Source organism: Acomys minous, assembly GCF_964271855.1.
Source record: "Acomys minous genome assembly, chromosome: 10".
Lineage (NCBI taxonomy): Eukaryota > Metazoa > Chordata > Mammalia > Rodentia > Muridae > Acomys > Acomys minous.
In genome coordinates, this window is record NC_140491.1 from 117,528,956 (window position 1) to 117,650,851 (window position 121,896).

Sequence of the window (121,896 nt, forward strand, 5' to 3'; positions counted from 1 at the left end):
GTGGGAAGAGAGGGCAAGGGGAAAATAAAGAAATAGATAAATAAAATATAGCAATAAATATAATATAAGACTACATATTTTTAAATGAGTTGTAAAAATAAATAATGCTGGCTTCATCATATCTCATAGGTTTTAGCAAGCTGTGTTTTCATTTTCATTTGAGAATACAAAGTTGTTTTTTAAAGTTATCTTCTTTGGAAAGAATATCTATGGTAAAAAATCCAAACAATACAGTCTATGTAAGTATTAAAATAGGTGCTGTAAAACCAGTTAAGAATCTTTCTTCGCCAGCAATGTTAACGTTTCTTGATATTTTGCCAGCCCATCTCACGATATCAGAAACGACTCACCTATTTTCATTAAGTATCCCTATTTCAGTCTGTGAGATAATCTTTTCTTTGTTTTTTTAATGCTGAAAACCCTGAACATTGATAGTGATAAAGTAAAAGCCAAATGCTTGCCTGAGTGTTGGGCTCAGAGAGACGCCATCACATCGCTCAGCTGTTAGGAGCTCCTACCCTCTTTAATGCGTTGGGGAAATGAATGCCTAGGCACAAGCATTGGCTGATGGAGGGGGTAATAATAAGTGATAGGAGGTGACTGAATAAACCACGCGATGTTTGTTAATTCTCTGATGAGGATTTCATCCTAACATGTATCAGTCCACTTGTGTTTAAGGGGGAAAGAGGAAACTACAAAACAACCTGCCAAACCAGCAAAACACATTAAATCATTACACATTTCACCTATTTCTAGCAGAACCAAATATGAAACACATTTCTAATAGATTTCTTCAAGGAGAAGGAAATAGCACAAGTCAGAATCTTGAAAGTACGGAAAGAAAGGAAGATCAGTACAGAGCATATGGTGTAAAATATTATTTTTCATCTATTTAATTTATTTTAAAAGGTGATGGTTTGGAGTGAGGGCAGATACAATGCACTGGGTGGTTAGAGCACATGGGTAAGTGAAGCAAAGCAGCAGATATGAGGCTGGAGAGAAGACCTGTTACTAATGTGTTACAAATACCTGCACCCCTGTGTGAGGCAACGTGGCCCTCGTTGTAACCGACCTAGGTTAATGTGAACGAACACTGAGAACTTGAAAGTGAACACTGTGTTTGTGTAGTGAAATGACCACACCCAGAAAGACAAGCCCCACATGGAAGTTTAAGGAGTTGGCTTCACAGAAGGAGGCCGAATAGTCCCCACCAGAGTTGGCGAGGGGAGGGAGCGTCATGGGGGGAGGTGTGACAGTGAGCACCAGCACACGGTGAGACAGAGGAGGGTCTAGTGCAATGCAGCGTAGTAAGGCAACGCTAACTTGTGATGGTCTTTATATGGCCTTTATGTGTTGCATGAGCTCTAGATTTTCAGGGAAAAATAAATAAAGCAAATGAGTTCTTGATTTTGCAAGGGGGAAATCTTCATTGTTCTTTTTAAATTATTAGGTAATAAACTCTAGGTTTGTAGTGGAGTGGTTTGCCCTAATATGTCAAATTTTTCATTACTCTCACTTCTTGCTTACATGGCTCTGACAGAAAGTCTATTTCAGCTTTTATCCTTGTATCTCCCTGTCGGCTGTCTCTCCTCAGACTCCTCAAATTTTCCTTTTTTATTTGATTTTAGGCAGCATGAAACATAACATCCTGAGGTGTCATGTTTTAATCTTTAGACTGGCTGGTGTCATCTAAGCTTTCTGTAAGCCTGAACAATTCCAGAATAAAAACTCCACATTAATTGTTACTTTGATGCTTTCCTTTGTGTGTGGGTGTGGGTGTGTATGTTCTTATGCATGCATGTTCACATGTACATCAGTATACACATGTATACACATGCGTGTAGACATCTGGGGCTAATATCAGAAGTCTTCAATTTTTTGCCATCTTATTCATAAAGACAGCGTCCCTTGCTGGAACCCAGAGCTGACTGACTGAGGTACTCAAGCTAGGCGGTTTGCCCTGGAGCAGTCCAGTCTCTGCCACCTGCGGTGTGGGACTGCAGGTGGGACCACAGGTGGGACCACGGGTAGGACTGCAGGTGGGACTACAGGTGGGCCACTGTATCTGCCCAGAATGTACGTAGAAGATGAAGATGAAAATTCAGCACAGCAAGCTCGTTACACATGACGCTCTAGTTTGGGGGAGCTTTGTTCTTTGTTGAAGTGTATTCATCTTTAGAACGCTGAAGGGTTCATCTCCTCCCATAAGGTCTGGAACTAGGCAGGATCCAGGGCTGAGTGCAAAGAGACAAACGTGAGGGCCTCAATCGAGAGGGGACTTTAGCAGGAGAACGACCATCAGAAAGTACCGCCGACAAAAAAGGGCTAGTGAAAGCCGGACCTCGGCTGAAGACAATGCCGCCTGTGGTTCGCCACTGCCAGTGTCCGGGACAAGAATTAAAACCGATACAGGGGCAGGAAAACGTACACGAATGAGGACAGTCTGTTTCCTCTCAGTAGGTGGGAGACCGTGGAGCAGCGCATGAGGCCACTCTACTCCCGTTCGATGGATTTGGAGTGTTATGTGTCTTACGTCAGCAATTAACATACACTATTTCATATAGGAACACAAACTGTCTTCATCTGGCACAGTGGTACAAACCGTAAAATGATTATATGAGCTAATAATCTTAATTAGTCCTTTGAGGAAAAGATGACTGTACTTTGACCTGTAGATTTTTGGTCAAAATATAGAAACTTTCCTGTTGGTTATAAATAGAAAAATGAAAAGTAGAAAAACTGATGTACATCCAACCCATTATTACTTAAAATAGAAATGTTGAGAATTAAAGTGTTTTAGTTGTTTTTTAATATATTTTATTAATTTATTCATATTATATCTCAATTGTTATCCCATCCCTTGTATCCTCCCATTCCTCCCTCCCTCCCATTTTCCCCTTACTCCTTCCCCTATGACTGTTCCTGAGGGGGACCTCCTCCCCCTGTATATGTTCATAGGGTATCAAGTCTCTTCTTGGTAGCCTGCTATCCTTCCTCTGAGTGCCACCAGGCCTCCCCATCCAGGGGACGTGGTCAAATATGGGGCACCAGAGTTCGTGTGAAAGTCAGTCATGTTCATAGCAGCCTTATTCATAATAGCTAGAACATAGAAACAGCCTAAGTGTCCCTCAGTAGAAGAATGGATAAAGAAACTGTGGTACATATACACTATGGAATACTACTCAGCTATTAAAAACAAGGAATTCCCTAAATTTGTGGACAAATGGATTGAACTAGACATTATCATAATGAGTGAGTTAACCCAGAAACAGAAAGAGTTAAATGGTATATACTCACTTATATCTGCATACTAGCCCAAGGGGCATGTCCCATGAAAGTCTTCACATACCAGGAAAGTGGTACAAAGGGGAGGACATCCTATTGAGACTCTAGGTGAGAGAAGCATGGGAGAATGGGGAAATAGAAGGATCTAGAAGGTCCTAGAAACCTACAAGAAGAACATTATGACCTGGGCCCAGGGGTCCTGCTCAAACTATGATATCAGACAAGGACAATACGTGCAGTAAACTTCGAACCCCTACCCAGATCTACCCAATGGACAGGACATTCTCCACAGCTGAATGGAGAGTAGGGATGATATTAATTATCTGTAAAAAATAAAATAAAATTATATGTTCTTCTAAAGAGTGATGTGGTGTTGCTTGCCCTTCACTCCCTGTCGTGTAATAGAATTCAGAGCAAGCATCAGGCTCCTGCCTTAGAAACTGTCTTTCGGTGGAGGGGAGCAATTGGAGCTTGCTGTGGCTTGAACCTTGACCTTTGTGCACCCTAAGCAAATGCTCCATTACTGACCGCCATGGCTCAGCCTCTATTTTACCCTGTATGTTGGGCAGAGTCTCATAAAGTTGCTCAAATTGGCTTTGAGCTAACACTACAGCTCAGGCTGGCCTGCAGCTTATGCGTGCTCTGTGGTTAGGGTTAGAGGCCTGTAACCAGCACCAGCTGCAATGTCATAGTCCTGTCTTCAGTAGGATTAGCATCCTCGGTGCACTGTTATTTCGTGGTGACCTGTGTGCCAGCACTGCTTCCTCTGGAGCCCCTTCCTTCTGCCCGTCAGAGTTCATACAGCCTGAGGTTTGTCAGTACATGCTCCTTCACTCCACCCTCCCTTGTGTACCTAAACAGTCTCCAATGGGCAAGTGGCTCGGTTCCTAGCGCCACTTATTCCTTCAGTGAGTATACTCATGCTTAACTGGGATTTCCCTTCCAAAGCGATTCCTTACCAAATTTTCATTTGACCAGTTGATTCCTTCTTACAAGGATTAGTTTGTATGCAATATCCCTCATTAATGATGAAAGAAAGGCTAGGCAACTTCATATTTTAGATAAACTGAGTAATATGCATAGTACAAGGAAAAGACTTAGAAAAAAGGTGTGGTTGGTCACTGATCCTAGGGTGTATATGCTATTTTGGCAGTATCAGGGAACTGAAGAGCTGTTTAAAAGTTGATACTCAGTTCACATTGAAATTTCAACTGTACTGGTAGAACTGCTATTTAACAGTTAAAGATTACACATATTAAAATCATAAAACAATAAATGGTATTTTGAAAATAAACGTTACATTAAAGTTAGTTTGAATAATTCAGGGTGTCTAGTAGAGTTTTATTTATATTTAGAAAGGTTTTGCTTTAGAAGTTTCATGTTTTTAAATCCCACCTCTTCTTCTCCTCTCTCTCTCCATCCTCCTCCTCTTCTAAGAGGGAACAGTTTTACTTTTGCTTACAGTCCCCAGAGGATACAGCTCCCTGTGGCTGGAAGACACAGCACCATATGGAGAAGGCCTGATGCCAAGGGGCAGGAAGATGGCTGGCCACGTTCACCCTCTCCTCAGCAAGCGGAAGATGAATAGAAAGTGTAGCCATGTTGTAAAGATTCAAGGCAACCGTGCTGACTCACTTGCTCCAACAAGGCTCTGCCTTCCGAATGGTTCACAACTTTCCCAAACAGTGTGGCCAAATGCCCAATCAAACGCGTGAGCCTGTGGGGGACAGTCCACATCCACACCTGTGAAGAGCCCAGGAAGCCTTGAGTGAATGTGTAAAGAGCAGATGACGTCAGGAGCGGATGGATGTTGTTTGACATGGGCACAGCCAAGCCTTCCCCCCAGCTTAGGATCAGAGGGATAGCAAAGTCTTCCTCTTATCTAAATGGGAATATCAGCAGTTTGTGCAAAATCTGGTGACTGTAGCTTCTTCCTCCCGGATGTCCGAAGCCTGAGACTGCTCACCTAGAGTCTCCTACCCAGACTAGCTCACTCCTTCCCCTGTGCTGTACATAATAAACACAGAGACGTTCAAGGTGGTATACCGTTAGCTGTTGCCATTCCATCTCACACAAACTCACAGCCCACTTCAGCCCAGATTTTCTGTATGTGGGTCTCTCCAGTCACCACTCCCTTTGCCACCTCTAGTCAGGTCAAGGAGCCAAGCTGTGCAGGACACAGTAACACCATGGCCTTCACTGTGTAATATTTGAGTATCACAAGATGCTCAGTACATAAAGGTAGGCCAAAAGGAAGCCTGATGTCGCCTTTCATCAAGATCACAGATTCATAGGAAACAAACACTGAACAAATAACAAAAACACAGGAAATATTATCCTAACTGAGTGTAGTAGCACATATCTGGGGGTAATAGGTGAAGGCAGAAGGATGTGCAGCCTGTTCTCAAAACCTAAAATGCCCACCTCCATTTCAGATGGGGGAAAAAAAAGTTTCATTGCATTCACTAAGATCTCAAGATATATCTATTATGTCAGCCTTATAACATTCATTACCTGGAAGATCACTATGGCCATTATAAAAGCCTAATACACATGTGACTTCTGTTTAACAGTCAAATAATAAGCTAAATGATGTTTGCTGGGACATGCCTGCACATGGGAGGCCGAAGTAGGAAACATGCCTGGTCTGAATAGTGCGTTCCAGATGAGCCAGGTCTTCAACAAAGACCATGTCTCAAATAAACAAAACAAAACAAAACAAAATGACAAAAAAAAAAAGTAAATAAAGTGGACATCACTGAGAGCACGTGTCCAAAACTTACATGGTTTGATTCACATTGCAAGTGGGTTTTTTCCTCCGTTGTATTAAATAGAAACCCTTGTTCTCACTCATCTTCATCCAACAGCACTCATTTACCTTGTAACTAAATTCATTTTTAACTCAAATAATGGCTTAGTCCATGCAGGCTGTTACAAGAAAATAACGTCCATGTGGCCCCTCCGAAATACAAATGTCTCTCTCCGGGTTCTGGATGCTGAGAAAGCTAAGGCAAGGTGCTCACAGATCCTGAGTCTGCCGAGGGCCCGCCTCCTCACTGGCGCTAGCTTTGCATACTCACTGCTTCCTGCCAGAAAGAGATGAGCAACTCCCCTTTAGTGTCCCGGATTCACCTGAAAGAGAGAGCAGGGACTGAAAGTGGGGGACAGAGATGTGAGAAAACTGAGTCAAGTCTGGAAATTTCTGATCAAGACTCGCTTTAATGTGGATGAGTAAGACTTTATACGGCAAGGTCAACAGGATCTATTGTAATCCCACTTTCCCTAGCCCTCGGGCAAGAATACAATCGCCTGAACAGCTCCCTGTAAGAACTCCCTTAATCGTCTGGGTAGCTCCCTGTGAGGCCTTCCCTATTTCTTATCGAAGGTAAATAACCCATAGATAGCCTAGAACACAAGACCTCCTTCAGCAAGGGTCAACAGCTTAGCAAGGGCCTAAGCACGGGACTTCAAACATGGATGAATTTAGCATGGCTCGCCACACTTCAGGTCTCTCTCTCTCTCTCTCTCTCTCTCTCTCTCTCTCTCACTTCAGGTCTGTCCTAATTACCAAGCAGAATGGGTAATATTGATTGACAACCTGACAGGACTTAGATTCGGCGAGGACCCAAACTACTGGCCTTAGGACGGCAGTTTCCCAGAGATGTTTAACTGAGGAGGGAAGACCCACCTTGGATGTGGGCTGAAGCATGCCGTAGGTCAGTGTCTTAAACTGAATAAGAAAGAAGATGGAGCCAGACACCAACACATGTGTATCTGTGCTTTCTGAGCATGCACACGACATGAGCGGCTCCATAAAGATTCTGCCATCAGGACCTCCCGGCCATGGTGGGCTGTAATGTCAAACTATAAGCTAAGTCAATCTTTTTCTTCCTTAAATTTCTTTGGCTGAGCATCCTGTCACTGCACTGAAATAAGTAACTAATACACAACCCAAAGGCCCTGCTTCTCAAAGCCATCACCATGGAAGTGAATTCCAGAACTCGAACCTAGCAAGGTGTAAACACTTAGACCACAGTGCATATTAAAATGAATTCATTGATGAAAACCTAAAATTAAGCTCTTGACAAATTATCTGGACAAACATTACTTTCTTAGAGGCTTAGATAAATGCCGTGTAAACTGCAAGTTCCATAAAACATATAAAGTGTTTGGAAATATCTCCCTTAAATAGCATTTCATTTAATCATATGTACAAAGATAACTCACTCATGAAAAACTCAGGCCCTGGTATCGGCTCTTGTGTTCCACTTTTAGATATTTTTTCTTATTTTCTCACAGACATCAGTCTTTTTAATTAAGCAAATACATCACCTATAACTTGTGATTACAATTTAACAATTAAAATCTTGGAATAAGACGCATCATTTGTTTTTGAGCACGCAGAGTTGTTCATCTTTCTAAATAACTAGGGGAGAGAGGCTCCCCACACTTTGTGTGCTACTTCTGAGGGCAGCATGGTGTGCTTCATCACCGGGGAGAGCATGATAGCTCAGTTCGAGGACAGTGGCCCCTTAACGCTGAGCTTGATGGAGCACACGCTCTGGCAATCGCTCTGCTTGCAACTAGTTTTTGACTTGTAGTGTGAACCTCCTCTCACCTTGGGACCTACTCACCTTTACTACTAGTAAGTTTTATATTGCCCTTAAGCTGTTTTACTTATTGCTCTACACTGCCTATCTAAATAAATCTACTTCCCATTTTCTGCACCTGCCTTTGCTTCGGGGCTCACTACATAGTTTGTCACTATTTCCTGACGCAATTTGTTTTCTCCTTCTTGGGCTTGCTAACGAATGGTAAATATGAAACAGCACTCTGCTGAAGGTCTAGGCTCTTCTGAAATTTGTCTTGTTCTCATAAAATACATTTCTACCTTGAATGAAATTAATGCCCACAACTCAAAACTAATTTACGTACTGGGCTCCATAACGCCCATTGATGAGATGTACCTCTTTACATCCTGGGTCATCCAAATATATAAAAGATGAAAATGTTGGGCTGGAGAGATGGCTCAGCAGTTAAGAGCATCGGCTCCTCTTCCAGAGGTCCTGAGTTCAATTCCCAGCAACCACATAGTGGCTCACAACCATCTATAATGTGATCTGATGCCCTCCTTTGCATATAAGGCACTCATATACAATAAATAAAATAAATCTTTAAAAATTTTTTAAAAGATGAAAAGGTCTGCATCTGTAAGAAGTTGTGTAATTTCATAGAAACATTCTCCCTTCAATCCAACCTCTTCAAGATCTTTAATATTAAGAAAAAGAAGAAAGCCTTCATTTAAAGAATTTTTAACAGTTAAATCTAATATCATGCACAATTTCCTATCACTTTATTCATAATTCAAAGTAACATGGATTTGTCTCACCAATATAATCAAATCAATGGGATATTGCATACTTAACTAAAATGATCTTGAATTCTAGAAAGTTTAGAGGCTCCAGGCATGGTGGCGCATACCTTTAATTTCAGCATGTAAGAGGCAGAGGCATGCAGGTCTGTGAGTTCAAGGCCAGCCTGGTTTACAGAGATAGTTCTGGGCAAGCTGGAGTGACAAAATGAGGCCATGTCCCAGAAGAATCAAAAAAGAAAGAAACTTAGTGGGCAACATGATGATCAGTAAATACAGTGCCTAGGGAAGCTCGGCTTCGCATTAGCATTTTTAAAGACAACTGGGTTTAGTTGTTTCCAGAAGAGCAGCTTGCAATCAAAACCAGAGGCAGAGGCAGAGACTCTGAAGAGTGGATGGACTTAAAGGTGATGGGTGTTGGAAATTTTAACATAAAGTAAGTAGATTGGGGGTTCTGTTATTGTCATCTAACTTATTTCCTATAGGTGATACTACATACACAAATTACTGTTCTCACACATTCAGAAAGAAAGCCATCATAACTAGAATTCTATTTGGAAAACAACTGCATACTTACCAAACAGGACAACCTGAGACTCCAAAAATTTCCCATAGTCTTCTGACAAGATGTTATACGAAAGTAAATACCCAGGCTTAATAATGGCCCAGAGAGGCAGCACTTTAAACACAGTATGGGAAATAGCACCCAATTTTTGCAGGCAAGAACTAGAGTCAAAACAGGAAACAGACTCACAAAAATAGATCTGTACCTGTTAAAACAGAGAAACGCAGGTAGGACCCTGCTCTGCCGTTAGTCACTCTAACAAGGGAGAGACACCACACACTCCTTCATATCCCAAAGTCCCTGAAGAGTGACTCACTGGCCAGCATTTGATACCTTATGAATCACCGCTGGACACATTCTGAATCCCGGTTTTGGGGAAATGGTAGCAGGCCACAACTATAATATATTACAATTTATTGAATACAGGAAAAGTAATCTTTCCACAAAGATTAAAAGGAAAAAAAACCAATATATCTTGGATAGCAATTTCAAAATGTTACAGAAATTCCTATATAAAATTATTTTAAATGTTTTTTTCTCTTTTTTTGTGGAGAGCCACAAGGGAGAGAGGCTTCCTCCAGAATACTTTCAAGCTTAAGAAAAACAAAAATACGGCACGGGTAGGAGAATCCCACAAAAGTGGTTAGCAAACAGCAATTTGTCATCCCCAGGCACTTCCTTACAGGCACCACAGAAATAAATCCATTCAAAAGCAGCCAGTAATTCTGAAAACAACATCCATGCTCACTTCCAATTTCCCATTTTCCTACCTTTTAATAAAGAACATTACTTGAAGGTAAAAGAAATCTTTGAACCATCACTTACAATAAAATACAGGCAATGAAATAGCAGAATCTAGAAGAACAATTTTCTATCCCATGGCTATCTTGTACAAAAAAGAAAACCAAAAGACAAAAAAACAAAAAAACAAAAAAAAACCCTTTTGTTTCCATGAAAATATACAAGAAACACTTCTATACTTCTATTGAAGGCACACATTAACAATGAACATGAAGATAAAATGTATTTTTAGTTAGCAATTACTGGGGGTGACTTGTTACATAGGTGACTGTATATTTTATTATTATCATATAAAATCACTAAGGTCAAATTCCATTCAGGCATAACATTATTAAAATATTAACCTCTAGGATGTCTTATATGGAAAATAAGCAGAAAATAGACAAATAAAAACAGTCAAAGAACTGTATCATCTTTCTTGTAGAAAATTTCAGAGGATCAAGCATCTGGGTGGGGAACTGTGACTTGCTTTTTCCTGTTTCTTTCACAAAGCAGTACTTGCTTTGTCCAAAAATCTCATCCCTTAGAAAGGAGATCTCTGCATGACCAATAGACATGCACCTTTGTATTTGTGCACATGCAGACATCAAGTATAAAACTTTACACAAATATTTACCCAAATGCTTGAATTGAATTGAATTACCCATTGCTTTGTACATGGGAATTGTAACTATATGCATTTTATATGTCTCAGAGGAGCTGGATGCTCCCTACAGAAATATCCCAGACCTGATGCTGAATACGGTAACTATTTTTAAGAACAGCTTGCCAAAAAGAAAAATTGGTACTGATCTCACATAAAATTAGCTCAACAGGATTTCTGCCAGATATGACAAAATAAGATCTTACTAAAACAGTTTATTCCCCCAAAAAAATCTATAAATTCAAAATATAAAAAGAGCAGCCTGAAAGTATTGCATAACTTATCCCCAGTGAAAAGAGGGTGCTTGCCTGGAAGAAGTGCGATAGATCATTTCTGTGTCCTGAATACTTTGTTGGTTAAAGATGAAATTATGTATGTATTAACTGCAGCATTCTGTGCTCAGTAAATGCAGAGTTGGTTAGTGGTAACTGGTTTAAGCAGAGGTACTCAAAGGCCCTGTTGTCTGAGTACATCCTGTGCAGAAGTGTCCTCTGACAGATGCAGAGCAGACGGGAAAGGACCATAATCACAGCACTCAGGAGGGCACATAAGCAAATAAGGGATTTGTCCACAGCTGCTAAAAAGTGAAAATTCTAGTGTTCAGCCCAGGAGGTTTTTCTGCTTCTTACTGTGTCTCACCTCCTACTTATAATGGTTCCCTGACTTTCATGCATTCCAGTATCTTATGACTAATTCAAGTAATCTCCTCTGCAGTGTTTCGGGAACGTCCAGTGGCCCTTCATGGATGCTGTCAAAGAAAAATTTGGAAAATTCATGATCTTTGATCATTTGCAGTCCCAAAATCATGCAAACAACAATTTTCAGTAAACTTTTCGGTGATTCATTTTTTGAAATGTCTTTATAAATAAAAGGCATAGGATACAGAAAGCCAACTAACAATAACAATAAAAAAATATTAAATACATAGTGAACAAAGACAGAGTGGCTCATTCTTATCAATCACTTTTTGACACACTGTCTTTTTGAGATATCATTCAGTATGATTAAAAACATGAGTGTTGGGCAGGGAGTGGTAGCGCATGTCTTTAATCCCAGCACTCAGGAGGCAGAAGCAGGTGGATCTCTATGACTTTGAGGCCAGCCGGTCCTCAAAATAAGTCCAGTACACCCAAGGCTACATAAAGAAAATCTGTCTAAAAAAAAAAAAGCAAACACACACACACACACACACACACACACACACACACACACACACACAAAATCATGTGGGATTAGAACTTTGCAAAGATCCAACCCTATTGCACATTGTTAAATCTGAAGTGTTTCTGAAGATGATGACTTCATATAAACTAACTACACAGTGGAAAAACAAGAGCACTGCTTAGCTTCAGAAAATTACTTCACTCTAAGTATTTTACCTATGTTCTATTCTCCACCAACATGACAAACATGGCAACTGACTATTTTCTCTTGGTTTGGGGGGCTTTTTTGGCCTTGTTTATTTGAGAAAGTTGATGCAGTTGAGTTATTTCTGTGAAATCTCAGTGAGTCCTTGTCTTTAGAGTATTGGAAAATGGCCTCTTCCCATGTTAACAATACAGTCGCTGGACCGGCGATGAGCAGATCTAAGATTCCTCACAGAGAACCGCTTCCTGTGTATGAGAAACGATCATCCTCATTATGGAGAGGTACTAGCTGTGGTCCAGCTATCTCTGCCTCTGCCTGCATACTTTATTCATAACAGCCAGAAACTGGTAATAACCTAAAGGTCTCTCAACAGAAGAAAGGGAAAGGAAAATGGTACATTTTCAGATTGTAGTATTACTCAGCTGTTTTAAAATGACATCATAAAACTCTGCCAAGACAGGGTAAGCAGGTCCTCAATAGTTCCTGCCTCACACATGTGTCTGCCAGATATGATGGGCCAGAGGCTGAAGACGATGCTTCCTCCAATGTTATAGAGAGTTTTTGGTGACTGTTCAGGCAGCAGACTTTCTCTCTCATCTTCTCATTTTGCAAGTTGCTAGCCTGCACTCCCTGTCTACTCAGGTAATTAATTTTATTCCTTCTCAAGTCTCTGATGAGGTTGAAGACCAGATAGTTTAGTTTTACAATTAAGCTTAGCTTAGTTGTTTAGGGGTTAAGATATTTTTAGGTCTAGATAGATGTTTTAAGTTGATAATGATGAGATATGATAGATATTGATTTACATCACAGAAAAGATATTTTCTTCAAAGTTGCCAAATACAAATAGCCAAAACACTATGAATGTAACATTAATATATTCTTGATTCTTTTTTATTATCATATATATTTGTAACAATATAAATTATATGTTAAAAAAAGAAAAAGAAAAGGAAAAATTACATCATAAAATCTTCAGGCAAATACATGGAATGAGGAAAAAAAAATCATCTTGAGTAAATAATCTATGGCCCAGAAAGATATATATGTTATTACTCACTGATAAGTGGATATTCACCATTAAATAAATGATAACCAAGCTACAATCCGTAGACCCACAGAAGTCTCATAAAGAGGAGGTCTAGGGGGAATGCACGGACCTCCCTGGGAGAGGGAAGTAGAATGTTTTTTGCAGGCAAACGGAAAGTGGGTGGGGACAGGAACAGGGCGTCAGGTTCAGGGGGTGGGGCCAGATGGGATGAAGGGAGAGAGTATGAGGAGAAAGAGCTAGAACTGGGGTAGGAGGGCCTGGGGCGTGGTGTGGAAACCTAGTGCAAAAAGAAACTTCCTGGAGTGTATGAAAGTTATCTTAGGAGGATTTCTAGTAATGGGGGATACAGAGTCTTGATCATTCATCTCCACTGGGAGGCAAGGCTTCCAATGGTGGCATGCATTCCACAGAGCTGTTGGCCCAGGGGTCTCAGGGAAATTCCCTAACAACACAGGCCATTGCTGAGACAGAGAGTTGCCCTCTGCAACAGACCCCGGGGCCCCACGGCCAAGGACAACACCCACACAACTCTTCATGGAGCCTTTTCTCTTACATTCTAGTCTCTGAGGTGTGGGAAGTGACTGTGCAGGCCACCAATAGAGAAATGTGGACACCAATCCAGCCACACAATCTTTGGCCTACAGTCTGTCCTGCTTCCAAACTATGCTAGGGACATGGTGCCACAGAACGTTTTGGAGCCCCTAAGTAACGTCTAATTTGTCTTAAGGCCAACTCCATGAGAAGGAACCCATGTCCAACACTGCTTGGCTAACAGGTAACCAAGAACCAGAGATTAGACAGCCCAGAGACCTAGACAGCTAAAACTAAACATTACTGGTCTAAAAATAAAGTATCATTAAAATGATTCCTAATGAGGAAGGAAGCTTTTCCTGATTTTTTTGAAATAAATGTTTTGATCTTTGTTCATATAGAAGTATCAAGTATGATAAGGTTTATATTCTTAACAAGGAAATTTCTAAGGAAATTCATTGGCAAGAAAACAGAAAGTCACTACAATTTAAAATCAGGATGTCAAAATAGTAATGCAGCATAGTAAAGACCGTCTGCCTGGATAAAGGCAGCCTGGTGCGGCTAGGCATCCTTCCGGGGATCTCGCTGTCCAGGGGAAAGACCTGCACTATCTGGGAAAGTGGACGGAGTTCGAGGCCCTGGGTTGCACAACTTGCTTTTGTTCCAGTTCTAATTTGGGGGTGGGACAAAAGCTGACAAGTGCTGTTGTAAGCTCTGCCTGACTGATGGATGTGTGAGCCCTATAGCATCTACGCTAAGACAGTAAGGCTTGCTTCCTCTCGAACAAAGGAAGATAAACAGGATGGCGCCTACAGCTTTCATGGTAGAAGAGCGCAGTCCTCTCTGCCTTTGTCTCTGACTTTTTAAATTCAAGGAAAATCAGGGCTTCCAAACTGGTTATAACCTTCATCATGTATAAAATGAAAATTGAGAAATATTTAAGTGTTTATATTAAAGTGGGAATAATCACAGTAAAGTTAATGTAACTATGGTTAAGAAAAATAAAAGAGAAAACAAAGGAATTAAGGATAAAAATCATTTACATTTTCCAGGTTTATTCAGCATGCAGAATGCTGACAACAGCCAGATTCTCAAATCTGCCCCAGCGTTTGCTGTTTTATTATACTTAAATTAAAGTAGATGAAGAAAATGAAGCCTCACACAAAAATGTTCTTGGAAATAGAAAACTTTGACCATATTTTGTTTTACATACTGTTTCATTTAATGCAATGATCCGTTTGGCAATTTAAAGGGATTTTGGGGATATGTATTCTTTTAGGTCCTTTGAAACCATTGGTTTAGTATCACAGAACTGCCAAATATTGATACATTTCAATTACAAAATAAGAATCACATTTTTAATGTCACCACTCTTCTCAGGAATAAAGGCTTTATTTAACAACAAGTTACTAGGAAGCCATCAAGGTTACAGCAGCAGATTTTTTTTTCCTATTATCACTTAAAAAAAGTAAAATGTTATCACTGACAACAAAGAAAGTCAGGCAGAAAGTGACAGGACCACCTAACTGATTTTGAGAAATGCTTATTAATATCCAAGTCTTGGTAGCCAGTTATTCCCTAAAGGAAAAAGAAAAAGTCATTCCAAGTAAATCACACATTTCTTTTTCTTCTTGACCATGTGTCTGTGTCTGTGAGTGTGTGTCTGTGTCTCTGTGTCTGCAGGTGCCTGATGAGGCCAGCAGAGTGCATTGGATACCTGGCACTACAGTTAAAAATGGCTGTAAGCCTCCTGACATGGGTGTTTGGAAGGCAACTCCATTCCTCTGCAAGTATAGCAAGCTCTCTTTAAACCTCTGCACCACCATGCTCTTTTACTTAAGACACCACTGTAGTTTGGAAAGTGACAGAAGAGCTGTGTGAGTATCTATCACGTGGTACAGAATAAATTAAATGTTCTTATCTATTGTATTTTAATAATTTAATTCCTTTTTTTTTTCAAAGACATTTGAGGTAAAGCTGGCCATTTGGAATCTGGGCGTGCAGGACAAAGAATACAGCAATTAGTACAGTTCAGTGCTGCCGCCTTGATCTAGGATGATCTGCCAGTTGTTTTGTCCACTACCACATTGCCAGCACTACGGGAGAAAAAGAGAGTATCTTGGTATTACTATAAAAATAGCTGTGCCTTCTTTAACCCCAATGAAGAGTACCAAAGCTACTGAGAGGTGTTGGTTAAGAGGGAGAGCTACATAACTTTCTCTTCATCTTATATTTCAAGAGAGTTTAAAACAACCCAGACATGGTATCATCTGTGACGGTACAGATGGCACACATACACACACATACACACATACACACACATACACACACACACATACACACACACACATACACACACATACACACATACACACACATACACACATACACACACATACACACATACACACACACATACACACACATACACACACATACACACATACACACACACACACATACACACACACATACACACATACACACACATACCCATACACACACATACACATACACACACATACACACACACACACACACACACACACACACACAACTGGGAAAGGACCTATCTAAAAGCACTTGCTGTCATGGCTACAGTATTTTACATCTGGTAAGTGTGTGCTAACACTTACAGGAATACAGCAGATTTTCCATCTTTGGCCATATCCATTATATATGATTAATTTTAATTTCCCTAAGGTTTTAATGTCCATAAAATATTTTTCACATTGGAAGATGCCTCCAAGATTTGAAGAGAATGAGAGTCTCTCTACGCTGGCAGATGGTTTTCTATAACTCTCTGCAGCACACATAGCTTTGGTGACTTGGACTCTGAGCCAAGTCTGAGAAGTCTCCCAGGAAGCCTGTCAGTGGGTGAAATGTAGTCTCCGTCTCACAAACGCTGCCCTGAGGAACGTGTTACTACACATAGCCCCGATAGAAAATACTGACAAACATACTCATTAGTCCTATAAATGAGCTTTCTCTAGTTTTACTGCATTTTTATTGGTGGTGGTAGTGGTGGTGTGTGTGTATGTGTGCGCGCCCACACGTGCATGTGCATGTGCGTGTGCCTGTATGTGTGTGTATATATATGGGGGGGGGGGGTGCTGCCTTGCCAGTCCTAAATAATCTTTCATAACTAAGGCTTACTTTTATTGTTGTTGTTTCGCTTTTTATTTTTGAACTGTAGCTCATACATTTTTCGTTTGGCCATGGAAATAGACATAAAGATTAGTTTGAAAATGCAAGATAGACAAAACAAAGGTAAAAATACAGTGCCAGACAGAACTCCAATAGAAATTATCCAGCGTAGCCAACTGTTAGGATCTCAGTTGGTAAGTCTCGTTCATACGATTTAGCTAGGTGTTTTATTCTGTGTTAGAAGAATTTGTGTATCTTGAGTAAAATCATTATTCTTTTTTTATTAATTTATTCATATTACATCTCAATGGTTATCCCATCCCTTGTATCCTCCCATTCTTCCCTCCCTCCCATTTTCCCCTTACTCTCCTCCCCTATGACTGCTTCTGAGGGGGACTTCCTCCCCCTGTATATGCTCATAGGGTATCAAGTCTCTTCTTGGTAGCCTGCTATCCTTCCTCTGAGTGCCACCAGGTCTCCCCATCCAGGGGATGTGGTCAGAGATGGGGCACCACAGTTCGTGAGAAAGTCAGATCTCCTTCTCCACTCAACGGTGGAGAATGTCCTGTCCATCGGCTAATCTGGGTAGGGGTTCAAAGTTTACTGCCTATATTTTCCTTGGCTGGTATAGGGCTTACTTTTTAAGAAATTCTTAATAGATAAAAAAAATTAGTTTGTGTTCCTAAAGGTTTTAAGAAGTAGTTGTTTTAAATGAGGTTCTAGTACTAGAATTATGGTAATGAAAATAGAATTAAAGCTCAACAAGAAATTCACAGTAAATTTTCCTTATGTATAAAAAAGATTATTTGCTTTGGATGCAGCATCACTGCTACTAAAAACCTTATGTATTAAGTTTTAAAGCAGTAAATGTGTTTTCTCTTTTTCTCTCAATCCAGATCAGAAACAAATTTTAGTAGATATTGTTGTTAATTATTAGTATACATAATAACTTATCATCCAGCTTCATTTAGAAATGCCACTGTTACAAATGCCGATGTCTACCTCCCCCAGACTCCCATCATGCTTTTCCAGCGCTGAGGGAGAGAGAACAGCATCTGTCCACATTAAGGAAGTCCTTTAAGGGTGAAGAATCTTTGACATTCTGCTTATCAATATCATTTACAATTGCTATTTGAATAGAAGTAGAGTAGATGGATACGTGCATGAGATCCAACTTGTAGTTGCAAATGTACATTAATAATGTGCACTTGAGCAAATCATTGTGCTTTCATGATCTCCAGCCTCATATTAAATTTAAAAAATGGTATGAATTGTACTTTGTGGTTTTTGGTAGAAAGCACTACGAAATGATGAACCTTCATCTTTAAAGACAAGACAATGGCGCTAAGATAGCTTAAAAGTGAGACAGTACTGGGTGTGGTGGCGCACGCCTTTAACCCCAGTAACTGGGAGGCAGAGGCAGGCGGACCTCTGAGATCAACACCAGCCTGGTGTTCAGCTTGAGTTCCAGAACAGCCAATGCTACATAGAGAAAGCCTGTCTCAAAGAGACAAAAAGTAAAACTGACACCTGTGGTCCTCTCTTCCCTCGCGGGTTGTTGGCCACTGGCCCACAGGGACAAAAGGAGCAGAAATGACAAACAGGCTTCAGAGAGGCAGAGTATGATGGAGAAAACTTCCAGGTGTCAGCTTCAGAGAGCCAGCTCATTTCATGGTTCCAAGGGTGAGGTACAGACGGGTTCTTAGCATTACAGACGGGAAGGGCTGACTGGCCACAGCACAGTACCTGGTTACATTATACTGGCAGGAAGGAGGTCGTGGGTCTCACATGCCTGCAGGAAATTCTCTGCAGGGCCATCATCCAAATCAGGCCAGACATCTGTTCTTAAACACGGTCAGGCAGAGAAGAGCAAGTGCTACTGAGAGAGGGAGTGCTCCATTTCGAGCTGAGCTGGGAGAACTATTCTGACATGAGGGGGACCTGTGACCTTAATAGCAATGTCCTCCAAGAGACACCACCTATAGAAAAAATAAACTGCACCACAGGGTCTGACGTATTGGGTTTGTTTGTTGTTGCTTTTATAAGGACACATTTAACTAATGGCCACAGCAGGGAGAAATGGCACCAGGGAGGAAGTCGTGGTGCTGGAGCAGCGGCGGAGAACTTACATGTGACCCACAAATAGGAAGAAGGGAGAGAAAGACTGGGCTGGCGTGGGCTTTTGAAACCTCACAGCCCACCGCCAGCGACACATTTCCTCCAACAGGACACTCCTCCTAACCCTTCCCAAACAGGTCCAGCACCTAGGGACCAAGGATGTGCACCTATGGGGACTGTCTCAGTTAGGGCTTTATTCCTGTGAGGAGACACCATGACCACAACAACCCTTTAAAGGAAAAAGTTTAATCCATGCTGGCTTACAGTTTCAGAGGTTTCGCCCGTGATCATGATGGAGGGATGCATGGTGGAGCACAGGCAGGCACAGCGCTGGAGCCAGGAGTTCAACATCTGGATCTGCGGGCATCAGGGGGAAAAAAGATACGTTGTGCCTAGCTTGAGCTTCTGAAACCTCAAAGTCCATCCTCGGTGACAACACTTCCTCCAACAAGGCAGCACCCACTACAACAAGGCCTCGCCTCCTAACAGTGCCACGCCCTGGTGTCCAAGCACTCAAATCTATGAACCCATGGGGGCCGTTTTCATTCAAAGCACCACAGGGACCACATTTTATTTCATTATTATTATTTGCAAATTTGATTCTATTGTGGTAAGAACACTTCATGCACTACACTGTCTCTCAACCTAACAATTTCCAGAAATGTTGTTTTGAAGGAACTGACAACTCTTAAGCTTTCTGAGCTGCTGCTGTGAAAGCTCTTTCCTCCTCAGCTGAGAGCTCTGGTTATCCAGAACTGCAGGGCTGTAACTAATACAAGAAGGAGGGTGGGGACCACCCGTAAGACCTTTATGCAAACCTGGACACTGACGGGGTAGGGCTTTACAAACCTTATGTGATTTTTTTTTTACCTATAACCTTAATTACATTGTAAAATAAGTATAACTTTTGTACTTAGAAGAGTCATTCTCAACAAGATGCCCAGGTATATTGATTTTGTGAAACAAGTCCTATAATTACACTTCTCTTAAACCTTCCCATAACTTCCAAACTCATTTTAAGCAAACTCTGAGCCTCACAATAGCATAAGTCCTACATTAGCTGTTAAATCTCTTTGCCCCATAACTAAAGACCTCTGCGCCACCCACACAGGTGCCCACCCTGCCAGGGTTTCTTCCTGCACACCTGTTCCATGCTGCCATAATGCTTGAATAAAATTTGTGTTGCATTTTTTAGGAAATTCAATTGTATTTAATATTGTAATAGTTCTGTGGCCAATTTCTTGCAAAATGCTTTAACTCTCAAATTCAATAATATTCTTTTGTGCTGCTGAAAATAATACACATGGAGTTAGAAGTTTCCATGACTTTGCATAAAGAAAGCTAATCTATATCCACACCGCTACAGCAGCCCAGAAGGTTTGATTACAATTTGCTATATTTAAGTATGTCCCTAGGTAGATTATATAATCTAAATTTTCTGCACACTATTTCTAAATTTCTCTTCAAGCATCCATGCACAGACTCTTCAGAACACAAGCCAGAAAGCTGAATTGCTTTGTGATTGGAACAAATAAGAAAGAAAATGCTTGGCCCGTGTGCATTCTAGTAAGGTACCACAGGCCTGTGCCTCCTTGCCAGACTCAGATTAACCATTGATTTGATGCACCAAGTGGCCCATTTCTTATAAATGGGTTTTCTTCTATTTGATGTTTACTAAGCTCCTTGTCAATGAGCTAACTCCCTGGCTGAATAAAAGTCCTCTTAGACCCTGACAGTCTGGAGGATTATTTGATCCCCAGTGATTTTACAGCTCTCCGCCCTCTGACAACATGATTTTGATATATTTTCCGAAATAATATATTGCTAATAATCTTAAATACTTACGCAGTTGCATTTTTAATTCCTTAATGCTTAGGAAAAAATTATTATTCTACTAGGATTTTGGTTCCTTTAGTTGGAAATAGATTGTTTTCACACACATACATACACACACCACACACACACCACACACACACACATACACACACATACACACACACCACACACACACACATACCACACATATACACACCACACACATACACACACATGCACACATACACACCACACAGACACACACACCGCACACAAAGACACACACATGCACACACACACACACACACACACACACACACACACACACACACACACACACATATTCCTGATTGTGGTTTCCCTCTCTCCTCTGAGTTCCTCCCTGCCTGTTTCCCATTTATATCTACTCCTTTTATGTCACTCATTAGAAAAGAACAGGCTTCTAAAAAAGAATATTAAAATATAACAGAATAAAAGAAGAATCACAACAAAATTATACAAAACAAACCAACAGAAAGGAAAGAAACCAGGAGAAGGCACAAGAACCAGAGACCCAGACGTAAAAACACTAAATCAGAAGCCAAAAATATATACACCGGCCATGCTCACTCATGTCCTACGTGTGCTCCTCCAGTCTCTGTGAGTTCATGTGACTTTTCCTCACGTTGACTTGGAGGGCCTCCATACCCCCTGGCTCTTAGACGCTCTCTGCCTCCTCTTATATGGGGTTCCCTGGGCTCTGTGGGGAGTGGTTTGATGGAGATGTCCCACTCAGAGCCGAGGGTTGCAAGGTCTCTTACTCTCTGCATAGGATCTTGCCCTGGGTCTCTATACGTGTTCCCTGGGTCTTTATACGTGTTCCCTGGGTCTCTATACGTGTTCCCTGGGTCTTTATACGTGTTCCCTGGGTCTCTATACGTGTTCCCTGGGTACACTATGGGAAGATGGTTCTCTAATGATGGTTGGATACAGCACTGATCTGTGAGGACAGCAGAACGGCATTAGGAGTCATTTTATCACTACTACTTTTCATTTTAACACCAGTAGTATTCGATTTTCCCCTGAGTCACTGGGCTATCTAGTCCCTGGTTCTAGGTCACTCAAGCAGTGTCTGGTATAGATTCCGATTCCATCTCTTAGAGTAGGATTTAAGTCAAATCAGATCTTGGTTGGTTACTCCAACAAGTTTTGTGCCACCATTGCACTAGCATATCATGCAGGCAAGACGCCATTGTAAAAGGTTTGTGGCTGGATTGGTGTTTGTGTTTCTCTTTTGGCAGTGTACAGAGTACTCTCCTGTACCAACGACAGTAGAATGTGGGGTGAAGGCTCTGTGTAGGCAACCAGCTTGGCTTTTCCATGTTCAGTGGTTTTGTAGGTGTTGTCTTCAGGAATGGGGCTTTGATGTCAGCTTGTGGCTAACAACCTGTTGTCTTGGCAACAGCCTGGATTGTTTGGGGATCACTATGGAATCCCTTTGGCCAACAACTCAACTAAACATAACCCAATCCCTGTACTAGACACTTCATTTGGTAGCCACTTGGGACCCTGTCTCCAGTGATTTCACTCAGATAACTTTCATATATGTATATACTTTAGGAAGTTTCTACTGTGCTAAGTTTCCATTATAACCCTCAAATGCACCTTAATTTTAACTGTCTCTCCTTGCATTTCTTCCCTCAACTTTCTCTCCCCCGCTCCTTTCCTGAACTTCCTGTTCCTGTTCTCCAACCATCCATAATTATCTATTCTATTTCCCTTTCTTAAGATTTATCTGTTCCCTATGGTCCCTTACTCTGTACCTAACCTTTGTAGTTTCATGAATTAGTTTGGTTATCATTGAGTTATCATTGAGTTAACAGCTAATATCCACATATAAATATATATATTTGTCTTTCTGGGTCTGGGTTACCTCACTTAGGATTTTTTTCCAGTTTAATCCACTTGCTAGCAAATTTCATGATGCCACTCTTTTGACAACTAAGTAATACTCCATTGTGTAAATGTAACACATTTTCTTTATCCTTTCTTCAGTTGAGGGACATCTAGATTGTTTTCACTTTCTGCCTATTATAAATAAAGCAGCAATTTGAATACAGTTGAGCAAATGTCTATGTGGTAGCATGAAGCATCCTTTGGGTATGTGCTTAAAAGTAGTCTAGCTGTAACTTGAGGTGGATTGATTCCCATCTTCCTGGGGAACTGCCATACTGACTTCCATAGTGGCTGTGCAAGTTACACTACCATCAGTAATGGGAGAGTGTTCCTCTTACTCCACATTCTCCCTAACATGAGCTGTCACTGATTTTGTTGGTCTTAGTCATTCTAACAGGAGTAAGATGAAATCCCAAAGCAAGGATGTTGAATATGTAAGTATTTGTCAGCCACTTGAGCTTCCTCTATTGAAAATTCTGTTTAGATCTGTAATCAATTTTTTTCTGTAATCAATTTTTAATTGGTTATTTGTTTTATTGATATCTAGTTTCTATAGTTCTTTATGCATTTTGGATATTAGCCCTTTAGCAGATGTGTAATTGGTTAAAATATTTTCCTGTTCTATAGGCTATCGTTTTGTTTGAATGTTGCTCTTCTTTAAAATTTTTTAAAACTATCAAGATAAAGTTATTTTTTAATTCCTTCATTTATTACAATGAAAGTAAATTCAATGGATCAATAATTTGATCAAAACAAGAGTTCAGGCTCAATGAACTGTTTTTCTTTTCCATGACTAGGAGTATGAAAAAAACAAATATAATAAACCAGGGGCAAAAGACTCTCTTAGTACAGGCTTCAAGTGCAATCTACATTTTCAAGATGATATTTTTAGTTAAATCTTGAAAATCTGTAATATATTGTTTCAAGCTTGCAAAATAAGTCGTAGGCCAAAGACACAGATAAATGAGTAAACAGATAATATTGCTACCTTGATTTAAACCAGTTATTTATAAAATTTTCATTGCATTTTTTAATTTAATGTGCAGGTATATGTGTATACATGTGGGCCTGTCGACTACAGGGCACATGTGACAATCAGGGGACAACTTGCTGGAGTCAGTTCTCTCCTTCTGCCATGTGGACCCTGAGGATGGCCTCGGGTCATCAGGATTGGTAGCAACTTACCCGCCGATCCGACGCACCAGCCCAAACTCAAGTTACGCACTTAAGATTATTAGGCATGTAAGTTACTGGAAACATAAATTAGATAATATAAAATTATATCTTTTTATTAATTAACAGTGTGACTTTGATCTTGACTTCATGGGTATATGAATATTAAATGGTATAATTCACTAAAATAGTCAGTCCAAGTCTGCGTACGAGTGTAGGTCCCTGACAGAGCAGTTGGTAGCTGACTTACCTCTCCAGTGACGGTAGAGCCTGTCAATTTGACAAGTGTCAATCGTTACAATGACATAAATGCTGTTAAAAGCCACATAGTGCCAAATCAATAAACAAAAAAGAAAAGAAAACCCTTTTAAAGCAAAGTTATAAAATAATTTACTTAAACATGCCACAAAAACTCCTCACAGAGAATGAGTTCCTTTCAAGAGATACCATGCAGAGCGGGCGTACAAAGAGCAATATGGAACACAAGGCTGGTCAGCCCCATCTCAGGCCAGTGATGAAGGTCTACATCACCAGCGATGGATAAGTTGAGAATATGTGCCTTTGATATGAGGTGATAAAAATGGAACTTTAGCTCTCTTATCTGCCTCCTAAACATAAAACTGCAGTCAAATAATCAGAAAAACACTTGGGAAACTCTAACTGAGGGACATACTACAAAATGTTTGAGGGATTTTTCTGAAAACTGCCACAGACTTTAAAAAGATGCAAAATCATCATAACTAAGCACCCTTAAAGAAATAGTGACTGTCCATAATGTGGTGGTCTATGTGGTTTTCTGGAATGGAGTAAGTGCATAGGTTCAAACTGAGGAAATCTGAGCAAACTATTGATTTCTGCTTAATGCATATATATCGCATTATAACTGTAACAAATGCACTGAGCTAATGTAGGATCCTATGATTAGGTACTGAATAAGTGCACACATTATGTGTTCCGGGAAATCTGCTGGGCTATTTCATCACTAGCTGAACATCACCACATGTGTTGATGGAAACCTAGACAGTACCAGTCAGTTCCTTAATGTTCCTCCTTAATGTGATCTCCTAAGGGAACCCAGATACGCAGTAAACACAGGTGTATAAAGCTGTGACTAGTATAACACGGCACACTGTTTTAAAGTATTTTTATATGTGGACATACACTATAAAATGACTGGAAGAAGACAATAAATACAAAAGGCAGTAACAGCACTGCTAGTTATAATTATTAGCAACTGTGTCCTTCATGTTATTTCCTGTGCTGTCTTTTAACAGGACAGAAAAGCAGTAGGCATGTTTACACCAGCATAGCCCAAACACATGAGCAATGCATGGTACCATGACACGAGGACATCACTAGGAAATAAAAATATTTCGGTTACATTTTAATCTTAGGTTTATGTATAAAATAACATAAGTTAATATATATATATACACACACACACACAAAAGAGAGTTAGAAGAACCCTGCTGTTTAAGGTTGCAGTCCTCCCTGTCTCTGAGCTCTGTGTTAGGTGCAGGACTCCGTCTCCCCAGTAGGGCCTCCTGCTCTCTGCCTGACTCCATCTAGAGAGTGTCTTCAGACATAGATGCCCCTAACCACACATATAGCCCTTGACACAGCTCCCTGCTAGCAGCTCTCCCCTTCCTGCACATATAGGATAATTAGGTACTGTGTTCTCACTCATATGATAAGAACGTGCTGCCAAATGTAAAATAAGCATTCCAAAAGTGCCTGGTTCCAACCAGTTATGAACATTTATCCTGGATCCCTCCCACGCCCACTCCCCAAGGGGTATATAACCTTTGTTCTCCCTGGGTAAAGTTGAGCTAGGTCCTGAAGTGGTCCGCAGAGTCTTTGATCTCCTTCGTGCTCACAGCCTTCCAGGACCTAAGCCTCATCTTCTGCTCCTCCTGCCTCAGTGTGCTGGTGGCCAACAGCCCCCAGGGAAGAGAAGAACCACAGAGAGTAATTTAAGTTATACCAAGTAATAAATTATATTAACTTATACTATGGTTGCACTGTGATTCATTATTAATTGAAACATAATTACATAAGGAAATTAAAAACCAGCATTCAAATAATCACATACACGTTATTTGCCACACCACTGCTTACAATGTCCAAAATATGGAAAGTAGCCTGAATGTTCATCTGAAGATGAAGAAATCTGTAAAGTATGGTTTATACACACAACGACATACTGCTCAGACATCAGAGAAAAAAAAAGAATCATCATTTCCCTTCAGGGATCTGGGTGCTGACAGATTGGCCATGCTCCTGTGGATGGTCCCACACCTATGCACATGCAGGCAGGATAATTACACTCAGCCAGTTATTAAATGGGGGAAAAAAGGAGGCTTGGGCATGGTGGTGCATGCCTTTAATCCCAGCACTAAGACACAGAAGCAAATAACTCTCAGTGAGTTTGAGGCCAGTGTGATCCGCACAGTCATCTACAAGCCAGCTGGGGATATTTACTGAGATCCACAGAAAAGGCTCTCCAGAGCAAATGACACTAAGGTGAGGAGATGTTGAAATGGTCCAGGCACAGCTGGGGTGGGTATGATTAAGATACATTGGTACCATAAAGAAAATTGTCATAGACTGAATAAAAATATTCTGAAACAAAACAAATGTTAACAAGGCTATGGAAAAATGGGAGACACTCACTCTGTTAATGAGATAGTGCTATGTCTCATAATATATGATGGTCCCTCAGAAAAATTAAAATATACCTACAATATGATCTGACAGTTCCATTTCTGAATATATACCCTAAAGAACTTAAAGCAGGGTCTCAGAGAGAGGTGTGTTCACAAGAGAATATGGCACAACAGCTAAAAGGTGGATACAAACACAATGCCCCCTGAGAGCCTGACGGAAGAGCGGAGACGTGGTAAGAGTGTGCAGTCGCTACTGCTCTGACTGCAGGAGGAAGTAATGCAGTGAGTGCAGCATCACATCTGTAAGCCTAGCACTGGGGAGTGGCCACAGGAGCATCCAACGCGCTCTTCTGACCGCTGTAGCCGTACTATTACACATGGTATATACAGTGACATAAAACACACACACACATATAAGTTTAAAAAAAATAATAAAAATAAATGTTTAAAAATTGGGGAAATTTTAAAGAAATGGATGTTACAGGATATTTTATCCCATTGTGAGACCTGATATTGTAAATTATGAAAACCTGTTTGTGATTATGGCATGGCTCAATCTTTGACGCTAGCGCTTTCTGTCTGCTGTAAACAAGTACTTGTGATGTGGCTCAGCAAGTAACCAGCTCACAGGGATTAAACAGAAAGGAGGGATATTGAGTTGAAGGGCATTTAAGACATCTTAGAGAAGGAAAAAAAGGGCCTTTTACTCTGAGACATGAGCTGAGTAGGAAGGTCAGCTGGGTGTGTTCTCTGCCTCTCTGAGCTAGCAGGTTTTCACCCGAGCAACTGGCTCTTGAGTCTTTATTGGTAAAATCAAACAGTTGAGATTTTGTCTTTAAAACAACAGATGGAGTACTGATGGACAGTATAGTGAGGACACACCTCAAGAACAATGCTAAATGAGAGGAGTTAGATATTAAAGTTGCATATTATTTAGTGATTCTGTATGCCAAAATATCCAGATACACTATAGAGATGTGATTTAGGTTGATGATTGCCAGGAATATGAAGAGAGTCTCAGAACATAAATGAATTAAAACACCTAAAATTACACACCAAGGAAAGGTTTGCTTTCCACTCACACAAAATCTAAGACAAATTTCCTAACTCTGCGGATCAGGAGTCCTCCACGGGATGCCACAGACATTCTGGTTGCTTTGAGTCTGTGGCTCCATCATAGCAACACAGCTTCCTTGGTTGCCAAGGCAGAAGAAGAGATGAGCCAAGCGCTCTGCGGGGGTATTTTTTGGTACTTGGCAGTGGCAAACAGGACTTCCCCCACGGGGCAGCTGGCCAGAACCAGTCACATGGCATGACTCACCTGCAGGAAAACTGGCAGGTGTGACGCATCCCACGCTTCCTCAGTAAGCATTAAATGTCTCCTTCACAGTGACTAACAAAGTCTTACTGAAAGTCAAAGTCAAAACATACAATTGGGAAATAGTAAAAAAAAAAAACAACAACAACAACAACAACAACAAAAGATAGCATAAGTGATTTAATCTGTGTGTATTTAGAAAGTAAGAAGCAATCCTCAGAACCGTGCATGGCTTCTTGGATAGAAATGAGTGCTCCATAATTATGAGACCTGTGCAGGAGACTTCATAATTATTTGTAATATTTTATTCCCAAAAAGACATCTGGAGCCCAGCATAATGTTAATCTTCGTTCAAAGTTCATACTAGATGCATAGTAATAGCCAGTACTATTTTCCATCGGTTTCTATGTGTTTGAAATAGTTCATAACAATTTTTCATAATACATGCATCTATAATCATTTTATCTAACGTATAACAAATTATTCTAAGCAATGGCTTAAAACAACACATTTCTCTCACAGTTTACATGGGTAGGAGTGAGGGCAGAGTTTAGATGGCTAACCAGATGCTCATAAGGCATCACTAGCGTGTTGGCCAGGTGCAGCACTTCATCTGGGGCTCACAGCCACTTCCCAAAATCACTTGAAAACTGGCAGAATTCATTCCCTGCATCTGTTAGAGTCATGGCGGCTTGATTCTTGAAGGTTAACAAATGAATCTCTAATTTGGTAGCCGTATATAAAGTGGCAAAGTCACGTGAGGCATTTAATGTATCCTCACCAGAGTAGGAACTCTCTCATCACAAGAGCTCCCCACATTGAACAGGGGAGGAAGACTATTTCCACAGACTAGAATCTCTTGGGAGTCATGACAGAATTCCACCTACCATAGTGCCTTAACATTTTCATAACATAGTAGATGACAGACATAAGGACAAAGACTTCAAGGAGACGTGTGATACACTGGACATGAGTCTCTGTTTGGGTTCCCCTAAGAGCTGACCCAGACAGAAATTGTTTTGGTTTATATATGAAATGTCCTCCAAAATGGTTTGCGTGTTTATTGAGGCACTATTGAGAAATGGGTGGATAATGAGGACACTGACTTCACCAGTGTATTAATCCACTGAAAGCTTCATAGCTGAGTGGGTTATAGGAGACAGGACCTGGTTAGGGGAATTGAGTCACTGGAGGTGTGCTCGTGTGAGGTGTGCTCGTGTGGGGTGTGCTCGTGTGGGGTGTGCTCGTGTGGGGTGTGCTCGTGTGAGGTGTGCTTGTGTGGGGTGTGCTCGTGTGACGTGTGCTTGTGTGGGGTGTGCTCGTGTGGGGTGTGCTCGTGTGGGCTGCGCTCGTGTGGGGTGCGCTCGTGTGGGGTGCGCTCGTGTGGGGTGTGCTCGTGTGGGGTGTGCTCGTGTGGGGTGTGCTCGTGTGAGGTGTGCTCGTGTGGGGTGTGCTCGTGTGGGGTGTGCTCGTGTGGGGTGTGCTCGTGTGGGGTGTGCTCGTGTGGGGTGTGCTCGTGTGGGGTGTGCTCGTGTGGGGTGTGCTCGTGTGGGGTGTGCTCGTGTGGGGTGTGCTCGTGTGGGGTGTGCTCGTGTGGGGTGTGCTCGTGTGGGGTGTGCTCGTGTGGGGTGTGCTCGTGTGGGGTGTGCTCGTGTGGGGTGTGCTCGTGTGGGGTGTGCTCGTGTGGGCTGTGCTGTGTGGGGTGTGTTCGTGTGAGGTGTGCTTGTGTGGGGTGTGCTTGTATGGGGTGTGCTTGTGTGGGGTGTGCTTTGCCACCAAACTCGTTTTCTTTACTTCTTCATCTCCATGAAGTACGTGGTCTCCTCTGCTATGATCTCTCACTGCCATAGAAATCTACCTCAGTTCTGACCCAAAGGAACCGAGTTAGCTGACAGACTGAAGCTTCTGACACTGCACACTCAAGTCAGTGATGTCTCCTGCACATCAGTGCACTCAAGTGTGTGGTCGCTATAACCGAAAGTTGACTAACATACAACCATTAGGTGCAGTTCATCAGGGAAGATTCCGGAAACCTAAGTGAGACAGATATTGGAGAAAGGCCAAGACAAACGGTGCCATGACAAGCAGGTTGCCACAGGGGGCAGGAGGCTAAGTCCTTCTGAGAACCGAATGGTAATAAGTTCGTACTTATGCCACCGGTGGGTGAAACACTGAAGCCTTTTACCCATTGACGGCTTCCCACTTGTCGCTGAGGCTTTTTCCTACTCCCCGAGTCTGCCACTGTGCATGCAAGTTCCTGTGGTACCAGGTAAATCCCTCAGAAGGTCAAACAGACAGATGTAGATTCTTAAGATGCTACATGCTCAGTATGTTGAAACCTTTCTATCCCAGCTGCAGGCAGAACAAAGCAACTGTGGGGGTAGAACACATGAGACTGTGGCATAGCATAGTGGTATAAGCATCATCCCAGAATTCAGGAAGAAGAGAAAGAGGCAAGAGGGTTGACTTAAACCATCTCCTCTTTGGCCCTCGGATTCCAGATAGAATTACACTGTCTGCAACTTGATGATTGTAGATCAGAGTTTCTCAGTGTCCTTAACTCTGTCATTTCCTTATAGTAAACCAATGTCTGTATCTATACCGATCAATAGTCAAAAATGCCTTTGATTTTCTTTCTGTGGAAACCCTAGAATGACAAAGGCGGCTAAAAATAGGTCCTTGCCTGGCAGTGATGGTGACTTTAACCCCAGCACTCAAGAGACAGAGGCGGCCAGATCTCTGTGAATCAGGCCAGCCTGGGCTACAGAGTGAGTTTCAGGACAGCCAAGACTGCACAGAGAAACTCTCTTTTCCCTCTCTGGAAAACAACAACAGCAACAAAGATGGGTCCTGTACATAAAAGGAAATGAAAACATTCCCAGTTATGCCTGGGGATATATACAGGGAAGCAGGTGCAGAGGACTCGGGCAGGTTCCGAGGACCACAGTCTCCGCTGATGGAGCCAAGGTGGATATGAGCATCCAAGGGAAGAACCTTTGATGTGAGTGGGACCCTCACCTGACACCTGGCTCCACAGGGGAGGGAATGAAGGGTTTTAAACAACACTATGAAGTAACACTTAGGGGTCAACATCACTCTGACAACTACAAAAAGGATATGCTGTAAGAGCCAAGGGCCCTCTGTTAACTATTGTTAAATATCAGCTGTCTTGACTTCTGTGACATTTACAAGGAACGATGATGCACTTAGTCAAAGCTCGTGGGTTTAAAGTAAGTCAGAGAAGCTAAATGCTACCTTGGAAATCCACGATGGAAATTAAGTGGTTTGTATAAAATTCCTAGAACAATGTCTGACCAATAACATGCACTTAGCGGGGGTTGGGGGTGGGCGTGGGAATCAGTTCCTTCCAACCCTGAACAACCACGGAGACAGCAGGAGTTTATATGAGAACAAGAGAAAACAATGCACTGGGTGAAGCCATGACTTTTAAACACTGATAATACTCAGACCCTGTATGAACAAGTATGCCCTGCAAGCAGAAGAGCCATGAGATCATGGCCAACAAGTTGAAACTGAGTAATCCCAGTTCAGGTGCTTCCTAGAATATTCTGAGTTTGACAAATGAGCAATAAAAAAGTTTGTTTGTTTGTTTGTTTGGCAGGGTTTTTCTGTGTATCCCTGGCTGTCCTGGAACCTGCTCTGCAGACCAGGCTGGCCTCGAACTTACAGAGATCCGCCTGCCTCTGCCTCCTGAGTGCTGGGATTAAAGGCCTGTGCCACCACAGCCTGGCTAAAATCTTTGAAGAAGAAATAATTGCATTCCAATGTGGAAGATCCAGAACAATCATAACAAAGCACAAGCAAAAACGTCTTGAAATTATTTGACGCAACAATAACCAACTACTATATGTTGTTCTTAATGTTAGTCACTTTTTAATTAAATGTTAGTCTCTTAGTAAGAAGTTTGTGCTTCCCAACTAGGTACATACTATTCATGCCTTGTGGTTCCCCACAGGAACCAGCTATGCTGCATATTTAGTTTCTTAATATATTTTAAAAATAATAATTTAAGGCATGACAAAATGAAAGCATGAACAAAATTCCCTACAATGGAAATCTGAAAAAGATTTTTTTTTAATTCAAGACTCAAATAAATAATTATTATTTGGTTTTCTGTTGTAGTTGTCTTTAGGGGTTAGCATGAACAGTGATGGATTCACTATGACATGTGTGTGACTATCTCTTGTGTTCATTCATCACCATCCTACCTACTCCACTGCCCTCCCCTGGGATTTTTCTTAAAGCTAAATTAGCACTTGAGTATACAGCTATGCTGTTAAGAGCATTTGCTGTTCTTTTAGAGGACCAGAATTCAGCTCCTAGCAACAATATCAGATGGCTCACAACTACCTAAAACTACAGTTCTAGGACTCTTCTGGCACCCACACAAGGACACACAGATACACCCATAAACCAAATAAATACATATTTTAAAAGCTAAAGCAAAGTTTGCAGATGAATAGTGCCTGTTTTGCAAGGTAAAGACTCTAAATCATGTCTGTGTTTCTGTCGTACGACACTTCCTTACCTATTCTACCATGGCTTACAAGTGTCTCTTAAAGATCTGTGTGTTAAAGGCGTGGCTGCCACTATTGAGAGGTGATGAAACTTTCCAGAGGTGGTGGGAGGCCTTAGGGTATTGGGTGCCCATACACACGGGGTATAGGTAAACAGGCCCTTTCCTGCTTTTATTTCCCAGCTACCTTGGGATCACCAACTTTGCTCTATAATGTACTCCTCCGCTACATACTAGCATCATGAGGTACCGTGTCACCACCAGCCTGAGCGATATGGGACCTGTGACCACAGACTGAACCCTCTGAAATGGACAGCCAATGTAAACCTTTCTTCCTTGAAAGCTGGTCATCTCACAGTGATGGATGGTTATAGCATTTTATCTTATAAGTTCTCTATAGACGAAGATACATATGGATCTCCCTCAAAGTTTTCAATTTCTAAAGTATAAGAACATTAGCCCCCTATTTGTCACCATGCACAAAACTCAATTCCAAGTGGATTAAAGACCTCAACCTAAAACCACAGACATTAACCTAGTTAGAGGAAAAAGTGGGGAAGAGTCTGGAACTCATAGGCTCAGGAGACAACTTCCTGAACAGAACACCAACAGCCCAGGCCTTAACATCAACTATTAATAAATGGGACCTCATGAGGCTGAGAAGCTTCTGTAAGGCAGGTGACACTGTCAAGAGAACAAAGCGACAGCCTACAGACTGGGAAAAGATCTTCACCAACTCTTCATCTGACAAAGGTCTAATATCCAAAATATATAAAGAACTCAAGAAATTAAACACCACCAAACCAAATAACCCAATAGAGAAATGGGGCACAGAACTAAACAGAGAATTCTCAACAGAGGAATATCAAATGGCTGAGAAACACTTAAAGAAATGCTCGACCTCCTTAGTCATCAGAGAAATGCAAATCAAAACGACACTGAGATTCCATCTTACACCCATTAGAATGGCTAAGATCAATAACTCAACTGACACCACATGCTGGCAAGGGTGTGGAGAAAGAGGAACACTCCTTCATTGCTGGTGGGAATGCAAACTAGTACACCCGCTTTGGAAAGCTATCTGGCACTTTCTCAGAAAAATGGGAATAGAGCTTCCTCAAGACCCAGCTATTCCGCTCCTTGGAATATACCCAGAGGATGCACTACCACACAACAGGGACATATGCTCAACCATGTTCATAGCTGCCTTATTCATAATAGCCAGAACTTGGAAACAACCTACGTGTCCCTCAGTAGAAGAATGGATAAAGAAACTGTGGTACATCTACACTATGGAATACTACTCAGCTATTAAAAACAAGGAATTTCCAAAATTTGTGGACAAATGAATTGAACTAGAAATTGTCATAATGAGTGAGTTCACACAGAAGCAAAAAGAGCTAAATGGTATATACTCACTTATATCGAGACACTAGTCCAAGGTGTACGTCCCCATGAAAAACTGTACCTACCAGGAAAGTGAGTAAAAGGGGAGGACATCCTATTGAGACTTTAGGTGTGAGAAGCCTGGGAGAAAGAGGAAATGGAAGGATCCAGCGGGTCCTGGAAAACTACAGGCGAGTCTGGGCCCTGGGGTCCTCCGCAAACTATGGCAACAGCCAAGGAAAAACTAGGCAGTAAACCTCGAACCCCTTCCCAGACTAGCCGATGGACAGGACATTCTCCACTGTTGAGTGGAGAAGGAGATCTAACTTTCACACAAACTCTGGTGCCCCATATTTGACCATGTCCCTTGGATGGAGACGCCTGGTGGCACTCAGAGGAAAGATAATAGGTCACCAAGGAGAGACTTGATACCCTATGAGCATATACAGGGGGAGGAGGTCCCCCTCAGACACAGACATAGGGGAGGGGAGTAGGGGGGAAGTGGGAGGAAGGGAGGAATGGGAGGATACAAGGGATGGGCTAACAACTGAGATGTAATATGAATAAATTAATTTAAAAAATAAAAATAAAATAAATAAAAAAGAACATTAGCATATACGTTTCGGAGCACAGCAAGAATACAAGAGAATCAAAGGGACTCCCCTTTTAAGAATCTTTGTTATGGTAATTATTGCTGTGACCAAACACCATGGCCAAAAGCAACTTGAGAAGGCAGCGAGCGGCTTATCTGGCTTTATACTTCCGCATACTGTTTATTATGGAAGGACATCAGGGCAGGAACTCAAACAAGGCAGAAGCCTGGATGCAGGCGCTGATGCAGAGGCCATGGGGGAGCTTCCTGTCTTCTTCCTCCTGTCTTTTTCATCCTGCTTTCTTACAGAACTGAGAAGCACCAGTCCAGCGTTGTCTCAACACACAAGGGGCCCTATCAATCACCAATGAAGAAAGTGCACTACAGCCTTGTCTTCAGCCAGATCCCATGGGGGCGGTTTTCTCAATTGAGGCTCCTTCCTTTCTGATGTCTCTAGGTTTTGTTAAGTTGACATAAAACTAGCCAACACAAACTTACTCACACTTATTCATTGTTGGGAGTGGACAACACATGTGAGAGTTGCTTTTAAAAGTTCCTCTGTGAAGTGCTGTGAAACATCGGCAGTCCTTTTCTCATGGCTGCTGCACTATTGGACCTCCAGACCCATGAACTTGGACCCATCATGCTATGTACCGTCGCTATCAAACTTTAAACAGGCATAAACTTTGGCTGAAATTCTTTTTAGCAATATCTTAAGAAAGGTCTAACTCAGTAGAACTCGGCTAGACCCTGAGATTGTTTGTTTAAAGCTCCTCAGGTGACAGCTAAGCTTCTGATCTAACAGCCATGCTTTAAAGACCAGGTCTTACTGTGGTAAAAAAAAAAAAAAAAAAAAAAAAAAAAAAGATAGTGAGGGTGTGGGGCATAGCTCAGTCAGAAAAGCACCTGCCACATCTTCATGAAAACCTGAGTTCCACATCCAGCACCCATGCGAAGAGAGCCTGGCTTTGTAGTCTGCTTTTTTTATTTTTAACTTTTGTTGGTTTTCTGTGAGCTTCACAGCATGTACCCAAATCCCACTCATCTCCCTACCCCTTAGTATCCACCCTCTGCCTTTGCAACCCCACCACCACCAACACACAAGACAATAAGAAACAAAAAATACATAAACAAACAAAACAAAGCAAAGCACAGAAAACATCTCAACGTGGAAGCTGTGACTTTGGATCTGCAGAGCCAGCCCTTTCGCATGTTCCAGCAGATCGTAGATGGGGTGGGCTGACTCAAAGGCCTGGATCTGGGCCTGGGTGGTAACTGAGTTGGTCAGCCTGCCAGCTCTCCCACACCCACACTACCAGAGTGAGCTCTCCAGCGCTGCCCCAGCCAGCTCACCCAGTGCTACAGCTGGCAAAGGGCAGGGTTTGCTCTCCAACTCTCATATCCTAGGGGCCAACTTACCCACACCCACGCCACCAAAGCCAGCTCTGCTGCACTTCCCAGTCAAGATACAGGGCTTTCCCCACTTTCCCAAATGCTGCAGCTGGTGAGGGTCTAGGCCAGGTGTCCAGCTCTCATGACCTCAGGGCAGCTCACTCATGCCCCAGCCAGCTATACTGTGCTGCCCAGGTGAGGTACAGGGCCCCCTCTCCCACTTTCATGACCCCTGGAGCCAGCCTTCCTGACTGTCTCAGGTGGTATAGTCTACTTTTATTCTCAGGGGCTCACTGGCCAGCTAGCTTGGCCTGTTCAGAGAGCTCCAAACCACTGTGAGGCTCTATCTTGAAAAACAAATTGAATTCATTCAAGGCTAATGTCTGGCCTCAGAATGTGCCTGTACACTCAAGTGCACTCATGAAAGCATGCATCCATATATCCACGTATAGATGCACACACACATACACACACACACACACACACACACACACACACACACACACACACAGCAGATTAAAAAATAATATAAAATGTGTATTTATTTGCTACTCTCTAGTGAACATAGTTTTAACTGAAGCAGACAGCAGTAAAAGTACATTCTTTTTTAAAAGATGTATTTGTTTGTTTGTTTGTTTAATGTATATGAGTGTTTTATCTGCATGCATACCTGCACACCAGAAGAGAGGATCAGATCTCATTATAGATGGTTGTGAGCCACCATGCGGTTGCAGAAATTGAACTCAGGACCTCTGGAACAGCAGGTGGCACTCTTAACCAGTGATCCATCTCTCTAGCCCCCAAAAAGTACATTCTTAATAAGCATAGAAATTAAACACATAGATTTAAATATATACATATGCATATATGCAAATTAACATGTAGAGATCTTAAAGTATTTTGATTACTGCTCACTTTCCAGAAATTTTATTCCAGCCTTTTTTTTTTAAATAGATTTCATTTATATTTCTAAGTTCTTTCTTTACTTCCCTTCAGTTTGAAAACAGAGTTATTTTCAATCAGTTAATAAGGAAGAATGTTTTGGTTGCCGTGTATCATGAAGAAAGCTGCTGGTTTCCTTTCCTGACTGTCAGCACAGATTGCTTTTTCCTTTGTTTCCTTTAAACTCATTTGATCTTTTACATTGAAAAGTAGAGTTGCTTTTACATTGAAAAGTAAAGTGCTGATTGTTAAGTCTGAGACATGAAGCATCCAGCTCAAAGACTCGTTTGTCAAAGGCTTGGTCTCAAATTCAGCTCAGAGATGGGGCTTTTAGGGAGTGGCTGAGTCATGAGGGCTCTGACCTAATCAGTGGGTTAATGTATTGGGAGACCGGTGGAAAGTGTGGCAGGCAGGGCCTGAGTGGAGGAAGTCAGAGTTAGACAGCAGTGGTTCCCAACCTTCCTAACGCTGTGATTCTTAAATACAGTTCCTCATGTTGTGCTGACCTCCAACCATAAAATTATTTTTGTTGCTCCTTCCTAACTATAATTTTGCTCGTTGTGAATTATGAGTATCTGATATGCAGATAGTCTTATGCAAGCCCTGCTAAAAGAACAGTCAGCCCCAGAGAGGTGACCCACAGGTTGAAAAACACCACTTTAAAGGCTAATTTTTTTTACTTTTTTCGTTAGTTAAATTTGTTTTTCATGTCACACTGCACACTGACTACCTTCACCACCCATATTCTTTCATCTCCTTGCCATCCCCATTCATCCACGCCTCCCCATGAATTTCTCTATCATAAACACGTATATTCATTTTGGTTTTGTGATTGCATTGAATTTAATCAAGGCTGTCAGCATGACCACAGGTGTGGGAGCCTGATGGGTATCAACTGGAAACCATGACCTGCCTCTCCCAGAATCTCTCAGTGGCTGTAGAGCACTAAGGTACAGTAGCCCGTGGTCTGCCCTCCCTGCCTCCCATGGCTGACTGTTGACAGGGCTGCTCTTGTGAGGCCAGTGATGTAAAGTGCAGTTGTTGTGACGCAGTGATTACAGTGATGGCGTCTGGTCTGGCTGGTGCACTTCACAGCCCTTCCTTTAGCTCTTTCTACAGGGTGCGCCTTGTTCCCGGCCTCTCGCTCTCATTTCCTAGGCTCTGTAAGGTCAGTCGCTTTCTCTAACACATACTCCTCTCCCTCGCCTCGGCCCCAAAAGTGGTGAATTCACCAACTGTGAATGGAAGCAACTGAAACTGTGAGTCCAAATAAACTATCTCTCGGCTTAGCACAACTGACGCCAACTTAGAAGCACCAAGGCACCATTGTGACCTAAGATCCCAGCACGTGGACCTCAACACCTGCCAAAACAAGAACAAAGCCCTGATCCATCACCACAGTCCATCATGGTCCATCACAGTCCATCACAGTCCATCATGGTCCATCACGGTCCATCATGGTCCATCACGGTCCTTCATCACGGTCCATCATAGTCCATCACAGTCCATCACGGTCCTTCATCACGGTCCATCACGGTCCTTCATCATGGTCCATCATAGTCCATCACAGTCCATCACAGTCCATCACAGTCCATCACCACAATCCATCATGGTCCATCACAGTCCATCACGGTCCATCACAGTCCATCACCACAGTCCATCACGGTCCATCACGGTCCATCACAGTCCATCACCACAGTCCATCATGGTCCATCACAGTCCATCACAGTCCATCACAGTCCATCACAGTCCACCACAGTCTATCACGGTCCATCACAGTCCATCACAGTCCATCACAGTCCATCACCACAGTCCATCACGGTCCATCACAGTCCATCACAGTCCATCACAGTCCATCACAGTCCATCATAGTCCATCACAGTCCATCATAGTCCATCACAGTCCATCACGGTTCATCATAGTCCATCATAGTCCATCACAGTCCATCATAGTCCATCACAGTCCATCACGGTCCATCACGGTCCATCACCACAGTCCATCACAGTCCATCACAGTCCATCATAGTCCATCACGGTCCATCACAGTCCATCACAGTCCATCACAGTCCATCATAGTCCATCACGGTCCATCACGGTCCATCACGGTCCATCACCACAGTCCATCACAGTCCATCACAGTCCATCATAGTCCATCACGGTCCATCACAGTCCATTACAGTCCATCACAGTCCATCACGGTCCATCACAGTCTATCACCACAGTCCATCACGGTCCATCACGGTCCATCACGGTCCATCACAGTCCATCACGGTCCATCACGGTCCATCACGGTCCATCACGGTCCATCATAGTCCATCACAGTCCATCACAGTCCATCACGGTCCATCACAGTCCATCACGGTCCATCATAGTCCATCACGGTCCATCACAGTCCATCACAGTCCATCACAGTCCATCACGGTCCATCACGGTCCATCACAGTCCATCACGGTCCATCACGGTCCATCACGGTCCATCACGGTCCATCACGGTCCATCACAGTCCATCACAGTCCATCACGGTCCATCACGGTCCATCACGGTCCATCACAGTCCATCACGGTCCATCACGGTCCATCACGGTCCATCACGGTCCATCATGGTCCATCACGGTCCATCATAGTCCATCACCACAGTCCATCACAGTCCATCACGGTCCATCATAGTCCATCACAATCCATCATGGTCCATCACAGTTCATCACAGTCCATCACCACAGTCCATCACGGTCCATCACGGTCCATCACAGTCCATCACAGTCCATCACAGTCCATCATAGTCCATCACAGTCTATCACAGTCCATCATGGTCCATCACAGTCCACGGTTCTGGGCAGGTCTCCAGATGTGCTCACCTTGCACTTCGGCTTCTGTAGCTCCACTTACTATGAACTGTTCTTGCTAACTGAAGCATGCCATCCATCATACGGTTTTATGAATAAAAGGCAAAGGCTTGCGAGGCTCAGGGCCACACAGTTTGGGCAAGTTCCCCAGTGAATAAAGACTTTCTATTGGCTTCAAGGGTCTGAGTGTTCTCTGACAGGGTTGCCTTAGAACATCCAAGGGCTTTAAGCTCTACAACATCTCAGAGAGAAGGTACACACATAAGCCCTTCCTCATTAAGACTAAATTCTTAGAAATTTCTCTTTGTGAGCATGCATGGGCTGGACCTAGACCTCTTACACATATGTAGTAGATATGCAGCTTGGGCATCATGTGGGTCCCCTAACAATGAGAGTAGGGGCTGACTCTGACTCTGTTGCCTGCTTTTGAATCCCTTTCCCGTAGCTGGGCTGCCTTGTCTGGCCTAAGTAGGAGAGGACACATGTAGTCCTGCTGTGTGACTTGATGTGCCAGAGTGGGTTGGTACTCAGAGGTAATCTCTGAGAAGGAGAGGGAGGAACTGGGAGGAGAAGATCTGCAATTAGGATGTAAAGTGAATAAATTTATTAATGGGAAAAATAAATAAATAAATAGAAATTTCTCTCTGTTTTTCTGACTCTATTTTAAAGATTATCTACCCTTTAAAGTCAGTGTCTTAAAGATTAACCATACATTAAGAACGGATACCTCTATTTTCAAGTTACAGGAAAAGGTTATACCAAAAAGTATGCTTATGAGAAATAAAAAACCAGACATTCACTATTATATCACCACAAAAAATTTCTTGTTTAAGTTCAGTGGACTCTAGGCATTATATTTCAATGAGGTAAAACACATACAGAGCATATTCTAAAGAATCTTTTTTTTTTTTTCTTTAAGAAACAGTGGATGAGCAAGGCACCCACCTGTCTGGAGCTCACACACCTCCCTACATATCTTCCTGTAAAATACTACATAAAATTATGTCTCTGAAGACAAAGGAAAAGATGGCCACTGAAAGCAATAGCCATCATTGCACATGCAGGCTTCTTGCTACTAATAAAGGTCCTCACTTCTCTGTTACTGTCCCTGGATTCATTGACTTCACCTGGTGACTGCAGAATGCAGCTTCTCATGGTCACCACAGGGCAGGGCTGACAGAGCTCTGTCCCCTTATGGACAGGAACTCCAAGATTTAATGTTTAACATTTCTTTTCTGAGCAAATATGTCAAGTGTGATAAATGTCACTAAAATGTTCGTTTTGGACTATAATTTATGTGACATAGGAGGGGAGAGGAGCTAACACAGAAATAATCCTGAAAGAGTAGAGAAACCATGATGGTTGGCTTAGACTTGATTCTGCACTCTTCCTAACCACTCCGGGCCCTTTCTGCGTGGCCTCTCACCCCCTTCTCGCACTGCCTGTGTTCTGTGACTTTCTGGCACCAGCAATCACTCATTAATATTCCCTCTTTCAGATCTGCAAAACCAGTACCGCGTGAACAATACTGCCAGGTTCTGCTCCGTGTTCCCAAGGGCAGCCTGGCCTGCTTTGCCACAGTGGCAGCAGCCTCCGTGTGCCTCTCTTAGCTGGGGCAGCAGCCTCCGTGTGCCCCTCTTAGCTGGGGCAGCAGCCTCCGTGTCCCCCTCTTAGCTGGGGCAGCAGCCTCCGTGTGCCCCTCTTAGCTGGGGCAGCAGCCTCCGTGTGCCCCTCTTAGCTGGGGCAGCAGCCTCCGTGTGCCCTCTTAGCTGGGGCAGCAGCCTCCGTGTGCCCCTCTTAGCTGGGGCAGCAGCCTCCGTGTGCCCTCTTAGCTGGGGCAGCAGCCTCCGTGTGCCCTCTTAGCTGGGGCAGCAGCCTCCGTGTGCCCCTCTTAGCTGGGGCAGCAGCCTCCGTGTGTCCTCTTAGCTGGGGCAGCAGCCTCCGTGTGCCCCTCTTAGCTGGGGCAGCAGCCTCCGTGTGCCCTCTTAGCTGGGGCAGCAGCCTCCGTGTGCCCTCTTAGCTGGGGCAGCAGCCTCCGTGTGTCCTCTTAGCTGGGGCAGCAGCCTCCGTGTGCCCCTCTTAGCTGGGGCAGCAGCCTCCGTGTGCCCTCTTAGCTGGGGCAGCAGCCTCCGTGTGCCCTCTTAGCTGGGGCAGCAGCCTCCGTGTGCCCTCTTAGCTGGGGCAGCAGCCGTGTGCCCCTCTTAGCTGGCCATGATGAACCGCTTCCCTGTGCTCTCAGTTCAGGCTCTTAACGTCTTAGGTTAGAGCTCTGATGGGAGGGGTCTGGCTCTGGAGGGGGGGGGGGCTCATTTCCTACTGTCCTGGGACACAGCAGGAGGTTTCTCTTTAAAACTGCAGCCTCCGCCGGGCGTGGTGGCGCATGCCTTTAATCCCAGCACTCGGGAGGCAGAGGCAGGCGGATCGCTGTGAGTTCGAGGCCAGGCTGGTCTACAAAGTGAGTCCAGGATGGCCAAGGCTAACACAGAGAAACCATGTCTCGAAAAACCAAAAAAAAAAAAAAAAAAAAAAAAAAAAAAAAAAAAAAAAAAAAAACCCACAAAACTGCAGCCTCCTTTTCAGTATGTGCCTTGGACAACTTTAAAAATCACTCATGCTCTTTTGCTTACCGATCTGCACATCCCTTGTACCATTCTGCCCAGTTTGTTGTTGTTGTTGTTGTTTTACTGTAAACCTAGATAGGTATGGCAAGAAGTATCCATGCTACAACCCGAATTCATTTCTATCTTGAAATTTCCTTTGTTTAAAAAAACAAAACAAAAACAAAACCCTTTTAGTCCGTTACCTTTAAATCCAGCCTCACGCAAGCTCTCAGTGCGCATGCATATGTAACCGTATCCTCCCACACAGCGTCACAAGAATGGCTCCTAATGGCCCCTAATAAAAGCCTCCGCTCCCACTCGGAAGCCTCATATGCTGGCCTCCTAGATCTCCATTCTCTCAGCATCCCTGCCTTTGAGCTCCCACTAGAACGGCCCGTCAGTCTCTGCTTACACCAACTGAGGGTTTCCCTAGCGTGACCTTTCAAACTATACTACATCCCTCCAGTAACCTAGTTTCAAAGGCTTAACGCCACACTGTCATATTCAGGTCAGCAATGACCCTACTCCTACTATACTTCTATTTGTATTTGTGTCATTGCTGTGATAAAATGTCATGGTGGCAGAGTCGTGGCATCACGGTTTAAGGCAAGCAGTGCCAGCACGTCCACAGTCTGGAACCAGAGAGCAACAAACGCCTAGTTCTCGGCTAACTGCCCCTTTTCTATTCAGTCCAGAACACCAGCCTGTGGAACAGCATAGCTACCTATTGGACAGGTCTTTCCGCCTCGGTAATACACTTGCAGGCATACTCAGAGGCTAACTCAATCTAGACAATTCTGCACTGGCATGCCCAGAGGCTTAACGGTTAGTTCATCAACTGACAATCAGGGCTGTGTTGTCTAGACACTGATATAATTCTGACTGTATATATTTATTTAAAATATTAATAACTAAAAGCACATATACATAAAAAATCCTCAATCAATTTTTTTGGCCAGCATTATATGATGTTAATGCAATGATATCCTCCCTTCCTTTTAGTTATCATATCTCTGTAACAAGAAAATATTTCTGCCTTGAACTTGAACAGAACCTATATATCACCTCTCCAGTTTCTCCAGTTTGTTGCCTACAGATCTTGAGATTTTGTCTCTGTGGCCTCTGTAAGCTCATGTATTTGAATGGTTAGTCCACAGCTGGTGGAACTCTTTGGGAAGGATTAGGAAGTGTGGCCTTGTTGGAAGAGGTGTATAAATGAGGAAAGGCTTTGAGGTTCAAAACCGTGTGTGCTCTGTGCTCTCTGGGATCAAGATGTGAGCTCTCAATGTTCCTTCTGCCATGCCTTTGTTCCACCATCATGGACTCTGACCCTCTGAAACAGTAAGCTCAATTAAATGCTTTCTTTTATAAGTTGCCTTGGTCCACTCAGAGGAAGGATAGCAGGTCACCAAAAAGAGACTTGATACCCTATGAGCATATACAGGGGGAGGAGGTCTCAGTCACAGTCATAGGGGAGGGGAGTAGGGGGAAAGCAGGAGGGAGGGAGGAATGGGAGGATACAAGGGATGGGATAACTATTGAGGTATAAAATGAATGAATTAATAAAAAAATTTTAAAAACCAGATCAACAAAATAATAAAAACTCAACATTGGTGGGTAAAAAAAATAAATAAATAAGTTGCCTTAGTCATGGTGTTTTGTCACAGCAACAGAATAGTAAATAAGGCAAGTCCCAAAACCGCCTAAGCCAATTCTCTACATTAAATATAAAGAGATAAATATAAGCGTGGGTAGTTCCTATTAACTTTATTTCTCTGGAGAACTCTCATACACTGTTTACAATATATAATATTTCAATCCTATATGCTGAGCTAGTTGTAAACATCTGCTGCATAATACTGCACTTATATTCAATACAACAAAAAATTGTATGCTTTTTTCCACTGCAAAAAAAGAGATTAAATGCATTATAATAAATGAAGCCCAGATACTTCAAACAATGGTAGAGTCAATGAAATAAGTATGCAAACTCTTAACACTATTGAAAATGACTTTTATTTGAATATAGAATTTCTAAGGTTTTTAAGTTCTTTGATTACTTTGCTGTGATCTGAAATAAGTGGTATTTTGCTACATATTAATTTCCCCCACTAGAAAGTAAGGAGCTTTGCATAGAAATTAAGTTTTATTAAGATTTGATTTTGAGGATGGATATCGACTACTAAATTAAAGAAAGTGAATTTGAAAGCATGCTGTTGCTATTCTCTATGGAGCTTAGAGTGCTAGGTCCAGTGTAAATATCACCAGAATTGCAGTTTTAATATTCAGAGTTATCACCAGAGTCACAAATACAACAGAAGCTATTACATCCACGAAACCTTGAAAGTGTGACCTGGGAGTCTTTCCGGCTTAATATGAATTACCAGAAATGAAGTGAGTTACAAATATGTCCCCAGACTAAGGTTGCAAGGCTCATGAATTACTATACCTAAAAAACCCCAAAGCCCTAGCCTAGATATTATTGTAAACCTCATCTACTTTGTTGTTATGCACAGAACTATTTATAATATCGAAATAATGTATTGGGGATTTTCCCCCTTGTAATTCCAGTATTCATAATAGCTCTAATTTGTTTCTCAAACCACCCTTGAGAAAAAACACACATTAACAAGATCATAAGAAAGTCACTGAAGAATTGTTGCTGAGGCACATCAAAGAAATTCAGCCTAGACTGGATTTATTGGTATATGAGCCAATGAAATAAGCAAATGAGTGTTTTTCCTTAGGTTAGATGCTGTATATCAATCCGGCTTCTCTAATGCTTCCCGGGTAAGTTGATAAGTAGTCAACCTTACTTTGTTCAATGTCTGTTGTTTAGTTTGAAATAAAGATATGTTCTACCTAAAACTGCAAGCCACTGAAATGCAGACTAGCAAGAAGCTGCAGGGTTTCTGTTGTAAGTATTTTTACCATATTCTAAGTTTTATTTAATTTTTCTTTTAACCATAATCTTAGTTTTACTTAGTTTTGTGCTGTGGATCTTCTATCTTTCCTCTTGATCAAAGAGGGGTAAAAAGTATCTGTTTCTCAAATGTTTTTGATGCAGGGACATTTAGTTAAAGAAAAGTAGTTTCATGTTTTTATTATTATTATTATTATTATTATTATTATTATTATTATTATTATTATTATTATTATTAGCACAGTACATGTCATGACAATTTACCCTGGAAATTAATAGCTTGGGTTTCATGAGATTTTTATCAAAAAGATAAGACTGCTGTGGTGGTTTGAACAGGAGCAGCCTCTACAGACTCATGTTTGAAGGCTTCACCCATAAGGAGCGGCACTATCAGAAGGCGTTGGGGCAAGTGTGTCACTGTGGGGGTGGGTTTTGAGGTCTCACAAGCACAAGCCCAGGATCAGTGGTTCACACTCAAAAGAAGACCTGCTGTCTGCAGATCCAGATGTGGAACTCTCAGCTCCCTCTCCAGCACCATGTCTGCCTGTGTGGCGCCATGCCTCCCGCCATGATGAGAGTGGGCTAAACCTCTGAAACAATAAGCCAGGTCCAATTAAATGGCTGGGTTTTTTGTTTGTTTGTTTGTTTTGTTTTTGTTTTTCTGTCTTCATTTTTGTGTGTGTTGGAGGGGGGTGTTTTGGTTTGGTTTTGGTTGGTTGGTTGATTGATTTGGTTTGGTTTGGTTTTTTGTTTTGTTTTGTTGTTTTTGGTTTTGTTTTGTTTTGTTTTGTTTGTTTTTGTTTTTGTTTTTTTGAGACTTGGTTTCTCTGTGTAGCCTTGGCTGTCCTAGACTCACGTTGTAGACTAGGCTGGCCTCAAACTCACAGAGATCCACTTACCTCTGCTTCCTGGAACGTTGAGATTATAGGCATGTGCCACCATGCCAGGATAAATGTTTTTCTTTTGTTGTTGTTGTTTGTTTTTCGGTTTTTGGTTTTAATTTTTGTTTTGTTTTGGTTTGTTTTGGTTTGGTTTGGTTTGGTTTTGGATTTGTTGTTGTTGTTGTTGTTGTTTTATTTGGTTTTTGGGTTTTTTTGGGATTTTTTGAGACAGGGTTTCTCTGTGTATCCTTGGCTGTCCTGGACTAGCTTTGTAAGCCAGGCTGGCTCACATCAATCCGCCTGCCTCTGCCTCCCGAGTGCTGGGATTAGAGGTGTGCGCCACCACACCCAGCCATGTTTTTCTTTATAAGAGTTGTCATGGTCATGGTGTCTCTTCACAGCAATAGAAACTCCAAGACAACTGCAAATTTAAATTTTTACTATGAGTAGTGTTAGTTTTAGAACTGATATTATAATGTGAAGAAAAAAAATTAAACTTTTCAACCATTTGTTTTGTGAGCTAACCTTTACAGTTGTGTACCAAATCATTTCCTCAGGTCAGCTCACCATGTCAGTCAGCTGGAAAGACCGACTCATCTTCTGTCCAGTTTAAAACCTATTCACTGATGTTGAACATGGGATGTGCCACCAGAACATAAGCAATTTCCCCACCCCTTCTCCTGTGATTTATGTATCACTGTTACGATAAAGGGATGGGTGGAAAATGAATGGGAGGAGAAGTGAAGGGTGTTAAAATACCAAATTCTAAGAACACATGGTTATTAGATGTTAGTTAATGTTTCCTAATTGACTTCAAATTCCAGAATAATTACTAGGAATAAGATGTGCCACGTTACTTAGATGTCTTCCTAAGAGAGAATATCAAATATAACTCCTGGAAAAGCCCAGAAACAACTACTTTCTACTAGTTGAAAAGCTTCCTAATGATCAAGAAGTATCTGGTAAAAATATATCAGCAAGGTCTAATTTAAATTGACTTACTCCTTCCGTCTGTCAGCCAACAAATAGTCACTGTTCCAGGCGCTGCAGCAGTGTGAGAACACACACAGAAGCCCCTGACCACATAGGGGTAAACTTCTTATTTAGAAAAAAAAGAAAGAAAGAAAGCAACAGGTAAATAGAGAAATAAGCCAGTACCTCACAATGACTGTTTTCTTTTAGGAGGAAGAAAGAATTTTGTCCTGTTTGTTTTGTTTATTTTTTTCTTTAGTTTTGTTTTAGGGCCAGGTCTTACTTACTGTGTAGTCCCGGGATGATACCAAACTTGTGATCTTTCTATTTTAGCCTTCTCAGTCCTGAAATGATAGGGGTTTATCATTAAACCCAGCTCGAAAAAGCTTTTCTGAAGAGCTGATATTTATCTTGGGATCTAGATGTTTTTGAAATGGAGTGAGTCACACAAATACATAAAGAAGAGCATCCCAACAAGTAGGAAAGAAAAAATGCAAAGGTGTTGAGGTCCACACACAGCAAGGGAGCCGAGAGAGACAGAAGTACAGTCCTGTAAGCTAGCCAAAGCGAGCCAAAGCAATATGCCGAAAACCAAACAAACCTATACATCCTACCAACTATGAAAACCATGATTCAACTACTAAGGTGGGAAAGAAGAGGGTTAGGAAGGACTCCTACTTGAAATATAAAGCAGCTATTTAAACCCCAAGTAGGGCTTTAAACTGGTTAAGTGAATATCAAACTTAAAACACACTGGAGAGATAAATTAGACAAGTAAGATCCCACGACTGGATAAGGTGACTTAGTTTATGAAACTGGCAAGGCAAAGAGAGCCTGAAAAAAAAAGAGGGAATGAAAGCAAGGAAGGAGGAGAGCCTGAGTGCACTTTATTGATTAATGATGGACATGGGGAGGCTCAGGTACGGAGGGGGGCAGGGGGAGGCAGTGCCACTCACTCCAAGATAGGTCATCCTGGGTTGTAAAAGAAAACAAGCTGAACATGCCATGGAGATCAAGTTGGTAAGCAACCTTCCTCCATAGTCTCTGCTTCAGTTCCTGTCCACTGGTTCCTACCTTGACTTCCCTTCCTCAGTGACTGATGGTAACCTGTAAATCGCCCTTTCCTCTCCCAAGTTGCTGCTGGTTATGGTGTTTATGAAGCAATAGATTGCAAACGAGGAAAGCGAGGTAAGTGCAGGAGGGAATCAAGTCTGGAGCCAGGGAAGGAAACTATAAGTCACAGGTACTGAAGGCCCATGTGGAAAGCTGTTTATAGCTCTAAACTTGAGGAATGCTGCTAGTGTGGTGGGGGACTCAAAGCACTGCTGCAGTCATTTAAGTGAAAGCTGATGTGAGAAGTAGAAAAGGTTTATGGAGACAGCATTCTTGGAAGAGGTTAAGGAAAACGTGGAGAGGCTGCACTCACAGGGGCACGCCTGTAACTCCAGTACCCGCAGGGGCACGCCTGTAACTCCAGTACCCTCAGGGGCACGCCTGTAACTCCAGTACCCTCAGGGGCACGCCTGTGACTCCAGTACCCGCAGGGGCACGCCTGTGACTCCAGTACCCGCAGGGGCACGCCTGTGACTCCAGTCCCTGCAGGGGCACGCCTGTGACTCCAGTACCCGCAGGGGCACGCCTGTGACTCCAGCACCCGCAGGGGCACGCCTGTGACTCCAGTCCCTGCAGGGGCACGCCTGTGACTCCAGTACCCGCAGGGGCACGCCTGTAACTCTAGTCCCTGCAGGGGCAAGCCTGTAACTCCAGTACCCTCAGGGGCACGCCTGTAACTCCAGTACCCTCAGGGGCACGCCTGTGACTCCAGTACCCGCAGGGGCACGCCTGTGACTCCAGTCCCTGCAGGGGCACGCCTGTGACTCCAGTACCCGCAGGGGCACGCCTGTGACTCCAGTACCCGCAGGGGCACGCCTGTGACTCCAGTACCCGCAGGGGCACGCCTGTGACTCCAGTCCCTGCAGGGGCACGCCTGTGACTCCAGCACCCGCAGGGGCACGCCTGTGACTCCAGCACCCGCAGGGGCACGCCTGTGACTCCAGTCCCTGCAGGGGCACGCCTGTGACTCCAGTCCCTGCAGGGGCACGCCTGTAACTCCAGTACCCTCAGGGGCACGCCTGTGACTCCAGTACCCGCAGGGGCACGCCTGTGACTCCAGTCCCTGCAGGGGCACGCCTGTGACTCCAGTACCCGCAGGGGCACGCCTGTGACTCCAGCACCCGCAGGGGCACGCCTGTGACTCCAGTCCCTGCAGGGGCACGCCTGTGACTCCAGTACCCGCAGGGGCACGCCTGTAACTCTAGTCCCTGCAGGGGCAAGCCTGTAACTCCAGTACCCTCAGGGGCACGCCTGTAACTCCAGTACCCTCAGGGGCACGCCTGTGACTCCAGTACCCGCAGGGGCACGCCTGTGACTCCAGTACCCGCAGGGGCACGCCTGTGACTCCAGTACCCGCAGGGGCACGCCTGTGACTCCAGTCCCTGCAGGGGCACGCCTGTAACTCCAGTACCCTCAGGGGCACGCCTGTGACTCCAGTACCCGCAGGGGCACGCCTGTGACTCCAGTCCCTGCAGGGGCACGCCTGTGACTCCAGTACCCGCAGGGGCACGCCTGTGACTCCAGCACCCGCAGGGGCACGCCTGTGACTCCAGTCCCTGCAGGGGCACGCCTGTGACTCCAGTACCCGCAGGGGCACGCCTGTAACTCTAGTCCCTGCAGGGGCAAGCCTGTAACTCCAGTACCCTCAGGGGCACGCCTGTAACTCCAGTACCCTCAGGGGCACGCCTGTGACTCCAGTACCCGCAGGGGCACGCCTGTGACTCCAGTACCCGCAGGGGCACGCCTGTGACTCCAGTACCCGCAGGGGCACGCCTGTGACTCCAGTCCCTGCAGGGGCACGCCTGTGACTCCAGTACCCGCAGGGGCACGCCTGTAACTCCAGTCCCTGCAGGGGCACGCCTGTAACTCTAGTCCCTGCAGGGGCAAGCCTGTAACTCCAGTCCCTGCAGGGGCTCCCGCCTGTGACTCCAGCACCCGCAGGGGCACGCCTGTGACTCCAGTACCCGCAGGGGCAAGCCTGTGACTCCAGTCCCTGCAGGGGCACGCCTGTGACTCCAGTACCCGCAGGGGCACGCCTGTAACTCCAGTCCCTGCAGGGGCACGCCTGTAACTCTAGTCCCTGCAGGGGCACGCCTGTGACTCCAGTCCCTGCAGGGGCACGCCTGTGACTCCAGTACCCGCAGGGGCACGCCTGTAACTCCAGTCCCTGCAGGGGCACGCCTGTAACTCTAGTCCCTGCAGGGGCAAGCCTGTAACTCCAGCACCCGCAGGGGCTCCCGCCTGTGACTCCAGTACCCGCAGGGGCACGCCTGTGACTCCAGTCCCTGCAGGGGCACGCCTGTAACTCCAGCACCCGCAGGGGCTCCCGCCTGTGACTCCAGTACCCGCAGGGGCACGCCTGTGACTGCAGTACCCGCAGGGGCACGCCTGTGACTCCAGTACCCTCAGGGGCACGCCTCTAACTCCAGTACCCGCAGGGGCACGCCTGTGACTCCAGCACCCGCAGGGGCAAGCCTGTGACTCCAGTACCCTCAGGGGCACGCCTGTGACTCCAGTACCCGCAGGGGCACACCTGTAACTCCAGTACCCGCAGGGGCACGCCTGTAACTCCAGTACCTGGCCGGACACGGCTGGAGAACAAGTTTGAGATGGATGTGTGCCCTGTGTCAAAAGCCTAAAAGGGAAAAGTCAAATGGGTCAAGACCAAAAGGGTAAGTGTGAAGAGATGGTTCACTACTTGCGGCTTTGATGAGGACCTAGGTTTGACCTCCAGGGCCCCCACTGTGGCTTCCAACCACCCATAACGCTGGTGCCAAGGGATCCAGCACGCTCTATTATAGGCTTCTGTAGGCACCAGGCAATGAGGCAGTGCACATACACATACATGCAAGCAAAACACACATACACATCTGATACATTTCCTTTATTTAAGGATAAAAGATAATATTTTAATTCAAAGATAAAATATAAAATGAATAAACAAAAGTAAGAGTACTTAGAAAGGATGTAAATTCAGGGTGGATTATTCTAAAGATGGGGACTATGTTGGTGTGTTGTCAGCAATTGTCCAGTAGAGATAAGAAAACACTTAATAAAGAAGTTTGATCCAGCCTGAGCAACTTAGAGACCTTATCTCTAAAGAAACAAACAAACAAACAGGATGGAATGCTATCTGAAAGTAGCAGTGTGGCTTCTATTAAGAGAAAAGAGTCAACCCTTTTTTACAGGCAGTATGGCAAGAGATACGGTTAAAGATTTGGGCGCGGCAGCACTCAGAATTGGCTGGTACCAGAAAAGGCACACTAATTTTGCTGAGAACTGTTGTATTTAGCAGTGCTTGTCTGTGAGTACTTAGTAGTTAAGTAGTTTCATACAAATGGAATACACTGGCACACTGTTTGACTGTGTCTCCTTCATGTCCACAGACAATACCCCAGGAAAGAGAGATCCTCTTTGTAATGCAAAGGAGAAACCTTGGTGCAGAGTGGAGTAGTGAGCCTCCATTCCTGTCGGGTTCCAAACCCCTCCATGTCAGCTGAAGACAAAACACTGTCAGCCATTCTCGCCCTCAGTCAAAGAAAGGCTTGTTTTACCAACACTGTCGTAGGATTGTTGCCTTCAAATTAAAAGGGGTTTAGAAACAAGGGTAGTTTCTATCCCCATAGTGAGATTGGCGTGTAGGAGACGGGAGGAGAAAGCAGGGTCGGAAGGAGTGAAGATGCTGGGGGAGCGTGAGGTGTGAAGGAGACAGGGCCGGAAGACTTTTAAATGATGTCGAGACCCTCCTGAGGATCCTATTTTATTGGTCCCGGGTAAAACAAGGGCATCAGAACATTTAGCAACTGCCCAGGTAACACTAACATGCATCCAAGGTTGGGACGCACAGTGCTACCATGGCTCTTCTTCTGAGACTCATGTAATTTAGCATCAAAACTTCCAGTCTTGTACATTTACTTTTCTGTAGTCCACAATTTGCTCACCTGTGCATGTACCAGGAAAAACAAACAAAAAACAAAAAACAAAAAACAAAAAAAACAGAAGATTGTTCAACACATGGCTTTTGAAGAAATGGGGGAAGATTCATTTTTTGGTTTCTTGATTAAAAAGAAAGGAAACAACACAGTTAGATGTGTTCACATGATATGCCAGAATAACAATAGGATGTTTGAGGCCAGAAATTACTCAAAATTATTCCTGAGACATGCACACAGGGACACACACACACACACACACACACACACACACACACACACACACACACGAGCGTGCACGCGCAGGCACACATGCACACACTCTCACACACACATGCACATGCATACACTCACACACACATGCATACACACAGACACACACATGGACACACACAGACACACACATGCACACACAGACACACACATGCACACACAGAGACACACATATACTCACACAGACAAACACACACGTGCGCACACTCTCACACACACATGCACACACACTAACACTTGTCTTACTAGTGAGGCTCCATCTTCTTTTTAATCATTTGAAAGCAACACTGAGACTTAAAAAAGAGAGAAAAGCAAGTACAATAAAATAAACATGGGAAGATGCTCTGGTGAGCCCTGAAAAGCAGCAATTATGCCCCAAGTCATCTTACTAATACCTCCTGCATTCTGGTTGTTTATCTTTAAGCAAATATTAACTTTAAATTCCACGGTCAAATTAGTGGGAATATAAATTGATTTTTGCAAGTAGGTAAGCAAAATCTGAATTTTAGGTTCAACTTGGGCATATATTATAAAATTCAGTTTTCATTAAATATATAATGGTGATCATAGGAGGGAATCAAAACATTTCAGGTACAAATCATTGTAGAGTTAGAGAAATCAAGTGAGAGAAAATAAGGGAAAGGTTAAAAACAAAAAACAAAAAAACAAAAAAGCAAACCTGGCATAGCATTGAATGTGTAGTTCCCAAAGCTGGCATCGAGAACTGTCTGAGCTCACAGAGAACTTCACATTCAAACCACTGAACCAAAGACTTCAAGGTTTCTGGTATAAAAGAGTAAAGATCTTGAGGGAAAGTTGGCCGTTTTGAAGATAATGCTGTTTGTGGAAGGTCTCTAGAAATCAGACTCATTTTAAAGCTAAACAAGAGAGATCATTTTTCTCTATTCAGGTCAGAATTGATTTTCCTCTTTTCTGTTTGGATCTAAGGAGGTGCTGTCTCTAGTGCTGCTGCTGCTCCTGTGGCTTTTGCAAACAGTGCATGGTCACCAGTACTGGCGGCATCTGTGAGACTGTGGCTGACGCCTAGATAGGCAGTTTCCATTTTCCACTTATAACTTAGCGGGGAGGAAAGCTATTATTTTTGAATAAGAAGGCTTCTCAGAAAATAATAGGCCGTCCAGCAAGCTACAATAAGACCGGGCACAAGGCCTGGCATGGCAACCCAAAGGCAGGCAAAAGAGTCAGAGACAGGCCCCGCTCCCACTGTTAGGAATACCACAAGAACACCAAGCAACACACACTATTACGTATATGCAGAGGACCTGGGGCAGACCCATACAGGCTCCCATATATTTGGCACTAGGGACAAAAATAAAGAAATTTTAGATATAGAAATGAATATTTACTAAGCACTAGTATATCTAGAATTGAGACTAGAATTATTTCATATACTAGCTCACACAATCCTCTCATGGAGATCATGAAGTCAATTTTACTAACCCAAAGATTAAAGGATGGGACTGATGTAATAAAAACACCAAACAAGGTTCTTAAAATAGTGTTAGGAAACACGGAGTGCGGACTGGGATGCAGCAGTTCCCTGTCTTCATCTCATCTCTTTATAGTACTGTGAACAACCCTTGTCATGAGCTGTTAGGATGCTCACAGTGGCTTTTGCTCATGTTGACGTCATGCACGTGCATGCATATGCACATATCCAGAGCAAAATAGTTTCCACAAGCACTGCTGTACTTGGCAATTTCTCTACAGAACAATGAAACAATTTTTCCAACAAAGTCCAGTTTTCAACTGCACTGATACAAAACAAAACAACTTTGATAAATGTGAAATAATTTTACTGATAAAAATATAATTATGCTCTCTGGTAGAAAATAACTAAGAGCAACATTTGGCATCACAGAGCACTCTGTCATTAGGAATTTGCATTAAAATGTTATTCTGGACAAGTGATGAATCTCATTCAAAAATTAAACATAGGAATAATCCTCAAATCAATTAGATATAGCTGGCTTAAAAAATAACTGCAGTATATTACCAATTGCCAAAATATCTCAACCTCATTGCAATTAAGCCTGAAAGCATCTGTGCAACTCACATTTCAATATGGCTAAAAGGCTGTTAATTTGTGCGTGTGCGTGTGCGTGTGCGTATGTGTGTGTGTGTGAGTGTGCGTGTGCGTGTGCGTGTGTGAGTGTGTGTGTGAGTGTGTGTGAGTGTGTGTGCGTGTGCGTGTGCGTGTGTGTGTTATTGTTGCTTTTGGGGATTCCATGCATGAGCACTATTTTACATCACTCCTACCCCACAGTCTCTCCCCTCCAGCTCCCTCCCTGACCACCCCGTGCAGCTTCATGGCCTCTTCAATTATTACTGTTACACATACATTCATCTAATCTTCCCTTTACCTTCTTCATTTAGAGGTGGGGCCTTGTGAGCGTGCCCACACTCATGTTGGGTGTCAACTAGTTTTCTCATTGTGCAGGTCTTGTTTATGCAACCATATTGCCAGGATTTCACAGTGTTGTGTGACAAAACTTTTCCTGAGGGGGACAAAACACACACATTCACTCACCCCAGACAGGGGACTCACAGCAATCCAACATACAGATACCACCACTCCAACTTGGTGAACCAATGAGTTTTACTGGGGTTACTTACAGAAACAGCAATGACTCTAAGACAGCTGAATCACCAAGGCCCACCTCAGCATGGGTGGCAGCTCACAGCAGCTGCGGAACCCTGGAGCACACCGCATCGCCTGCACGCAGCTCAACAGGTTGCAGGGTGTCCCTTTTCATGTGCCTCCGTTGGTCTAAATCTCCTTCCCGGCAGCTCATCTTGTCTCAGAGTCTTTGCAGCTTTTCTCCTCTCAAAATTATCTTGGCAGCTTAGCTTGTCTTGGCAGCTCATCTGGTCTTCAAATCTTCTGTGCAGCTGGACTCTGCTTTCTCTGGGGGGAGGGGCCTACTGAATCTGGTCAGCTTCAGGGAGTTCTTAAGCATGTTTTGTTGTTGTTGACCTCCCTGCAGGATGGAATGTTTCAACTCCAAGGAGACTACTGGACAACACAAGGGTGCAGCTCCCTGCCGTGGATTGTGGACATTACCTCATAACAGGCATGCTGGCTCTCTAACCCTGACAAACTTTTTACCCCCTTTTCTGTGATGTTCCTTGACTCTTAGGTGCACAAGTTGTATTGTAGGTATATTGTGGTGACAAGTTGTCACTTTGGCATGGGCTAGAATTACCTAAGAAAGGGAACCACAATCAAAAATATCTCCACAAGATAGGCCTATAGGCAAGCTTGTTGGCTCTTTTCTTAATTAGAAATTGATATGGGAGCGCCCACCAGGAGGGCAGACCCTGCTGTGGATGGTATCACCTTTGGGCAAGCAAATGGAACAAACCAGAAGGAGCCGTCCTCTGTGGCTTCTGCTTCGGTTCCAGCCTCTACGTTCCTGCTTTGAGTTCCTGCCCTGGCTTCCCGAGGTGATAGACTATAAACCATAGGTGAAATAGATCTTTTTTCTTCACTAAGTTGCTTTTGGTCATGACACTTTCTCACAGAAACAGGAAAGCGACTGAAGCATCCTGTTCAGTCAGGAGTGGGTATCTCATAGTCAGTTCTCTGCATCTTAAACGGTTGTGGATTTCTGTGTTGGCACTGCCTGCTGCAAAGAGAAGCTCCCTTGATTATGGCTGAGAGCTACTCTTCTCTGTAGACACAGGAATAAGCATTTCAAATGCAGCAGGGACTCGTGCTGGTTTGTTCTCCTCTAGAGTCCATGACCCCAATAGCTATGGGCAGCTAGCTAGGATTACAGTACTAGCCCCGAGTTACCTCCTACTGTGTAGACCTTGAGGCCAGTTAAGTAACAGTTGGTTATCACTGAGATATAAATACCACTATTGCACCTTAGGTAGATCTGCAATGCTGTTGTTGTTCCGGTCTTTAGGCTTTATATCTGGGTAAGAGTTTTCATTGCCTGCTAATATTTTTATTGCAGGATGGCATTACCTCAGTCACTCAGTTTAGTTTGCATTTAACTATAGCAAAATGTCTCTAGAACTAGGATTCTATTTCCCACCTTAAATAGTACATCTTAATCTCTTTCACTTCTATGTTAGAACAATTCAATGTCCCCTCAAGTAAGAGTCCTGGAACATAAAGAAGAACAGGATCTGCAAATGTCCTTACACCCATGATACTGGCGTTTGGAGAGCCACAGTGAATAAATACTTCCATACTTACTGCCCAGATTTCCAATATTTCCAATATTTAAAACCATGAGAGAATTACCTGAATTGCTGCTCTCAGGCTGCTATCTACCCTGTTACCATATTTTCTGTAAAACAATTGGTTTCTTAGACTGAGCTTTACCCTGAGAGACCCCCATCTTATAAGCAGCCCTTGATGCTGTTAAGGAGAGTCTATTTAGTGTGTGAGGCCAGGTTACAGTCCCTCACTGCAAGAAAGTCAAGGCAGCAGGAAACTGCAACATCTCCTCACAGCCATAGTCAAGAGGAGAGAGACAGGACTAATCCCACACACCTGGGGATTAGTGCTGCGATCAGCCTTGGCCACCGAAGCTTTTCCTGCAATAGGTTAGTACAGAGACTCAGGACTGGTCAATGTGCCTAGAAGTGACTTTTGAATTCTCAACCTTAAATGAGACATATATATCAACCCCTTCAGGGAATATGGCTCAGGGAACACGGCAGAAGAGGCAGCAGAAAGAATACAGGATCCCAAGGATGCCAGCAGTGCTCTGAAATGCTGTCTGCTGGGGGATGGACAGCCACTGCACTCGGAAACTCATTGCAACTACGCTTACCTACACAGGTTTGCAGAAAACCAAGTACACAGGATCAGTCAGCATTTCAGCAGACAGCACTAATTGGACTCAGGGGTTTATTTAAAAATGTTCTGGAGGCCAGAGGTCCTTGTAGTCACAGAGAAACACTAAGAGAACCAGGAGTGTTAGCTACACAGGGTTGTCTCCTCAGTGGAGGAGATGGAAATCAAATGCCAGCCTTCCATCCAGAAAGCTGAGAATGGATGTGTGTTAACCACCTGTGACCTTTCTGCTATCTGTGGATTGCAGATCTTACCTCACCCACCTTTGCTATGGAGGCAGACCTCACCCGAATTCCCCAGCAGGACTACTGCACACTCTTCCCTCCCTAGACCATCACCCATCATGAGAGGGGAGGTCAAATGGGCTTTCTGGCCAGCTGACCTCTATGCTATTGGTCAGAAGCCATATTAGCATCTAGGCCTTTTAAGCTATAGAACTTACCCTTGTAGTTGCATGTGCTTTGTAAAGGAGTTCCTATGTAGTCACACCTGAAGCTTTATTGTGCACCTGGAGTTGGACTGATTGTTGCCTGGAAACCTTTTCCCAAATTGTACTGTGTTTTAAATATGCTGACAATGAAGCACCAAGCATTAGAATCCCCAAAGCCTGTCTTTTGAAGGCACTAAATTTAGAATTGCTCCTGCAGTGAAAGATGTTTTCAGTCATCTTTGTATCTATGCCTTCTCTACACGGCCCCATCGCCTCCTGTTCCATCACCTTACCCACACTACTGAGCAACCATCTCCAATCTACCCTACCTCTGGAATTTTGTATAAAAATGTTAGTTAGCTTTTGTTACTTCCCTTTCAGAAATCTCTAATAACTGTCAATAGCCTAAAAGATAACATCCAACTGGGCATGGTGGTATACGCCTTTAATCCCAGCACTCGGGAGGCAGAGGCAGGCAGACAAGGCCAGCCTGATCTACAAAGTGAGTCCAGGACAGCCAAGGCTACACAGAGAAACCCTGTCTCGAAAAAGAAAAAACAACGAAAAAAAGATAACATGCAAACATTCTTACCTACAAAATCCACTGCACCCTTGTCACAATTCACCTTACAGATGCATCCTGACTATGCATTCAACATATGTCAACTCACGCAGTCCAAGCTACTTCCTCTTTTCCATTCCGTACTTTCTGTGTTCACTCATCCCTCCACCTAAACTGTTTACCATTCTTTTCCCTAGAAAGATCATTTTTTAAATGTAAAGGACAAATGCTACATTTTCTCTAGAGTCTTCACAGATGCTGTCCCCAGTATAATTAGTTGTTCGTTCATCTGTCTTCCCTCAGTACATTAAATATGTCAGTGGTAAAGTATTAAGGCATAATGTATTGCGTTGTGCTATAGTTGATCGGGTGTGTTTCTATCTCTTCTCTCAGACTGTGACCTTCCTAGGGAAAAGAGTCTTGTCTTAGCCATCGTCCATCCCCAGGGTGTTGGCACGCTAAATGAGACATAGCAGGAACTCAATGCTTTTTAAAAATCAATTAGTTTAAGTCCGAATGCTCCATCCTATCTCTTCTCATTCTTTGTACTAAACCGAACGAATTTACAGGTCATAAGGTTCTACTTGTGTATCAGGGACCTATTTATTTTATTTTTCCAATTACCTTCTAAGTTCATTCTTCCTTTCCACCTCACTTTATATTCCTTGGCAGGAATGCTGGACCACAAGAAAAAAGGACAGGAATATGATGTGGAAAAGCCACAGATGCTGTCTAATAGTGGGGGGGGGGGGGTTAGGTCAGAGAGAGAGAGAAGGTTAAGACATTAACACTGACACTTAGGCAACGTCCTTATTTACTCATCAAGGCTATGTGAATAATAAACGACTCATAGGATCATAAGCATTCTTTCATTCAATGGCTGCTTATTCTTATAGGGTACAATATAAAGATGTGGTAGATTCATAGTATACAAAGGAAAATCAGGGTAGTGAATGTTTCTACTTTTCATTGTGTTAGGAAGCTTCAAACTCCTCCCTTTGAGGTCTTTATAAAATATGTAATAAGCTATCCAGGCTTCAGGAACTCCTGTGGAAGAGTTTGGGGGAGGGGGAGCAGAAGGACCCAGAGGGGACAAGAACAGCAGCAGGAGGCCAGCACAGTCAGCTGGCCTAGACGCATGGGAGCTCACAGAGACAGAAGCACCAAGCAACTAGCATGCATGAACTAGGCCTGGGGCTCCTATCCAGATGCAGCTGATGGGCAGCTTGATCTTCATGTGCGTGCCCTAGTAAGCTGAAAGGGTGCTGTCTATGACATGGACTCTGCTGCCTGCTTTCAATCACTTCATCCTAATGGGGCTGCCTTGCTTCGCCTCGGTGACTGTGGATTGAGGATGTGCTGGTGTGGGTTGCAGGGGAACCTCCTTTTCTGAGGAGAAGGGGAGGGGGAATAGGGGAAAGAGGATGAGAGGGGTAAGAGGGAGGGAGCAGGAAGAGAAGAAGAAAGAGGCTATAATCGGGATGTAAAATAAATATACAACAAGGACATTTGCTCAACTATGCTCATAGAAGTTTTATTTGTAATAGCCAGAATCTGGAAACAACCTAGATGTCCATCAACTGAAGAATAGATAAAGAAACTGTGGTACATTTACACAATGGAATCCTCCTCAGCTATCAAAAACAAGGAAGTCATGAAATTTGCAGGTAAATAAATGGATGGAACTAGAAAAGATCATCCTGAGTGAGGTAACCCAGACCCAGAAAGACACATACAGTATGTACTCACTCATAAGCAGATTTTAGCCACTTAGTACAGGATAAACAATGCACAGACCCACAGAGGATAAGTAACAAGGAAGTCCCATGGGAGGATGCTCAACTCTCACTCAGAAGGGGAAATAGACAGAGGTAATGGTTGAAGAGAGGGAACAAACAGGAGAGGGAGCGCAGAGAGAAATTAAGGATGGAGATCAGACCTGGTAGAGAGAGGACGGAAGGCCAGAAAAAAATGAGAAACTGTTGGTGGGAGTGTCTATGTGACATGCTGGACACCTAAGTCAGAATAAGCCTCTGGGAAGATAGGAGGGGCACTCATCTGAGACCCCCAGTGGCAGGGGCCATGAAGACGGAAGAGGGCACCCTGTAACTAACTAGACAAGCCTCCTAGTGAAGTCTAGTTAGAAGTCTAGGGGAGCAGGGGCTGTCTCTGACATGGACTCTGTTGCCTGCTTTTCAGTCACGCTGACAGGACTGCCTTGCCAGGCCACAGGAGAAGAGGACAAACTCAGTCCTGATACGACTTGATGAGCTGAGATTGGGGGGGGGGGCTCCCTTTTCTGAAGAATGGGTGAGACGGGATGGGGAAGGGAATTGGTGGGGCTGGGAGGAGAGAAGGGAAGGGGCTAAAACCAGGATGTAAAGTGAATAAATAAATACATGAATTTTCAAAAATAATTTTTAAAAAAAGAGGGTGCAGTCCTTTTTGTCTTTGCTCTGCCTCTTACAAATACCATATACTCTTCCTTTTCCATTTTGTTCAAATGTACAATTTTTTAGATTTGTTATTTACCAATCTACAACAACAAAAAAAGTTGAAAATTATGTAACAAGTTGTGAACTATCGTCACCCTGATGTGCTGTAGAGCATTACAACTCACCACAACACAGTGCAATTGCATCTTGATATCCGTTTTCCTAAATCACTCCTAATCTTTCCTGACCACTATTCTATTAACATTTTAGGCCCTGTGTATTAGGCGCACAGTACGTTGTAGGCTTGTCTAGAAAGTGGATATGCAATTATAGCTTACGTTTACTTACTAAATCCATCCAAGCTCCTGTATTCCCTTAGTGCCCTGCACTGTGGTGTCTTTAAGAACAATCCCATAATACCTTTAAATCACACTAACAAACTTAATGTTTGCTAGTTCACAACCTCTGTGTTTGTGTTTATACACGTGTGTATAGCTATATCCGCTATGTGAATTATGTATTGAAAAATGAGGTCATACATATTTAAGTAAGGGGAAACCCTACTTAAAACCTCTACCTTCTATTTCAGGTAACAAAATTTGAAATGGTGTCTAGAGGATGTCAACTTCACAGACTTACATGGTAGAGTGTAATAGATGTCTGTCTAAGTTTACACAAACAAAGTACAAACTGTAATCCAGCTGACCCACTCAGTAAATATCCCACCTGGTGAATTCACTAGCTAGTGATCTATTGGTGGTGGTGAACACACGCAAGACAAAGAAGATCATCTATGAAAAATAAACTCAAAACCCACTTTAGTCAAAATATAATACTTAATCCCAAAGTTTTCATTTTTAAAAAGAAACCATTGCCAGGCACAGTGGCGCACACCTGTAGTCCCAGCACTCTGAGAGGCAGAGGCAGGTGGATCTCTGTGAGTTCAAGGCCAACCTGTTCTACAAAACGAGTCCAGGACTGACAAGGCTACACAGAGAAACCCTGTCTCGAAAAACCAGAAAGTTAAATTAAATTAAATTTTTAAAATTCTTAAAAAGAAATCATGTACCATTGATCAATTAAGAAAATCAAGCCAGGCATGGTGGTACACCCCTTTAATCCCAGCACTCTGGAGGCAGACGCAGGCAGATCGCTGTGAGTTCGAGGCCAGCCTGGTCTACAAAGCGAGTCCAGGACAGCCAAGGCTGCACAGAGAAACCCTGTCTCAAAAAAACCAAAATCAAGAGATGGAGCAATAGATTGACTTATATAAATGGCCAACACATAGGAAACAAAATCCTGTTCATGGAAAACAATATTAACTTAATTATTCAAAACCTCACTCAACTTTCAAACCTCTGCTTCACATAGCACTTGCTGCTTTTTATAATATCACACCGCATGCTTCTAATCTATTCTCCTGCACCTCGCAGACCCAAAGAATAACCACACTTTGCATGACACATTCTGCATTGTGTGTACCAGTCTGAGTTAAGTTTCTATGTAGGATGGCTGCTTCAAGCCCTAACTGGATCTTACCCTATTAGAGATAAGCCAGTGAATGGTTGATTCATTTACTTTGGGTTTGTTTTAAAATTTGGGGGCTGAGGAGATGGCTCAGAGGTTAAGAGGGCTGTCTGCTCTTCCTAAGGTCCTGAGTTCAATTCCTAGCCACCATATGGTGGCTCACAGCCATCTATAACGACATCTGGTGCCCTCTCCTGGAGTGCAGGCATACCTGTGTACAGAACACTGTATTAACAATAAATAAATCTTTTTTAAAAGGAAACATGGTTTTTGTTAGCATTCTATACCCAGAAGATGCACTACCACACAACAGGGACACATGCTCAACCATGTTCATAGCTGCCTTATTCATAAAAGCCAGAACATGGAAACAACCTACGTGTCCGTCAGTTGAAGAATGGATAAAGAAACTGTGGTACATCTACACTATGGAATACTACTCAGCTATTAAAAACAAGGAATTTCCAAAATTTGTGGACAAATGGATTGAACTAGAAATTGTCCTAATGAGTGAGTTCACACAGAAGCAAAAAGAGCTAAATGGTATATACTCACTTATATCGAGACACTAGTCCAAGGTGTACGTCCCCATGAAAAACTGTACCTACCAGGAAAGTGGGTAAGAGGGGAGGACATCCTATTGAGACTTTAGGTGTGAGAAGCCTGGGAGAATGAGGAAATAGAAGGATCCAGCGGGTCCTGGAAAACTACAGGCGGGTCTGGGCCCTGGGGTCCTCTGCAAACTATGGCACCAGCCAAGGAAAAAATAGGCAGTAAACCTCGAACCCCTACCCAGACTAGCCGATGGATAGGACATTCTCCACTGTTGAGTGGAGAAGGAGATCTGACTTTCACACAAACTCTGGTGCCCGATATTTGACCATGTCCCTTGCATGGAGACGCCTGGTGGCACTCAGAGGAAGGATAACAGGTCACCAAGGAGAGTCTTGATACCCTATGAGCATATACAGGGGGAGCAAGTCCCCCTCAGTCACAGACACAGGGGAGGGGAGTAGGGGGGAAGTGAGAGGAAGGGAAGAATGAGAGGATACAAGGGATGGGCTAACAAATGAGATGTAATATGAATAAATTAATAAAAAAATTTAAAAATAAAATAAAATAAAAAATAAAAGGAAAATGTAAGTCCTGTACTATATTGTACATGAACAAGGGCTCATGAGGCACCACCCCCACCTGAAGAACTATTGTTACATAATGATTTCTGGGGCAAAGGGGGAACTGTCTTCAGTTATACGGCCGCTGGTTAGTCGCCCGTGGCAAATGCCTAAGTTCTTACCCATGCTCATGCAAGCAACTGTAATTAACTTCAGTAGGTCACAAAAGAAAAAAAAAGTGATAAAGGCGGAAGGGTTCTGTTTTGTAAGAAGGAAGTTGTCAGGAGGGGAAAGAGATGAGAGAAGGCAATTGAGTGGTAAATATTGTCAGCATACATTGCAAACAGGTATGGATCAACAAGCAATAAATTTCAAAACCAACTTGAAAATTATGGCAACTAATACAGTACCTACATTGTTCTTCTTGATGATTTTAATGGCATTATGGATCAAATGAATGTAACAGACAGCTCTAAAATATTCCATCCAGATACTGCAAAAACATTCTTAGGGGCCCCTGGAATTTCCTCTAAAATAAACCATATTTTAGGACACAAAGAAAGTCTCAACAAATGTAAGAAAAGTGAAATAATTTATTGTATTCTGTCTGATCTCAATGGAATAAAAGTAGAAATCAACAGCAAGAAAAATACAGGATATGAATAAATTCATGAAGACTGAACAACATACCATTGAATGATAAATGGACTGTGGAAGAAATCAAGAGGGAAATTTAAAAAGTCTCCAGAACCAAAAGAAAATGAACATGAAAACAGAACATGCCAGACCTGTGGGAAACAATGAAAGCTGTTCTAAGAGGTAACTTCATAGCTCTAACTGCCTACATTAGAAGAACAGATCTCAACTTTGTACTCTAACATCTTAGAAAAACAACAAGTTGAACCCAGAATGATTAAACAAAAAAAGTAATAAATATCAGTAAGTCACTAATGAAGTGAAAATGAAAAGAGTACAAGGACGCAATGAAACACAGAATTAGTCCTTTGGAAAATAAATAAAATAAACAATAAATAAATAAATAAATAAATAAATAAATAAACGAACAAGCCCTTAGCTTAACTTACCAAACAAGACAAGTTAATCAAATCTGAGATGAAAAAAATAGACATGACAACGAATGTCAATAAAATTCATAAGAATACCAGGGCATAGTTTGAAAATATATACTCCAATATATTGAAAAATCTTGAAGAAACTGATAGGTTTCTAGATGCCTAGGGCCTACCATAATTAAACCACCTGTAACAAGGAATGAGATTGGAGCAGTAATAAAAAGAACCCTGATGAAGGAAGCTTTTACCTTGCTTTAGAGTGTGTCTGGAAACAGAAGAAGGCGTAAGGAGGGGACACAAGGCTTGGAAAAGGCACCCCAAAGGATACGAGCATCTCAACTGGAGGTATAGTCAGGGGAGGCTCAGCCCTACTGGGAGCTGAAAAACACGGAGCATATTATGGAGTATCCGCTGAGGGTAAGGAATCTACTTGCACTACTATTTATTCATCTTTTTTTCTAGGTGACGGGAACTGAACCCCAAGCTTTGTGTGTGCTGGGCTCATGCTGTACCTCCGAGACACATTCCCAGGCCAGTCGGCTGCACTTCCAACCCTCTGTGGCTCACTTCCTCGAGGCACATTAACTCCCTGCGGCACACTGTCCCACATGCAGCGTGAAAGGAACTGAAGTCGCTCCAGAGCATAGAAGAACAGGTACCACAAGCTGCAGGGAATGCGGAGGATGGACCACAGACTAGGACAAGGACAGAACGCACTTGAGGACTGCAGCCCATCAAAACCGCCGGCCTTCCTTCACTATTATTCCAGCAGTTCCTAATTCCCGGAAGCAACTTCTGATCGTTCCCTCAGAGGCCCAAGAGTGATGTCTCATTTACTATATTGAATACCTCATACCTAACATGGGTGTCTTCTTTCTTGACCACACTAGCGGATACTGGCAGTGTGAGAATAAAGATAGGGGGATGGTCAAGGAATATTTAATACTCAGAACAGTTACTCTGCTCAACTGACTAGAAGAACGTTTAAAGGAAAATCTATAGTGATCAACCAAAGACAGACAGACAAGAGTAGACACAAGTGGGGGGGGGGGGGAAGGGTGGCACAGGCTGGTAATCCTAGCATTTGGGAATCAAAAGCAAACGGATCGGGAGCTCAAGGGCTCTGTCTCAAACAGGTACACTTGGGGCTGGAGAGATGACTCATCGTGTAAGACTGTTCACTGCTCAACCATGAGGACCTGAGTTCAAGTCCCCAGCACCACTGTAAAATACCAGCGTTGCCTACAATCCCAGTGGAGAAGGCAGAGAGAAAACGATCATGATCACTAGGGCTTGTTTGCACCAGCTGGGCTCCAGGGTTCAGTGAGGGACCCTGGCTCAAGGGAATACAGAGTAATAGAGCAAGACCCCTGACACCTTCCTCTGGCTTGTATGCGCACGCGCGCGCGCACACACACACACACACACACACACACACACACACACAAGATTTGTTCTAACTGGAGAGAGGGACATACAGAGAGAAATAATTCTTTTTCAGATATATAGAGTTTGATGAGACGCTAGCACACTTAGATAATAGTTACACTCATGAAACAGCTTGACAGAATTGTGAGTCCACGTCTCAGGAGACATTTGAGCCGGTGACCTGGATTTCAAAGTCATCTGTGGGTCCAGTAAAGTTGAAGCTCACCAGGCTTTCTAAGAAGGACTGTTAAAAATTGAGAGTAGATACAAACACTGAAAGTACAAGGAGAGCGAAATGGGAGAGGAAGCTGAGAAGCTGCTGGTAGGAACGTGGTAATTAAAGTAAACAGTCTTGAAGAACTCAAAAAGAACATTTAGAGGCTGACAACAATGTCAAGTAGAACAGATTTATCGAGAAACGCAGGGTCCTGAATTATCCTCTGAATTCAGTGGTAATAAGATTGTTAGTGACTAAAGGAAAAGCACGCCCAGGGAGCAGTTTGGACGAGGCTTTCCTAAGGCGGCCTGACTACTGAAGGCTCATTCTGTGCAAGACAGCAAGGATGGCTACCAGAAAACCATACAAACGGTCTGTATAGCTGTGAATTTCATAAGACTTTCACATGCATTTTATGCTTCTTCAATTTCATTAAAGTACTATAAACATACCTGATGACTGTTTCAGATTTATTAAATATCCAAAAAAAATCAGTGTCTGTTTTTGTTGACTTTTTTTTAAAGTTTCCATTATTATTTCATTTTCGTGTATATGGGTATTTTGCTTACATTTATGTCTGTGCACTATGTGAATGCCTGGTGCCACTGGACCAGAAAACGGTGTTAGATCCTCTGGAACCAAAGTTACAGATGGTGGTGAGACACCATAGGAACGCTGGGGGTGGGACCAGGGTCCTCTGAAGGAGTCGTCAGTGTTTTTAACTACTGAGCCATCTCTACAGCCCAACAGTGATTTTTAAAGACTTTGTTATTTATACCAAAAAAGAATTTCTTTATTTTGATATCCTACTTTAGATCTGGGTATTCGTGCTGCATATAAAGCTTTCCCCACACGGTGACATCCAAGAAAACTTTCTGCTCCCCGTATGCTCTAGACAGCTAGCTGCTGTGAGGCTTCCGTGTTGAAAGGCATGAAGCTTTTAATATGCTAGAGCTGCCCACCAGGCACTTGTGTTAATTGAGAATTTGTCAGTATGTCACTCCTGGCTGCACGTGGCTAAGTCACACTGGCATTAGTGGGATTACAGTAATGCAGAGTATAAGGTTTTGCAGCCTTTTATTTTTAACCTGACTCGTGGTTCATGGCATATGCTATTTCTTTAAAACAGGAATTGAGAAAGTTCTTTGCTGGCACAACAGTAGCTGCACTCTCCCCTCCCAACCCCCACCCCCATACACACGTTAGCATTCACATCTGCAGTGCTTTCTAAACATCTCCACAGAACTACCTCAACAAACTAGGTTCTCAGCATGAACCACACACATCAAGAAGACACACTCCAGTAATATTTTTCCAAACCACAGACTGAGGACAATTACACATGTGTCATATCAATATCATCAGGTGCATCACTGCTTTTGCAAAAGAAGGGAATGGGCAGAATTGTATCACATAGACTGAAATGGAAAACACTAGAGTGTTTCGAAAAAGAAACATCATTCTCTGAAATTTATGCTGTTTTATACACAGCACATACAATGGAATAATATGCATCTTAGTTTATATATGAAATTAAAGTATTCGAAGAATGCCCTCCTGGACTATTTCATAGTGTAGTGGCAGCTGACGAGGGTTAGGTACAGAAGTGTTTGATGACTGACATACAAAAGAACATTTTAAACTAATAATCCATTCATCAGGTGCTGTGAGGAAGGGATTTATCCTCATCCCAGGACCACAGCAATTTTTTTTAAAAAGAAAGAAATAGAGCCAGGCATGGTGGCACACGCCATTAGTCCCAGCACTTGGGAGGCAGAGGCAGGCGGATTGCTGTGAGTTCGAGGCTAGCCTGGTCTACAAAGTGAGTTCAGGACTGCCAAGATAACATAGAGAAACACTGACTCAAACAAAAGAAAGAAAGGAAAAAAAAAGAAAGAAAGAAAGAGATATTTCTACCAGCTATAGTATTTAAGAACAGATAATTCATTAAATATAATTCCAAATATATTTTCTGAAAATAATTTGTAGTAATCTTTTGGAAATATGCCTTATAAATTTGATAAAACAGTACACCTAATTCTCAGTACTCCGTAGGCTACAATAGCATGTCCTTTAATTCTACGAAAGTAAAGTATTTATTTTTTATCTACAGATTTTGTTTTAACTTTGTATTTCCAGTTGCAAAATATGCCTTAAAACGAAGAATATGGGTCCTGCAAGATAGTGTGGGAGGTTGTTGACACCACGTCAACAACCATAAGATTCCCTGAACTCCGCACTTTAGTACATCTCTGACTCATTCTGTCAAATCTTATTCTGGCTCATCATTTTGTCTGACCCTCGGGTCACCGTCAATCATGTCTGCCTGCTTCCTTCTATAAACTAATCTTACTTTCGTTGTTTGGCGTTAAAGGTGTGCACTAAGGGCACGTCTGTATTCCCGCTGGATCATGTAGACCTAGAAGGTAGTAAGATGCGATCCTTTGCCAAAGCAGCCAAGTTGCTGGATTAAATTTTCTCCTCACAATTGAGAAAATGCATCCATCAAATCTGCCTATAATGCAAGCCTCTGGGGCAATTTATTGACTCATGAGTAATGTGGGAGGGTCCAGCCCTCTGTGGGCAGTACCGCCCTTGCGCATGGTGAGTGAGCCATGGAATGCAAGCCAGTAAAGCCTCACCCCTCCACCACCTGTTTTCAGTTCCTGCCCCCAGGTTCCTGCTTTGAGTTCCTGCCCTGACTTCCCTTCACAAAGGACTGAAAGCTGTAAACAGAAATACACCCTTTCCTCCCAAAATTGCCCTCGATCATAGTGTTTGTCACAGCAGTAGAAAGAAAGCTAGGATAGTCTCTATTCAAAATGGGTTACCTTCCATAATTTAATGGTAACACCCTATTGCTAAAAACATCACATACCTGAGTCATACGGCATGGGGAAATGAAGCTGGTACTGGCTGTCTTTCATAAAGCACGCTACTAGATGAGGAAGCCATTACCAGTCTACTCAGCTGTGAACCCTGTGAACAAAAGCGATTAGCCTAGCAAGATGTGCCTATTGGTGAGCTGGTGACATGAATGTTATGGGATTATTAACCAACCACTTTCTGGACTTGTCTAAAGCCTGCTTCACAAGATGAGACCCAGGCCTCTTACTATTATCTGAACCAAGAACCTGCGGCTGCCTAGGTCATAGGCCCGAGAACATGGCACTGTTATTCTGCTCTGTACCCATAAATCACATCTCTTAACTCTCGTCAGAAAGGCCTCTTTTTGCAGTAGATGGTAATGAATACAGAGACACACAACTGTTCAACATGCAAACAATAAGGTACCGTGAAGTTCTCATCTCTAAATGAGGCACTTGTATCGCACACCTGCCCCGCCCCCAACGCTCGGGACCATCTCTGAAGAGGGAGCAGAAAGACTGTAAGTGCCAGAGAGCTCGGAAATGGCGGCAGCAATGAGCTCACAGTGGCTGCAACTGTACACACAAGCCTCCTTCAAAAGTCAAGCCAGTGAAACAACAAACACACACATACATATGAGTAAACATATGTGTATGCATGCGCGCGCGCGCACACACACACACACACACACACACACACGGGCATGGGAGTGAGGATGAAGTCTCATCCTCCATACACTCCAGTACGTGGCCCCATATCCATGCACATACAGGCAGCACTATAGGGACTTATAGGGTCCTGTGGGGGGTGGGTATTTGTTTGCTTCCTTGTTTGTTTGAGACAGGGTCTCTCAATGCTGTCCAGGAACTTACTATGTAAACCAAGCTGGTCTTGAACTCATGGAGACCTGCTTACCTCTGCCTAGGATTAAAGGTGTGCACCACCAAACACAGCTTGTTAAATTTTGTTTTTTTTTTAAGACAGAGAAAGCACAAGAAGTCGTGAGGGGAAGTACAGAGTTCTAGGGTAGGAACTGGGAGAGAAGGGAATTGGGTATAGATTTGATCTAAACACAGTACGTGCACGTATGAATATTAAATCATTATTTAAAGATTTGCTTATTTATACAATGTTCTGCCTGCATGTCAGGAGAGGGCAGCAGATCACATTATACATGGTTGTGAGCCACCATGTGGTTGCTGGGAACTGAACTCAGGACCTCTGGAAGAACAAACAGCGCTCTTAACCTCTGAGCCATCTCTCAAGGCCCCAAATTTTAAAATAAATAAACCCAAAGTAAATGAATCAATCATTCACTGGTAAGATCTTTAATACACAAGGCTTTTCCGCCAGCTGGTCCTCAGAGGCACTGATCTCACTTTATAGCTTACTTCTCCAGCCCTGTCAGCACACTCACTCCCAGACGCCCCCTGGTGGCTCCCGCCTGCCTCCCAGTCACAGCCCCCACTGCCCTGATCCTCTCACTTGAGCATCGTTTCTAGCAATTCTGAACCTCTTGCTGGAGCTGCAGGGTACCATCCTCCAAGGGCTGTGACTTTCCCCACACTCGTCCTTCACTGGAAACTAGTTTCCTTCTGCGGCTTGTAATTCTAGTTCAGTAAAACACTGTCATATGGTTTCATGCTTATATATTTTTTTTCTGAATGCTTGGAAATATCCTCTTCCAAGATCCCCATTTTACCAAGGCAAAATTAATGATTCCTTCTTTTATGCAGATATTATACATTTTATTATTAATATTTTATTGGTAATATATCAATTATATTGTAATAATACTGTTATAATCACTTTTACTAAATAGTAAACCTTCAACGTTTTGTTTTGTTTTTGTTTTTTTCGAGACAGGGTTTCTCTGCATAGCCTTGGCTGTCCTGGATTCACTTTGTAGATCAGGCTGGCCTCGAACTCACAGCGATCCACTTTCCTCTGCCTCCCCGAGAGCTGGGAGCTGGGATTACAGGCGTGCGCCACCTCGCCTGCCTGAGCGCCATTCATCTTTGAATCCCAATCTGACAAGTAGGAAGTGAATCTTTTTTGGGGTTTTTGAGACAGGGTCTACTCTGTGTAGCCTTAGCTGTCCTGGACACACTTTGTAGACCAGGCTGGCCTTGAACTCACAGCGATCCACCCACCTCTGCCTCCCAAGTGCTGGGATTAAAGGCATGCGCCACCACCGCCCGATCCAGGAAGTGAATCTTTAAAAAGTCTTTAAAATCAATAAATCACTATGAAATGAAAACAGAAATATTATTAAATGACTGTTAACCTCTTTCTAAGCTTAAGCTAAAACTGTTAGCCTTAACGATGAGTATTGCTGCCATGTGTTTGTACACAATCAAATCCTTACTGTTGCTATTTTCTGTTGTTCTCACATTAGAGAGGCAGCTCCACCAAAGTTGAGCTTTGAATCAGGCAACATCTTTTGTACAACACAGGAAAGCAAGAGCCAGAAGGGTAGACAAAAGAAAGGCTAATTACGCAGGAGGCGATGCAGCCTCAAACTTTGTGGCTTGGTCAACAGGACCCTCAACCTTTTGTTCAGAACCAGTTTCTCACTGTAATTTCTAGCAGTTGCTTTTTCCTCTGAAAATCAAAACCGCGTATGCTAGCCATTTCTCATAAAAGCAGGACTCTCTATCCCTGCTAAAATCTACTTCTCCTTCATCAGCATCCTTGGAAAGTGTCCTGCACCTCTTTGATCAGATATTCAAGGCCTTACATTTCAAAACATGGCTTAGACACTGCAGTGAAGATAGGAAATCACTGAAGCGATGATCCTTTCACTTCTTCTCACCAGCGTTAGGACTCAATTCTCTCAATTATATTTCTGTTGTAATTTGAATAATAAACCCCCATTATTTGCCAAATTGGGGGCACAATATGCATGGAGTAGCTGGGATTACAACAACTGCTCCAAACAATAGAGCTTTTCCTTACTTCATTCTTCTTCTTGTCTCAAAATAACATATTCAATTCTTTGTAACAACAATCCTAAAGCTCTGCATTTTAAAGCTAAGTCCTCTGGCCAAGTGTCTGCAGGCCCACACCATTCTGTAATAATTGTCTCATTTTTTTTTGTTTGTTTGTTTGTTTTTGTTTTCACCCACCCCCAAAACAGGGTCTCTCTGTGTAGCCTTAGATGCTGTCCTTGGACACCATCTGTAGACGAAGTTGGCCTCGAACTCAGAGATCCACCTGCCTCTGCCCCCTGAGTGCTGTAACTGAGGGTGCACGTCACCACCACAGGCTCCTTTCTGTTCTCTCAGGCAGATTCAGGCATTCTCATCCAGCACTTTCCCTGTGCTGGGTCTTTTACGGTAGCCCCGTGAGTGGCGTCCGCTGCACACTTTGCCTTCACTACGTCCCCTAGCCACCCTCACACACAGCTCTCTTTACACCTCCAATCAGAATTTCATGCCTCTTTTTTTTTCCCCCAGAAGTTTTGGGAATTTTTCTAAAAACCAGTATCTTTTTTTTTATATGTTTAGCAACCTACAGATGTTTCACTCAAGCTGAATGTCAGTTCCAACATCATCAATCAAGCCTTTCTTACTTGGAATTAACCACAGAATTGCAATTCCCTTTAGTCTTTCTTGACCTTTTAAGAGATGAGATTGTGAGCAAAATGTGGTAAGAATTCATCAGAAACTCTTGTACAAAATTTGATTTCTTGCAGCTGTGGCGATGAGTGTGGGAAAGAACAGTATATTCAAAAGAACGTGAGGATTCAGTTCCTAGGTTTTTAGCGCCTGTTCTGGTATTATTACTTATGTGACTTCAAGAAAATGAAAACATCTCAGATTCTGCTTCTTCACTGGGAAATTAAGTCAAAAATACCCCCTCCAGTTTCATAAAGGCCAAATGAAATTATTATACCAAGTAGCATATGGTAGGTGATGACATAAACTGTAAAATATTTTGTTGACATTATCATCAGTATTATCCTTCTAATAATATCTAGGAAGCATGATTTGTTATTTAAAGGTAAAGGGGAAACTATTTAAAAACTAAAAAAGTACAAGTTGCTAAATATCAGTTACCTTTGCTAAACAGATTGCTAGTGGGAGAGTCTGATGTTTGTCATTGTTCTTTGGATCTCATTGTGTGTCTGCATCTCCCAAATTTTTAAACAGTAAGATTTCAGTCTTAAAAGTTCTCCAATATTCAATTTTTTTCAAAAAATAAAAAATCATTCCAAAACAAAAATAAATACTGACATTCAAGATCCTAATATCAGAGCACAATACAGAAACAATTTCAGAAACACAATTCTGTGGCCATAAAGCAAAAATCAGTCCTTTGAAAATATTTTTACACATGTTTATGGGGGGCGCTCATTGCCATGGGGTGTGCATGTGAGGTCTAAGGAAAAGGTGAGGCAGTCAGTTCTCTCCTTCTACCATGGAAGTTCCAGGGACCAAACTCAAGTCAACAGACTTAACACAAGAACTTTATCCTTCTCACCAGCCCAAAAGCCAGTCTTTGCAGAAACCAAACATGCAATCAATATATAAGTTAGGACACCTGTAACAGGTTAATTAGAAGAAAGGGAGGAGGAGGAGGAAAAGGAGGAGACTTTTATTTCCTTTTGCAGTATAATGTTACATTCTCAACAAGCACTAGATAGTGTTTTTCCATCCTGAGCTAACTCTATTACCAGCCTGGCCTTGAACTCAGAGATCCACCTGCCTCTGCCTCAGGAGTGCTGGGATTAAAGGCCAATTTCTAATTCTAATTCTGAGTAACTCTGGTTGGTTGGTTGTTGCCTTTAAGTTGGTTTTGTTTTTTGTTTGCAGCAGTTCTCTATCAGGCAGGGGAGTTTATTATCCCAGCCCTCAAAGCTTTGGCCAACTAACTGGAGGCACCACTTGGAGCAGCACCATTTAAAGCGTAAGCTTTATTTATGAGTTCTGTGCCCTTCCTCTGCCTTCTGGAACACTGCCATTAGCACAAGAATAAGCCAGAAAAGACAGCGGATGACAAAAAACAAAACATAAACAGAGCTAAGTAAGGTCAAGCTAGACCCCCCCAATCCCCAGCAGCTCCACCTGCTGAGGACAAATCCCTGAGTCAGCTTTAAACAGCCCGGGTCGGAATTTGCACACGTTCATTGTTCATTAGCAAACCTTAAGCACAACCTTTGTGCTTTCTTTTTCTCAGCATAACTGTGGTGACAAATAACACTAAAATCAAGGTTCAGAAATTCTCCAGCTGAGAGCCGGGTGTGGTGGCACATGCCTTTAATCCCAGCACTCGAGAGGCAGAGGCAGGTGGATCACTGTGAGTTCGAGGCCAGCCTGGACTACAAAGTGAGTCCAGGACAGCCAAGGCTACACAGAGAGACCCTGTCTCGAAAAACCAAAAAAAAAAAAAAAAAAAAAAAAAAAAAGAAATTCTCCAGCTGAGACGTGGCCAAGATAGCGGGTCACTGACACTACTGGCCAGCATTTCTTCATGGCCTTACAGCAGCCTCTGGAGTGACTTGATTTGCCTTTATCTTCGTTTTATCCCACAGCAGGAGATCAGACAGAAATACAGTGTGAAGGGCATTAGACATGAACCGCTAGAGAAAAGTTCTGCGCTGCGGCCCCAGGTAACTAAGAAACTGAGGCCCTAAGCAAGTTATTTCTCTGGAACAAGTCCCCCACACACACCCCCAAATCTTGCTAAAGAATAAAAGTACTGAGGTTTAAATATGAGGGCATCACACCTGTCACCCTGGGATTCCAGAATAAATAAAATTAGCTTTCAGGGTCACCCGGGGCAAAGGTTAAGAAATAGGCCTAACAGGAGATAATCTGGCCAGATGCAGGGAGGAACCAGCCTTTCCACCCACCAGAGATAGAGTTGCTAAGAGACCCAGCTTCCCTCCTTCCCACACTCCTTCTCGCCCACTGGAGATAGGGTTAATAAGAAACCAGACACTTCCCCGGACAAGGTAGTGAACAAAGAGAAGGAAGAAAGCTAAGTCATGGGCGGCCTTGGCGCCTTTTTCCATAGCCTGTCTCTTTTAGACACTAGGCTTCTTTATGTTCTTTATGTTATTCAACCAATAGGCGCTGGCCAGGCTAGGACCCCCTGCTTTGGGGTGCTGGGAGGAATAGGAACCTATAAATTTACTCTCATCTCAGTGTTGGTGACGGTCAGAACTCGGCTCGAGTAAAAAAAAAAAAATAAAGGTCCTCATGTGTATTGCATCGTCCTGGTGGTCTTTTGCAGCAGTGGGGGGCCAGGGGTCTCACTATCTGGTCACAGCAATCCAGGGTTGGGGGGAGGGCAGAAAGAGCATGTGTCCAAGGCTAGCGTGGATGACACAATAAAATCTTATCAAAATAAATAAAGTAAAACAAAATAAAAGGTACTAGGGAAATTTTTCCTCGGTTTTGGGCGTTTTGTTTTTTTAATGTAAATTCCCAAATCAGAAGAAATGCAAAAAAAAAAAAAGCTATTAAAACTTTCTTATCTGTAACTTTAAGTTCTCAAAGCTTCAGTCCTCTCATTTACATTATTTCTGTAAGTTCCAGAGAACTTTGTGAGCAGCTTCTTTCTTCAGTAAATTATATGTAAGAATAAATTTGCTTAAGCAATAAGAAAGGCATTAGCTCCTTAAGGGAAAAAAAAAACCCTTCTCTAGTTGAAAATTGAACACTCCTGTTTAACAACAACAACAACCAAAAAAAAAAGCCCCTGCGTTTTTCTCAGTAATGTGTTGTTTACACACAATAAATAGGGTCAAGTGTGATAAGGAGGATTTCACAAGTTCCAGTCCCTGCTTGTCTGGGCGCTTTCACAGAGTCATTCTGGCAAGCACTAACCTGGGTGCTAATGTGAAAGCTTTGTGCAGACATAATTAATGCTGCAGAACAGTTGCCCTTAAAATAGCGCGTCCTCAGGGCACCCATAGCCAGTCTGTCCTAGCCAGTAAGCCCTTTAAAGGAACTGCACTCTTTCTGGCAAAAAATAAATTCAAATAATGGTAAGGGATCTCCCTGGGCGACGGTTAGCATAGAAGGAGCCATGTGGCTTCACAGGCTACTTCCTAGTCCCCAGGTGACTGTCGGGAAGGAGATGGGGACCTCAGTCTGGCATCATGAAGAACTTAATCATTCCACAACCACCAGAACTTCAGGGGAGACATGTTGGAACTGAGGCCTGGATTTCAGCCTTGGGGGGGCTGTTGAGTCACGGCCTGTGATTCCAGAGGCTGTGTTTGCTGTAGTTGTTCCACACCATTGCGGGGCTAAGACACAGACTGAATGGCTTTTGTGTTTGGATTTTGGTTATTAAAGGAAGCCTAGCTTCCTGGATCGTGTGCTACAATATATCACATCGACTCCTTGTGACAGATTTCTATGGCTGTGACCAAACACACACACACACACACACACACACACACACACACACACACCAAACAAACAAAACTAACACCTGAGATAAACGACTTGGCTGTGGGCAGGCTTATTTTATTCACTCTTTCAGAGCTTTCTGCTCATGGTCACTTGTCCCCATCACTTTTGTGCCTGGAGGGGCAAAGAGAGAGGAAAGATGCTGACCTACTGGGTTGCCAGGATACTGCTGACCTACTGGGTTGCTAGGACACTGAAGGAGAGAGGGGGCAGGGCTGGGTCACACTGTATCCTCTTCTTCAGGGCACAGCTCCAACAAACCAGTTTAGTTTCATTAGCTATCACCCCATAAGGGTTTCACCATTGTCCAGTAGTGTCACACGCTGAGGACCAAGCTTGCAACACATAACCAAGCCCTGATAACAACGCTTTAAAACAAGGCAGAGCAGCTTTGCTTAATGACTTCCCTCGCCCCACAGTAGCCCATAGAAAGGTGGTTTAACATCATACAAATGAGTATAGTAAAAAAGTAATTAATTAATTAATTAAAGATACCCTTAAAACAAATGTAGAAATAAAGTTTTGACAAAATTTGCCATTCTTGCATTATAAAGAATCTCTCTATAGCTTAATTTAAATTGTGAGTAACAGGCAAAAAGAAAAATGGTATTCAGAAAAATCTCAGCTGTCACTTTTGGCATTCTTTCTAATAGTCTTATTAGTATCTTAGATGTCTCAGTTTTTACTGCTGCAATATTAATTAATCTCGCAATTTATTCTTTAGTCATACTGTTTAATACTCAGTTCTAAGCTAATAGTCTGGAGATCAGTAAAACAAAAGAGGAAAGCAATCTACCCAGCACCTTGTAAAAGACTGCACAGTCTCTGCAGCAAACTTATACCAACATATCCACATTTAGAATTTTACCAGTTTTTTTTTCTCTCAATGAATTCTTCAATACTGTTATTAAAATAAGAAAGCCACCTTTGGAGAACTGTCATGATAAACTGCCAACCGAGCATTTATTCTACAAAAGGTGTTTACTGCCATCTCTTGGACTGTCTTAGCATATTCCTCTCAAAAAGGAAAAACAAAAAACAAAAAAAAAAAATCAGACTACTGTTTATGGCTAAAATTTCTCTACAAAATAAAAGTTGTAAACAGTTGAAAACAAAAAAAAATGTATCGCTGCCATGTAGTTACTTTGCTAGAAATTTGTTTAATAAAACATTGATACATACTTGTATTCTCTTAGATATGTTGAGAAAAAAAGAATTCTGGAAACTGAAAGCCAAAAACAGCTTGTGTGTGTTACCCTAATTGTAAAATTAAACCGTTTGTGCCTCCACTTCCTGCTCCCACTTCCTGCTTCCACTTCCTGCTTCCTGTCCTTCTGCCTCAGAGAAGCTGGAAGTCCGAGGTGGACACAGCCATTCTGACACTGGCTTGAGAAGGAATTATGGTTCCTCACTAAAGTAGGTTCATGTTCACCCTACAGACATCACCAAGTTAAAACCAACAGGACAGACGGGGACACGGCTCAGCATGTCTCCCCCTCCCAGGAGACCTACGTGCAGTTCTCAGCACCACATTAGAGTTAGGGGGTTCACAGCCACCTGAAAGTCTACCCGACACTTTCTTCTGACCCTTGAAAACAGACACACACAAAAAATAAATTTTATTTTAAAAATAATTTGTCAAAGAACTTAGTTATTAGAACAAAACTAAACTGTACTCATGTTACGAGGTTAGTGACAGAAACACATTTCTTTTTTTTTTTTTTTTTTTTTTTTTTTTTGAGACAGGGTTTCTCTGTGTAGCCTTGGCTGTCCTGGACTCACTTTGTAGACCAGGCTGGCCTTGAACTCCCATCGATCTGCCTGCCTCTGCCTCCAGTATTCTGGGATTAAAGGCGTGTGCCACGACGCCTGGCCACATTTCTATTCTGATTGATCCTTTTTACCTACATATATCTCCTAATGTTTAGAAATGAATGAAAATACTTGAGAAAACTTAAGTCTCTCTTCTCTGTTCATATATGTGTGTGTGTGTGTGTGTGTGTGTGTGAGAGAGAGAGAGAGAGAGAGAGAGAGAGAGAGAGAGAGAGAGAGAGAGAACATATATACATACACATATAATTTTACTAGAAGATGTGTAAAGAAGAGGCAAAAAAAATCTACAAAGTATTAAAACAAAATCAGTTCCTCTATTATTTAGAAAAGAATCCTCTAACACCCGGCAAACACCTAAATGAAAATTCTTAATTCTGTTTCTCAAAGCAGTGCTAGGTGTGGCTAAGAGCAAGTGCCACAGTCTCACCACTGGGAGGCACTGTGTCACACCTGTTCAAACCTCTACAGGCAATTAGACACTTAAAGAGAGAAAATTTTGTCACTTTGAAGAACTTCCTATTTCTGTTTTTAATGTGTTGTATTAAATCATTTGAGAAAGTAACAGAAACACCACTTAATTGCTTCTGGGGTTGTGGAATTCTCTGGGTATTTGAAATGATCCAACTTTAAAATAATTGTAATTGTGTTTCTCAGTACTGAGGATGCGCGTGAGCAGGAATTATCTGCTCTCTCAGCAGGCAGGGCATCTAAAGTGAACCGTAGAGAACATAAAACCGAATAGTGGTATGTGCACATCAGAGTATGCACTTCCTGCAGTAGGAAATGTCATATTGCTTGACTTTAGGGGAATATGTACATCTGAGTATGCACTTCCTGCAGCAGGAAAAGCCGTATTGCTTGACTTCTTTTTTTGTTTTATTTTGTGTTTGTTTGGTTGGTTTGGTTTGTTTTTCTCAAGACAGGGTTTCCCTGGCTGGCTATCCTGGCTCGCTTTATAGACCAGGTTGGCCTTGAACTCACAAAGATCCACCTGCCTCTGCCTCCCTAACTGCTGAGATTACAGGCAAGAGCCACTGTGGCCGGTTTTGTTTGACTTCTTAATTATGTAAGAAAAAAATTAGTATTGCAAATGCACAGAAAATTTAAAAAGAAAGAAAAAGGGGGGGGAAATGAATAGAAAGAGAATCGCAGTTCTTGTCCCCAAAAAAGAAGAAATGTGTTGGTGCGGCTGGCTTAACGCCCTAAATGACCTCATCATGACACCTGGTGGATATGGTTGAGCAGGCAAATGACAGCCGGGTGCTGCATGGTGACACCCTCCAGCCTAAACGGAGGTATGCTGTTCAAACTACTAGCACGCAAACGCATAATAAATACCTTACTGTGCATGCTCCTTATCGACGGTGCGTTGCAAGGGTGTTGTTGAAGATATAACTGTTAAGATAAACTAATCCTGTTTCTATATTATTTTCCAATGTGGTAACTTGCGTTGCGTTTCTGTGGTAGGATGATGTGATAGCATCTAAGGCTCAAATATCGCAAATATCAAACACTTCAGCTCATTTCTGAATGTAGAAAAACATGTATAGTTTAATAAATATAGGGTGAACAGATTTTTAAAAACATTCTATTTCTATATTTGGGGGGGCATGTGTAGAGGTCAGGGGACAACTTTCAGTAGTCAGTTCTCTTCTCTCAACATGTGGGTTCCAGAGACTGAACACGAGTCATTAGGACTATAGTGAGTGCTTTTCCCCCTGAGCCATTTTTCTGGCCCCAGAATGTTCAGATGACTCTAAGGAAACCACTGACTTTTATGACTTCCCTATGTATTCCGAGGACCTGTGAGTAAATATTTATTTCACTTAGGTTATATTATATGGCGAGATTGAAGGGATTTGGCAGATTCAATTAAGGTCTCTAATAAATTGACTTGAGTTCATTAACAGAAAGACTACGCCGGATGGAGCCAGACTCCACCAAAGAAGCTTTAAAAGATACTCAAAGTAACAACAGATGGGCTCTTCTACGGGCCTAAGGAGGCTATCTACGATGCTGTAAAGAAAACGTGTTATGACATTAGATATTAGACTCTTAAGGGCTTCTCTAGTTCTGAGCTAGTTCCCAAATAACTGAGACAGAGACCTCTTGGATGTATAAAAGCCCCCAGCACAGTAACTGGGCAGGTTTATCAAGCCTCTTACCTATTTTGTATTTCCCAGCAACACACACCATGTAATTGCTTTCACCGTCCCTGTTTGGGCTGCTGCTGTTCTATTAAGCTAGCCCACGCTGTCTTCTTCCCCACAGAGACTTCCCGCCCACACGGCCCATTCTTCCCCACGGAGACTTCCCGCCCACACGGTCTTCTTCCCCACGGAGACTTCCCGCCCACACGGTCTTCTTCCCCACGGAGACTTCCCGCCCACACGGCCCATTCTTCCCCACGGAGACTTCCTGCCCACACGGCCCACTCTTCCCCACAGAGACTTCCCTCCGTCCTTCTCTCAGGCGTCCTTTCTCCTGCCCTCCTGGCCTCTTGGTCCCTCTCTGACCTGGGAACCTAAGCTCCGCCTACTTCTCTCTTATGTCCAGTCACAGGTTTCAGCAATTTTATTAACCAATTAACTTTGAACTAGGTAGAGCAAAGCTTACACATCAAAGACAAACGTACCTGAGAATGTGCTCCTCTGGGCAGCAACCAGATCTTGGGGGCCAATAATTAGCACTAAAATAGGTTGCACCAGGCCAACCCCCAGCAGCACTGGACAAAGAGTGGCAGACACTCCCAATGTTCTGAGCGCCTCGGTCTTTCAACTCTAAGAAACCAAATCCTGCCAAAAACAAAAACAAAAGCAAAACAGAATGGTGAGCTTGACAAGAGAGTTGGCCTTCCGAGGAGCTCTCAGCACAATGGCTTCTTTGCCCTAAGAGCTGAGCAAGACCCCCCTCTGAGCTGTGGCTGGATGCTGACACACACACACACACACACACACACACACACACACACACACACTGAGCAACTTGTGTTCTCTCAACCTGTAATGTTTATTTGAATAATTTGTTACAGAGTAGAAACATAATATACTATGTCTTTCAGTTGGTGGTTTTTGTTTTTGATTTTTTACTTTACTTTTTGTTTGAGAATATTACTAACATTCACTGGAATTTGATTTTCTTTGTTCTTTCGAGACATATTCATCCTAAGAAGTAAAAATCCACAATTAAAAAAAAAAAAACAGGGCTGGAGAGATGGCTCAGTGTTTAAGAGCACTGCCTGCTCTTCAAAAGGACCCCGGTCCAATTCCCAGCACCCACATGGCAGCTCACAACTGTCTGTAACTCTAAGATTTGACACCCTCACACCAATGCACATAAATTAAAACTTAAATAAAATATTTTTAAATTAAAAAAATAAAATTTAAATAAAAAAAAACATTTTGAGAGTAATAGTTTCCTGTCACCTTATTATAGCATGTACCTTTTTCTAGCAGACACAATGGAAGCAAATAAGCACGAAGCAATTATGGAAAGCTAAATACAAACCTCTCAACAGAGCTGTAATTATAATAACCCAAGCGTAGCTCTTTAAAATGTAAAGCTATGATGCAGCTTCTTCTTCAGCCTGACTAAAGTCCTGAAAGTCTCAACAGACTTAAAGTCTGTTCACCCTAAATGTCAAAACAAAACTGAATGAGTCGGACGGGAGATTAGGGCTGAACTCAAAGACCCTGCAGCCTTAAGTATGTTCACTATCGCTCAGCCAGGAGGTAAACAGTGGCAGTCACCAGAGTACGGAAAGCGGGGCGGCTCTGTGAATTACCTCCACTAATTTCACCATCCAGTGAGAAAAGCTGTAAGTTTGTCTGCTCAAAAAGCCTGTGTGTGCACTGGATTGGATGTACGTAAGCAGACGAAGAAAACAAAATAAAAAACCTTTCCTTCCCTTTGTTTTTTCGATTGATTACGTCCCTGGAGTTGGATTTGAGTTACTCCAAATTTCTCTAATTTACTTACAGCCAAGTGTAGTTGTAATACAGGTAGTTACTGTGCTGGCTAGTCTTACGAAGTTGACGCACAAACTAGAGTTACCTGAAAGAAAGGACTCTCAATTGAGAAAGTGCCTTCGTTAGATCCGGATGTAAGGCATTTTCTTAATTAGTGATTGACGGGGTGGGGGGAGGGGGGAGCACACTGTGAGTGGTGCCATCCTGGGGCTGGTGGTCCTGGGTTCTGTGAAAAAGCAGGTTGGGCAAGCCATGGGGAGCAAGCCAGTGAGCAGCACCTCTCCACCTCCATCAGCTCCTGCCTCAAAATTCCTGCCCTGGTTCTAGTTTCTACCCGGACTTCATTCTGTGATGGACAGCGCTCTGGAAGTGTAAGTCCAATAACTTTCCTCCTGAGGTTTCAATGATCGTAATGTTTCATCACAGCAACTGTAACCCAAACTAAGACAGTTACCTGGCTCGTTTTTATTTCATGTGTGTGGTTTGAACGCGAATACTTGGTCCCTCTGCTGGTAGTACTGGTTAAAGTTTAGTTCTTTTCCTGCTGAGAAAGAAGTGATGCAGGTGAAGCCTTAAGAGTGAGCACTGTGTTTCACGCTTGCAGTTGCAGATCTGAGCTCTCAGCCCCCTGTTCCTGCCACCATGCCTGCCACCTGCTGCCACGCCTTCTCATTCGAATCGGCACTTAACCCTCTGTGACCGTAAGCCCAAACAAACCTGTTTTTCAATAAGTCACATTGGCCATGATGCTTTATTACAGCAACAGAAAAGTAGCTATGACCGTGTACGGTGCTTTGCCTGCACGTATGAATGTGTATTTAGTATGTATATTGTATGAGCACAGCCTGGAGCTCACTGAAGCCAGACCAGCATCCGAGCCTCTGGAACTAGTGTAACAGATTGAAATAAGTGGGAATGTGGGTGTTGGAAACCAAACCCCAATCCTGTGGAAGAGCAGAAAGTGCCCTTAACCCCTGAGCTATCTCACTCTAGCCTCTAAGCCAGCCCCTTCTGGTAACGTCTCTGGAGTACATGGTTGTTAAGCTAGTGGATATTCTTTCTTTCCTGTCCTTGATTGGTTCCTCAAAGAGCTTTTTTCTTAAATTACTTTTTATTAAATCAGCACATTTTTAAAAACTACTTACTGCAAGTCCTGCTTTTACGGTCTGTTGCATTTCCAGTCAGCTGACCGTCCTGCTGGTTGTTTTTCCGCTCTGTCACTGAAAGCTTCTGCTGGAGAATTCACAGTCCTGGGTACGAACTGCTTCAGGCCTGGGTTCCATAGCCTCCATCTCTAAAAAATAAAAATAAAAATAAGATGAAATGACGCAGCACACACTAGCTCTGTTTACTTAAAACTTCACCCTGTTCAATCACAGCATGCTCTAACCAACCATCAACACCCACTCTTTAAGGAGGAGTTAAGAGCTGGAGAGCTGACCTGTGGCTACATTGTCTTCAAGTGCTGGGTGGGAAAGTGGAGGGGAGGGAAGTTTTAGCTACTTAGCAAGTTGCTAAAACCGTTACTCTGTTGTAGACAAAGGAACAAGAAAAAGAGAGATGAAGTGAAAGAAAGATATAGGTCTGAAGAAAGAAAAATGTAAAGCACTGTTGTTTTTAACACTGAAGGTCATGAGCGCCCTTGGGGTGTTTTGGCTGGTGTTTCACGTCTTATTGCTGTCAATATTTATTTTGATAATTATCATGTAGAAAGGTTATGCTTCCAGTGAACCTCTTGCGACTCCTGTGTTTATCTGAGTTTTTATCTCCGTATGAGCTGAGCTACTGTCTGAGTCTGTCTCATCCGAGTTTATTGGCAATTCCAGCTTACTTGCCAGCCACTTGAGAAGCATTCATTTTAAACAAAGGTGCATCCCAGCTCTTAGATGCAGTCCTCTCTCAGATTCGTAAAGCCAAATCAATAGAATCATCCAGGCCTGGTTAACTCATGGAGGCAAGTTTCTTCCTATTGATTAAACTTGTGTTTTGCCTTTTTATGAAGAACAAAAGAACCTTGGGGGTGCCATAAAAGAAAAGGATCATGGATACCCTATATATGCCCCTTTGTAACGCCAATTAATTCACATGGCTTCTATTTCCAATTTCATTCAAAAGTATAGCATGACTGCTTTTAGGTAAGAATTAGTTTGCTAGCTGGGCATGGTGCCACATACCTGTAATCCCAGCACTAGGGAGGCAGAGGCAGGCTGGTCTCTGTGAATTCAAGGCCAGCCTGGTCTGCATGAGTCTAGGACAGTGTGTACATATATATATATATATTTATAGTTAAATGTTAAAAATTTTGGTTTCAATGTACCATTTTAAAAAAAGAAATGGGAGTAAATAAGATACATTGTGCATAAAAAGTAACCACAACTTTCTATAAAATCTGAGAATTAAAATATAGGAAGAATTAAAATATAGGAAGAATTACCTATAGAAATTAATCTGTCTATAATTAATGTTAATTTACAAAAATTACTAGAAACATCTTATTGTTTTCTTGTAGAATTTTGTTAGCCTCTATATTTTTCTACAACAGCAAAGCAGACAGGTAATTTTAGAAAGAAAAAAGAACAAACAACAACAACAAAAAAAAACCACCAGCTGTTTTTACAGGAAGAATTCTGCCTCAAAACTGTATTATTAATGCCAGGCAGTGGTGGCGCACACCATTAATCCCAGCACTCGGGAGACAGAGGCAGGTGGATCGCTGTGAGTTCAAGGCCAGACTGGTCTACAAAGTGAGTCCAGGACAGCCAAGGCTACACAGAGAAACCTTGTCTCGAAAAAAACCAAAAAAACAACAAAAACAAAACTATATTATTAGTATTTGACTTGGGTTTTTTTGGGGGGAATGGGGGCTTAATTTTTCATATTTTTGTTTTACATTTTCATATATGCATAGAATGTTTTTTTTAAATTAAATCCAACCTCCCCGTTCTTTTTATTTTTATTTTTAGTTTTTGGTTTTTGGTCTTTTGACAAAGGGTTTTTCTGTGTAGCCCTGACTGTCCTGAAACTAGCTCTGTAGAACAGGCAGGACTTGAACTCACAAAGATCTGCCTGCCTCTACCTCCCGAGACCTGGAATTAAAGGGGTGCATCACTACATTAACTCAACCTCCACTTGTTTTGCCTCCAACTCATTCCCTAACCCCCAAAAGTCTTCTCTCCCCATTCCATGCCCTTTTTTTTAAAAGCACACTAAGTCCATGCAGCGCTTCCTGTGTGTTTGTGTATTTAGTGGGCACAGGGCCAGCCACTGGAGCATGGCTTTCTTCAATGGTACAGCACCTGGTAAGTTGCTCCTGTTCTGGTGAATTACCCCTCACTTGTAGTCCTGCAAGCAGTCCTGGTGAAACTCATTAGATCATTAAAAAAAATAGACATGAAAGTGTAGGAGAGTTAAACATGTGTGGGATTGGGAACAGACTTGTGAGAGAGCAGAATGTTTATCCCCTTAGAAGTCGAACCACTCCGTGGGGGAGCTTGGATGTTGCCAGCTGAAAACATCCCAGTAGAAACTCCGAGAGGAGATGTATATCTGAGACCAAAACATGAGGCTGGAGAGAGAGGACTTGGGATTGTTTTGGCTGTTCATCCCTGCACTTTGAGAGACGCTCCTAGAGAGAACTGCTCCAGGGAAGGCTTCAAGGCTTTGGGCTCTGGGCCTCGGCTGCTGTTCCAGGTTCCAGCAGCAACCTTGGTTAACTGCAGGTTTGCTGAGGTCCTGCTGACTACGCCAGGAGAATTGTTCCTTGGAACTAGTATCCTTAAGGTTTCGTTATTGTGTTCTTTAATCTCATTTTCCTTTTGTTTGGGTTAGTTGGGTTGTAAGTGGGGTACGCTCTGTTAGTGAGTTTATAATAAAATATAATTATTAAGAAACCCATTGTTATGTAATTAATATAAAATAAGAACTGGTAGTGTCTACTGTTCTATCAATATCTACTGTTCTCTAAAGGAAAACATTTCTTTCTATCAGCGCTTGACAGTGGTACCTAATCCATTTGAAGGTCTATAACAAATACCGTTAACTAGGTAGCTTGTAAGTAACAGAAATTTATTTCTAACTGTGCCAGAGGATGGGAGATGCACAATCAAGGAGGGCGCAGAGGTGGTACTTGGTAAGGGCCAGCATTGCTATTCCTAACGCATTTTGAGGCAGCACAGATAATCAGACCATCACTAGTACCACTGGACGTCAGTGTGCTCCAGCTTGTGTTGAGGTACCTGCAGTGACACTCCCACTGCTTCCACTGTCAGTGCAAACGTTAACACACAGAAAAAGCAAATAATGTTGTAATTATTATGAATATTATTTTCTTCTCAACACCTTGGAAAGTTCCAGAGGATCTCCCAATGTCTCTATCTCTCTTTTTGAGAACCGCTGATATAGCATGTGGAAGCTGAGACACAGGAGTTGGTGTATTCTAACTCTCATCCCTGGCAAAAACAGACCAACTGATCACAGAACCCAACCACCAGTGAGATCTGTGCCACTGGATGACTTATTGACACCTTGTCTTTGAAGCAAGAAGTGGGTCTTGCCTCTTCCGTCTAACAAATGACTCTGCACAATGAATGTAAATTGCAGTTTTCTTCATGAACAATAAAGACCTTCATAACAGTATCTTCAAATCCAAGTATTTGTAAGCTCACATTAAGAGAAACATTCAAGCAACTACAGTGTTGTTGGAACAATTCAAGAAAGGCCATCGCAACCATGCTTTCTAAAACCGCTTTTTAGATTACAGCAATTCAATCTCTTTTTTCTATTTAACTGTCAAAAAAATGTGTGCTGGTTTTCAGTCTTGACACATGACGTTGATATGTGAATTACACATTATATTCACACACAAATGTTAAGAAAACTTTCCTGGTTTTACTGTGTTTGAAGGCTCTGTTTCATTTCTGTAGGAAATAACTTGATTGATGCTATAAAATGCATTTTGCATTTATCTTCCTTGACATCATGTTCTTCCAGGCTTTTCAGCTCTGTATGTGCTACCTTTGCCTCAGACTGTGAGAAGATAAACATATACTGAAGAATAGCATTTGCTGTATACTCTTTTGAGTCTCATATTTGACATCTGAATTAAATATGCACCAACTGTTCTTCCAATTCACTTGTACATTTATTATCATTATGAAACAACCTGTAGGTAAGTCCAGTAATAAACTGGTTTAATAGGCCATCAAGTTTCAGTAATAAATAGAAGTCAAAAAGCTCCACATAGTTAGACTCTGGCATCCACGTGGCCCCCACAAAGAACCAGCCTGTTTCTTTCTTCACCTTTCTGTAGGCCTCAGTGAAGCAACGGAAATTGTCTTCCTTGAGTAAAAGCTAGGTAACATATCCCCTCACAAAAGAAAAAGTCCTTTACTCAGAGATGCTTAAGAATTTATATAATAAAATTTATAATAAATTTATAATTACAAATAAATATATAAATAAATTATATAATAAATTTATATTTTGAATTTTTTCTTGTATTTATTTAGTATATGTGTGAGCATCACTTCTCTCCTTTCAAGCATTTGGGGTCCCACACTTGAACTTAGCCCACCAGACTCCATGACGCCTCAGAAGCCCCTTCACCCAACAAGCCATATCACCATCCTAACTGAAATGATTTTTTCCCTTTTTTATTATAATTTATTCATATTACATCCCGGTTGTTATCCCTTCACTTGTATCTTCCTGTTCCCAGCCTTCCTCCCTCTTTGCCATATTCCCCTCCCCTAGACCTCTGACAAAAGGGGACCCTTTCCCCCACCTTTGTTTTGTTTTTGGTTTTTTTTTTTTTTTTTTTTTTTTAGCAATACTAGAAAATAGTTTAACAGGGCACAAAAGATAGATAGTATGAAGACAAATCAAGGAAAGAAAGGCTGAGTGGGAAGTGAGTTGGTAAGCTGTCTGCCTCGCCACTCTGCTTCTTATGATCAAATAGGAAAGAAAAAGACATAAATGGAGATGAGGGAGAGCTGAGGTTGAGAAATAAGGAGAGAAAAAGAAGTATCATTTGTCCTAGGCTCTAATAGTTTGTGGTTGGTTCTGTTTCTGTCAGTCTGTTTTACGTCCATTTATTTGGATGTAAACCAACAAACCTAGGTCAGTGCTTAATAGCAAGAGAGTTCAGCTTTCCACCGTGTAGGCATCAGTAGCCATATGAGCATGTTTTATGCTAACACATCCTTCTGAGGTGTCACAGCAAGCTGGAAATGATCCTCGAAGAGGCGAAGAGGTAAGAAAGAAAATCCGGTTAAGCCTGACTTAGTCTCCCAGGCTGGGCCAAACTTCTAGAGCAGCAGTTTTCAACCTGACCCTTTGGGGGTCACATATCAGCTGTCCTGCATATCAAATATTTGCACTGCAATTTACAACAATAGCAAGATTACAGCTACGAAGTAGCACCCCAACCATTTTATGGTTGGGGTCACCACAACATGACGAGCTGTATAAACGGGTGGCAGGCAGCATTAGAAGGTTGAGAACCACTGGTCTAGAGAGTCTGGTGCCAGGCGGTTTATTGCTAACATATTTAAACACAATATAATTTGGGGGAAAAAAACATTTCCTGGTGTAACACAATTCCCAGTGTACAAAGAGGCAATAAGTGCATTAAAACTCAGAGTACATGTCCTTTCTTCCCAGGAGATGGGCTCTAGAGAGAGGCTACCTCACTAACTTTAGGGCCTAAGGAAGGATCCAGCCTGGTTTTGGTCATACAGATAGCATTTAGATTACTTGGGCTATCAGCTACTTCCTGGTTGGGGGAGCTTCGGGGAGCCCCCTGGTTATACACATATGTAAGAGTCATTTAGACTATTAGGTGTAGAGGAATTTTAATTAGGTATCTCCAGTCCCTGTAGGAGGAGCTTGATATGGCCTGGCCCAACAGATGTCACTGACCATGAAGCTCTTAATCACCTCCAATTCCCAGCCTTCTGGAAAAACAGGCTCTATGTATGCCCTTCCCTTTGAAAGCACAATCCTGGATGTTCAACATCCCTGGTTTCCCTGGAGACCTGTGGGTACAAGGACCTCCATGCTCCCAGGAAACCTCAATGTTCCACACCCCGGATATTACTGTTACTTAGGAGTCCTCACTTGGCTCTCCCCTCTCCTTATTCACTCTCCTACTCTAGTGATCTCAGCTACTCCCAGCTACTCTCAGCTACTCCCAGCTACTCCCAGGAGTCCTAGTGACACCTAGATAATAGATGGATCTAAAATTATTTCTGCCCTGGCCTATCTCTGTGAGCCCATATTTAAAATTTCAACCGCTGTCATGCATCTCAACCCAGAAAGGTACCACAGCCTGTCCAAAACTAATTTCTTATTTTCCTCTTGTTGTGTTCCACTGCACTCTTCAACTCTAAATCTTAACCCTGTTATCCAAACACAGGCGGCTTCTCAATCCCTACCTGTCCTTCCTGCCTCTCCTACCCTTTGATATAGATTTATTCTGATTATTTATATGTCCTAAGTAACTCAATTGGGTTCCTTATCTCAGTCATTGCTATCTGAACAGGCAATCACTCATCTCCTTCTCTACAGCAGTATCATAAAAATTGATTTCACTGTCTAGTCGCTCACCACTCTAATTTATCTTTTGTCAGGTTTATCTTGGTTAAACTATGGATCAAAGCTCATATATCTCTATAAAAGCCCTAGATGGGTCACTAATAACCTCATTTTAAAACCCAAGCTCTTTAAGGTCATGTATAAGGCTCTAAAACATAATCTACCCTAATGTGTTTTAGCTGCACCTCCTGTCGCTGTCCCAACGCTTCTGCAGCAAAGCAAACCACTGTCATTACCTAGAAATGCCATGTACTTTTACAAACACATACATGTTGCACATGTTACTTCCTCTGCCTGAAAACCCAATACACTCTGCTTAGAAAACTCTTTCGTTTGCGGTTTCAATAGTCCCTTCTCTGAAAAGCTAACTTCCCTAGGTGGAAAGTCACCTCGCTTCCTGCGCCCCACATCGTCCGTCATTCAGCGACGGTGTCTGTCTGACAGCTGTGTGCAGGGAATGCTTTTAGGACTGCTTCATTTTCAAATTTTCTATCTCGGCCGTCTCATAAGAAGATGAAAAATGCAAGTGAAGATACGGAGATCAGCTTCGTGTTTACGAGCCCCTGTTGCTTTTCCATAAGACCAGAGTGTGGTTCCAGTAAGGCGACTCACACTGCCTGTGGCTTTAACCAAGGGATGCAAAACCTTCTGTTCATTGCGCGCGCATGCGCGCGCGCGCGCACACACACACACACACACACACACACACACACACACACACACACACACACACACACACAAAGAGCACCTGAATAAACTTGTCAGGCCACATTTTCTACTTTTTAACTCAGAAAATACAAGTACCAGTAACACCACCGAGCCCTCCAGAAGGCCGAGATAGAGCCAAGGCAATATTTTCAATCTCCTGATTTGGGAATTGCGTAGGACAGCCAGTATCATTATGGGGATTAAGTGTTATTCCAAACCTAGAGCTAACAAGTAAAAGCTTAGTAGCATTAATGCCTTTTTCATATTCCCCATTTTCCACAATTCCCCAAACACTGCCACAAATCTACATCTAAGCTGTAATCAGGAAAACTAAAGGAAAAGGAGCCTACAAATGTGTGCATCAACGTGGAGACTTTCATCCTGAGAAGCACCTTCTATTGCAGTATTTTGCTGTGACAGTTACACATGCCATAATAACGAGGAAATTCTCCAGACAGGTCTGGTGCTCATAGCATATTGGCACAGAGGCTTTTATTAAATTCATCTCCAATAGCAAAACTAAATATAACTAAATAATTAAACGCACTGCTAGAGAACAAGTGAGGGAGGAATTCTCAGCACCAGGCACCAGGCGTCGTTTTCCATGTTTTGTTTGTGAGCCTGGCTCTTAACAGTTGAACTACCTCATCATTCATTTTGTTGTTTCTTTTGTTTCTTTTGTTTTTCTTTTTTCTTTCTTTTTTTTCTTTCTTTCCTTTTTTGAGACAGGGTTTCTCTGTGTAGCTTTGACTGTCCTGGACTCCCTTTGTCTTTTGTTTCTTTTGTTTTGTTTTGTTGGTTATTGTAGGTGTTGTTGCTGTTTTGAGACAGGGTTTCTCTATGCAGCCCTGGCTGTCCTGGACTGGCTTTCTAGACCAGGCTGGCCTCGAACTCACAGAACCTCCTGCCACTGCCTCCCAAGAGCTGAGATAAAAGTCATGCACCTCCATGCCTGGCCACATCATCATGTTTATAAGCACGTTTACGGAGCTCTAAGTGACAAGGTGCAGAAGGTACTGCTGGTCGGAGGTGACCACGTCAAGCTCTTACGCACCATGGTCTAACCTGCTGCTCTCATCCTATGAACCCTTCCTTGTTAGAACCACTGACTCACTGACTCGCGCATACTAGTCTTTGTTTTACCTAGTTAATCACAGTTTTGTGGAAAAAATAAGAGCAAGATATAATCACTAATCCTAGGCCATTCACAAACTCCGGAAATGAATGAAAATCCTTATAGGGTTTAGATTTAGCTTCTAAGACAGTAAATGTATGAAAATATTGATGCCTGCTAGAGGTAAGGTGACACTACTGTAACTAAAGAATGGTCATCAGTGTAGGAGAAAAATCTTAAGTTTATGGGTAAAATAAAAGCCTGTGATGAAGCCACTCCTATAAAGTTAGGAAGAAAGTGCTAGGGTAACACCATCAAAGCATATCAGGGGACTTACCTGAGAGTAATTTTGGATGAAGAAATTGGAACAAGATACTTTTCTTTCTTTCTTTCTTTCTTTTCTTTTTTTGTTTTTGTTTTTGTTTTTGTTTTGTTTTTGTTTTTTTTGTTTTTTTGAGACAGGGTTTCTCTGTGTAGCCTTGGCCATCCTGGACTCCCTTTGTAGACCAGGCTGGCCTCGAACTCAGGTCGATCCACCTGCCTCTACCTCCCGAGTGCTGGGATTAAAGGCATGCAAAGTGAGTCTAGGACAGCCAAGGCTACGCAGAGAAACCCTGTCTTGAAAAAACAAAAAAGCAAAATAAATAAATAAATAAACAAATAGAAGAAAATTAAAAAACCAGTCCAAACCAAAGGTGCAGCCCTGAAAAAAGATCATGATATTGAAAGCAGATATCTGAATTATACAGGAGAGGAATGTGGCTCCAATAAACTACTAGTTTACCATGTGTAAGGCCCCCAATTGTACCAAGAATTGAGGGGGATGGTTATGATTTGACCAACTTGGAGGTTGAAGAAAAAAAAAACAACCCAGTTCATTAAAGCTTCTAGTCGTGGTGCCTTAAATGCAATAGAGACGCTTTTCTTTTTCTTTTTTTCTTTTTTACTTCTTTCGTGGTTATATATGTAAGAAAGACTATGAAAAGTTTTAAGGCATGAGAGTAAAGGCTGGTAAGTGCATGAAGGTAGAAAATAGGAAAAGTTGGCCCAAGTGGGGAACATCAGGTGAAGTGGCAGGAGGGAAAAATCATTTATTACTGTTGTAGAGCAAGTGCAGACTCCTAGCACTGACTTCAGAAGGACATGCGAAACCATCAGAAAGCTATTACTAGGGAAACTGCGTGATTGACAGGGATCATGAAAAATGGTGTAAGCGTCAGTGAAACAAAAAAAATATTTGGAAACTGTACGTCTCAATTTCTTGACAAATGCCATAATAGCTATTATAATGGTGGCAAGAAGTATTTCAAATAGAACCAGGTAAGTCATCCACTTAAGAAAGTGTTATGTCAGTGTAGGTTGCAGTGAAGGGTTACAGTACAGAAACGCAAACTGACAAGTTAAAAAGAGATTTTATACGCTCTACTGGCAAGTCTTTTGTCATAGTTTATTTTGGAGAGGAAAATGTCTTAAAGGAGACTTTCTGAATGCCAGAGTATTTTGAAGCATTAACTATTTAAATAAAAATACTTCCTAGTAGGTATTATCTTATAAGTCAGCAATCTACATGGTCAGTTAAATGAGTCTTATCTTTATCAAAAGAATTGGAATAAAATAACTTCTGCTTACCATAATAGCAATATTTATACTATAGTTCTACCTTTTTTTTTTTTTTAGTATTACTTTGCTAGGTTTCCATAACAGGGTTCTATAGATTTTTGTACCTAAACAAGATGGAGGCTGTAGGAGACAAAGGAGTAAGGTAACACGTAGCCAAGGCTGGCTTTGAACTCACTGTAGCCAAAGATGACCTCAGACTTCTGATTCTTCTGTCTCCACTTCCCAAACACTGAGATCACAAGGCATGCCAAGCCTGGTTTGTGTGATGCTAAAGATGAAGCCTAGAGCTGTGGCATGCTAGACAAGCACTCTGTCTCAGCCCTGTGCTTGCTTTCCTCCGAGGCCTCTCCTTGGCTCAGAGAGCCGCCTTCAGGCTGTGTCTTCATGTGGTCCTGTCATACCAGGTGTGGTAGCACAGGCTTAGAAGGCTCAGTGCGAGGATGGCGAATTCAAGCCAGCCCAGGCTAGAGAGTAACTTAGGGAGACCCTGTCTCAAAAAATGTAATTCAATTTTTTCCTTTTAAAATAAGGACTGTTGAGGCTGGAGAGATGGCTCAGTGGTTAAGAGCGCTAGCTGCTTTCCCAGAGGTCCTGAGTTCAGTTCCCAGCAACCACATGGTGGCTCCCAACCATATGTAATGGTATTCATGAAGACACAGCACTCATGTATGTAAAATAAATAAATAAATAAATAAATAAATAAGGACTGCATTCAGATTGGATTAGGGTCTACCCTGAAAACCTCATTTTTAACTTAACTATTTCCTTAATAATACACTTATCAGCCCACTGCAGTGACTCACACCTGCAATTCCAGCACTTGGGGAGGCAGAGGCAGGCAGATCTCAGTGAGTTCCAGGCCAACCTGGTTTACAAAGTGAGTTCAGGGCAGTAAAGGCTACACAGAGAAACCCTGTCTGGGAAAATGTCGCGAGCAGAGAGTTTACACTCAGAATCCGGAACAAAAGAGTCAGGCCAAGAGCAAGTGGTACTATTTAGCAAGAGAGGTTTATTAGCAATACAAAGGCAACTACAACAAAAGGCAGCGGCTAAGGCTCCAAGGCCAAGCCACCAATACCATTCCATTAACTCTTAACACTATCCTAATTCTAATAGGAGTAACATTTAGCATCTTATAATATCAATGTTCTGGGAGCTTATGCCATTAGGGTATACGACCTGATATCGTGAAGTTCTGTCGAACAGGTTCGCTGCTGCGACTTGATTCAGTTCTCGGGTTGTTTTCTGACAGCATGTCTGTCTGCTCCATCCTGGGAGAGCGCCCATCGGCTGGTAGCATTTTAGGTGATCATGGTGACAGCGAGAGAGAGAGCTAGAGAGCTAGCGAGCGAAGAGAAGAGAGAGCGAAGAGAGCTGGCTGCTTCTTCTCAGGGTTTTTATACTTACTTTAGCCTTACCCTCTCTAATTCACACATCTAGCTTTCTGCGGCACTCTTATCACCAACTTGCAGTCCTGGCTGCTCCTAGGTCAGAACTTACTACTAAGGTTTTATCTATCACTCACACATCTGGTCAGACGTCAGCTTTTTGGGCTGTCAGCTATTTTCTACGCTGGGCTTTGAAACAAGCCCTGACATGTCCTACACTGGGCTTTGAAACAAGCCCTGACATGTTTATTACATTCCACCCCCTGACACCTGAAATGATGTCAACATGAAAGGTGTCATCCTGGTTAAGCCATCAATTGTTGGCTATTGATGGTTAAACAGTTGCCTCACAGGGCTGGGGTTTACAAAGTCATAATGGCGCAAACTTCTAGTAATTAAAGTAAATTGTTTCCTTAACTTAGCTTCCATATGCAAACGTTTTAAAATTCTATATCTTCTATTCATTTCATACCATGTTTTAAAGGCTGCAAATTCTAATAACATTTCATCCATCATTGGTGCTATCAGGTGCTCTAATTGCCCATGATTGTAAGCTATTTTGGGGTATAAACATGTTCCACTGCACAACTGCAATAATAATCTCCATATAATAACATTCTAGCTTTATAAGGGTCATGTCTTATCATTGCCTTACATAAACTATAATGAGTATGAGATCCTTTCATAATATAACAAGATAATAGGCTTGCTAACATATGTACTATTTTTTCTACTGGGTGACTTCGCATATTATCCAAAGGGTGATGTACAAAATGATTCATTAAAAATAACAATTTATCATCATCCGGGGGGCCTGAAAGGAACATGGATGAGAATCTGTGTCGACAGAAATGACAGGATTCTTCTCCAATGTGTCCAAATGCCAATCCCATTCTATGTAGAAGATCATTGATTTCGTCAAAATGCCTGTGGTAGAAGTATGAGATGAAAATGCGGGGTCCGTTGCGCTGTAATGGGTCACACCGTCTTCCACTGGGTCCTTTTCCGAAGTTTGGCATATTTTCTTCTATTTCTGCATGATAAAGCAAATTTTGCAAGAATAATGACAACAATAGCAATGCCTGCTACCATTACCATTTCTTTAAACCATTCCCACCATCCATATAGTGGGGAACATATCCTATTTTCCTGCTTTGTTTGTCTAGCTGCTAATTACTTCTGCATGTTGCACTGACTTTCCAGTTCCTTGGTCAGTTATGACCTTACCATCTTCTGGCCTATAGGCTGCAGCTTTCCACTTCACTATATTATTAGTAGTTGTTGATGACCCATCCATAAACCATGCATTTGGTATATTCTTGCTGAACTCCTTAGTGCCCCACAGACCAATGGTCTGATCTGGGCCAGGTTCAGCGCCCTTAGGTATAAGACTAGGTGGTATCAACCAGGTTGGGTTTTCTGTATTTCCTGATCTCAGAACTTCTTCTGAGGCTTGGGATATACAACCCTGGGTTGATACTTTATTGTGTCTGAAAAAGTCTGACAGGTACCACTTCCAGTGAAGTACTTTGCCTTCCATGGGTTGTCCTGCCCAGGCTTCTCCTGGTGCTTTAATCCAGTCTATAATGGGCATTTCTGTTCAAATCACAGTTGGGTTATTCTTTATTAGTGAGTGGGCAGTTCTGCATGCCTCATATGTAGCCCAGATGGTCCTCTCAAATAGAGAGTATTTATTTTCTGACCATGGGAACTTTTTGCAGTAAAAGCCAATTGGTGTTAATCTACTTCCTTTTGCAAAGATATTCCAATTACCATATCCCTTTGTATACAATACTTCTATTATTACTGTATCTTCCTTATTAATATAGCCAAGGGATTGATACTGTCTGATTAGGTCAATCATGGTTCTGACCGCCCGTTCCTGTGCTTCTGACCATTCAAAGTCTTGAGCTTTTTTGATAATTTTGTAAAGAGGCTGCAGTAGGAGTTGCTGATAAGGAATGTGTTGGCGCCAGTAGCCAAACAGTCCTATCAGGTGGTGCACCTGCTGCTTATCTTTAGGCTGTTCCAGAGTATCTAGTTTACTAATAACTTCTTCTGGTATTTTAGGTCCTTCTGTGGACCAATGTACTCCTAGAAATTTTACTTGCTTACTAGGTCCTTGAACCTTGGTTTGATTAATAGTCCATCCTTTATCTCTTAAATGTTGTATTAAATCTTTTACTGTATCTTGAATTTTGTCTTTGTCCTGTCCATAAATCATCAAATCATCAATATAAGATACTAACTCCACCCCCTGACTATCAAAGTCCTCCAGGGTTTTCATTAGGGTGGTGTGGGCTATAATTGGACTGTTTAGATAGCCTTGAGGCAGTCTTAAAAATTTATATTGCTTTGACTGCCAGGTAAAAGTTGTTATTTCTTGTGATGCTGGATGCAATGGTATTCCAAAGAACATATCTGAGAGATCTATAGTTGCCATCCACTTTGGTGCTGCTTGTCTTATTCTTAAAAATATATCCTCAATGTCAGGTAAGGTTCCTGGCATTTTTGGACTTAATTCATTAATTTTTCTATAATCTACTGTAAATCTCCATTTGCCATTTGGCTTTAATACTGGCCAAACGGGTGAATTATAATTAAAGCTTTGGGTAGGTGTCACTATACCTTCTTTAAGCAGTTCCTTTAAGGTGTTTGTAATGTCCTCTATTCCCCCTTTAATAGGATATTGTGGGGTGAAGGAGGGCTTAATTTCTGGTAACCTTACGGGTTCTATTTTTACTTCTGCTAAATTAGTGAAGAATTTTTTAATATTTTTGATTTGCAAAAATTTTGGAAAAAGCATCTTAATATGATCTATTCCTAAAACACTTGAGGGTGCAGTAAAGCTTGCCATGTCTAACTCATATTTTTTACCAAATAAGTCTACTGTTACCTTAATAACTGGTACTGTTTTAGTTGAATTTACTCCTTGTACCTGTATATTTTTAAATCCTTTGTTTTGGTTTGGGTGGCAGTTTATAATACTAATTTGACTTCCTGTATCTAGTAGCCACCTTACTGGTTGTAATTTTCCATTTATATCTATTGGGAAGTTAACAAATGGTCTGGAGTCTAGGTCCTGCCATTCTGGTTCCGTTGCCATTGTCTGACTTGTGCTTGTGGGTGAGGGGCCCTGCGGTCCCCGTTGCCTAAAAAAGGTCTTGTCCTCAGGAAAGGTCTTATCACTGCTCTCTAGGTTTGACTTTCGCTTGGAAAGATACCACTCGTTCTTGTTCTAATTCTCTGAAGCCTTTAAAGAAATTAATAGCTTCTGCCACTGTTTGGCAGCCCTGAATGCTTCCTGTCAAGCTCATTTTCAGATGTTGTGGAGCTCCTTTAACTATAATTCGCTTGAAGGATGGCAAAAATGGTGCTGCCTGGGGTGTGTTAGCCTCATTATATATGAACCATAGAATACCCAGTTTCCTGCAAATGTTAATTGCCTCTGCATAAGTTGTCCATCTACCTGCTGTTTCAAATTGTGTTAGATCTAGGGTGGGGAAAGCTAAGCGCCAGGCTGCAGTTATCCAATCCAGGAGTGGGTGTGTGTCACCTTTAGCGGTGTCCAACACATGTTCCAATGCTTCATAGATAGACGGGTTTTCTATGATTCCCTAATTCGTCCCATCTCCTGTTCTGTTAGAATGATTGTGTCAGCCCCTTTTTCCCACAATCTGACCATGTATTGTGCATCTTTCTGACCATTTTGGGCATATTCCCGTCTTAAATCTGCCATCTCCTGTGGGGAGTATGGTCTGGACTCTTTGACCTCTGTTCCCGGGGTATAATGGGGCTGTCTGCCATCGCTGAGGGGATTCAGACGACTGGCAATGTTCCTGATTGGAGTCCTTTTACTTGTAGTTACTACCGGGAAAGAGTATGAGGGTTCAGATGAACTGGCCAGGTTCTTCTGTTTCCTCACTATATTCATGGCTAGCCTTTTGCCCATAATTTGGTCCTTGTCTATATCCTGTATAGTTTTCACCAAAATTGCTGGTACTTCATTCTTAGGCGCCTGTTTTACCAGCGGTTGCACTACTGATGGGTCAATAAGATCTATTCTTACATCAGTAGGTTTCATGCCAATTCTATTTTTAACTGCCTGGGCTGTTCCCAACCATTTCTATTCTTCTGCAGTTTCTGGGGGGCTTCCTGTGGCTGGATTTAGATGTAAACCTCTCATTTTCTTAATTAAAGACTTCATTTCCACAGCTTATTTGCCAACCAGTATAGCAGTTTAATCTCTCTTTTCCTAAGGTACCACTGAAGGTTACTTGTTTGAGTGCTCTTGATTAATTTTTCAAATTTTAGATCGGCCAATCTTTCAATTCGTTTACTGAAAAATTTCAGCATTTGTTTGAATTTTAGTTGCCTTATATTGAGTTCCTTTCCTCTGTGCCATTAACCAGCTCTTCAGTTGGCATCGGGCACTGAGTTCGTCCTACTTCCGCACCCTTAGGGAGGGTGGTGTTTTCGGACCCAGGCTTTCCCCGCTCCTCTGGCATCGAGGAGTCCGGTAATCACCTGGTAACTCGATATAAGTTTTCAGCCAGATTACGTGCAAGCCTTATGTAAATTGGGGAAAGTTAGCATAAACAAATCCTCTCCCCAGCCTTGTTCCGAATCCTGCCGACTACGCCAGCTGTCGCGAGCAGAGAGTTTACACTCAGAATCCGGAACAAAAGAGTCAGGCCAAGAGCAAGTGGTACTATTTAGCAAGAGAGGTTTATTAGCAATACAAAGGCAACTACAACAAAAGGCAGCGGCTAAGGCTCCAAGGCCAAGCCACCAATACCATTCCATTAACTCTTAACACTATCCTAATTCTAATAGGAGTAACATTTAGCATCTTATAATATCAATGTTCTGGGAGCTTATGCCATTAGGGTATACGACCTGATATCGTGAAGTTCTGTCGAACAGGTTCGCTGCTGCGACTTGATTCAGTTCTCGGGTTGTTTTCTGACAGCATGTCTGTCTGCTCCATCCTGGGAGAGCGCCCATCGGCTGGTAGCATTTTAGGTGATCATGGTGACAGCGAGAGAGAGAGCTAGAGAGCTAGCGAGCGAAGAGAAGAGAGAGCGAAGAGAGCTGGCTGCTTCTTCTCAGGGTTTTTATACTTACTTTAGCCTTACCCTCTCTAATTCACACATCTAGCTTTCTGCGGCACTCTTATCACCAACTTGCAGTCCTGGCTGCTCCTAGGTCAGAACTTACTACTAAGGTTTTATCTATCACTCACACATCTGGTCAGACGTCAGCTTTTTGGGCTGTCAGCTATTTTCTACGCTGGGCTTTGAAACAAGCCCTGACATGTCCTACACTGGGCTTTGAAACAAGCCCTGACATGTTTATTACAGAAAACAAACAAGCAAAGAGGTCTAATGCCCTTATGTCCAAATACAGTTACACTCTGAAGTAGACGAGGTTGTGAACTAAGGAAACACAATTCAGGCCATAACAGTTTTGGGTCACAAACAACTAAAACCAACTCTACTTTCCATATAAGAGAGTGTATTAGGAAGACTGGTCACAGAGGCTCAGTTAGAAACCAAGAACAGCAAGAGATAACAGTGAACTGCAGTTCTTCAGCTACGATTGTAAGCTTCTAGATTTTTTCACAACTTTCCCATGTTTACACCTTAATGATTGCCATTAGAAGCGCTTTAATGTTAAAAGCATTAAGTGAATCACTAAAAAATGGTTTAAAAATACATTATACCCTCATAGGAAATCTTATTCAGCTTCTGAAGAATAAATAATACACAAAGTAAAGTGTCACAGTGTCCCACAAAAGCCCATGTTGGCTTGGGTGACACTCCTGGAGAATGGAACACATAAAAGGTAAAGAGAAGTCAGGTCATTGGGGCAAGCCCTTGAAAAAAATTATTGAGTCCCCTTCTCCTAATTATGAAAATTATTGAAAAATTAATTAACTCTCCTCTCTGGATGATTCTTCTGCTAACCAATGCAGGCAAAACAGTAACTATGTAAAATAACAGCCATTCATTGTATATTTTTTTAAAAGTAGGTATTTGGTTGCACAAATACTAGTAGAGTCATTTGCATATAAACGACAAGCTGTGCTTTTGGATTAGTCTACAATAAAAACCTGAGCCCTGAAGCAAGTGCCCAGGCGGAAATCCTGGTCTCAGTCCTTAAATCTAGCCACCTTCCCTTCTGTGTCCCACCTTAAAAAGTGCATCCGCACCTCGGTGTAGCAGTAATGAGTGAAATCGTGTGTGTAATGTGCCACATCGTTATGGAGCTTAGCAAGCACCTGAGCTACCCTTAAATTGCGCTTACTGTTAGGCAACTTTCGCATAGTTAAATGGTAACCTTCAGGAATCGTTAAGGCATATTCATTCTCTCTCTCTCTCTCTCTCTCTCTCTCTCTCTCTCTCTCTCTCTCTCTCTCTCTCGTTTTTCGAGACATAGTTTCTCTGTGTCCTGGACTCCCTTTGTAGACCAAGCTGGCCTCTAACTCGCAGCGAACCGCCTGCCTCTGCTTCCCGAGTGTTGGGACTAAAGGCGAGCACCACCACCGCCCGTTTTTAAAAGGTTTATTAAAGATTTATTTATTTATTATATATACAATGTCTGCCTGTACGCCATAAGAGGGCACCACATGTCGTTATAGATGGCTGAGCCACCAGGTGGTTGCTGAGAATTGGAGTGAGGCCCTCTGGAAGAGCAGACAGGGCTCTTAACCGCTGAGCCAAATCTCCAGCCCTAAGGCATTCTCTTAAAATTAATATAGGACTTCAGGAAGGATCAAGGGCTCCAGTTATTAGGGGCTCCACTCCTAATGATCTCCAAACGAAACCTTATTACTTCATATTCCAACCCTGCCCCTCCAGAGGACAAGAAAGTAGCTCAGAACTGCTGCAGCTGCTCCGTCATCACCCGTGACGGTACTATCTAGTAACAACTAAATCTATACCTAGTCCAGGGATCCACACAGGCAAGTCCCACTAACCAGGTCATCATCGCGTGCTCTGCCTTCCCCAGTTCCCACGTCCCAGCCACGCCCCTCCTGACCCCGCCCCCCCCGCCCCCCGCCGCACAGCCAGGGCGCACGCGCAGCTCCACTTCCGGGCGGGCGCCTCTCCTCGCGCCCCACAATGCAGTGCGGCGCCGTGCTGTCGCAAAGGCCGCATCCGGGCGGCGAATGAGCGAGTCGCTTTCCGTGCGCTGCGGCGGCGGCCGGGTCTTCCTGCTCCCGCCGCGCAGCCGGACGCCCGGACGGTAGCCATCTGCGCCGCAGTCGGCCCGGTGCCCCCCACCACCCCGCCTCCGCGATGCCCCCCAAGAAACAGGCTCAGGCCGGGGGCAGCAAGAAGGCGGAGCAGAAGAAGAAGGAGAAGATCATCGAGGTGCGTACCCTTCCCCCTCCGCGCGGGGCAGCGGCTCCCGGGGCCACGTGTCGGCGCCCCGGCCGGGTGGGCCCTGGCCCGGGGGGCGCTCGCCGCCGCTCGCCGCCGGACGGAGGCCGCTGCGTCGTCCCCCCGGGCGCTCGCCGCGTCCCCACCCACGCGCCCGCCGCGCCCACTCGGCCGCCCGGTGACCCCCGGCCCGCTCACGAGTTTTCAGCCGTTCCTAGGCGTCGCTCGGGACGGCCTCTCCTGACAGACCGAAGGCCTTTTTTATTTCTTTATCAGTGAGACGTAGCGCTGCTAATTCTCAAGAGCCAGCAAATTATCACTTGTTTTTTTGGTGGTGGTGGTTTACTTGAGTTATTTTTTGGTTTTTGGTCCATCTGGAAACTTTCTGGTCAAGAACAGAGGCTTCCTGCAAAGCAGAGCCCAGCAATCTTGTACATAATGCTCTGTTCATACATTTAGTCTGAATTAAATGTGTAGGCTGTGTCACTACCTGTGTTGAATACAGTGCTCCCAGTTTGCATACACACACACACACACACAAACACGAGGGCTTCTTCTAGTGCATTAAACCTGTAGGCTTTCACTGAGTGAGGCAACGTGTTGATATTCTTAACTGCCCCTCGGCAGGTTTACAATGATTGTATATGTTAGTTTCCTTAACTAACCATATTTCACATTCAATAAAGATGTCCCCCCCCCACTAATCCTCATATTTAAAAATACATGGTACCTCATAGATTTGGGTGTAGTTGGCAAAAGCTATGACTATATTTTGCAGCAAAACATGTCTGAATAAAACGTAGTCTTTACTACATTTCATTCTTATTAAAATGCCAGAATGAATGTTTTGGTGTTGAAATGAGATTTTTGTTTATGATTTTATTTCACCATTTGATTGTTACAACCTTGAGAGATACCAGTGAGAATCCCCAGGGTTCTCTTGGACAGCCCTAATGAGTGCTTTGTCAGATTGTATGGAAAGCTGGCTGATTTAATTGAAATAAAATCAATGTGAAGACATCTAACAATCCTGGCTGTTACATCTCTCAAGTAGAACTGCCATAGCCAAATATTTGAAAGCAAAATAATTGTCGGGCAGTGGTGGTGCATACCTTTAACCCCAGCAGATGGTTCTCTGAGTGCCAGGGAAGCCAGGGCTACGCAGAGAAACTCTTGTCTGAGGGGATACAAACTTTAAAATAGAAAAATATCGGTCACCTTTACATCTGAGAAAAAACAGGATTTGGGAGACTTAAATCTCTCAGAATAATAATCCAACGACTGTTCGGTGTTGGGCCAACAAAGGACATTCAGAGATACCATTTTATTTACAAGCTACTGAGATTGAACCATCAGAACATAGACCGTAAGAGCGTAAAACTTACATTCAAAAATAAATGTTATGTAACAACTTGGAATATATTTTGGGCAATATGGAGCTTTAGTTTTAATTAATAACACTAAAGGTTTTTGTCTGTTTTTTAATTTTTGTTGCCTGGCAGTGGTGACATGGGTCACTCAGGAAGCAGATCTCCTGAGTTCAAGGCCAGCCTGGTCTACAGAGTGAGTTCCAGGACATCCATGGCTGCACCGAAGCCGTGTCTTGAAAAACAACAGGAAGTCAAAGTTATTTGTAGTATCCTATCAACCCTAAATGACATGCACATATTTTGACATCATTCATCTAGTAACAAGATTTTGTTGTTTTCCTAGGTGTTGTACCGAGGGCCTCACACACTGTAGGAGTGCGTTCTTCCACTGTGATACAGTCTTAGTCAAGAAAGTTTTCTTTGCTTCATGCTTCGTTTATTTTGTATATAAAGTAAAGAAAAATCAACTTAGTTTCCATTAGTGAAAATGTCTTCAAAGATAAATGCATTAATGGCAGGCCTGATGGCACAGACCTTTAGTCCTAGCACTCAGGCAGATGCAGATGAATCTATTGAGTTCCAGGCCAGCCTGGTCTACAAAGCAAGTTTCCGTACAGCCAGGCCTATGTTACACAGAGAAACCTTGCCTCAAAAAACAGCAAAAGAAAATAAATAAAGGTATTAAAAATAATAACTACATCCTTTAACTTATTAAAAGTATCCTGTAATAGAGTAATGGAATTAAGCCTAGTTTGGTATGGTTTATAATTTCTCTAAGTCCCAGCATGTCTTGATGACTTTTATAAGGAGCTATGCCATGGTAGAATAAATTTATATTGTGGCTCCTTAGTCATATTTCTTTTCATGGTCCTCTAACAAAAGAAAATTATTTTCTGCCTTTCCTTTTCCTTCTTGAAACTGAAATGTCATACATTCACTATGTATTTGTTTTCTTCTTGAAATGAATGTATTATAGTTTTAAGCTGGGCGGGGCACATTCCTTTGATCCCATCACTTGGGAGGCAGAGACAGGCGGATCTCTGAGTTTCAGGCCAGCAAGGTTTGCAAAGAGAGTTCCAGAACAGCCAAGGCTGCACAGAAGCCTACGTGCCTTGAACTGCCCCCCACTCCAGAAAGTTCCAAGTTTTATTCTCTATTCACTTATTGTCCCCCAAACAGTATTATCACATTTGTTTTCCTACAGCCAAAATAATAGGTTGAGATCAGCTTTAAGCAACAGAAACTCTGGTCATAGACAACGCAGAGCCTGGACCCAGCTGAGGCACAAAGATTTCAATTTGAGGACAGTAGCCTGCACAGTGAATTCCAGGCTATCGTTGACTTCAATGTAAAACCGTTTTAAAGAACAAAAGAAAAGCGAGTATGATTGGTGGCTTAGGTTTGGGGGGTGTGCGTTTAGGGCAAGCAGATAAGGCTATTTGTCCCCTGGGGACATGTAGCATTGAAAAATGTCAATCCTGATGTATGCAGACAGGACCAAGGCCTGCAAAGAGGATGGAGGGAGCTGCTAGCTGCTGTTAAATTTCTTCAGGGACCCACAGTTGATGTCTTAAAGCTAAATTAGTCATTTGCAAAGTATCTATTTCATAAATAGACAATAAAATACATTAGGTGCATATTCAGAGACAACCACTGGGTTATATGCTGTCAGCCTCTGCCTACCCTGTGGTCCTACGTAGTCTTACCCACTTACCTTGGAACACTGCAAGTGCTGACTTTCTCCTGCTTTGTTTTTTGTTTTATTTTTTGTTTTTGTTTTAACATCTTTAAGGAGCTGGATTGCCTGAGAGTCTGGGGGAAAAAAGTCAGAGTTAGGTCTGGAGTTGGGTGTGTGGAGACCAGTTCTGAGTTCCTTTGCGTTTGGTTTCTGTATTCATCCACTGAAATATACCCTACTTTCCCTATAACTTTTGAAACCTTATGTAGTCAGTTTTTCTCTAGTTTTTTTGTAATTTGGGATTCACTGAAAACTCCTTTTCCTACCTAATACTTTTCCACTCTCAAATCTATGCCAACTTTTAGGAAAGGGTTTGTCACAAGCTCAGGTTAAGCTTTATTGATAAATTAGGTTGTAAACCATCCTACTTTCAAGATGTGCTGGTGTTATTTCAGCTTGTGCTGTTCAGAAGGCTTTTTGTAGCTGGGCCTATAGCTCAGGTAGGGTGCTTGCTTAGTACACGCAAAGCCCGGGGTTACTCTCCAGGACCACAGGCTAAAAGGTGGGCGTGGTAATAGATAGAAACAAGATCACAAGTTCAAGGTCATCTTCAGCTGCATACTCAGTTCACGGCCAGCTTAGGCTTCGTTTGTGAATGGGGGCTGCTTTTGGTAAAACATCTATAACTTAATCCAGACTCTGGAAAACATAAGTTTCTTAGTATTTTGAAGATGAGGAAATCTATGTGTGAAAGATAAGTGTTAAGTACCCATTATGCAGTTGAGATAACAGGCACAAAGGTTAGACAAGTTGCCCAGAATACTGAATGCAAGCAGGGTTTAAACTCAAAGTCAGGACCTCAAGTCAGCCACTTTGTATAGGTCCTCACTGTTACAAATCTTTTAGTTCAGAAAGTTAAGGTTGGACTCATTTTTCCTGTTGCTCAGTTTCCCTACTTAGGAACATGTCAAAGTTTCTACACTTAAAATATGAGATAAACGGGTTAACCACATGCTGAAGCAGTGAAGTTAGCTGGAAGCTTGGTGTGGGGTTTTTGTTTGTTTTGGTTTTTTGTTTGTTTGTTTGTTTTTTGTCTATTTGGTTTTTGTTTTTCCTTTTCAGTTCTGGAATTGTATACCTCTCCTAGAAGCTACTATTGGAAATACTTTGCTCTTATGTTGCAAGCCCCCTTTCTTCCCTGCCCCTTTTGTCTTGGTAAATCTTTGTGTGTCTGCACCTGCTTCACTGTTCAGTCTTGTTTACTCATGGCTTGCTGCTTCTCTGTACTTGGTTATAGGGTGCAGCACTTACAGCTGCTGATGCAGTCTGGCCCTCGTGTTTGACCTGCAGTCTCCTTTTCACTCTGACGGCTCATCACTGTACAAACACAGCAGAGCATTTCATACTTGGCTGCAGCCTTCCCACCTGTCACATGAGCCTTAATCATTTTACCTTAGCTTTGTACAAAACAGGATAATATTCACAAAAAGCTTGATAAGAGACTATTTCAGCTTGTAAATGTGTTTCCTTTCTTCATTTGCATAAGCTGTGAAATATGTGTGTAGAATTTTGTAATGCCATTCTGGGCTATTAAAAATGAGGTAGGCCTATTGATGGCAGTGCATACCTTTACTCCCAGCATTTAGGAGGCAGAGGCAAGCAGATAACTTGAGTTAAAGGCCAGCCTGGTCTACAGAGTTAGTTCCAGGACAGCTGGAGCTACACAGGGTAATCCTGACTGGACAAAACAAAAGCATGAGGTAGACATTTAGGTAAATAAAACAAAGTTTTAAGTACACAATAATGAATAAAGCAATATTTACCAGTGAGAAGTAACCTTTTATAATCAAAACATCTTTGAGTTTCTTACTGTTAAAAATATTGAGAGACTGTATTGAGATTAAGATGGTGGAAAGATTATGGTTTCAGATGGTTCTTTCTATAGTGTTTGTTATTTAACTGCTTTTCAGAGGATCTCAAGTTTTATTCAAGATACTTTTTTGCCTTCTGTGAACCACTCAAGAGAATGAGAAAGAATAATACAAAGTATTTTTTGAAATCTGGGTCATCTGTAGTGTTGAGCTTCTACATGTTATGGTTGGCAGCTCATGGATGAGTTGCTAACAGGTTTAGAACAGCAGGGAGGACTGAGTGCTCTCTTGTGAAGAAGTAAACTTGCTCTGTGGAATTCTGGAAAACAAGACTAGGAGGTATTGCATAGTGCAGAAAGTGAGAGGCTGAAAACTGGATTAAAGATGTTAGAATAGCCACTCGCTACCACTCAGTCAGACAACTCTACCACAGCAGACAGGTGTGTGTGCATTAGAGGGATGGAGTGTGGTGTCCTCTTCTCACACACTAGGCACAGAGGCTATGGGGAAAGTGGTTAAATGTGAGCCTGAAGCTGGATGTCAGTGCTACATGCTTATCATCTAAACTCAAGGAACTGAGGCAAGAGAATTATGTCAAGGCTATCCTGTGCCACATAGTAGGACCTGCCTTCCCACCTACACCCCCAAACGAAACAGACCGGGCCTGCAAATGTCCATGAAAGGATCTGTGCAGTAAGCTGAAAGCTAACTATCTACCTCCTGTTCTCTTTGCCTGCCGTACAGTCAGGCTTATTGCTGCCCTAGCCACATCCTTGCAGAGAAATGAAACTACATAAGTGAACTAGATGTCAGGTAGCAATGGCACCCATTCATTCATGCTGAGGCAGAGCTCGCTGTGTTAGTTTCTTCTCACTGCTGTAACATTACCCAAAGCTATTACCAGACAGTTTATAGTCACAGCCACGCCATTTTGGAAGGTAGAAGTCTGAAGTCCAAGTGTCAACACAGTCATTTCCTCTTTCTGAAGGCCACAGGGAATAAAAATCTTCCTTGGCTTCTTCCTAGTTTCTGATGTCATGCAGAAATCTTTGGTATTCCTTAGCTTGCCTTTGTGTTAATCCTCTGCTGTCTTCACGTTGCTTTTTCTCGGTGACTTTATTTGAACATTATATCCACAAAGACTTGTTTCCTAGTAAAGTCACATTTAAAGTGGTACATACGAGTTTTCAAGGGATACCATTCAATTCAATACAGCCCCTAAAACTATGTGCATACATCCTTACATATATGAAATGCCTTCTAAAGGCTTTTGTTCAGCATAGTTACTAAATATGAGGTAGAGAGCCAAGGATCACCGTAAGCACTGATGAAAAAAATCATAACCTCTATAATGGAAGCTTCCACTCAACTAATAAAATCCAAAATTTAATTAAAATACTGCTCTCTGGTTAGATTTGTGTTATTGTCTTAGGAACTAGTCTAGAAGTTTGTGGGACATTCTTGTCCAGTATTCTCCAAAATAACCTCAGCAGTACCTCATGCTTTCAGCACATGTTCGCAGAAGTGCGTCCTGAGGTCAGCTGAGTGTGAGTGTTCCATGTATATCCCCTGGGCTAAAGGTTCTACCCTTGTCATTGACGACCAAGAATCCAAGATTCAGCTTAGTTGAGGGGATGACGTCATATGCACTTGCCCTCAGTTCTGCTACAAGCACTGCAAAAGAGAAGGTTACTGCTCTTCACAAAGCATTTTCCTCATCTTTGACTGTGGAACTACTTGTATCAGGACAACAGCTCCTCGGGTTCCAAAGATCTGATAATCTCAGCCGGGCGGTGGTGGCGCACGCCTTTAATCCCAGTACTCAGGAGGCAGAGGCAGGCAGTTCTCTTGACTTCGAGGCCAGCCTGGTCTACAGAGTGAGTCTAGGACAGCCAAGACTACACAGAGAAACCCTGTCTTTAAAAAACAAAAACAAAACAAAACAAAAAAAAAACACCAACAACAAAAGAAATGATAATCTCAAACACACTGTGTCTGAAAACAGATTTAATGGTAACAGTGACAGTTTCAGGTTGATATTAAATTATGCATAGTCCTAGTTGATATTTTGAGTAGCAAAAATGTTCATATTCCTTTTATGTCAGCTTGGCATAGGCCAGAGTTATTTTGGAAGCAGGACCTCAATTCTCATTGTGCCCTCACAAGATTGGCCTTCTTTTCCTGATAGATGATTGATGTGTAAGGGCCCACGTCACAGTGGGCAGTGCCACCTCTCGGCTAATGACTCGTGAGTGCTGTAAGAGAACGGATAGAGCAAGCTGTGAGAAGCATCCCAGAGGGCAGCAAGCACTCCTGCATGGCCCCTGCGTCAGTTCCTGCCCCCTAGGATGACAGGCTACCAGCTGTTAAGATAAAGTCAGTCTTTGTCTCCCCAAGTTGCTTTTGGTCATAGTGTATTACAGCAATAGAAACCCTAACCAAGATAGTCATATATTGCTTTTGCCTAATAAGGCCGTAATGTTTTATATACTTTTGTGACATAAAGAATATATTTTGTGGGGAAAAGGCTGGGAGGAAAAGGGAAGAACTATAGTCAGGATGTAAAATAAATTTTTTTCAAAAAGAATATATCATCTGGGGGCTGGAGAGATGGCTTGGCATTTATGAGCACTGGCTGCACTTCCGGATGACCTAGGTTTGATTCCTGATACCCACATGGCAGCTCACAAACACCTGTAACTCCAGGTCCAGGGCATCCAATACCCTTTTCTGGCCTCTACAGGCACTATATACATGTGGCACACAGAATTACATGCAGGCAAAGCACATAAAATAAAAATAATATTTTTTTTAAGACTCCTATTCCTCTCAATAAAAATTGGTTTTTATATATCATTAGAAAGATAATAATGATAATTTACCAAGATTTTTCTGTGTTCTTTGTCATTTAGGACAAAACTTTTGGTCTAAAGAATAAGAAAGGAGCAAAGCAACAGAAGTTTATTAAGGCCGTCACTCATCAAGTGAAATTTGGTCAACAGAATCCACGTCAGGTAAGTGATTTATTGTTCTATGTTCTGATGGGTGTACAATATAAGAGCATTTATCACAGATCACCTGGTATTGTAAGTACATTGTGAAGTAATCTCTTACCCTATACTTCTTATATCTTCCACAACAGTACCTCTTGGACAGTTCTCTAAGCCATTTTGATATAACGCATTTTCTGTAATAAGTGTATACTGTATTAAAGTGCACATCTTATTTTATTTCATTGTCCAGAAGTGACCCCTTAATCTTTTATTTCCCTTGTAGCAATATAAATTACCTACAGACTTTCTGTTTCTAGAACAAATAAACTTATAATTCTTTTTACATTTTACTTATTATATTTTATGCATGTGGGTACACATCCACAACACTCCACTGTATAGATTCTGATAACTGAGCTGAGTTATTCAGGTTTGGCAGCACATGCCTTACTTACTATGCCATCTCTGACCTTGAACTTAGAATTTTAATAAGCACTTCTTGTGCACTAATGCTCCACGTTGTTCCTCCTGTGTGTCCTGGATGCTAAGGTTCCTCAGTGCTCTCCTCACTGTGGAGTGAGGCTTCTTGTGTGCTTGTTGTCGTCTGGGTCCTGTGACCTGTCTGCCTATCCAGCTACTCAAAAATGCTGATTGCCTTTTTCTTCCAAATGTTTTAAAAAAGAAAAAGAAAGAAAAACTTTTGTTAATATTGCAAATAACTTTTATTTCTATGTTGCTGTACAATAATTTTCAGAGGTTTTTTTCTCTTCCCTGTAATTTGCAGTTTTATATGTCTCACTTTCCACTGGATTGTTACGCGTCATTTTCTAGGTTTCTTGGGTTTTGTTTTATTTTGGGCTGATTGCTTCATTTTCACAGTTTGTGGTTATTTTATGTGTCTGTGTAAGTTGTCCTTTAAGTTGAGTAGCTTCTTGGTCCAGCATGTGGAACTGGAATATAAGTACTGATACGTTAGGGCCTGTTTGTGGACTCTCTCCTTTGTCCTGCTCATCTATTGTCTGTGCTGTTGTCACACTGACTTTTATTACAGTGACCCAGAAGTATGTGCTGTCAGCTAAACGTGTCTTCTTATTACTTTTTCTTAGACAGTTGTCCTTACATAAGAATTGGTAACTTGTTCAAAAACTTCAGCCTCTTTGTTTTCAGATTTTTCAGATCTTTCATCCCATAAGACTTTACAGATAGGATTCTCTCTCTCTCTCTCTCTCTCTCTCTCTCCTTTTTTAAATGACTTTTCCTTAATTCTTGACAGTGATCCTACTTACTGTGTCACTGCATTCCGTATTATATTTTTTATTCTTTCTTGGTTAACTACTGTAACCCTGACATAGAATCTAATTACTGCATGTTACGGTGAAGCTGAGCAGCGGTCCTGTTTGTAGACCTGGGCCTGGGGTTGCTCCCTGGGTGTGTGCTGTGGAAGGTGACACTACTCTCAGGTGTTTCCCAGACATCTTTCTCAGAGGCTGTGGCCATTTAGACCTGTGCACCACAGCCCCCAAAACAGCTCTCAGGGCAGGTGAAGCCCCCCCCCCCCATTCCTGTCTCCATGGAGAGAGTGTTGTGCTGCCCCTTCACCTACGAGCCTAGAGAAGCATGCCAGGGAAGCAGGGCAGGGCCTCTGCTCCAACTCTGTGACTAGGGGCCCTAGCATTTTAACTCCCAACCTCATAGGCCAGAAGACCTCTTAGTACTGAGCGGCCTGCGCACCATGTCACAGTTAGTTTCTTTCTTTTTCTTTTTTCTTTTTTTCTTTTTTTTCTGATGTGTGTGTGATAATGTTCTTACCCTGCCTCATTCCCACCCCCCTGGCAGGGTTCCTCTGTGTAGCCTTGGCTCTCTTGGATTTACTTTGTAGACCAGACTGGCCTCGAACTCACAGCAATCTCTTGCCCCTGCCTCCCGAGTGCTGGGATTAAAGGTGTGTGCCACCACGCCCAGCCAATAGTTTTTTTTTAACAATTATTTTCATTTTATGTGCATTGGTGTGTTGCCTGTATGTATGTTTGTGTATCTTGGAGTTACAGTCAGTTGTGAGCTGCCTTTGTGGGTGCTGGGATTTGAACCCTGGGGCCTCTAGAAGAGTAGTCGGTGCTCTGAACTGTTGAGCCATCTCTGCAGCCCCTTTGTAGTTGATAACTAGCTTCGAATATCTCAAGTGGTTTATGGGTCTCCAGGATGTTCTTATAGATGGTATGTATGTGATGAGCCTATTCAGCAAAGACTACTTTTATTTTTTGTTTGTTTAGGGTTTCTCTGTATAGCCTTGGCTGTCCTGGACTCTCTCTGTAGGCCATGCTGTCCTCCAACTCACAGTGATCTGCCTGCCTCCACCTCCCTCAGTGCTGAAAGGACTACTTTTATTTAAAAGAAAGGGGAATCGTGTTTGTTTTTTATACGTTTCCAGTGTGTAGTTGAAGTCAGAACCTGCCATGGCTTAGTTGTGGCGTTGGCTCATTCCTCTCCGGGTTTGTTTTGTTGCTCTTTGAGCACATTCTCTTCTTACTGATCTGTTTTTCTTTCTGCTGTTTCTTAGTCTCTTTAACAGAGTAGATTGTGTTTTATCTCAGACTAGACCTTGTCTAGTTGCAGTGCAGTCAGTATCATGTCCATCGCAGCTACCTTTGAACAGCTCCACCCAGATCCCCTTAAGCATTTCATGCTAGTATGTCCAAAACTGAGCTCATCCCCACCTCCTGCCCTGAAACCTGTTCTTCCTGTGTTCCCTGTCTTTTTCAACAGCACTTACTGTGCATATGCTAATCCCAGACTTCTCTTTCTCCTCTGTTATGGCCAGAGTCCTTTAGTTCTGCTTTCTAAAATGCTCTTTTGAACTAATTAATATCTGTTTGAAACACTAGTGCTTTCCTACCTACAATTGCAGGAGTGTCTGCTTTTCTTTTTGGATTGCTTGCTAGTATATACTCCTTAGAGTTGCCACCCAAATGAAATCTGATCTGGTTACTTTAAACCACTAAGTTATAGTCTATCAGCTACGGATAGAATCTAAACTTGTCATTGGTGTTTCCATGTCTCGGTGCTGTCTGGACCTTTGTCTTTACAGTGGCGGTTTCTTTATATATTCCTTTCCTGTTCCAGAAGAGCTCCTTTATAAGTTATTAGTTCAGTCTAATTTTCTAAGCATATAGGCATTCTTTGTTTTCAGAATACTGTGTATATTGTATTGTAATTGTATGTATGTCTTCCCACATTATTCTGAGCTTCCTTAAATAAGCATCGTGTACTCTGTCTTCTAACACGGGCTGAGGCATAAATGTTCTGATGAATATGAGTGCACTAATCATGTTAGGGATGTAAAGCATACCCTAGAACTATGGCTGTGTTGTGTCTTCTTTTATCTCCTACACTGATGAAGTTAGTATTTTTCAACAAGGGCACTATAGCTTGTGGTAGTTAACTAACTGCTGTTGTGTCACTGAACATGTCAAAATGTTTTCATCTTAGGTCCAGATGCACTCGTTTCTGGAGAGCACGTTGTTGTCATTGGAAAAAATACTTCAATTGAGAACTATTTGCTAAATGCCAGGGTTAAGTGTTTAATAAATGTTTTTGGTGTGAACTTTATAAACCATAAGATTTGGATGTGTTTTAATTCAGTATGGTACCTTATAGGACAAGAAATAATTTGTTACAAGGCTTACCAATTTTAATAGTTTAACCACAATAACTAATGTGTTAGCCACTTCATGTAAAGACTTCATACATGTCAATATGCAGATGCCTTTGTTACCTTAGTAGTTACCGTATAGTGAAAACAGTTTTGTAAGCAATCAGATTTATGTTTTTAACTTGGAAATGTAGGTAGCACAAAGTGAAGCTGAAAAGAAATTGAAGAAAGATGACAAGAAGAAAGAACTACAAGAACTAAATGAGTTGTTCAAACCTGTAGTTGCTGCACAGAAAATAAGTAAAGGTAAAATTTAAATGGCGGAAGTGCTATTTTTATGACATATAATTCATGTTTGAAACTTGATTTGTACGGAGCTGGAGTGACAGCTCTTGCTCAGGTCACAGAAGCTACAGCTGGTGGATCACAGGCATTCATAACTCGGGTTTCAGGGGATCCAGTGCTCTGGGCACCTCCAGCACCCATTACACATGTGGTGTACATATGTGCATTCAGGCAAGCACTCACACATATAAAATACTTAACACTTTTTTTTTTTTTAAAGTTTTTTTGGTTGTTGTTTTGTTTTTCGAGACAGGGCTTCTCTGTGTAGCCTTGCCTGTCCTGGACTCGCTTTGTAGACCAGGCTGGCTAACAACTCACAGCAATCCACCTGCCTCTGCCTCCTGAGTGCTAGGATTAAAGGCATGTGCCACCACATCCGGCTTAAGTTTTTATTTGATGTGTTCCTGGCATGGTGATCATGTGCTTTCAGTCCTAACACTCAGGAGGTCGAGGCATGCAGATCTCAGTGAGCTCAAGGCCACCAAAGTTAAACACCAAGTCCTTGTCTTAGATAAAAACAAGTTGATTGTTTTGTTTTCCGGAATTTTGTTCTTAGTGTATTGATGAGGTGGAGTGGGGGGTGGGCCTTAGGAGCCACAGCAAAGCTGTGGTTTTATAAGTTATAAGTCATAGACATATTTGGGCAACATCCTTCCATTCATGTTCTATGTCTGCTGTCTCACTGAGTCCACAGCCAAAGAACTATAGAATTACCTGTCTTTAGTTTTCTACTTCTGCCATTTATTTGGTAAGAATTTAAAAAAAAAAATGGATATAAAAGAAATATCTAACCAAACACCTGTAAGTTATACTTTCTAGCACATTAGTAAAAGGAAAATAATAAGTTAAACGTGATTATATCCCAGATATTGAGAAGAGTGACAACCAGTACCCTGCAGCAGGAAGGGAGACCCAAAAATAGGTTACCTGCCTTAAGTACAGACCTGTTACTTCCCATTTGACACAGGTGCAGATCCCAAGTCTGTGGTGTGTGCATTCTTCAAACAAGGGCAGTGCACTAAAGGAGATAAATGTAAATTTTCTCATGACCTCACTTTGGAAAGAAAATGTGAAAAACGAAGTGTTTACATCGATGCAAGAGACGAAGAGCTTGAGAAAGGTATTTCCTTTTCTCTCTTAAAGCTTAAAAATAAGTCCCTTTTTTGGTTTCTTACTAAGATACTTACTAACATTAGTACAGTATTGATAGTATTACTTGCAAAAAAATCGTTGGGGTTTTCCACAAGTTTAAACGTTGTTTGGAATACAGTGATGTAATTTAGATTTGTCTCTTTCTGCACTCCTGTGCTGCCCTGGGAACTTGGGTGGATGGTTGGCAGTTCTGTGTCTGCCTGTCTTTGCTGTTTCAGAAACAGTTGTTATATTATAAACCTTACGGTGGAGTGGAGGGTTCCTGCCTGTTTAGAGGCCTAATTTGTAGGAGCAGTTTTTTGGTTTTTTTTTTTTTTTAAAGCTTGTTGTGTCTTTATTTAGATACCATGGATAATTGGGATGAGAAAAAGCTGGAGGAAGTAGTAAACAAGAAGCACGGTGAGGCGGAAAAGAAAAAACCAAAAACTCAAATAGTATGTTCTTCCTTTTCTTGAATTGAGTTGGTGTGGCATTTATTATTAGGGAGAATTGTGTGGCAAGGTATTGATCTTTTCTCCTGGCTTGCTGAGTATTAGAAAATCACATTTCATCAATATCAAGCTTTAGTTTTGGAGTTCACACATTATTTTGTTTTTAATTAGGTATTTTTAACAAAATTGGTCTAAAACTGCATGACTAATGTCTCCTAATGCAATTTTCTGGAGTAATTCTACTTCGTCAGCTATGGGTGAGCATAGCTGGACATGATAGCGTGTACTGTAATGCCAGTAGGCCAATTGCAAGATCGATGCACGCCCAGTACATACATAGACTCTGTCTCAAAAAAGTAGGATGAACACAATATATACTTAGATAAGAATCTTCTTTCTTGTCAGTAGTGATGGAAGTAGTCCCGTTAAGCCAACACACTTAATAAATTGTTTGATTTTAATACTGTGGAAGTTTTTTTTAATTACAAAAATATTTTTATGTATGAATTCCAAAATGTGATTTTTGGTAGGTAGTATCTCTAATGTTCTGAGAAATCTTCCTTTGAAAAATCAGATTATTCCTCAGCAGCCATATATCTGTATCCTGAGCACACGTCTGGTGAGGGCCTGCTCTGCTCGGAGACTCAGATAACCTGTGGTTCATAAGCACACCTTTGGGAAGAGGGGCGGACACTGGTGAGGGTTATTGCCTGACCAGCATGGCTGTACTTTGGACCCATTGGTGTTTGAGGGATCCCTGTTCTTTGTGTTGTGTTCCTTTTGAACTTTGTACCCTTATGACTCATGGACAGAGTGCCTGTTTAGTCAAGTAATCCCAGTAGGGCTTATATTATAATTGCGTGGGATTTGTCTTTTATTTTCTTTATTTTTCATTGAAGTACTAGAGGTTAGACCTCAGACTTTGGGTTATATTTACAAAGGCTAACTGATACTAACTGTAAATTATTAGATCCAGTTTAGAGCCTTTGGGGATTTTGGCATTTCGGTACGTTGTTTGATTTTAATTATGTGTAGTATGTGTATGGTGTGTGCACATGACTACACATGCCTGTAGAGGCCAGAACCACTTCACATCCCCTGGTTACAACAGTTGTAAGCCTGTTGACGTTAACCACTGAGCCATCTTTCTGGCCCCTGGTTTGTTTTGGGAGATGGAGTCTCACACTGTAGCCCAGGCTGGCTTTGAACTCTTCAATAATTCTCCTTGCTTCAGTTTCCTGAGGGCTGGGATTACAAAGATGTAACCACCATGCCTGGCTATCTCTGTATTAGAAGTATTTTCAAACATTTTTATGTATAGGTTTGTTTGCTTTGTACGTTTGTTAGCCTCAGGATGTGAGTATTAATACTTGTTCCATATGCCTACGTGAGATGGATTTTCACTGCACTACCACTTTTGAATAATGTTGTCTCTATAGGTGTGCAGACATTTCCTTGAAGCTATTGAAAATAACAAGTATGGCTGGTTTTGGGTGTGTCCTGGAGGTGGGGACAATTGCATGTATCGACACGCACTTCCTCCTGGATTTGTGCTAAAAAAAGACAAAAAGAAAGAAGAGAAAGAAGATGAGATTTCATTAGAAGATCTAATTGAAAGAGAGGTAAGAAATATCTTTTCTTTCAAAAGCTATTTTTAATTATTTTGTGAATACTAATATTTACCACTTGGGGGCAATAGCATATTCTAAAAGGGAAAATAATATCATGTTCTTTTCCTAAAATTACTGTACTTTAATTTCTCTTGAGTGTGTTACATGTAAATTTTACCGTATACATTAGCCGAACATATTGTTTGTTTGGTTGGTTGGTTTTGGTTTTTCGAGGCAGGGTTTCTCTGTGTTAGCTCTGGCTGTCCTGCGCTCTCTTGGAGGCCAGGCTGTCCTTGAACTCACAGCAATCTGCCTGCCAAAGGCATGGGCCACCACTCCCAGCTCATGGCGTTATTTTAAATGCTTATTTATGCTATATGTTGATAAGACTTTTAGGCTCTTTCCTTGGTGTCCTTTTCTCTTTATAGCATATTCTATGTGTGTGGCAGGAAGCCCTTCCTCTGGGTTTCAGCTGTTTGATTTAGCCAGTTAAAAGAGACGCTGTCTCACTAAAGCGCTTGAGCTGCTCTTCTGCAGCCCAGCAGAGCAGATGGCTTATGATGTGAGTTGGGGGTGCGAGGCTAGGGAATACTAGATTAGCACTGTTGGCTTCAGTGTGCTCATGGGGGACTAAGAGTAAGATTGTATGTGCTCATTAAATGGCCATGTTTGTATGTCACACAGGATACAGAAATAGAGTGTGGGCGTTAGGGCCAAGAACGCCTGAGACTGTTTTTCCTAGTTCCACCACTTGCTAGCTGTTCACTCCTGATAAGCGTCCTCTCATCCTCTGCCTATTTGTTGAGATCAACGTGGGGGGTATATGTATAAAGCTTTCAGCACTGGATGTCTGGTATATACTTACTTTCAACCCATTTGTTACTTACTACCCCTGAGATATGCAGGGGATATTTTTGTGGGTTTTTGTTTGTTTGTTTGTTTGTTTTTTCTCATCTGTAACACCACAAGTTAAACATGGATTTATTGTGATGATTTTTATTTAATATTAATTTTACCAAGTTATTCATGACAGACCTACTCAAAATGTTAAGTGTGTGTGTGTTTCACTCCTTGCCATGCAAAGTGAAACTACCATAATCTAGTCCACTTACTGTTTTAGAGTGACCATAGGCAAAGAATTACCTGTATTAAAAGGAAGAATGCTGCCAAACAACAACAAGTGACTTTAAAACTCTCACTTGCAGCGTTCCGCCCTGGGTCCAAATGTTACCAAAATCACTCTAGAGTCTTTCCTTGCATGGAAGAAAAGGAAAAGACAAGAAAAGATTGATAAACTTGAACAAGACATGGAGAGGCGGAAAGCTGACTTCAAAGCGGGGAAAGCACTGGTGGTATGTGCCAAGCTCTCACACTGAGGGTCCTTCCATCTTCTTTCATTTATGCAATATGTCTGAGGTGAGCGTCAGCTTTTCCCCTGTTTGTGTGCCTGAATAGATCAGTGGTCGTGAGGTCTTTGAGTTTCGCCCTGAGCTGGTCAATGATGACGATGAGGAAGCGGACGACACCCGCTACATTCAGGGAACAGGAGGTGATGAGGTAAGTGGAAGCCTTGACCTCACGTGTTTATTTTAATGGGGGTGGGCGTAGAGAAAACAGAAATATGGTCAAAACAACATACCAGGGCAGGGCTAGGTCCTATTTCCATCAATAAGCAGCTTTCTCTAGACTTCCACTCTTACCTGCAAGACACACATCTTAAGTAATTCCTAATCCAGGCTGCTTCTGAGAAATAAGTGAATTCATTGACATCTATTTATAGGGTTGCTTTCTTTATAGGATTTAGGACAGTGCTTGGTGCAGTAAATTAATTTTTTGTTTGTTAAAAATTTCGTTCTGCAGAAACAGTAAAAAAAATAAGGAAACTTCAATTATATTATTCTTTTTTTCGTCTTTTCTCTAAAAGTTTAAGTGGAGAAAAATGAGTTTTCAAATGGTAGTTAGTCATTTGCTTTCACTTGGTATTACTAATAATTTTGTTTCCTGAAGATGTGTTAGATTAAAAGTGAATTGAGGAACCTTTTTTTTTGTTTTGTTTTGTTTTTTGGTTTTTCAAGACAGGGTTTCTCTGTGTAGCCTTGACTGTCCTGGACTCACTTTGTAGACCAGGCTGGCCTCGAACTCACAGCGATCCGCCTGCCTCTGCCTCCCGAGTGCTGGGATTAAAGGTGTGCGCCACCACGCCCGGCTTGTGCGCCACCACGCCCGGCTGAGGAACCTTATTTATAACAATTTTGCTTTCTCTGTATTAAAGGTCGACGATTCTGTGGGTGTGAATGACATAGACGTGAGCCTGTACATCCCAAGAGATGTGGAGGAGACGGGAATCACTGTGGCCAGTCTGGAAAGATTTAGCACGGCATGTGCCTCAGACAGGGACGGTGAGTGTGCGGCCATGTGCCTCAGACAGGGACGGTGAGTGTGCGGCCTTCTCAGCCTCAGACAGAGACGGTGAGTGTGCGGCCATGTGCCTCAGACAGGGACGGTGAGTGTGCGGCCATGTGCCTCAGACAGGGACGGTGAGTGTGCGGCCTTCTCAGCCTCAGACAGAGACGGTGAGTGTGCGGCCATGTGCCTCAGACAGACGGTGAGTGTGCGGCCTTCTCAGCGCTCCAAAGCACTGGGCGCTATTAGAGGGGGCAGCCAGCTGTGTGGAGGGTCCAGACTGTAAGTGTCAACGTTTCGCAAAATATAAAACGTAGCAGAAGCTGTAGAAAAATGGTTTGTGGATATTGAAACCGTTGACTAAACTTCTTAGAAGAACAAAAACAAGTATAGAGATGTAGCTTTTGAGTGTTACTCTAGAATTCTGTACAACTATTTGTAGACAAAAGCAGGCTGAAAACCATCTGCGTTAGTGTCAGGATGAATGAGCTCAGCAGAGTGCATAAAAAACAATCTAGAACACACTGCACACAGCAGTGTTACAGGGCAGGCAGAAAGAAGTGCTGACAAAACACTGAGCACTTCAGTGAGAGATTAACAGACACATGTGTCAGAAGAGGAAAAAAAGGTAGAATTACAAGTAGTTAGTTGCTGTTAGGCAAAGGGTTCCTGGAATAAGGTGGTAGGACAGTACACAGATAGGACGAGTGAGGAAAGGCCAGACGCCCAAAGCACCGTGCTCACAGTGAAGGAAGGGCACTGTAGGATGTGGAAAATAAGAATATGTGTGTCAAAGAAAAAGGCTTTAGTAGAGGAGAAAAAATAAAAATGACAGGGAAAAGAACAAGACCTGGAAGTATAAGTAATGATTTAGTGTGAGAGTGTGATTTGGTGACAGAAGTACCCACAACCGTGTCGTCAGAAATGTTTAACTGGAGTTAAGCAAGGCTATTAAAAGCTGTCATTACATGAATGTTGACTTTGAACAAGAAGAGGCAGCATCTTGGGGATGCTGGAGCCGCATGTGGCATCAGCATCCTCAGAACACGTGTGGCACTAAAGCCTCTGCTCCTGGGTGACATGTCCAGCCCCCTCTGACCGGGTTGAGTAACTGCTCATAGGCATTCTGCTTTGTTATTGTAATTTTTTAGTCTAACAAAAATGTATTTGGGAGTTGACTATTTGAGAACGGAATTACCAAGTCATTTAAGAAGCCGACTTAAAGATTCATCTTGCCCTGAAATAAGGGCGAAAACAGGATTTCATAGTGGACACAGATAGTTGGTTCAGATAAGCTCAGAAAAGGACCCACCCTGCTGCAGGAATTTCATGGGAGGAATTCTAAGAGAGGAAAAGCGTTGAGTTGGTATGTACTGTTGTCTCCTATTTCTAGACCTTACTGACTTCAGGCTTGTTCTTGTTGTTAGAGAATAAACTAAGTGAAGCTTCTGGGGGTCGCGCTGAAAACGGTGAGAGAAGTGATCTGGATGAGGACAGCACGGGGGGAGGACAAGAGAACGGGTCCATCGACGCTGTTCCAGTGGATGAAAATCTCTTCACTGGGGAAGATCTGGATGAGCTAGAAGAAGAGCTAAACACGCTTGATTTAGAAGAATGACACCAAACAAGGCAAGGAAGACAATTAGGTCAGCCCAGTATGATGAACATGAATTGAAATTCACGTCAGTGATGTTGCCACCTAGAATCAACAGGATGCTCGTTTCCCCGTGACGGCTCTGCAGGACACTGTCCCTGCGTCTTCTCTTCTGACTTGACTGCATCTCATAAGTTCAGAGTAGTTGATAATAAAAACCGGCACTACAGAAGATGATTGTTGTTGTAACTGTCCACTCACGTAGGAAGTGTAACTGCTTTTCCAGCTTTTTGGTTTTTGTTGGGCATGTGTAATTTCCAGGAACAACAAATTTACACTTATCCGTTTGATGCTGTTTTTAATGAGTGGTTTCCTTTCCTTTGTATTTATATGTTTTAAAGACTGCCTGAAAGGTGAGCACTGTACTTGATAAAGGAAACTGCATACGCAGAGTCAGTATTGTACATCTGGACAATTGACGGACTCTGAGAATAGGACTTGGTCAACTGACAGGGTCAGCTGCAGTACCCTGTACTAAAAAGCTGTTTAAAGTTCTCCCCTTTTTTGCCAATAAAGTTGTAAATAAAAACCATCATACATCCAAATCCAACTATGGGCCTTTTTTATAGTTTTATGAAAAGTTTCTTAACGTTCATAGCTTGCTATTTTGATTAAATATTGCTTATATTGGGTATAGGTGCCACAGAAGGTAAAAACTTAATGGATTACATGGAGTACTGATAGTATTAACAATTGTTATTTTTCATTGCCAAAAACCCGAAATACTATTACTTTAATTGTGAAGTGTTAAATCATCGACCCAACTAAATGCCTCCTACAGTTATACCAAATACTTCCTTTGAATCAACATTATGTAAAGTTTGATTACTCTATTTGCGAGAAGGTAAATTCACCAGAAAACTTGGGCCTGAGGGTCTTGACCTTTGAAAATTTAAGAGTAATAACATATTTTAAATAGATATTAGGTTATCACTAGATAACTCTAATCATCATGGTACTATGTTTCTTGTGGGGTTATTTGCACTTCTGGGTTTTTAGAATAACTTAAGTATCTAAGAAGGCCTGGCTATGGTGGCACACA

At 42.4% G+C, this 121,896-nt stretch overlaps 1 protein-coding gene and 2 long non-coding RNA genes across 3 annotated transcripts; 1 reads left to right on the forward strand and 2 right to left on the reverse strand.

Annotated features, from left to right (window-relative positions):
* Window positions 1-54,790: 54,790 nt before the first annotated feature.
* On the reverse strand, window positions 54,791-101,338 carry LOC311607393. The gene is made up of 6 exons (XR_014782579.1): window positions 101,257-101,338; window positions 83,033-83,181; window positions 82,342-82,431; window positions 80,555-80,714; window positions 55,253-55,817; window positions 54,791-55,169 (listed from the first exon to the last, which is right to left on the reverse strand). It is a non-coding gene; the product is annotated as an uncharacterized lncRNA (long non-coding RNA).
* Window positions 93,912-99,665, reverse strand: LOC311607076. The gene is made up of 2 exons (XR_014782524.1): window positions 99,210-99,665; window positions 93,912-95,343 (listed from the first exon to the last, which is right to left on the reverse strand). It is a non-coding gene; the product is annotated as an uncharacterized lncRNA (long non-coding RNA).
* A 101-nt stretch (window positions 101,339-101,439) lies between the features above and the next one.
* ZC3H15 (zinc finger CCCH-type containing 15) lies at window positions 101,440-121,399 on the forward strand. Its single transcript, XM_084800187.1, has 10 exons — window positions 101,440-101,689; window positions 109,530-109,631; window positions 113,454-113,565; window positions 114,572-114,724; window positions 115,099-115,190; window positions 116,627-116,809; window positions 118,003-118,149; window positions 118,253-118,354; window positions 119,070-119,196; window positions 120,628-121,399. The coding sequence occupies exons 1-10, from the start codon at window positions 101,615-101,617 to the stop codon at window positions 120,816-120,818; spliced, it is 1,284 nt and encodes a 427-aa protein (XP_084656313.1). The 5' UTR covers window positions 101,440-101,614; the 3' UTR covers window positions 120,819-121,399.
* Window positions 121,400-121,896: the final 497 nt, after the last annotated feature.

Bases quoted from the DNA above. Each gene is read 5' to 3' on its own strand.
- ZC3H15 (XM_084800187.1), top strand. From the start codon at position 101,615: ATGCCCCCCAAGAAACAGGCTCAGGCCGGGGGCAGCAAGAAGGCGGAG. The intron at 109,632-113,453 runs GTAAGTGATTTA...TTGGAAATGTAG, and splicing joins GTCAACAGAATCCACGTCAG to GTAGCACAAAGTGAAGCTGA. The intron at 114,725-115,098 runs GTATTTCCTTTT...GTCTTTATTTAG, and splicing joins AGACGAAGAGCTTGAGAAAG to ATACCATGGATAATTGGGAT.